This window comes from Erinaceus europaeus, chromosome 18 (genome assembly GCF_950295315.1).
Source record: "Erinaceus europaeus chromosome 18, mEriEur2.1, whole genome shotgun sequence".
In the NCBI taxonomy this organism is placed as follows: domain Eukaryota; kingdom Metazoa; phylum Chordata; class Mammalia; order Eulipotyphla; family Erinaceidae; genus Erinaceus; species Erinaceus europaeus.
The window spans coordinates 46,804,885-46,949,063 of record NC_080179.1 but is presented as its reverse complement, the minus strand read 5'-3'; the positions used below and the strand labels follow the sequence as shown (position 1 = coordinate 46,949,063).

Here is a 144,179-nt window from a genome sequence, read left to right as displayed (position 1 = left end):
TTGGGTGGAGGGTAGATAGCATAACGGTTATGCATAGAGACTCTCATGCCTGAGGCTCCAAAGTCCCAGGTTCAATTCCCGCAGCACCATAAGCCAGAACTGAGCAATGCTCTGGTTAAAAAAAAAAAAAGAAAGAAAAAAGTGTAAGTTGTCTTCCAAATAAAAAACAATGTCTCTAGTTGCTTCTGTTAGGATGTGAAATGTGTGTTTGACAAGCACATTTTCTACAGAAGGAAAGTAAGCCAGCTAAAGTGAGGCCTGGTGTTTAACACTGCCAGTGACTCCTACGGAGACTAGAGGGTGAGAATTCTGCTTCACCATCCCCACTGCCCGTGCTATCGTAACTGCACTGCTATCGTAACTGCACATGTTACTGTTGGGTCACATGTGAACAGAAAGCGGCTGCACATTGACCTGTGTGCCTGGCTCAGCTGAGGGCTTGTGGAGGGGCAAGAGTGAGTAGCACGGTTGTCATTGGAAGCCTGTTATAATTCAGTTCATTTTTTTGTGTTGCTTAATTTCCTTAAGAAATTTCCCCCTTTAGATGTGAACACCAATGAAGATAAGCAGAGAAAGAGAGGAGGAGGTGGTGGATTCGGATACCAGAAAACCAAGAAAGTTGAAAAGTCCAAGATCTTCAAACATATTAGCAAGAAGTCGTCCGACAGCAGGCAGTTCTCTCACTGACTCCTTTCCTCGTGGCTAGACATGGCCTCAAGTGAACTTTGTTCATTTTAAAAGGAATTTTGTAGCTTTGAGGTTTGTACTGACATAAAAGGAGTATAAATTGATTTTAGTCGCAAACCCTGAACATTTTTTTCATCTGGGGAATATAAAATAGTTTATCTGATTTTTATTGCCTAAGGACAAAGCAAGGGCTCTCTCTGGTCTTTAAGCTTAAACTTTCTTTTTTCTTGTCAAAAAAGCATTGTTTTAATGTAAAAAAGACAGATGACCTCATACACTGGACAAGTGGTAGTGTTAATGTGGAAAATCTTCTCTGTGTTCTTTTGGTTCGAGTTGTTTCTTGGATGTTACAGAATTGATTTAAAAAGACAGCCTTGGGAAGTGCCTGAGAGAAGCCCCTTGGAAACTGAAAGTAGCATTCATTGATTTTTTTTTTTTAAGCAGAAAATATGTGATATCTGTCCCTGTTTGAATAAAGTACCTCAACAGTTCTAATGTGGAGTGTGGATGATACAGCTGGAATTAACAGAACTTCAGTTATACTGAAGTATATCAGATGTACTCCGTTTGGTTACTCAACAAAGACTTAAAAATTTAGATGCAAAATGAGAGACACTCGTGCAAATTTGTCCATTTCTAGTGGTTTGGATTTTGGTAAGGCTTCTAACTCTGGAGAGTACTTAGAACATAAAGAAATCACAATAGATGAAAAACCAACCATTGGACAGTGTAAACTGCCTCTAGCAGATCCATGAAACAAAAATAGATTTGTGGTGATAATTAAAAATGAAGAGTAATAAAGACAAAACGTTAGCAAAAAGTGTTTTTTGTTTTTTTTTTTTGCCTCCAGGGTTATCGCTGGGGCTCAGTCTCTGCACTATGAATCCACTGCTCCTGGAGGCTATTTTTTTTTCCCTTGTGTTGAAATTACTGTTGTTGGATAGGACAGAGAAATCAAGAGAGATGGGGAATAGACACCTGCAGACCTGCTTCACTGCTTGTGAAGCGACCCCCCTACAGATGGGGAGCCGGGGGCTCGAACCAAGATCCTTGTGCTGGTCCTTGGCTCTTCATGCCATGTGCACTTAACCCTCTGCACTACCACCCGCCCCCTTCCCCCTTTTTTTTTTTAAACAAGATCAGTACTGGGGTGCTGGGGATTGAACCTGAGGCTTTGGAGCCTCAGCATGAGAGTGCAGAACCACTGTGCTATTTCTCACCCTGTTGTAGGAAGTCTTGATTCCTATTGTAAATGTTTTGTGTTTTAGAACTACAAGATGGTTATTGCATTTTGTGGTAGTTGAAAACCAAAGTTACTGGTGTTTTTATATTGTGAAAGTTAGGACATCAATGAGAGCATTCCAGTGTGAAAGGGAAAAACAGTATTCTGCACCCTACTTGACCACTGTCACCCTTGCTGGACTGACTGGCCAGGGTTGTAGACATTGATGGCTGAACTCCCCTGACGTTTAACCAGTAGCTGGTTGATCTGTGCTTCTTGAGAGACAATTATGTTTCAAAAACTGTACAAAAGCAAAGGGAAGAATAATCACTGAAATTCAGTATTTCTTTGTATTTTGGTATATAATCTTCCCGTGTTTTGTATGCATTTTAATTTTTTATCAAAAGTGATGGTACACTCTACACACTTTGTAATCAGCTGTATCTCGACATTATTTTCCCATGTCATTAAATATCTGCACTAATTTTGTGTTGCTTGTGCTGCTGTCCTTTCTCTCTGTGCCATGGTCTGCTGGCTCTAGGTTCTAGACCCCTGCTGTCACAGACACAGCCTGCTCTCGCTGTCTTGGTGTGGCCTATGCCATGGTCGCTGGGTCTAGATTCTAGGCCCCTCCTTTTCTCATTCTCCAGAGATTTTTCTGAGAAAAGGTCTGTGAACAAAAGATTGTTCTTGCTGTGCCAACAGTTTATCTCAGGTACTTGCTGTGAGTCCTGTGTGAGGTTCTGCCGTAGGATGATCCATACAACGAGACTTTGAAACTGGACAGAAGTCAGATGTGAAGTTAGTTACTAGAATCCACTAGGGGGTCTGGGCAGTGCCTTCTGCAAGGCTCACAAACAAGAGGGGTGAGAGCACAGGCCAGCAGCACGTGGGACCATTGATTGACTTAATAGCTGGGCTTGACTGGCTGGGTAAAGAAACGTGCGGGCAAATATACATGCAAACTGGGCTGTAAGGTGCAAGCAGCAAGTAGCTGCACATGGAGGGAGGGTATTTTAGTGGTAGCCAGGCCCCTCCCCTGCTGGTAGAAAGTGGGGCCTCAAACCTGGGTCTTTGAACCATCGCGAGTCTCCTAAGAAAAGATATCTTTCTACAACTCAAGTCCTTTTTCACATCTCTTCACCATCAGAGTGGTTTCAGGTGCTTTTAGAGAGTAGATGAAACCTATGACTGTCTGCGATTCCCAATCTCTCCAGCAGAGGGCACTCAGCTAGGGCCGGAGAGGACAGGTTGCTGATAAGGGAGGGCTGGCTCCAAATCACCTCCACAGAGCCAAGTGTGATGTGTCAGTTCTTTATGTTGCCAGAGGAGGAGTATAAGGCACGTCTCTCATCTACCTGGAGGGAAGAGAGCACAGAGTAGGGAAAGTAGAAATTTGTCGCATTCCATCATTGCCATCAGAGCATGGGCCAGAGAAATAAACAAATGTGGGCCCAGAGCATTGAGGTCCCTGCTGAGGGCTTTATATGCTTTCATTCCAGTAGGCCTGAGGACAAATCCTTACAAAGAGGAAAGGGACGCTCAGCAGACAGTGTACTGGGGGCAGAGAGGTAGCTCCCCCCGGCACGGTGTGTTTCTTGGCAGGTGCTTGACAGGTTTGAGCCCTGGCAGCACATGGGAGGGGCTGTAGCACTAGAAGAAGTTCTGGTGTTGTGGTCTCTGAATGGGAAAATGTCCCTGACTAGTGAAATCATGCCTCTGTAAGACCCCGACTTACGAGGGAGAGAGAGTAACAGCTGGTAAGTAAATGTTCCCAGGGCACATGTGTTCTATGCAGCCTAAAGCTGTCTGACCACGGTGAGCTGAGCTAGGCCTTCCTCCTCTGACCACAGAATTGATGCTGGAGTCTTCAACGACGCAGACAGCAGGAATCAGAAAGTGATGGTGCTGAGGGTTTGGCCTCATACACTACAACAGATGGAGCTACCAGGCAGGCAGCTCTGAGGAAAGTGAAAAAGGTATAAACTACGGTCAGTAACCCTGACGTTGCTGATAGCACATACAGACAATACTCGACTTAGCCAGTATCAACTTGAGATTTTTCAACTTGATGGTGCAAAAGTGATACGCAAATCAGTAAAATGTCCTTTAAGTTTCATCATGCCCCATGTAAATACCCCCAAGTACTTAAGAGCACTGCTCAGCGCTGGCTTATGGTGGTGTGGTGAGTTGAACCTGGGACATTGGAGCCTCAGGCATGATAGTCTCTTTGCATAACCATTATGCTATCTACCTCACCTGTAAGTACATTTAATATAGGCCAGGCTGTGTAATGTTTGGCTGTTTAGAGTATTCAGTGCACTACATACAGATCACCTGCAGGCTTGAAAAAATGCTCACCACTTAATATTAGGGAGACAAATTCACAACAAGGTACTTCCCCAGCAGTGAGAATAACCTTACATCAAGAAGACTGAAAACAACAGTGCTGAATAGAGAAAAACAACTCTGCACTGTTGGTGGGAAGGTAAACTGGTCCATCCTCTTGGAAAACTGTCAAGAAAATACCTTGGGGGGCAGGCAGTGGTGCTGCTGGTTGAGTGCACACATTACAGTCAGTGCACAAGGACCCAGGTTCAAGACCCACAAGCGGTGAAGCAGGTCTTCAGATATCTGTCTTTATCCTCCTTTATTCCTATCGAATAAAATAGGGCCACGATGAAGGGAATGTAATAATCTCTAGAACTGGAAGTAGTAAAGAAATAGATTCAGGAGCCAGGCAGCGCTGTACCCAGTTGAGCGCACATGTTAACAATGCACAGATTCAGGCTCCTGGTCACCGCCTGTGAGGGAAAAGCTTTGAGAGTGGAGAAGCGTGTTGCAGGTGCCTCTCACCCTTCCTTCTTTATTTCTCTGCCTTTATCCAGTAAATAAAAAGAAATAGAGTACCTTTAAAGATCTCAACTCATGGTCCAGGAGGTGGCGCAGTGGATAAAGCATTGGATTCTCAAGCATGTAAACAGTTTGATCCTGGCAGCACATGTACCAGAGTGATATTCTCTCTCTGTCTCTCTCTCTCTCTCTCCCTCTCTCTCTCTCCCTCTTCCTCTCCCTCTCTCTCTCTCCCTTTCCTTCTCATTAGCAAATATTTTTTTTTAATTTTACAAAAAAATGTCAACTCTGCTGTACCTTGACTTCACTAAGTTTGGGGCAGTTATAGAAGCAGTGGGGATCTCCTACAGCAGCATCTGCTTCCAGCCAAAGGACTTATTTGTACATGCACACATTTCTCAGGATTCTTTGCACTTAGAAACAAAAACATGCATTCAACTTTGGTACGGTTTTAATGGATTTTTAAAAAATGAAACTACAGGAATGGGATAAACTTTAAAACATGCTATATTTGATGCAAAATTAGACCTCTGCTGGGCTAGCGCTGACCAGACTTCCCTGGACAGACGACCCCACCTGGAGCTCTGCTTCCCCAGAGACCTACCCTACTAGGGAAAGAGAGAGGCAGACTGGGAGTATGGACCGACCAGTCAACGCCCATGTTCAGCAGGGAAGCAATTACAGAAGCCAGACCTTCTACCTTCTGCAACCTACAACGACCCTGGGTCCATGCTCCCAGAGGGAGAGAGAATGGGAAAGCTATCAGGGGAGGGGATGGAATATGGAGATATGGTGGTGGGAATTGTGTGGAGTTGTATCCCTCCTATCCTACGGCTTTGTTAATGTCTCCTTTTTTAAATAAATAAAATTTTTTAAAAAGATTCAGTTGTGGGGCCAGGTGGTGGCGCACCAGGTTTACCACACACTGCAGTGCACAAGGACCCAGGTTCAAGCCCCTGGTCTCCATCTGCAGGAGGAAGGCTTCATGAGTGGTGAAGCAGGGATGCAGATGTCTGTCTCTCTCCCTCTCTATATCCCCTTCCCCTCTCAATTTCTGTCTCTATCCAATAATAAATTAACAAAAAAGTATTTAAAAAAAAGATTCAGTTGCTACCTCATAGAAAACTACAGCAAACTGTGAAGCTAACAGATCAGCCCAACTCTATATCCCCCACCCCCATCTTCAAGTTCTCTACCCAAACAGTTCAGATGACAACGCCATATAACTGGGTGATCTGACCAAGACATCAAAGAGGAACATTTTACCAAACTCCTAAATGAAGAAGGACTAGAAAGATGGTGGGAACAGTGTCAGAACTATTCTGGACTTTTCTGAATCCTCACATAAAAACAGAACAACTAGAGAGCAAATTTAAAAAAAAAAAAAAAGTCTTTGGACAGTAATTACAAGAAAAATGGGTGAAAAGGTGTTCCTTTGAATCCCAAAATATAAGTGGGTGGCATAAAGCACCAGTATGCCCAAAAGAGCTTCTTGGCAAAGCAGTGAAAAATAAGGTAGCAGCTGGGCATTTGAATAAAAGAATCCCAAAATAACCAACAGGAGGCCAATGTGAGGACAGCCGCAGTGGAAACTGGGAAGTTTTCCCTTTCCATAGTGACTAAGAGCAAGGTGTCTTGCACGGGAGGCAAGAGAATTCACTCAAGAAGTCTCATCTCTTTGAAGGTGTGTGTGTGTGTGTGTGTGTGTGTGTGTGTGTGTGTGTGTGTATGTGTGTGTGTGTGTGTGTTTATTACCATATGACTCAAATACTGTACAGACACTCACCAAACTCAATACATGCGTTTTTTGCCTATTTGTGAGGTGGTACAACCGCAACTATAATCAGTTTTGACTGCCTCAAAAAGACATTCTCTGTCCAGGGAAGTCCAGTTGGCATCATGGTAGTATCTGGAACCTGGTGGCTGAAAAAAGCATTTAACATATAAAGCCATACATATTGTTGACTAATCATGAACCTCAAGGCTGGAGTTCTACAGATGACAATTTGGGGGTCTCAGTTTTGGAAATAGCTAGTAGGTCTATTTTAGGTATATTCCAAAAGGCCCATGACTTTATTAGTTTTTGCCTGAGCCTGACATCTGATATGCAAGTGGACCCAGATTATTGTCTGGGGGAGATGATGCCATGGCTGGAAAAAGGGCTAGAAAGCTGGATCAGGGAAGTGAGTAGCTCCCAAATATGGGAAAGTATATAAATATTGTTGACTATAAACCCCATCGACTTTATCTGGAGCCTACATTCAGCACAGGAGTCTATGTAACCTCTACATTCCTATAGATCCGAACTTGCATTCTGTGGTCATCAGTAGGAACATTCTTAGTTGCACCAACTTCAGGACCCATCTTCTTCAGGTAGTAGGTAGAGTATGTTATCCAACCCCACCAATGTGTCCGGGAGTTCCATTTCCTCAGAGCCCTACCCTACTAGGGAAAAAGAGAGACAGGCTGGGAGTATGAATTGACCTGTCAACACCCATGTTCAGTGGGGAAGCAATTACAGAAGCCAGACCTTTCACCTTCTGCATCCCACAATGACCCTGGGTCCATACTCCCAGAGGGTTAAAGAATATGAAAGCTATCAGGGGAGAGGATGGGATATGGAGCTCTGGTGGTGAGAATTGTACCCCTCTTATTCTATGGTCTTGTCAGTGTTTCCATTTCATAAATAAATTAAAAAAAAAAAAAAAGACATTCTCTTCTCAGTAGTTATTCCCCAAGTCCTCCTGCCCCAAGCTACTGACAACCAATAATCTACTCTCTGTCACCATAGGTGTGCCTATTCTGGCTCTGTCATGTAAATAGACTCTTAAAACATGAGATCTTGGGGCCAGGTGGTGGTGCACTTGGTTGAGTGCACCTGTTTTTTTCTCTCTCACAAGTGTCCTTTGATGAACAGAAGCTTTGCGTTGTCATCAAGTCTACTTTGTTCTTTTGTTGTTGACGATTGTATCTCTGGTGTCAGATATAAGAAAACATTGGGGGAGTCCGGCGGTAGTGCAGTGGGTTAAGCACACGTGGCACAAAGTGCAAGGATCAGCATGAGGATCCCAGTTCAAGCCCCCAGCTCCCCACCTGCAGGAGAGTTGCTTCACAAGCGGTGAAGCAGGTCTGCAGGTATCTATCTTGCTCTTCCCCTCTCTGTCTTCCCCTCCTCTCTGTCCTATTTCTCTGTCCTCTCCATTTCTCTCTGTCCTATCCAACAACGATGACATCAAGAACAACAATAATAACTACAACAATAAAACAAGGGCAACAAAATATTTTTTAAAAAATTAAAAAAAAAAAAAAAAAAGAAAACATTGCCAAAACCAAGGTCGTGAAGAGGTTCCCTTGTGCTGCACAAGAATCGTGTGGTTTTTGCTTTTAGATTTTATTGCTTGATCCATTTTGGTTATTATTGTATATGGCTTAAGGTAAGGGCCCAACTTCAGTCTTTCACATGTTGAAAGCCAGCTTTTCTAGCACCATTTGTTGGAGAGGATATTATTATTTTTTTCCTTCTTGAATGGGTTTGGCATCTTTGTCATGAATGAATCGCTCATATATATGTTTGCTTATTTCTGGACTCTATTCCAATGGTCTACTGTATCTGTATTTGTGCTAATGTCATACTGTTTGATTAATCTGACATCATACTAGTGTTTGAATTTGGGAAGTCTGAGTCATCCAACTCTGCTTTTCTTTTCCAAAATTGTTGTTTTTATTTTATTTTATTTTTGAGAGAGATTCAGACAGAGAGAGACACAGAGCGAAACCCCAGAGCACTGCTCAGCTCTGGCTTACGGTGGTATGGAGGATTGAACCTGGCACTTTGGAGCCTCAGGCATTAGTCTGTTGGCATAACCATTATACTATCTCCCCCACCCCCATAATTGTTTTTATACTTAGGGCTCCTGAGAAGCCACGTACATCTTAGGATCAGATTTTCCACTTCTTAAAAATGGAATTCTGATAAGAATAACACTGAATCTGTAAATCACACTGGTATTTCTTCCTATTTTAGCAATATGATCTTCCAATGCGTGGACATAGGGTATCTTTCCATTTATTTCACATAATTAGCGTTAGCTTTTTAAAAGATATTTCGTTTATTTATTTATTATTGGATAGAGATAGAAATTGAGAGGGGTGGGGTGATAGAGACAGAGAGACACCTGCAGCCTTGCTTCACCACTTCTGAAGCTTTCCCCTGCAGGTGGGACCAGGGGCTTGAACCCAGGGCCTTGCACACTGTAGTGTGTGTACTTAGCCAGGAACACCACCACCTGGCCCCAGCATAACTATTTTATTTTATTTTTTAATATAATCTTTTTAAAACTATATTTACTTATTAGGTAGAGACAGCCAGAAATTGAGAGGGAAGGGGGTTAGAGAGGAAGCGAGATAGAGACCTGCAGCCCTGCTTCACCACTCGCAAAGCTTTCCCCCTGCAGATGGGGACCAGAGGCTTGAGGTCTTTGCACATTGTAATGTGTGCTCAACCAGGTATGCTACCACCTTGCCACCAGCATAACTTTTTCTTTTTTAAAGATTCATAAATATGATATCTTTGCTTTATTCTATCTTCAAAATATGAAAACAAAAAGAAGTTTTATTTCCCATTGTGACTGACTGGCTGCCACTATTTCTTTCTAACATTAGCAGAGAGCTGGGACGATAGCAACATAGTTATGAAAAAGACTCAGTGCGGGGGTAGATAGCATAATGGTTATGTAAAGAGACTCTTATGTCTGAAGCTCCAAGGTCCCAGGTTCAATTCCCTGCACCACCGTAAACCAGAGCTGAACAGTTCTCTGGTAAAATAAATAAATAAGGTCCTAGGTTTAATCCTTAGCAACAGCATAAAACAGAGTTGAAAAGAGATTTGGTTAAAAAATTACTTAGACTAATAATAACAATCACGTTATTTGTTGAAATAACAGTTAGCTTTTTACTGGATGTTTTTTAAAAAAGGCCTTTTGGTGAAGCAGGTGGTGGCACACCTGGTTGGGAACACAGTTACCATTCAAAAGGACCCAGATTCAAGCCCCAGTTCCTCACTTTAAAGGGGGATGTTTCATCGGCAGTGAAAGAAGTCTACAGTTGTCTTTCTCCCTTTCTATCTCCCCCTACCCCTGCTCTAAATTTTTCTCTGTTTTAGCAAATAAAATAGAAAGAGAGAAAAAGGTAAAAAAAAAAAAAAAAAAAAAAAAAAAAGTCCTGGACAGACGACCCCCACCAATGTGTCCTGGAGCCCCACCTCCCCAGAGCCCCACTCCACTAGGGAAAGAGAGAGACAAGCTGCGAATATGGATTGACCTGCCAATACCCATGTTCAGTAGGGAAGCAATTCCAGAAGCCAGACCTTCCACCCTCTGTACCCCATAATGTCCCTGGGTCCATGCTCCCAAAGAAATAAATAATAGGAAAGCTATAAGGGAAAGGGATGGGAAACAACATCAGCAAAAACCTTTTGAGAATTTCTGAAAGTTGTCATGGAATCACTCCTAGCAGCAGAAGGCCAGATCTGCTTATGATGTCCACAGCCCTGTATCATTTGAACAACACTGTGATACTATAAGTTTTATATCCTGTCAACAGAATATAAATGTCACTCAAAAAAAAGACAGTAAGGACTACCAGCTCTTTTGACTAGAGGAGTTCAATTGTCAGATTGTTCAAGAAACAGAAAAATCTCCACTGGACCGTACAAACATAACACAAGAGACTTTGATGCTGAGGAATTATTCTGATGCAGTCTCTGCCCTCAGGTTTTACCACGCCCCGCGAAATCCTAGCAGTGCCCCCTTCAACCAATCCTGCCCCCACACGTCACCCCTGGTTGTTGCCCAATAAAAGCTCTCTCACCCCCACACCCCCACTCCCACCCCCTTGCACGCTCTCTCTCAGCTCTCTCTCTCAGCGCCCTCTCTCTCTTGCCCGGTGGTGAGGAAGTGGGGACGGCCATTGTCTGCTGACTCCACGTGGCCTGAGCCAACCCCCCCCCCATCCAATAATAAAGATTTGTGTACCCCACTTGCTCCGGACCTCCTCTCTCTCTCTCCACAGCGCAGCCTGACACCTGGCCCCAACCGACAGACTTGAAAAAGAGAAACAGTCCAGGCAGGTGATACGTGTCTCATTTTGTAAGTGAAGAAGCTGAATGAGACTCCGTGGCAGAACTATTTTTCTTTCTGTTTTCTTTTTTGAGACTGAAAGGTATAGAAGGAAAGAAACCACAGCACTTAATCCCCCTTCAGTACTGTGGGGGCCAGGCTTTAACTTGGATTGCACGCATGGCAAAGGCAAACGTTTATGTTCACAACTATAAGTACTACAGAAATTGGACAGGCCATACTCACTTCCATTTTCCAGAGATTGTTTGCTGCCATATTTCTCCTTATCTACCTTTCCTCTGCCTATACACAACCTCCATGGACACGTTTTGTTTCTACATGTGATCTAACTAAAGTCAAATGAGCCATTGCTCCTGCACAGGTTGCAAATTCACAAAGCTGGGTTTGTATAAAGTGTCTTTTTAATTCTGATGAAATGATGAAGTTTTAATAAGCATTTCACAGTTTTCAAACAAGCTCATGACTTTAGAACCTAAACAGCACAACAGTTAAGTTGCAGTGAGTTTAATCAAGCTTGTTGAGTATACATATTTCTATTAATAAAAAAAAAAGAAAAAGAAAAACAGAGGAAGCAAGAAAATCCCCCATGACAACATCATCTAGAAAGCAAAAAGCAAACTGAGTGGAGACCTTGAAAACACAAATGTGTGTTCATTTAAATCAGCCTGACTTCTAGTTGTCACTTTACTATTTTTTTAAATAATTTATTATTATTTATTTATTATTGGATAGAGACAGAGATTGGGGATGATAGAGTGGGAGAGAGGCAAAGAGACACCTGCAGACCTGCTTCACCGCTTGTGAAGCTTTCCCTCTGCAGGTGGGGGCCAAGGGCTTGAACCTGGGTCCTTGTGGACTGTAATGTGAGCGTTTAACCAGGTGTGCCATGTCCTGGCCCCCTTCTATTTGTTATTTTTTAATTGCCTCCAGGGTTATTGCTGGGGCTCGATGTCAGTACTACAAATCCACCACTTCCAGTGGCCATTTTTCCTTTTTTCTTTCTAAGTTTTATTCAATAGGACAGAGAGAAATTGAGAAGGTAAGGGGATAGAGAGAGAGAGTGAGAAATATAGACACCTACAGAACTGCTCCACTGCTCATGATAGGTCCCCCCTGCATGTGGAAAGCCAGGGCTTGAACCAACCGGGGTCCCTGGGCTTGGTATTGTGTGCGGTTAACTGAGTGTGCCACCTCCTGGGCCCCTCACTTTGCCTTTTTTTTTTTTACTTTGCTACTTTGTGTGTTGGTATGCATGAGACCCCTTCTGTTTCATTTGGTTTAAATCCCCCCTGCTTAACACTATTCTATTTACATAACCACTTCATTCTATTTATATAACCGCTGTTAACAAGCACCTCCCTCCAGGGCATTGGTTCAATCCCCACTGTTTCATGATATATTTTTGCTCCACCCCCCCCCTTGTCACACCCTGATCCTCTCCTTGTCACACTCTGATTGTCACCAGTCACTTTTCTCTCCACTCTCTCTATGTCACACCCTGTTTCCACCCTACTTGGCAAGTATATATAAAGACAGCATTGTGAGTTTTAGAGTACTGTACCTTTTAGTTTAGCTTAGCTCGGCTTAGATTGTGCTGCGTCCTGTATGAATAAAGAGATACATCGTACAACCCAGCCATGAGTCCCTGGTCGTCTGTTACCCGCCCGTGAAGCCAGCCCGGCAAAAACAACATAACCCGTCAAAAACAACATATGGCGCAACAACGTGGGACCAGACCTGCACAACTCCCAGATAAGTGAAGACTTTGCCTACCTATGCACTATGGTCTTCTCTTCTACTTATGAAGAGGTTTGCCAAAGCCTCTACTGTTTCATCATGAGACAGTTACTCTGTCTCTGGAACATTTTGCTCTGGGCCAAACTTTGTTTCCCTGACCGGGAACTTTGGTTTCTTATGACTGGGATCATAGAGCTTGGGAGATGCACTGAGATTTCTCCTTGGACTTTCTGGATCCCCTCTCCCATGTTTCCTGAGGAAAAGGACTACATTTTGCTCCGGGCCACAGTTTGGTTCTTTATGACCGTGATCGTAGACCTTGGGATATGCATGGGGATTTCCCCTGGAACTTTCTGGACTTCTTCTCGAATGTTCCCCATGGAGAAGGACTACTCTAATTTGAAGAGCATTCTCCAGTACCCTGGCAGTTCCCAAGTGTGGAGACACGTGGTTAGTTCTACTCTCCTGATTGGATTCTTTCTTCGATGGGAAGACACTTTGAAAAATGGGTGCCTGAAGCAATCCAGCAGGAACAGTCAGAAGCACCCTAAATGGAATTTCGAGGAGCTTTTTGAACTAGGTCGCCCTCCGGGGATTCTTATTCCTACATGGTGAGATCTTGATAATCTGGTTCAAGTTGCGTTTCATAAGAGAATGATTTGAATGACTGAATTTTTGTTTGACATTGACTTAAAAAAAAAATGCTGGACACAGCCATGATTTCTAGAGACATCCAGAAACAATCCAAAAAATTGATTTTTTTCCTCCTTTGATTTCTCTTTTACGTCTTGACATGAATCTGAAACGTTTAATCCTGGAAACCTTATGAGTTATGGGTGGGGCAGATAGTGCAATGATTATGTTAATAATTCTCATGCCTGAGGCTTTTAACTGTGGTTCTTCTGTTTACCTTTCCACATTTTATTGAGTTTAAACTGTTTAAACAACCTTAAAATCATACTAGAAAGGACTTCCAATTATAATGGAGTTATCAATTATAGTAAACTTCTAATCTGCTACAAGTTTTGTTTGACAAGTAAGTGAATTTCAGCTGTCAAAGTCTTCACATGAAAAAGCATCTACTCAAATGGAATTCCTTGAAATCTATTTGGATCCGGTCCTCTGACATCGCCCCCGGAAACCAATGATGAGACCTGGCACGACCTGAAGAAACAGATTCACAGACTCGAAAGCTCACTCTCTACAGAAAAGCAGAATTCTGGTGGCCAACATTCCCCATCGAGACAGACGTGCAGCGTTTCATCCTCCGGCATTTTCTTCTGTGGTCAGCTACTTTGGACTGACACCTCCATCGGACTTACTGGTACACACAGCTGTGTTTCTCAAAGACTAACTTCAGCCAATTGCCTTGAGACTTTATAGACCATGTCCCCTCACCTGCAGGCTCTGTCCCAGAGGCAGAAAACTCCCCCTCCTTATTAGGTTATGCCCACAGAGGCATGAAGCGCCCCAAGAGGCAAGAGATGCCCACAGAGGCAGAAATCGCCCTTTGAGGCAAGAGATGCCCCCAGAAGCATGAAGCACTCCCAGAGGCAAGAAATGCCCTTTCGCCTGCTAGGCCTTGCCCTTTGAGGCAAGAAAAGCTCCACTTGGCATCACACTGGTTATTGCTGCTCACCTATTTTGTTTTCCATGTCATATGCCAGTTCTTTTGAAAACGCCTGTACAATATACATTTCTGTTCACCCCGCAATGGCCATTAGTTAAAAAGAAAGGGGGAATTGTTGGTATGCATGAGACCCCTTCTGTTTCATTTGGTTTAAATCCCCCCTGCTTAACACTATTCTATTTACATAACCACTTCATTCTATTTATATAACCGCTGTTAACAAGCACCTCCCTCCAGGGCATTGGTTCAATCCCCACTGTTTCATGATATATTTTTGCTCCACCCCCCCCCCTTGTCACACCCTGATCCTCTCCTTGTCACACTCTGATTGTCACCAGTCACTTTTCTCTCTACCCTCTCTATGTCACACCCTGTTTCCACCCTACTTGGCAAGTATATATAAAGACAGCATTGTGAGTTTTAGAGTACTGTACCTTTTAGTTTAGCTTAGCTCGGCTTGGATTGTGCTGTGTCCTGTATGAATAAAGAGATACATCGTACAACCCAGCCATGAGTCCCTGGTCGTCTGTTACCCGCCCGTGAAGCCAGCCCGGCAAAAAACAACATAACCCATCGAAAACAACATTTGTGCACAATTTAAATTAAATTAATTTCTAAGAAGCAACAATTAAAAAAAATTAGACCATAAAGTAGAGATGGCTTATCAAAACTACTGCAAAGGACAAATCAATATGTAAAACAATTTCTGCAACTAATAATGAAATATGGGCTACAATAAGATACCATTCCACACCACCTGCAATGGCTATACTTTTTAAAATAAAAAATAATGAGTATTAGCGAGGATATGGAGAGACTATAACTCTCAGACATTGCTGGTGGGAGGCAAAATAGAGCAGTGGCTGTGGGAAATGATTAGATAATTTCTTTGTTCTTTTCTTCTTTTTTTTTTTTTCTCTAGAGTTATTGCTGGGGCTCAGTATCAGTACTATGAATCCACTGCTCCTGGTGGCCATTTTTTCCATTTTATTGGATAGGACAGAGAGAAACTGAGAGAGGAGGGAAAGATAGAGAAAGAGGGAGAAAGACACCTACAGGCCTGTTTCACCACTTGGGAAGCTTTCTTCCCTCCCTCTGCAGGTGAGGAGCCAGGCACTCGACCCTGGATCCTTGTGTGGGTCCTTGCACTTCGATTTATATTATATGTGCTTAGCCAGGTGCACCACCACCAGGCTCCTGTTAGGATATTTCTTTAGGGTTTTCTCTATTCATCTACATTCAGTTTACCAAATTTCCTGTCTTAGTTTTCTAACTTGTACATCTCCCGGTGAGGCATTTCCTAATTGACCTTTCTAAATTAAGTGCAGTAGACTTTGTTGACTCATTCAAAAGAAAGAAAGAAGACAAAGAAAGAAAAGGAAAAGGAAAAAGGAAGGAAGGAAGGAAGGAAGGAAGGAAGGAAGGAAGGAAGGAAGGAAGGAAGGAGAAGGAAAGGCAGAACATCACTGCTCCAAGTTAGAAACCTGTCATTCTGGGATTCATGTTTCAGGTACAGAATCTGGGGCTAGATCCCTGATCCTTACAGCTGGGGATTGAGACAGAATGTCAGTGAGCCTGCAGAGAAGCTAAGGGTGAGTACAGACCTCATTATAGCTCTCCCTATTTTTGCCTTCCAATGGACTATATAAGATGCATCAAAGGTAGGGGGCCAGGCAGTGGCGCACCTGGTTAAGTGTAGAAATTATAGTCAGCAAGGACCTAGGTTCAAGTCCCTGGTCCCCACCTGCAAGGGGGAAGCTTCATGAGTGGTGAAACAGGGCTGTAGGTCTTGGTCTCTCTCTCTGTCTCCCTCTCTCTCTCTTTCTCCCCCCCCCTCTTATAACCTCTCCTTTCTCAATTTCTATTTGTCTCGATCCAATAATAAATAAATTATTACTAAAAATATGAAATTTAAAAAACAAGGCTGGGTGGTGCCACACCTGGTTGAGCACACATATTACAAAGTGCAAGGACCCAGGTTGTCCCCCCCTGCAGTAGGAAAGCTTTGCGAGTGGTGAAGCAGGGCTGCAGGTGTCTCTCCCTCTTTTCCTATCACCCCCTCTGTCTGGAAATTGTGAGGATGTGATTGAGCTTGGCAGGGCTTGACTTGAGGGGATATCCATCCTGCCAGTCTCTCTCTCTCTCTCTCTCTCTACTGAGGGGTTGAGCAAGGAGGGACACGACTCCCCATGACTTGTCTTTCCCCTTTCTCTGACTGGAATATGACCTACTTGTACAGACCCTACAGCCATGGGGTGATCTGTGCCAGTACTACCAAATCTGGAGAATTTTCAGCTCTAGACTATGATTTTTGCTACAAGGCCTTGCTTTGGTGAAAACAGGGATTTAAAAAAATACTTATTTATTTATCTATTCCCTTTTGTTGCCCTTGTTGTTTTATTGTTGTAGTTATTATTGTTGTTATTATTGATGTTGTCATTGTTGGATAGGACAGAGAGAAATGGAGAGAGGAGGGGAAGACAAGGAGGAGGAGAGAAAGATAGACACCTGCAGACCTGCTTCACCTCTTGTGAAGTGACTCCCCTGCATGTGGGGAGGTGGGGGCTTGAACTGGGACCCTTACGCCAGTCTTTGTACTTTGTACCACCTGTGCTTCACCTGCTGTGCTTCATCCGCTGTGCTACCGCCCGACTTCCAGCAGGGATTTTTAAAGGCTGAGGTTTGAATGCATGGAATTTTTTTTTTTTTTTACTAACTTTGGTCATGTAAAAAAAAAAAAGCATCTGGGGGAGGGGAAGTGGCCACTTGCTAATAAAAACTTCACAGAATAGTAGGAGGAATAATTACTCTGAGGCACTATCTCTTCCATATCCCTGCAAACTAATTAGCCTCCACACCCAAACAATGGAAAAACAAACGCCAAGTAAGCCTAAATGTTTCCTTGAGCATGTTCTCTTCCCATCCTCATCTGATCATCACCAGTGCACTGGAGGTCAGCCCATTACTTACCTGGAGGAATTATTTCTGCCCACGTTCATTGTAAAGCAAAGCCACTGCAGTGGGAAGTCTGGATCAATACCAAGCATAGATCAGTGAGAACTTCATCTCCAGCCCCAGAGACACAAGTCTCTGGTGGCTGAAGACCAATAACAATATTTCTATTATCAGATAGAAATAAGCCTCTGATTGCTAAATTTCAGTGTTAACAGCATTGAAGAAAATGTGGTTGAAATGATTTATTTGGGGGCCAGGGTGTGGCACACCTGGCTAAGTGCACACATTACAGTGTGCAAGGACCCAGGTTCAAGCCTGCAGGGGGAAAACTTCACAAGCGGTGAAGCAGGGCTGCAAGTTATCTCTCTGTCTCTTTCCCTCTTTACCTTTCCCCACCCCTCTCAATTTCTCTCTATCTCTATCAATAATCAATCAATAAAAAGATAAAAAAAAAAAAAAGAAATGGCTTATTTATGAAGACAGGTGACACTGTGGCAAATGTTAATGTGGAAGACTATATATCCAGATTTATTTCCAGTTTCAGACAGGGATACCTGGCTGCTTTTTTAAAAACTTAACAACCAAGCAATGGGCCAGAGGAGGCAAGATGGCTACATCAGGGTTGGAGAACTAGCTGGTATGAAAAGTATTGCTGTTTTGTCATGCGTGCTGTTGTCTCTTTCACTTTCTTTGTCTTCTCTGTCAACATCTTTCTTTCTTCTTCTTTTTTCTCTTTAACAGCTATTTTAAAACTGCAGGCAGTTTTTTGTTTGTTTGTTTTTTCTGTAAGTAGAAGCCTGAATTCCATCTTTGTTCACCAGCAATTCCTTTGAACATTTTGGTTACACCAAAGCAAATCAGCTGCCCTTTCTGGAAGAGAGATTCAAGAACCACAAGAGGAAAACAGATTTGTAGGCTCCCTGAAAGCATTTTTGCTACATGTAGCAATTATTCTTTGATTCTTCTTCTTCTTTATTTATTTTTTTTAATTATCTAAACGTGGATTTAAACTACATTTTCCTTAACATTTTTTCTTTTGTTCTTGTGGTGTGTGTGTGTAAGCTTTCTTGTTAAAAATGTAAGCAGGGCCAGCCAGTGCCACACCTGATTAAGTACACACAGTCAGCAAGGACCTGGGTTCAAGCCCCTGGTCCTCACTTGCAGGGGGAAGCTTCATGAGTGGTGAAGCAGGGCTGCAAGTGTCATTTTATCTCTTTCCCTCTTTATCTCCCCCTCTCCTCTCAATTTTTCTCTGTCTCTATCCAATGATAAATAAGTATTTTTAAAAAATCTTTTAAAAAAGTGTAAGCATCGGGAGTCGGGCTGTAGCGCAGCGGGTTAAGCGCAGGTGGCGCAAAGCACAAGGACCGGCATAAGGACCCCGGTTCGAACCCCGGCTCCCCACCTGCAGGGGAGTCGCTTCACAGGCGGTGAAGCAGGTCTGCAGGTGTCTATCTTTCTCTCCCCTCTCTGTCTTCCCCTCCTCTCTCCATTTCTCTCTGTCCTATCCAACAACGACAACAACAATAATAACTACAGCAATAAAACAAGGGCAACAAAAGGGAATAAATAAATATAAAAAAAATTTTTTAAAAAAGTGTAAGCATCTGTGATTAGGAGCAAAGTGGACCTGGGACTGTAGCTGGAAGGAAGGATTCCCATTTTTCAGGAAGTGTTTCATCTTCATTTCACGTTTCTGTTGAAATCTGCACATCATGGTTTTATTCCAGGCTGCTTAACTCTGACTTCAGGAAATGTTTAGGGTTTTGGTATTTTCTTGGTGATGGGAGATGTGATCTTTTCAGATGTAGAGAGAAACTATATTTCTTCCTTTATCTTTTGCTGTTTGTTTACTTCCACTTGAGTTCATGTTTAACGGACACTTTATTCTTGTCTTCTATGATCAGATCTCTTCCATGATGGTCTTAAACACTTTGAACGTTCTCCATGGTTCATGAACTGGCTCTTGGTTTTCTTCATAACTTTCATTTTATTCCAAATGCAGGACGTGTGAGCCTCATCACAAAGATGTGTGGAGCTAGCAAAGCAGTCCTTCACACCATCTGGTGGAAAGGTTGAAAGAATCATTGTCATAGAACAGGATTCAGAGGCTAGCCAGAACTCTGGGCACAACTGAGGTAAAAATCAGGATCAGTTTTCTAAAGAAAGTAGCATTTGGTTTAAAGCTTGGTAAATCAATAGGAACAAGTATTGATGAAATTATATTTAAAATACCCTAAAAGATGGGTGGAGGAGAGATAGCATAATGGCTATGCAAAGAGACTCTGATGCCTGAGGCTCCAAAGCCCCAGGTTCAATTCCCTCACACTGCCTTAACCAGAGCTGAGCAGAGCTCTCATAGGAAATAAATAAAATAGGAGCTGGGTAGTGGCACACCTGGTTGACTGCATGTTACAATGTACAAGGACCCAGGTTCAGGCCCCCAGTCCCCACCTACACGGGGAAAGCTTCATGGGTGGTGAAGCAGTGTTTCTCTCTCTCCCTTTTTTTTTTTTTTTTTTTTAAACCAGAGCACTGCTCAGTTCTGGTATGTGGTGGTGCGGGGGATTGAACCTGGGACTTTGGAGCCTCAGGCATGAGAATCTCTTTGCATAACCATTATGCTATTTAGCCCTCTCTCCCTCTCTATCATTCCTTCCCTCTCAATTTCTGGCTATCTCTGTCCAATAAATAAGTAAATATAATTTTTAAGTAAACATAATTTAAAAGTTAAAAAGAAATAAAATAATCTGGAAGAATATGGGGCAACAATATTCAAAGGATGCTTTTTTAACAATAACAAAAATATTTGTAGAAGTACTAGAGGTAAATAGAAATAGTGCAGATGACAGAAATGTTCTACCTATGTTTTCTTTAGAACCAGAAGTGTGGGTGGGGTGAGATAGCATAATGGTTATGCAAACATGCCTGAGGCTCCCAGGTTCAATCCCCTGCACCACCATAAACCAGAGTTAAGCAATGTTCTGGTAAAATGAAATAAGTAAGTAAATATATAAAACCAGGGTCTGGTGGTGGCACAGCAGGTTAAGCTCACATAGCGCTGGACCCACATAAGAATCCCGGTTTGAGCCCCCAACTCCCCACCTGCGGGGGAGGGGGGTCGCTGCACAAGTCATGAAGCAGGTCTGCAGGTGTCTATCTTTCTCTCCCCCTCTGTCTTCCCCTCCTCTCTCCATTTCTCTCTGTCCTATCCAACAACAAAGACATCAATAACAACAATGATCAACAAGGGCAACAAAAAAGGAAAAAGGTGGCATCCAGGAGCAGTGGATTCATAGTGCAGGCAAGCAGTGCTGCAGGTGTCTCTGTCTTTCCCTCTCTATATCCCCCTTTCAATTTCTGCCTGTCTCTATCAAATAAATAAAAATAGTAAAAAAAAAAATTTTCTTTTTAAAGTGAGAGATGAGGGCTGGGTGGTGATGCACCTCATTGGGTGCACATGATGCAATACGCAAGGACCCAGGTTCAAGCCTGCAGGGAGAAAGCTTTACGAATGGTGAAGCAGTGTTGCAGGTGTCTCTGTTTCTCTCCCTTCCCCAGCAATAACCCTGGATGCAAAATAAATAAATAAATGAATAAATAAATAAATATTTTTAAACAAAACCCAATTGCAAGGAAGACTAAAGCAGAAACAAACCAATGGGACTACATCAAATTGAAAAGCTTCTGCACAGCCAAAGAAACTATCACACGAGACCCCTCACAGAATGAGAGAAGATCTTCACATGCCATACATCAGACAAGAGATTAATCACCAAAATATACAAAGAGCTCAGCAAACTTAGCACCAAAAAAGCAAGTGACCCCATCCAAAAATGGGCAAAGGATATGAACAAGACATTTACTTCAGAGGAGATCCAAAAGGGGTTATTGTTTAGTGCCTACACTAGGAATTGTTGTTAAAAATTCGGTGGCTCTAGCTGGCTGGGCTAGCTTCACGGGCAGGTAACAGAGACGACCAGAGACATACGGCTGGGCAGGGAAGCTGTATTTCTTTATTCAGGAGCAACGATTCATAAACTAAGGCAAACTAATCACCAAACAGAACTCTGCTGTCTCTTTGCTCTAACTCTGGAACTCTGGCCCTCTCTCGGGGTTCCTAGGGGCGGGGCCAAGCAGGGGGAAACTAACAGGACTGATCCAATTCTCTTGGCGGGGGAGAACTAGAACAATCCAATGTAAAGCATACAACAATGAATCATGATTCAACTATTCCTGGCAGGCATTTTTTTCCCCCTTTTTTATTAGATAGGACAGAGAGAAATTGAGAGAGGAGGGGGAGACAGAAAGGGGGAGAGAAAGACACCTGCAGACCTGCTTCACAGCTTGTGAAGCGACCCCCCTGTAGGTGGGGAGCTGGGGTCTCAAACCGGGATCCTTATGCCTGTTCTTGCACTTTGTACTATGCATTTAACCCGGTGGCCACCGCCAGGCCCCCGAATTTCACCTAATTGGTTTCTTTTTGCCTCCTGAGTTATAGCTGGGGCTTGGTGACTGCACTATGAATTCACTGCTCCTGCAGGCCATCCCCCGCCCCCATTTTTATTATATAGAATGGAGAGAAATTGAGAGAGGAGGGGAATATGGGGGGAAAGAGATAAAGATAGATACTTGTAGACCTGCTTCACCGCAGGTGGGGAGCCAGGGCTCGAACCCATATCCTTGCGTGGGACCTTGCACTTTGAATCATATTTGCTTAATCTGGTGCACTACGGCCTGAGCCCTTCTAATTGGTTTCTAACATTGTCCAAGAGTCAATAAAAAGTAAGTTCAGACTTGATAAGAACCTGAAGATTTAAAACAGTCAGGAAAGTTTGCACCTGAAAAGGGGAAGAAGTGGAAAGTGAGGAGAGGGTGGGGAAAGAAGTATGAAGGGATCCGGCTAGGCGAGGGAAGCTATTGCAAAGCCCACCTCTCACAAGCCTCTGCCTGACGGCTTAGCAGCCTCTTGGTGTGAAGACCCAGAGTGATGGGGGTGGGGGCGGGAGATGTCCCTCACTTGAGGTGGCAGGATGGGCGGGGTTTGGGATTTTCCAGTTCAGGATATCCCAATACTGGGGTCTCCCAATTTTACATGTATGCTAAAATTCCTGAACACTCTGCACTGCATTCCAGCACCACATAGTGCCACCAGGCCAGCGGGAGGGATGTGCAAAGTTGGCAGGCAGGAAATTCTTGCATAATTAGGAGCCTTCTGGGAGACTGCGGCAGTTACGGTTCTCTTTGAATTGCGCGGAAGAGGTGGGGGTGTTTGGGAAGACAATGTGAAGATTTGGCTTCTGCTGGCAGATCCCGATTCTCCCCTATTCCCCCACCCCCCAGCCTTACTCACAGCCCAGAACCTGGCTCTCTTTAGTCGCTGAAGGGGTGGCAGTTAGGGGTGGGGGGTGCGGGGTGGCGGCAGCTCTCCAAAGCCGCTGCTGCGCGCCCAGATACTGGGCTGCGCGCTCGGCTTCCCAGTCCTGTGGCACTTGGATGTGCCCTGGACCGTGAGGAACAGGTGCACCCAGCCGGGCCGGCCTCTTGCGGGCCCCAGTCTCTCCTGTTCCGCCAACAGGAGAGAGGCTCACGGAGACTCCAGGCAGAGAAGCCTGAGGAGAGTTCTCAATAGCGCGCAGGACAATGTGACCCGGACCCTTCTGCCGCTCGGTGCCGTTTCCAGTCCACATCTGCCGGGTCTGCACGGCTCCCCCCATCCAGCTCGCGGTGCCATGGAAGCAGCCAACCTCTCCGCGGCGACTGGTGTCGCCCTCACCCTGGGGCCACCGGCGAGTGGCGACGCCCCAATTCTGGGTGGGAGCCTCCCCGAGTCCACCCTGCCCAGCCCCCAGCCGGCACCCTGGTCTGTCTTCACCGTGCTGGTGGCAACCCTGCTGGTGCTGCTGATCGCGGCCACCTTGTCGTGGAACCTGCTGGTTCTGGTTACCATCGTCCGGGTCCGAGCCTTTCATCGGGTGCCGCATAACTTGGTGGCCTCGACGGCCGTGTCGGACGCACTAGTGGCCGCGCTGGTAATGCCGCTGAGCCTGGTGAGCGAGCTGTCTGCCGGGCGGCGCTGGCGGCTGGGCCGGGGGCTGTGCCAGCTGTGGGTGTCCCTCGACGTGCTGTGCTGCACTGCCAGCATCTGGAACGTGGCGGCCATCGCGCTGGACCGCTACTGGAGCATCACCCGTCACCTGCGCTCGCCGCCCCGCGCTCGCCGCCGCGCCTCGGCGCTGCTCCTGGCGCTCACCTGGGTGCTGGCCACGTTTATCGCCCTGGCACCGCTGCCCTTCGGCTGGGGCCAGGCGTACGACGCGCGGCGCCAAAGCTGCCAGGTGAGCCGCGACCCCGCCTACGCCGTCCTCTCCACCTGTGGGGCCTTCTACCTGCCGCTCGGCGTGCTGCTCTTTGTCTACTGGAAGATCTACAAGGCGGCCCGGCTCCGCTTCGGCCGCAGCCGCGGGGCTGTACTGCCCCTGCCCGCCGCCAAGCAGGTGAGGCCGGGGAGGGGGAGAATTGGGGCGGAAAGTTGTCCAGCAGCGCCCCAAGAGCAGGCTGCTCTCCTGGAGTGACACGGAGGGGCACCTGCAAAATGTGGACCACCTGCTCACGTGGAGCGCAGGGAAGGGATACACACACACACACACACACACACACACACACGGAGAGAAAGAGAGAAATTAAGAGGGAAGGGGGGGGGGGCGGTGGCACATTCAGATAAGTACACATATTACCATGCAAAGGACCCGGGTTTGAGCCCAGGCTTCACACCTGCAGTAGGGAACACTTCATGGGCTGGGAAGCAGGTCTCTCCCTGTCTCTATCTCCTAGTCCTCTCTCAATTTCTCTCTGTCTTATCTAATACAAATTAGGAGGGAGAGGGGGGATTGACCACCAGGGAACAGTAGATTGGTAGTGCCAGCACCAAGCCCTAGCAATCAACCCTAGTGACAATAAAAGGGTGGTGGTGGTGATGGAGAAGAGTAAACTAGACACCTGCAGCACTGTTTCAGTGCTCTTGAAACTTTTCCCCTGAGGCGGGCACTGGGGGCTTGAACACGGGTCCCTGGCCATGGTAATATGTACATTCAACTAGGCACGCCTGTGCCCCCACTTCTGTTAAAAGTCCTTTTCAAAAAGACTGAGTTATTTGTGAGAGAGAGATGAGGGAAGTGATCTGGGAGATGGTGCAGTGGATAAAGCACTGGACTCTCCAGCATGAGGTCCTGAGTTCAATCCCCAGCAGCACAAGTACCAGAGAGATGAGAAAAGAGCCTAGGATGCCATACCAAGGATCACACTCTGGACATAATATTTGAGAGTCCAACAGTCGATCCACTGAGGAAGTGCACCAGCACTGCACGAGGGTTGACAGGGTCTGGCACTTCTACACTGGAGGTGGGAAGTTGCTTGATCTTCGTGACCCTCTGTTTATCTTCAAACAGGTGAATTCCTACTCCCTAGGGCTCTTGGTGAGAATTATATGAGATAAAGGACATGGCTTACAGGGGTGGACAGTGGTGTGTAGTTGAGCACATGTTACCATGCACAAGGACCTGCTTTGAGTCCCTGCTTCCCACCTGCGGGGGGGGGGGGGGTCTTCATGAGGGGTGAAGCAAGTCTGCAGGTATTTCTCTTGCTGCCCCCTCCTTTCTCAGTTTCTATATTATTCAGTAAAATAGAGAGAAGAAGGAGGAGGAGGAGGAGAGAATAAAAAGAAATAGAAGCAGAAATGGCTACCGGGAGTGGTGAATTCATAGCGCAGGCACAGAGTCCCACCAATAATTTTGGTGACAATAAAATAAAAAACAAATAGAGTAAGACTATGACTTACCTAGTACAATGCCTGTCACAGAGTGGTCAGCAGAGCTGGGTGAGATGAGAGGGGGTTATCTGGCAATCTATAATGGGCAAAAATTATCCAGAGATATGATTAGTTGGAGGAATTTGCATTTGATATAACTTCTTTTTTAAGTTTTTATTTTATTATTTCATGAGACAGAGGTAGGAGAGAGGAAGGAGACAAAGGTCAGAGCAGCATCTGGCACATGTGTACAAGGGATAGAACCTGGGACCTTATACTTGGAAATCCAAAGCCCTACCACTGGGCCACCTCCGGGCCATGGGCATAACTTCTTTCAATTGAATTTATTCTTTTCTGCAGAACTTTCTTTTTGGACTCAGGCCCAAATAGATGTCAGTTCTTTCCTCACCACTAAAGTCCCTAAACTTTACCTTTTGGGGGCCCCAGCACCCCAGTAAACAAGCTCACAGTCCTAGTAATAATCATGCCTGAGTACTCTTTTCTATGCTCAGCAAATGACACAGAAAAAGAGAGTCATAGGAGGTCAAAGAGGGTAAGTTTTTTTTAAAAAATTTTTTATTGTTTATTTTCCCTTTTGTTGCCCTTATTCTTTTGTAGTTGTAGTTATTGTTGTTGTTCATGTCATTGTTATTGGATAGGACAGAGAGAAATGACGAGAGAAGGGAAGACAGAGAGGGGGAAAGAAAGACAGACACCTGCAGAATTGCTTCACCGCCTGTGAAGCGACTTCCCTTGCAGGTGGGGAGCCGGGGGCTTGAACCGGGATCCTTACATGGGTCCTTGCGCTTTGCGCCACGTAAGCTTAACCCGCTGCGATACCGTGCAACTCCCCTGAGGGTAAGTTTTTGCTGTTGTTAGTTTTGTTTTAATTTTGAAATTTTTACTCAGTACACTTAAGCTACTCAAATATATGTTCTTTTAAAAGTAGGAGTTGGTTTTTTTTTTTCTTTTTCTTCATTAAGTGGCAGAAGGATTTTGTAGCATAAAATAAGAATGTCGAGACTAATTGGAAGTGTTGGTGGGGGAGAGATTTATTCAGAATTAATGATGCTCTCTGAAAGTATCAGGTCCCTTAGAAATGCCTGGGGTGACAGTAGCTTTTCTGATTCTTTTTCCCCCAGAGCACTGCTCAGCTCTCGTTTATAGTGGTGCAGGGGACTGAACCTGGGACTTTGGAGCCTCAGGCATGAAAGTCTCTTTTCATAACCATTATGCTATTTTACCCCCCCCACACACACTTTTCTGTCTGATTACTGAGGTAGGACTGACTTTTTAGTAGCTATAACACTTCAATGTGCACCCAGAGAAATCATGGTAAAATGGATACCAGAAAGGCAAGCCAAGCCTGAGCTTCATGTTCATTTTGACGACAGCTCCAGATCAGGCAGGTATAAAGGCACCAGAGCTGGGCCAGTGCCTGGTCAGTCAGTGGTGGTCAGTGATGGGAAGAAAGAGCAGGGGTAGGTAACAAGGACCCAGGTTTGAGTCCCTGGCTCCCCACCTGCAGTGTGGATGCTTCAGAGTGGTGAAGCAGTGCTGCAGGTGTCTCTCTCTCTCCCTCTCCCCTTTCAATTTATCTCTGATCTATCAATTAAAAATAAAAAGACAAACAAGGGCAGAGCATAGATAGCATAATGGTTATGCAAACAGACTCTCATGCCTGAGGTTCTGAAGTCCCAGGTTCAAGCCCCCCACCCCCACCCCCGCACCACCATAAGCCAGAGCTGCTCTGGTTAAAAAAAAGGGGGGGGGGAAGGCTGCCAGCAGTGAGGAATTTGTAGTGCTGGCACTGAGCCCCAGAGATAACCCTAGTGGCAATAAAAAGAAAGAAGAGGAGGAGGAGGAAAGAAGGGGACGTTTGGGTCTAGTTCCAAGAGTCCTGAGTCATGGGAGTCGGGCAGTAGTACAGCGGGTTAAGTGCACGAGGCGCAAAGCGCAAGGACCAGAATAAGGATCCAAGAGTCCTAAATCACACACAGCGCTGAGATTGTAGATGACAGGGTGTTTGAGATCATCCTGCTTCCCTGGTCTCTAGTGAGCCCCATTCAAACTCCTGGAGAATGCTACTGAGACAGCCGAAGCAAGCTGTCTGACCAAAGGACTTGCAACTAGAAATTCTAAAACAATGTGTCAGAAAGTTTGTCCTCTACCTTCCCCATCTTTCTTTTTCTGTACTTTCTGGGTAATGAGTTGAGCTTTTGTCTTACAGCATGTCTCCACTGCTTTGTGTGTCTGATGGAAGGACTTCATGAAGTCTGGATACCTTTGGTGTCCAGGCTGTGTGTGTTCTTCTGCACCCTGCTCTGGCTATGTCCAGGACCAAAATAGTATCAGAAATGGGTTTGTCAGGGCCGGGTGGTGGCGCACCTAGTTGAGTGCCCATGCTACAGTGCACAAGGACCCGGGTTCGAGCCGCCAGTCCCCACCTGCAGGGGGAAAGCTTTGCCAGTGGTGAAGCAGGGCTGCAGGTGTCTCTCTGTCTCTCTCCCTCTATACCTTCCCTCCTCTCAATTTCTGGCTGTCTCTATACAATAAATAAATAAAGATAATAAAAAAATTAAAAAAAAAAAGAAATGGATTTGTCACAATTCCTGGGCACAGAATAATTCTTTTTGTTTTTAGATCGAGACAGGCAGAGAGACAAAGAAAGAATGAAGGAAACCACAGAATCAAACTTCTCAGACCTGGGTCATGTACATGGCAAAGCAACAAGGATTAATTCTTTTGTGCAAAATGCAATTTTTGAAAGTAGAGAAGGAAACAAATGTTTGCAATATGTGTTTCTTCTCCCAGGCTCTATTTTTAACATGCCTATTCATATTCATCTTACATATTCCTCAATCCCCCGCACCACCACCACAAACTAGAGCTGAGCAGGGCTCTGGTAAAAAAGAAACTGTTTCAGCCAGTTTGGCAATCCAGTCTCTTGTTATTCAGGATAAACTAATGTGTGTTCAGAAATGCAAAACCCCCTGCCCCCAGTTAATTGTCTATTTCAGTCTCACCCAAAGCTTAGCGTGGTCCTAGAGAGCCCCCAGCGTGGCTCCCCTCTTGTCATCTCTCATCTGTACAGTCTGGACCATGTGGCTTTAAGGATTTCTGTGGAAGGAGAAGAGACAGGTGGGGCTACAGCAGCTTTTCACAGCCAGAAGTTAGGGTGGACACAGGCCACTTGCATTCACAGCCCATTGCCCTGACATTGACTGTGAGATCTCAGGAAGCCCGGGAATATTTGCTAAGCACTAATTGTTTTTGCACACAGCTGTCATCTCCCGGTAACAAAACACAATTTGCTCCTTCAACATCAAACTGTTATTGGTTAGAGAAGCTGACACTCGAGCCAGACCAACAATGCCTGTTCTTTTGACTGCCTTTTGAGTCCACACTGTCTCCAGGAACTTGACTTCTGAGCTCTATCCAATACCCTTGTCATAGATACCTCACCTTCCTAGGCCTGAGGCCATCATATATACCAGTTAGGGTGGGTGATGGGTGCAAGGTCTCAAAAATAGCACAGGACAACTCTCTCTTCCAGGGCAGATGGACCAAGCAGAGCACAGTGGTATTGCTAGTCTCTCAGGAGACAGGGAATTTGTAATATCAAAAGCCCCTCCCCTTCTTAATTGCTTTATTTCCTTCCTTCCTCCCTTCTTTCCTCTCTTTTTACCAGAGCACTGCTCAACTCTAGTTTATGGTGGTGTGGGAGACTGAACTTGGGACTTTGAAGCCTCAGGCATGAAGGTCTCTTTGCATAACCATTATGCTATCTACCCCTGCCTTGATTTCTATGCAAATTGATACCAGGACCATCTTATTAATTTGAACAGGAAGCACACCACTGAGAGCTACCATACTTTTAGGGGCTCATGGAGATTTCTTTTAAAACAAAATTTTAAAGAGGAAAAATATACATATATATTCATTCAGTTTTGTTTAGAATGGTCTTTATGATAATATGATCATAAATATAATTAAAACATTTAATAGAGGAGCGATCCACAGAAGCAAATGTACCCAGGGATCTTGAGAGCCACAAGCAGCTTCACTTGTTCACTCAACCAATAAGCACGCACCAATGAGCTGGCAAAATAGTTCACTTGGATATTGCAATGCTTTGCCATGTATATCAGCCAGCTGTGAGCTTGGCCCTCACCTCATGGGTCTCTTTCACTTTTGTCGGTCTATTTCTCTGTCTGAAAAAGTCATCCTGTATCAGTAGAACCCTAGTGATGACAAAAACATACAGTCAAATAAAATATCAGAAACAAAGAGATCAGAGTTTTAGTGCTGTTAGTGCCACTTACAAGCACCTTAGTCAAGTGACTTAATCTCCTCTTCCTTTCCCTGTATGTAAAATGGAAATATTACCAACAGCCCCATGGTAGTCGTGTAATGAGTAAATGAGATAATAGTGTATGTATCTAAAATCATAAATCGGGGGCCCAGCAGTAGCACAGTGGGTTAAGCACACATGGCATGTAGCGCAAGGACAGGCCTAAGGATCCCGGTTCCAGTCCCCAGCTCCCCACCTGCAGAGGGTTCCTTCACAAGTGGTGAAGCAGGTCTGCAGGTGTCTTTCTCTCCCCCTCTCTGTCTCCCCCTCCTCTCTCCATTTCTCTCTGTCCTATCCAACAACGATGACAACAATAACAACAACATCGATAAACAACAAGGGCAACAAAATGGAAAAAAATAGCCTCCAGAAGCATTGGATTCATAGTGCAGGCACTGAGCCCAGCAATAACCCTGAAGGACAAAAAAAATCATAAATCATAAAGATAGCTGCTGTTTCATTTTTAATGTTTTATTGGGGAAACAACGTTTTATAAGCTAATTGTCACAGGGGTATAATTGCTGTATAGTTTTCATTACTTTAACTTTCCTTCCTCTAATAAGCTAACAGTCATAAATAATTCTTCTATTTCTCTAGTTACTATTACTCATCATCATTATAGTTGTCTTATTTATTGCTTGTATAACAAAATCACTTCCAAACTTAGTGGTTTAAAACAACAAACATATTAATATACAGTTTTATTTCTGTAATTGACTTAAGTGAGTGGTTCTGACTGGAGGTGACCCTGTGTACGAGCCATCAAGTTAGATGGCATATCAGGCATTCAGAAGTTTGACTGGGGCTGGAGACTGCTACAGAATGGCTGACAAAACATGGCTGTGGGCAAGAGATCTCAGTACGGTGCTAAGTGAACCTCTCCACAGGGGGTTACCTGAGCACAACATGACCGCCCACTTTCTATAATCCAGGAAAGTGAAGTAGGGAGGAAACTGCAGTGCTTTCTATGGCCTCGTTTCAAAAGTCATATATGACCACTCTCCTTATATTCTGCTAATCAGACGTGAGACACTAATTCCAGCTCAAGCTCTAGGGAAGGGGAATTAGAATCACCTCTGGGAGAAGAATCAATGAACTTGTGGATAGATCTTGAAGCCACCATAGTAATATGTACAGATGGTATTTAAAATGACTTGACTGACTTTGATTATCCTTTGATGTACCACTGTGGGTTTGATGAGCACGCAAGATCCCAAGGGCTTAATTTTAGCAGATCACAATTAAAAAATTGTAAACGCAATTAAATCGTACAGGTGTTCTGGTTGAAGTCTGTCTAGTGCACAATGGCCATACAAAGATGAAAAAGATGCACAACCAGAATATAAGTAGCTTAATATTTTGTCTTTGTAGAAGAGAAAAATCAAGTTTATTTTTTGTACCAATTGTTACTTACATTAGTCTCACAGTTTTTAAAATACATCAAAGCACCTCTACCATAAAGAATTCAAAGAAACAAGCAAAAAAAAAAAAAGATGAAAAAGCATATAGGAAAGCATTTATTTTATTTTTTTAATTTACATTTATATTTTTTAACCAGAGCACTACTCAGCTCTGGTTTATGGTGGTGCAGGGGATTGAACCTGGGACTTGACGGAGCCTCAGGTATGAGAGTATGTTTGCATAACCATTGTGCTATGTACCCCTGCCCAGCATTTTTTTTTTAACTGTAAAGGACAAAATTAAAATAAATATTAAGCTATGGGGCTCATGACAACTTGGAAGTGAATTTTAAAAGAGTTATATTACAAGACGGTAAGCCAGTCTTCTATATTAACAAGTCTGTATGAAGTAAACATAGAGTACAGGAGCCCCAAGCAGCTGGAAATCCATACAAAGTCACTTGCCTCTTGTTAAACAGCCACAAGGAGCAACCCCTGGCCCACCCCCATTCCCAAAGATGCTGCAGCTAGTGCCTGGGTAGAACTGCGTGCGGGACCTACCTCTGGCCTGAGATCAGATGTGGGAAGACAAGACGGGCTGGAAAACCACCCTTCACGTGGTACTTCTACGAAAAGAACCAGGGTTGGGGCCAAGCGGTAGCACCCACCAGTTAAGTGCACACAGTACTTGGTGCAAGGATCGGGGTGGAGCCCCTGGCTTTCCAGCTGCCGCAGGGACTTCACAAGTGGTGAAGCGCAGGTGACTTACCTTTCTCCCTCTCTATCTCTGTGTCTCCTCCCAACTTCTCTCTGTCCTATCGAATAAAAATATAAAATAAGGGAGCCGGGGTATCGCTGCGGGTTAGTGCATGTGGTGGAAAGCGCAAGGATCCCGGTTCAAGCCCCGGATCCCCACCTGCAGGGGAGTCGCTTCACAGGTGAAGCAGGTCTGCAGGTGTCTGTCTTTCTCTCCCCCTTTCTGTCTTCCCCTCCTCTCTCCATTTCTCTCTGTCCTATCCCACAACGATGACATCAATAACAACAAAATAACTACAACAACAATGAAAAACAGCAAGGGCAACAAAGGGGAAAATAAATAAATAAATATAAAAAAATTTAATAAAAAATATATGTAAAATAAAATAAAAGGGGGGAAATGACCACGGTAGGTATCTTCTCTTCCTCCCTCTCTTCTTGTGCTTGGTGCCATGTACACTTAACTCACTGCGCTACAGCCTGGCTGCTTAAAAAAAAAAAAAAATTAAAGGAAAGGGAAGTAGACAAGGATAGTGCATTTTTACTGCTGACTTTGCAGTAAACTTTTTTTTTTTAAAGATTTTATTTATTTATGAGAAAGACAGGAGGAGAGAGAGAAAGAACCAGACATCACTCTGGCACAAGTGCTGCCGGCGATTGAACTCGGGGCCTCATGCTTGAGAGTCCAAAGTTTTATCACCGTGCCACCTTCCAGACCACTGCAGTAAACTTCTTAAATTTGCATAGTCCTGGGAGAAAATTGAACTTCTCCATGCAAGAGTGTAAAATAGTTAGCTTTGTGGTAGTTCATAGGATTTCTTTTTTCTTTTAAATATTTTTTATTGGACAGAGACAGAAATTGAGAGGGGAGAGGGAGATAGAAATAGGGGGGGAGGTCAGGCGGTAGCACATATGGCCCAAAGCTCAAGGACCTGCATAAGGATCTGGGTTCGAGCCGCCGGCTCCCCACCTTGGGGGGGGGTCGCTTCAGGAGCAGTGAAGCAGGTCTGCGGGTGTCCATTTTTCTCTCCCCCACCATCTCCTCTCTTCTCTCCATTTCTCTCTGCCCTATCCAACAACAACAACAACAACAACAATAATAATCACAACAATGATAAAACAAGGAGGACAACAAAAGGGGAAAAATGGCTTCTAGGAGCATTGGATTTGTGGTGTAGGCACTGAGCCCCAGCAATAACCCTGGAGGCAAAAAAAAAAAAGAAAGAAAAGAAAAAGAAACGGAGAGATACCTGCAGCACTACTTTACCACTCATGAAGCTTCCTCCTGTAGGTGGGGACCAGGGCTTCAAACCCATGTCCTGGGACACTGTAATATGTGTGCTTAACTACCTGCCCCCCCCATCACAGAATTTCTGAAAGTAGAAAAAAGCTTTGGAGTTGCTGCTGAGAAAGGAATACAAGAAATTTGCTTGCAGGCCAACTTTATTTGCACAGGTCCCATCCCCAGCAAGTGATGCTCAGCCTTCCTTCCCTACTGGATCTTTTAGAATAAGGACTCCACAGGGTGGTATCTCCCAGCAGAAAAGACTGAGGATTTGCTTGCAACCTGTTATAATAAAATATCCAGGTTTCCTGATAGAAGAGGAGAGGCTGACAGATAGAGACTTGAGTTCCCTAACTGGGGGTTTTCCTACCTTGACACAAATCCATCTAGGCCTTCCTCTGTCACTCCTGTTTATCTTTGAGAGATGGGGCTGGTGCAGACATAAAGTTCCAGCTGCCTGTATAATAGAAGTAATAAAGGCCTTGACTCTGACCTAAGAATGCCAGACCTTCTGCCAGAATCCAGTAAACTGTGGCAAACTGAGTTAAAAAAATGACAAATGGGGTTAAAAAAAAATCTCAGATATTCATAGTTCTCTGTGTGGCTAGTACTTGACTAGGTAGTTTCACACTTTGTATTTTAGTTATAGTAGCAGTCACATGGGGAAAGAATGAAGAAACCAAGGCTCAGAGCAAGTTAGCGACAGACAGGGCTCCAACCTGAATCCCTGTTTCTTCATCTCTAACCATGAAGAGCTTTGTCTATACTGTAGACTTATTGTGAGGATTACACTAAGACCCATAAGATTCAGCTCTGTGTGCTCTATACCTTCTCTGTTTTTCTAAATCAATTTTTATTTATTTATTTGACAGAGACATAAATTGAGAAGGGAGAGGGAGATAGTGAGGGAAAAGAGGGAAAGAGACAGAGACACCTGTACTTCTGCTGCACCACTTGTGAAACTTCACCCCGCAGGTGAGGACCAGGCACTTGAACCTAAGTCTCTGCACTGTAACGTGTGTGCTCAACCAGGTGCACCATCGCCAGGCCTCTGGGAAAACTCCAGACAGTGCTGGTGATGGAGGTGACACTAATCCTAGTGGCTAATAAAACTCTACAATATCTGAAGGAGGGAAAAGGAGACAGAGGTTTCCAAGAGTGGTTCCAAGCAATCTGGATTATAAGTAGACCTCCTCACTTCCAGCCAGAGCTTGGTAGGTCAGAATTTAGGACGAGATAAACCCGGGGCTCTAGTCTCTGCTTAGGGTTCACTGAGATAACTAAGGTGCAAGGTATATTCCTTGGAGGCAGTTCATTATTTTGTTGTACTTCGTTTTATTTTGTCATTGTAGGCCTCTGCTGCTTATGGACAGCTTTTTTCAAATAGAAATAAAAAGAGATGGTGGGTTAGAGGATGATACACAGCACCAAACCTTCCTGGGGAGGGTGGAGTGGGGACCTGTAACAAAAATAAAAGGACTTTCTGCTGCTGTGTGGCGAGTAAGAAACTTGACTGTGGGGCACTGGGAACGGGTTTAAACAATTCAAGGCTTTATTAGGGTGATACAAGGGTAAAAGGCAAATATCTAGGCACTGCAAAATAAGTGGCTCCATTTAAGCTTAAGCAAAAGAGAGGTTTATTCATAAAATCACTGTGAATGTGAGAGGACAAGTCTAGCTGGCAAAATACGCAAAAGTCCAAAGTCCAAAACTAAGTTACTCAAGCCACCACACATCTGGCGCAACACCAGCAGGAGAGTGCCATGATGTAGGTGATCCAATCAAGAGTGAGCTGCTGCCAGTCCTTGCTTATACAGCCCCCCCCCCCGCACCCTGCCCCCCCCTGCCCCCCCATCCCTTCTGAGAGTGCTCCGCCTCAGGCTGACGTCATTAGTATGCTAATTGTCCCAAATTCCTGTTGGGGTCACAACAGGGACTGTGCTCCAACTTGGGCCACATGCACAACAAAGCAGGCCCAGGTGGACTATCTTGCCCGCCCTCTCCAACACACTTTAAAAAGACAACTAACCAAAATAGCTCTCAGAGTAAACAGAAATCTGTCGAGTTTACTTAACCAGAACAGGACAATTTCTCAGCTGCTGCTCTTGTGCAAAGTCTTCTTGTAAAGATAATAATAATAAAAGTAGAGCAGTGCTAGACTTGAAGAAAATGAACCTTCCCTTCAGTGTAATTACATGCACATCAGAGTGCTGTTTTGCTAAGTGCTTGGGTATGCTCATAATAGGAAGTACGATTGCTCTAGTTCGATTATTTGGAAAACTTGTATTATTGCTTGGGGTTTAGGGATGGCTAAGAACCCACAGGAATTAATACTGAGAAGGGGAAAACTTTAATCTTGTATATTACAGTTAGTCAAAGCTGGTACTTTATGCTCTAACATCATCTGATTGGAAGTCATTTCCCTTTATGAAGGGGTACTCATAAAAATGTCCTCTGTTGAAACACAAGTTCTGACTCCTAGGCCCCTGGACTGCCAGACCACAGTCTTGGTGCAGGAGGTGGGCTCACAGGGTTTTTCCTAGTGCGTGTGCACTGTCCAGCCATGGTTCTGTGATATGCCCACTGTGAGGCTCTTGGTCTCTGCTGACACTGCTTCACCTCAGAGTGGCCCAGCACTGTGGGGTCTTTTCCTTAAGAGAGCCTGTGAGGAAGGAAAACTGAGCATCACACCCCCCTGACAAGTACAACAAAGGCAGTCAGTGTCTTTGCTAGGAAAAGAAATGCAGAGGGACTGTCTCCCTCAAACACTTACTTGATAAATATTTTTTAAAATTTATTTTTATTATTGTTATTTTTTTATTAGTGATTTAATGACTGACAAGATTGTGGGATAAGATATCACCACACCAAAGCTTCCTCCAATGTGGTGGGGACTTGGTTCAAACCTGGACTGCATACAGAGCAAAAGTAATGCACTATTGGATTGTGGACACAGCATAGTGGTTCTACAAAAGACTGTCATGCCTGAGGCTCTGAGGTCACAGGTTCAGTCTCCTGCACCACCCTAAGCTGGAATTTGGGACAATTAGCATACTAAAGGCGTCAGCCCGAGGCGGAGCACACTCACAAGGGATGTCCTGCGGGGACTGTATAAGCAAGGACTGGTAGCAGCTTGCTCTCTCCATTGGATCACCTTCATCATGGCACTCTCCTGCCAGTGTTGCTCTGGTCTCTGTCTCTCATTCAAACAAAATACATAAAGTATTTTAAAAAAGAAATGCAGTATCCAGGTGAGCTAGTTTCCTGACCACTGTCATATTTTATTTCAAGCTGCAGTTTCAGGAAATTTCCCAGCTAGTATTTTGTAATCCAAATGTGTCCAACTGAAACAGAAGGGAGATGGTGACCCAGACTGGAGTGTTCCATGTCATTCTATCACCCAGAAATATGCTTTACTTTTTTTACAAATTGATTTTTATTGGGGGTTGGGCAGTAGTGCAGCAGGTTAAGTGCACATGATAAAAAGCGCAAGGACCAGCCTCTAGCTACCCACCTGCAGGAGGGTCACTTCACAAGTGGTGAAGCAGGTCTGCAGGTGTCTATCTTTGGCTCCCTGTCTTCCCCTCTTCTCTCGATTTCTCTCTGTCCTATCCAACAACAACAACAGCAATGACAACAATAATTAACAATGACAACAATAAGGGCAACAAAGTGGAAAAAATGGCCTCCAGGAGCAGTGGATTCATAGTGCAGGCACCAAACCCCAGCAATAATCCTGGAGGTATATATATGCCTATGTATATAATTATTAATATATATTAATATGTAATTAAAATATATAATTGGATACCGCTAGAGTGAAACTGATAGGGGTGAAGAGAGAGACAGACACAGACAGACCTGCAGCCCTACTTCACCACTTGTGAAGCTTTCCCCGTGCAGGTGGGGTTCAAGGGCTTGATCCTGGGTCCTTGTGCACTGTAATGTGTGCACTCAACCAGGTGTGCCATTGCCTGACACGCTAAGTTTTATATATTTTTTTAACTCCACAGTTCTGTTGTTCCAAGGTGAAGGTGACACCTCACACACCTGAAATGGTGTTCATGACCCGTCTCTCCACTGTGGCCTTTCGGGCGAGTGAAGAGTCATGGCGGGAGCAGAAGGAGAAGCGAGCAGCTGTGATGGTGGGCGTCCTCATTGGCGTGTTTGCGCTGTGTTGGATCCCCTTCTTCCTGACGGAGCTCATCAGCCCCCTCTGTGCCTGCAGCCTGCCCCCTATCTGGAAGAGCGTCTTCCTGTGGCTTGGATACTCCAACTCTTTCTTCAACCCCTTGATTTACACAGCGTTTAACAAGAACTACAACAATGCTTTCAAGAGCCTCTTTACCAAACAGAGATAATCACCATGGGTTGTGGAGACACGTGGGGAGAAAATAGCGCTGCCTGTCATTCATAGTCTGGGAGGTTCTTCCCCATAGCGGAGGGCTGGTGACATTGAAGAGCCTTGTTGATGAGACCACAATGTAGAAGTGGCAATCCACTCCCCCACCACCAAAAAAAAGGGAGGCAGATGTGCACGTGTGCACTACACTTTCTTTCTACTATTTTTTTCTTATTTTATTTATCTCCAAGGTTATTGCTGGGACTCGGTGTCTGCACCACAAATCCACTGCTCCTAGAAGCTATTTTTCCCCCTTTGTTGCCCTTGTTATTATTGTTGTTGTTGCTATTGTCATTGTTGGATAGGACAAAGAGAAATGGAGAGAGGAGGGGAAGACAGAGGGGGAAATGAAAGATACCTGCAGACCTGCTTCACTGCTCCTGAAGTGGCCCCCCTGCAGGTGGTGAGCCGGGGGCTTGAACCGGGATCCTTATGGCAGTCCGTGTGCTTCACGTCACATGTGCTTAACCCGCTGCGCTAGCGCCCGGCTCCCACAGATATATCAGCTCAGCTCTGGTTTATGGTGGTGCCAGGGATTGAATGTGGAACCTCAGGCCTGAAGTCTTTTGCAGAACGTCCCATTATGTTCTATCTCATGTTCCCCCTATACCATCCTCCAGGCAGTTACCACTGACTGGTTAGAGTTAACACAGGAATTCTTCATTCTTTTGTTGAAAGCCATTCTCCTTAAAGAGGGCCTTTCCACACAGAAGCCCAGCGACCTGTTTGTAGCCTATTCAGCAAACCATCTCTGTTGCAAACTGGCCCTCTTCTCTACGCTTAATTGAGCTAATTTAACTTCTGCTCCCTAGCCTCTAAGGCAGTTGCTAAAATAAGGACCAGTTGAAGTTTCTTCCTTTTTAAAAGTATTTTGTGTAACCCATATTCACTGCATCAGACTTTCAAAGAAAAGACCAAGTAATTTATATATTATTATGTTTTCTAAATGATTTTTTTTTTTTCCAGTGAGAAACACTGCTGGATGTTTATTTTTGCAACTAAGGTTACTGCAGGGGCTTGAGTAGGCACTCTGAATCCACTGCTCCCAGCAGCCATTTTTTTTCTTTATTATTTTATTGGATAGGACAGAGAAATTGAAAGGAGAATGGGAGATTAAAAAGGGAAAGAGAGAGACACACTGGTAGGCCTGCTTCACCATTTGTGAAACTTCTTCGCCCCTGCAGGAGGGGACCGAGGGCTTGAACCTGGGTCCTTGTGCTTTGTAACATGTGCACCACTACCTGACCCCTGTTGGATAGACTGCCTTTTTTTTCTTAATATTTTTATTTAGTTTATTTTAATGAGAAAGAGTAGATACAGAGGGAAAGATACCAGGGGGGAGAGAGAGAGAGAGAGAGAGAGAGGGAGACCGACCCCAGAACACTGCTCAGTTCTGGTTTATGATGGTGCTGGGGATTGAATCTGGGACCTTAGAGCCTCAGGCATAAAGATCATTTGCATAACCATTATGCTATCTCCCCAGCCCTAGACTGCTCTTTACACCACACAATGGGCATTGGGGTGGGGGGGGGGTGAGGCCTGGGCAGTCAGGCTTGTTAAAACTTTAACCCAGGTGATTCTAACATATACCCTACAAGAGACAACACCTGTAAGAGATGTTTCCATTACTTCACCACAATGACTTCTATGTGTAATAAAAAAAGGTTTTTTCTTTGCCTCCAGGGTTATTGCTGGGCTTGGAGTCTGCACTATAAATCCACTGCTTTTGGCAGTCTTTTCCCCCTCCCCTTTGTTGTTGTTGCTGCTGTTGGATAGGACAGAGATAAATTGTGAGAGGAGAAGACAAAGAGGGGGAGATAAAGATAGACACATGCAGACCTGCTTCACTGCTTATGAAACGACCCCCACCCCTGGAGATGGGGAGCCAGGGGCTTGAACCAGGATCCTTGCGCTTCACACTATGTGAGCAAAACATGGTGCGCTATACTGCCTGCCCCCCAGTAAAAATATTTCACACATTCATTTCGAGGCTCAGAATCATTCACATACACATACCCTCAAGAAAGGTGCAATTCCTGTTGTAAAGTTCAAACCAAACAGCATCAGCAAACCTCCCACACCCTGCCACCCCGCTTACTGTTCCACCATGAATCCTGGTCTCCCTCAAAATATGAAAGAGCCCAGCTATGTACACGTCTGAGAGACTGGATGAGAGCCTTAGTCTACCTGGCTCTGGAGGTGGGCTGGTTATCAATGAACTTTGTAAAATACACAAAAAGTTCACTTTATCACTGAAGTATACAGACACCCTTTAATGTCTTGACTGACAGGTGATGTTGATCTCCTGTTTCTCCTTCATAAAGGACAATCTGTAATAAAATGTTTAAAAATATTTGCTCATAAGCATCAGTTATCACCTTGGTTTATGTGGAGCCTGGGATTGAACTCATGCCTGTAAGTGCTCTACCACCACACCACTTTCTGGATTAATTTTATCCTGTCTTATCTGTGATTAATAGCTTGTTACAAGATTATAGGATTAGTGTATAGCTCCTCACCAACCACCAAAGTTCTGTTTCCACCCTCCCACCTTCCAAAGCTAAGCACCATAGTTCTCACCAAGTCTTAGAAGTTTACTTTTTGTTCCCCCAAAAGGTCATGTGTATCAGTTCTCTAGACTCCATGAGTGAAACCATCCAGTAGTTGTGTTTTATCTTTACTTGTTTCGCTAAGCATAATCACCTCCAGTTCTATCCATTTTGTCTGAAAGGACACAACAACAGCTTTATGACTGCAGAGTAGTTAGTATTCTATGTAGTATATATATCCTATAACTTCTTTAGCCAATCATCTGCAGATGGGCATTTTGGCTGTTTCTAGTCTTTGGCTATTGTGAGTACTACAGCTATGAACATAAAGGTTCCTTCAAATTAATGTTCGCATGTCCTTTGGATAAATGTCTTAAGAGTGGTATTGCTATACCATAAGGTAATTCTATTTTTATTTAAGGACTCTCCATACAGTCTTCTGGACTAACTTTTGAGAGTAATGTGTATTTTATTTTACCAGTGTACTGCTCAGCTCTCACTTATGGTGGTACGAGGGATTGAACATAGGACCCTGGAGTCTCAGGCATGACAGTCCGTTTGCATAGCCATTATGCTATCTACCTCTGCCCAAGAATACTATTTACTGAATACCTATCAAGTTCAGCTGTGGTACTAGGTTATGTTGACAAACACTTATTACACAGTGGAGTTCCTGCATTGGGGGGCTTCGATGAAATTATAGTTCCATGGTATCTTTTCCAAATTTTTGATACCACAAGTGTTTTAGGATTTAATTAAAAAAATATCTTATTTTATTATTTACTATGAAAGAAATACTGCAAAAAAGGCAGACAGGCAGATACCAGAGCACTGTTTAGCCTGGTTTATGGTGATGCTGGGGATTGAACCTGGGATCTTAGGTGCCTCAGGCATGGGATTTTCTTTGTACGTCTTAGAAAGGCAAAATGATGTAGAGAATAAATTAGGGAAAGCAAATAAATTAGGGAAAGCCACCAGGTGGGCTTCTAAGCAAACACATAAGAAGTATAATGTATGTCATGCAAGCCCTTTGCTCTGCCAGCTGAACTACTTCCACGGCTGCTCCTCTTGAGCCTTGGCTTAAGGGTATCATCTCCATGTTTGGCACTTCAGAAGCTGAGGAAATGGCTTGTGCTGTGACTCATGAGGTGGAGACAATCTAGCAAACAGCCTTTGTTCCTGAGGCTTCACCATTTCCTGGTCCATCTACCCATCGCTGTCCCCCATACATGCTTCATGTCTCCTTACATGCTTCAAAATCATTTTTTCCAGCTACAAGTGACTCCAATTTTGGATTAAAATGAAGCAGTCCCATGGATTCCATCGAGAAGCAGGGAGGAAGGAGGGCAGCCCCTCACTTAGAAGATGGTGAAGCCCACAGTGGCCCACAGGAAGTCTGCCCTATTGACAAGCTCAGGGTTGACCAAGCAGGGACACTGCTCACTTCCTGTGGAAATCTTGTTCCTTCTGAAGAACATATTTCAAGACATTTAAGACTCTTTCTCCCCTTCCTTTTTAGCTCAAGAAAAAGCAGTGGGCTTAGCAGAACACACAGCCATACACTGGGCACACAAAAGGATGTGTGTAAGGATTAAACCAACAACGCTGAGCTCTCATGCTCACTGCTATAACACTAAGCCTGCTGTCAGGCACCTTGAGGAGCCAGGAAAGAAAGGCACCACGGACAAGAGAAGGGCCCATGTGATGGACTGATCACACGGGCTGGTCATTCAGCTAAAAAGACAAGAAAATTCCAGGTAACTGAGTCCTGGGGTCAAGCAGGGCTACATATGCTCCCTGGGCCACTCGCTGTGACAGCTGAGTTTTATCCCCCCATCTCACTCTTAGTGTTCACTTCTTAGGAGGTGCTCAATCAATATGTGCTAAAAAATGAATTTCTCTTTATTCAGAGTCTGTTACAAATACAGGTTCCTTCCTATGTGCAATGTTAATGGAGGAATAAAAGTTGAATCAACACAGAGAACAAATGCAGAACCCATATTCCTCCTTAGGGTGAAGGGTAATATCCAAGCCAGATGCTTACACTGATTCCATCAACAACAACTGGCATAGAGACGAGATGGAAGAAGGAAAACATCCAGGGCAATGCCACCCGTAGCTTTCAACTGCAGTCTTCAGAACCATTTCATGTCTTGTAGTTGACATATGGCATTAAAAAAAAATCAGTGACGTACATACATTGAAGGCTAGGAGCATTCAGGAGGCCCTGGCTTTCAGCTTGGACAGCAGCACCTCATTCTTTCGGCCCTCCTGGAGAGGAAGCAGAGAGTACAGAGCATCGAAGATGTCAGTATCCATGTGAAGCCCAGGTATCCTTTCCCCTAACCTTCCCTCAGTCCCATGGGAGACACCTTGACACCTTTTGGCTGACAAATCCACCTGCTAGCACACTGTCAGCACACAGTCCAACTTCCTTGTTCCACCCTGACTTGCACTGCCAAAATAGCTTTCTTTCTTCCCCCACCAGTGTTATTCCTGGGGCTTGGTGCTAGTGTACAAATCCACTGCTTTCAGTGGTCATTTTTCTCCCCTATTTTTTATTTGATAGGACAGAGAAAAATTGAGAGGGGAGGGGGAGGACAAAGATAAGACACCTGCACACCTGCTTTATTGGTTATGAAAACCCCCTTGCAGGTGGGGAGTGGGGGCTCTAACATGGTAGCACATATGCTTAACTGGGTGTGCCATTGCCCAGCCCTGAAGCCCCTAAAATCTTCATGTAGACAGATACAAAGAAAACACCAATATGACAATTTTGAATCCATATGGTAATGAATGAGGAAAGTACAGAGACCAAATACAAGAAGGAGAAGAGGAGGAGGGGGAGAGGGAGGGGGAGAAGGAGAGGGAGAGGGAGAAGGAGGAGAAGGAGAGGTAGGGGGAGGAGGAAGAGGAAGAAAAAATAAAGCAGCCCCGGCTAACTCAATGTTGAGATAGAACACAGAAAAGCTCTTAATTAATTTTTTAAAAAAATTTTTATTTATTCTTTTTGCTGTCCCTGTTGTTTTATTGTTGTAATAGCTCTTAATTTATACAAACACAAAGATGAACACAAATCCTTAGCTTTAAAAAAGAAACAGAAGGGGAATTGGGCGGTAGCGCAGCGGGTTAAGCACAGGTGGTGCGAATCACAAGGACCGGTGTAAGGATGCCTGTTCGAGCCCCCAGCTCCCCACCTGCAGGGGAGTCGCTTCACAGGTGGCGAAATAGGTCTGCAGATGTCTCTTTCTCTCCCCGTCTTCCTGTCCTCTCTCCATTTCTTTCTGTCCTATCTGACAACGACGACATCAATAACAACAACAACACAAAATAACAAGGGCAACAAAAGGGAATAAATAAATAAATATAAAAAACTTAAAAAAAAAGAGAAAGAAATGGAAGATAAGGACGTTTCTCAAGGGTCACACACTCTCTTATGAGTGGAATGAAATTGATCAATATTTTGGTAAGGGCTGAGGGCTGGTTCTGAGAGAAGACACAGGCCCTGTCCCCTGCCTATGAAATCTGATGCCCAGTGGGGTAGCATTTCATCTTCCCCCCATTTTTTTAATTTTTAAAATATTTATTCCCTTTTGTTGCCCTTGTTTTTTTTATTGTTGTTGATGTCATCGTTGTTGGATAGCACAGAGAGAAATGGAGAGAGGATGGGAAGACAGAGGGGGGAGAGAAAAATAAGACACCTGCAGACCTGCTTCACCACTTGTGAAGCGACTCCCTTGCAGGTGGGGAGCTGGGGGCTCGAACCGGGATCCTTAGGCTGGTCCTTGCATTTTGCACCACCTGCGCTTAACTCGCTGCGCCACTGCTCAACACCCCCCCTTTTTTAAAAAAAGATTTTATTTATTTATTCATGAAGATAGAAGGAGAGAAAGAACCAGACATCACTCTGGCACATGTGCTGCTGGGGATTGAACTGTGGACCTCATGCTTGAGAATCTAATGCTTTATCTATTGTGCCACCTCCCGGACCACTCGTCTTCCCTCTTAAGACATCTTCAAACGTTTCTCACTGTGTCTCCTCCAGCCTCTGGTCTTTGGTTTTTTAAATGATCTTTACTCTGGATAGAGACAGCCAGAAATTGAGAAGGTAGGGGGTTAGGAGAGATAGAGAGGGAGAGAGAAAGAGAGACACCTGCAGCACTGCTTCACCACTTGCAAAGCTTTCCCCCTGCAGGTGGGAACCAGGGCCTTGAACCCAGTTCTTGAACACTGTAACATGTGCATTCAACCAGGTGTGTGTGTCACCAACCGGCCCCAGCCGCTGGTCTTGATACTCAGGAGACCATTACCAGCCAGTATAATTCTCTACCCCTGCACTGGGCCATACCAGATGGAGCCCTGCTTTCACCTGGGAGGTGAATCTGTGCTGAGAGCCTGGAGGACTGGGGAGACAGCATACTAAATTATGCAAATGATTTTTATGCCTGAGGCTCTGAGGTCCAATCCCCAGCACCATCATAAGCCAGAGCTGAGCAGTAGCAGTACTCTGGTAAGAAACAAACAAACAAACAAACTGGAGAGGCCAAGCTGAAGATCCAGGCCTGCAAAGTGGTCAGATGTGCAGCAGCCAAGCTTCCCTAGAAATCCACCCAATGTTGCAGATAAACTCTTTTCCACCCATGCATTAAAGACCTCCAAAGCCAATGTTTCAGTCTCCCTTGGTCCAGCAACCTGTTTCCAGCTCTCTGGAGGACCTCTGTTTTTTTTTTTTTTTCCTGGCACAGTTAGAATTACCTTAATTTTACTAAGGCAGCTGAGTACTTGTGTGGTTTACATTTACTCTCTGAGTGGGACAGGAGCCAGGATTGTGGGTCAGAGCAAGGCTGCATTCTGCTGCAGACGGTGTACCAATATTTATTTATTTATTTATTTATTTATTTATTTATTTATTTATTTATTTATTTTATCAGTCTCCGTAGAGACTGTCAAAAATTGCCAATGCCGACTATATTTCAAGTCATCATGGCGGGGTATTGGGAAAAGTTTTCAATTAGCAATAATCGCGCCTCGGATAAACCTCATTGGCTACGATACTGCCACTGCGGAAAGCTTATTTTATTTATTTTTAAAATATATTTATTTATTTTCCCTTTTGTTGCCCTTGTTGTTTTTCTCTGTTATTGTAGTTATTGATGTCATCGTTGTTGGATAGGACAGAGAGAAATGGAAAGAGGAGGGGGAAGACAGAGAGGGGGAGAGAAAGACACCTTCAGACCTGCTTCATCGCCTGGCCTGTGAAGCGACTCCCCCAGTAGGTAGGGAGCCGGGGGCTCGAACCCAGATCCTTATGCCGGTCCTTGCGCTTTGCGCCACATGTGCTTAACCCGCTGTGCTACCACCTGACTCCCTATTTATTTTTTAAAAAATATTTTTTTATTTATTGTTGGATAGAGACAGAGAGAAATTGAGAGGAAGAGATAGACAGACACCTGCAACCCTGCTTCACCACTTGTGAAGCTTTGCCCCTGTGGGCGGGGACCAGGGGCTTGAACCTGTGTCCTTGTGCACTGTAATGTGTGCGCTTAACTAGGTACACCACCAGCTTGCCCCTACCAATATTTTTTTGAACTGTAAAGAAGGGTAGAGATGTGATGAGAATAGGCAGATAGTCATGCTGTTAGACTGCCACACTATTCCTTCTACTGTGTATTTTGGAAAATTTCCACAAATAGATGAAACTATACAATATAAACAGTTCAACTTCACTTGTCATTCTCTCTTTTTTCAATGAGGTAAAAATCAATGGAAAGACATCAAAACACTTACATGGTAAAGAGTCCCCACCCAGGGAAGTTCTGCAGTCCACCTTCTACTGATGTAATACTTTTACTTTTTCAGTAAAGATATTCCAGGCTCTTACCTGGTATGTGTGAGCACTGACTAAATTTCATACTATTTACTGAAGTCTTTTGGGAGACTAAAGAATGACAGCGTCTGGGGAGCCGGGCGGTAGTGCAGCGGGTTAAGCGCAGGTGGCGCTAAGAGCAAGGACCGGCATGAGGATCCCGGTTTGAGCCCCTGGCTCCCCACCTGCAGGGGAGTCGCTTCACAGGTGGTGAAAGCACAGGCCGTAAAGCAGATCTGAGGTGTCTGTCTTTCTCTCCTCCTCTCTGTCTTCCCCTCCTCTCTCCATTTCTCTCTGTCCTTTCCAACAACAACGACATCAACTACAACAATAAAAAGACAACAAGGGCAACAAAAGGGAAGATAAATAAATTAAAAAAATTACAAAAAAAAAAAAAAGAATGACAGCATCTGTTCAAGCAAATACAAAAAAAAAAAAAAAAAAAAAAGGAGGGATTCTCTAGGTATTTCTTTCTAGAAGAAAAAGGAAAATGCCTCCACCTGTTTCTTTCTTGCTGTAGTCCCAACACAGTACTTCATTGAGTTCAAGATCACCAGAGATTAAGTACCCAAAACAAGCTTCATAAAAATGCATGGTTTCTATGTACCCATGTGGGACTAGAATTGAAATCTTGGTTTGGAGACCTTTCAGACAAATTAATGTAGTACTGCGAGTCTAGTGATTTCAGAGTATATGCTGTTTTTTGTTTTTTTTTCTTCACCAGAGCAGTGCTCAGCTCTGACTTATGGTGGTACTGGGGATTGAACCTGGGACCTCAGAGCCTCAGGCATTAAAGTCCTTTGTATAACGACTATGCTATTTCCTCAGCACTATGCTGTCTCTTGACAGAGTTGTTATAATCAAACTCTTGCAGAGCAAGAAAGCAATAGAACTTCAGAGATAACCTTATGTCTCGAGCCAAAAAAGGTTCTCATAAATTAATTATAAAAAGGGGAAGCAGAGAAGGAAAAGATGAAGAAAAATGTCTTGTAAAATGTACAAGCACAAAATTCTCATTTTTATTCTGTAGCCCAAGCACTAAGACACAACACATCTGTAGTTCTTCTAGCATTTTCAGCATATATATATATTTTACACTAGAGCACTGCTAAGCTCTGGCTTATGGTAGTGCGGGGGGATTGAATCTGAGACTATGGAGCCTCAGGCATGACAAGTCTGTTTGCATAACCATTATGCTATCTAGCCCCTTCTCAGTACTCTCTAAATTCACAAAGAACATTATGGATTTGTGGTAGAGAGGAAGAAATTCCTGAAAATAAAGGTGCTGAAGTGCTGGGAGGTGATAAAACCAAAATAAGGATTTCTGGAACGTTTATAAAGAGAAGGGACATCTTCTGGAAGAAAGAAGAGTAGTCCTGCCCAAAGGTAGGTGAGGAAGACCCTTTAGTTCAAACAAGCCAGTTGAGTACTGGCGTCACAGGTAGCAGATACAGTGTTGGGGGCCTTTGTCACCTGACCCAACAGAAGCCACAGAGGAAACTGAAGTGTGGCAGAACTAGGCTGTCACCCAAGTTGCACAGCTGGTGAGCGTTCAAAGCAGTGTTCAACCCAAGCCTGCCACACACAATAGTTCATCTTCCTCTCAGGCTTCTCAAAGTCTCTCCAGTTACTGAAACTGGGGCAGAACATTGCTGTTGGGTTCTTGGAAAAGTCATCACACATTAAAAAAAAAATTTTTTTTAAAATTATCTTTATTTATTGGGTAGAGACAGCCAGAAGTCAAGAGGGGAAGGGGTGATAGAAAGAAGAGAGACATCTTCAGCCCTGCTACACCACTTGCAAAGCTTTCCCCCTGCAGGTGGGGACAGAGGGCTTGAACCTGGGTCCTTGCACATTGTAACATGTGCGCTCAACCACCTGGCACCACATTTTTTTTTTTTTTGCATCGAAAACAAGTCAAGACTTTCCTGACAGCCTGATAGATCTGAATCTATAACAAATGCTATTTCCAGGAGGTTTTATTTATCTATTTATTTTTCGAGTTAGGAAAATGAAAACAAAGATGTGATGTCTCTTGAGACTATTTGATCAGAGCTTCAAAATGAGCCAGAGAACAAGATGACGTTAAACAACTTAGACGCCACACTGCTTTCCGACCACACTGCCAACTTGCTATTTCCGTTACACCCCATGGAAAAATCAAAGAACTGCTGTGGCTTCTAAAGCTTATCTTCAGGTGAACGTAAACCTTACCTTAGCCTTATGCCTGCCCCACCTTTCTCTATCTCTTTTTTATGATTTTTTTTTTTTGCCTCCAGGGTTATTGCTGGGGCTCAGTGCCTGCACTATGAATCCACTGCTCCTGGAGGCCATTTTTTCCCCATTTTGTTGCCCCTGTTGTTACTGTAGGATAGGACAGAGAGAAATGGAGAGAGGAGGGGAAGACAGAAATGGGGAGCTGGGGGCTGGAACTGGGATCCTTATTCCGGTCTTTGCACTTCATGCCATCTGCACTTAAGCCACTGCACTACTGCCCAGCCCCCTGATTTTTAATTTTATTTATTTATTATTGGATAGAGACAGAAAGAAACTGAAAGGGAAGAGTTGGTAGGGACAGAGACAGAGAGACACCTGCACCTGCTTCACCACTCATAAAGCACTGCCCCCTGCCTGTGGGGACCAGGGGCTTGAACCTGTGTCCTTGCGCACTGTAATGTGTGCACTTAGCCAAATGCGATGCCACCTGGCCCTTGTCCCACCTTTCTCTTACCTCCTTGAACTCTTTCACAGTCTTAAAGTATAGCCTCTGCTTTTCTAATAGTTCCAAGTACTGGTCATTCAACTGGTCTCTTCTCATTTTGTTCTCCTGCTTCTTCTTTTCCATCTGTTGAAACATTTAGAGAAGACACATTCTCACCAATATCTAAAAGGCAACCATCACTAAGTCGTCACTGTTTTCTTTCTACACAGTATTTATTCACATAGTACTGTACAGAGGTAATAAATTCATCCCACAATTCTATCATTCCTTTAACTGCAGTAACCGTCTGTTTTATTTGTTTTTGTAGAACCACAAACAAGACACAGATGATGGTTCTCAGCCCGAGCTACTTTGTCCCATAAAGGCCATTGGCAAAGTCTGGAGAGTTTGGATTGCCACACCTGTGAGGAGCAGTCACCACTGGCATCAAAAACAGAGACCAAAGCTGCTACAGCTCAGCAGCCTACAAAGTACGGAAAATCCTCACATGAACTTTTTGGGTCTAAAATGTTCATCAGGTTGAGGGAGAGAAATTCCCATTTCAAAAACTGCGATCAGTGAGTGGGTCAGGTGCAGTGACACCTCTTTTGGGGAGACGTGAATCCAGATCCCTATGATCCAAACAGTCTTGTAAATCAAGATTTTCTCAGTAAGGCAGCTGAAAAAATAAGAGTGGTCTGGGAGGTGCAGAAGGCCAAGCAGTGGGCTCACAGATATGAAGTCACAAACCCTGTCCCTAGCATCGCATGTACCAGAGTGATGTGTTGTTCCTCACTCTTTCATAAGTAAACGGCAAGTCCTGAAAATAAATGACTGACATAGCATTATGTAGCTTCTTCTCATTTAATGTGAAGAGTTTAATACAAGAGTTTCATGCTATCATAAACAGTCTATAATTAAAAAAAAAAACCTATAACATATTGCTGATCACTTCTTACATACCCATTTTTTTTTTTCCTAGTGAAAAATTTAGGTTGTTTCCTGGACTTTGATATCATAAATCAAGGCTAAATTTTCATTAAAGGAACTTTCCAAAGGTATCTAAAAACTCATTCATTTAACAATTTTTTTTATTCATTAACATTATCTTTATTTGTCTATTGGATAGAGACAGTCAGAAATCAAGAGGGAAGGGGGGGAACATCGAGAAAGAGAGACAAAGAGACACCTACATCACTGCTTCACCACTCACAGAGCTTTCCCCTAGCAGGAGGAGGACCGGGGGCTTGTACCAGGGTCCTTGTGCATTGTGATATTTGCGTCCAACCAGGTGCACCACCACTTGGCCCCCATTCAACAAATGTTAAGTGGACACCTTAAAACTAACGCAGTGATGGCAAGGCTACCTCGCTGCTTCCGTGGAGTCAACATTCTAGACACTAACCAAGCGACCTACATAGGAAGTTTCTAGCATTTTCCATTTTATTGGATAGGACTGAAATTGAGAGGGGAAGAGGAGGAGCTGGGGGGGAGGGGGCACCTGCAGACCTGCTTGGCCATGTGAAGCTCTCCCTAAGCAGGTGGGGAGCTGGGGGCTCGAACCCGGATCCTTGCGCGGGTCCTTGCTGTGATGGTGGTCAGGGACCTCTTACACACAGCTCTGGCTCAGTAGTTAGTCCTCCTCCTCCTGGCAGACTTCCCCTTCACCACAAGATTATAGCTTTAGCCAAAACTCTCACGGATGTTCTTTTTCAGGCCCTACTTTTCAAAACCATTACACACATTTTCCACTGGGTGGGGTGGGACATCACTGCTAGGTCCTTCTTATTTAGCACAGCAGGCAAACCCACCCCGGGCCTTGTCTATTTGCTCTGTGCTCTAGTTAGTTGGCTGGTTGTGCTTTAAACAACCAGAAACAATGCAACTTAATTAAAACATATTCATGTACTTGTAACACTGAAAGGGTAGGAGTTTGAGATCTGAGGTCAGAAAGGTCTGCATTCAAATTCATACTCAATAAAAATATTTTCTCATCTTACCCGGTAACATCCTAGAATACACGTGGTAAGAAGTGCTAAGAGTCCCCCTACAGACATAATCAGGAGCTAACTTAGCTGTGACTTTCATATCCACACTATTATCAGTGTCGCCTTAACCAGGCGCCCCCTTCCTACTTCTGACTTCTCACTCCAGGTCAGGAACTCCAGATTCTTTTGCTGAGATCTCTCTCTCAGCATTCCAGAGATACAGAGCTCTGCCCCTCACCTCTAGATGAGGTAAAAATGTTCACTGACTCCCTGGATAGCTAAGCTCCGGCAGGACAGACAGAAGAAACAAAAATGATAAACATACCCACCCCAACGTGCATGGCTCTGTAAAGCAGGCAGTTATTCCGAGTCGGGTGTCAATCAATATCTAAATCTCACCGCTGGGCCAGAGGAAAGATGTTTTCACCAAAAAGATGCCTTTGAGAACATAGTCCCAAGAACCTGCAAAAGGATCCTGGATCTGCAGGAGCCTTTTCTTTTTTTTTTTTTTTAGACTTTTAAAAAATTATTATCTTTATTTATTGGATAGACATAGCCAGAAATTGAGATGATAGGGGACAAAGAGAGAGGGAGAAAGACAGAGAGGGAGAAAGACAGAGAGACACCCGCAGTACTGCAAAAGGTTTCCCCCCACTTTTCGTACCACATGCAAAGCTTTCCCCCTGGAGGTGAGGACTGGGGGCTCGAACCTGGGTCTTTGAGCACTGTAACATATGTGCTCAACCAGGTGTGCCACCACCCGGTCCCTCCCGGAGCCTTTTCTAACACCATTATGAAATCTGGCCACAATCCAGAAAAGAAGCCATCTGACCTTCATTCTGCTTTGCTTAATGCCTTCTACGATCTGTTCCATCTGCCGTAAGAACTGGTCCCGGGCAGCAGGGGAGGCCATGGCTCTGGAAGAAAAATCAGCAGAGTTAAGACTAGCACACAAGACTCAGGAATGGAGCAGGGACAAGCCGTCAGCCCTCTACCCTGACAATGTACTATGTGGCAAGTAGGTCTTTGCACAGCACAGTAAACCCAGAAGGTATCCTGGGGTTCTGGAGAGTTAAGGCTTTTCTATCCTGACAGCTCTCACCTAGAAGGGTGCCTGCTTGGCCATGTGTGTGACTTACGTGCAAGTCCTGCTTAATGCCCAGGGGAATATTACAATGCTGTGGTGTCTTTCCCTTTCTGTCTCTATCTGAAAAAGTCAACCCAGAGTGGTCAGGCCTGTCAAGGAAAAAGGAGAAGAGGAGAAATAATGGATTTTATATTCCAACGAAGGCATGTGAAACAGCCTGGTCTTTTAACTGAAAGCTAATCTTTTTTTTTTTCTTTTTTTTTTTTTACCATTTCCCTATAATTTTAGATCATGCATATTTTCTGAAGGCAGAATAAAATGGGACCGTTGACAATATATTTTTAATTTTTAAAAATTATCTTTACTTACTGGACAGAGACAGCCAGAAATTAAGAGGGAAGGGAGAGACAGAGGAGAGAGACAGAGAGACACTTGCAGCCCTGCTTCACCACTTGTGAAGTTTCTCCTGTAGGTGGGGATTGAAGACTTGAACCACTATGCTTAAGGGTTGGCATGCGTGTGGGAGAGATGGACCTTGCCACCCAATTTTGGGGGGTGGGGGTCTTCTATCCGAATGAAGCAATTTGGAATGCCAAATGTTAACTTAGAAACAAAATTTACCACAAGACTAAAAATCTTGAGAGCTATAGCTTATTGTACTGTGATAATTTTAAAGCATTTCTATGTTCTCAAAAATAAAGGGTATGATTCTAAACTTAGCAAGACAAAAGTAATATGCAAAGATTATGGTAATTAAGCATAATCTAACCATCTGAAATCTTATCCTTTCCCCTCAAACATTCCTTGGTGTTTTAGAAATTCACTCGATAGGACTGTGTTTCTGTAAGGAAACAAAGACTGTTAAACCCAAACATATTTCTACTTAGCAATTTAGGTAAAAGGGTTAAGAATCACACACCCGGGGCCAGGTGGTGGCACACCTGGTAAAGAGCTCACACTAAAGAATCAGCACCAAGAAGTACACTGTGCTCAGTCACAGTGCTGCAGTGCTAGGATGGGCCAAACACAAGGTACAGGGTGTTCGAGGTACTGACAGCAGGACTGACAGTACTTACTGTGAGAAGTTCTCATGAATTGAGTTCAGCAGGCTAATCTGGGGGAGAAAGAAGGAAATTAACAAAAATAAAATAGGATAAAAGATTATGTTTCTTCAACAACTGAAAACATGTCTTGCCTTTGCTTATTATGAGAAAGACAATGAGGTGTGTGTTATGAGAGAAAGAGAGGGAGAGGAAGGGCCAGGGCACTGCTCAGCTCTGGCATAAGGTGGTGCTGGGATAGAACCTACGGTCTCCGGTGTCTTGGGCTTGCAAGGTGGTACTCTAACAGGTTGAGCTATCTCCCAGATCTTTTTTTCTTGGTATTTTGAAAGAAGATACCTTTATCTATGTGGATAAAGGTATAAAAGTAACGTTAAAAGAAGGACCAACATTTTCTTAGTCCCACATTTTTTTTTCTTCACACCATAACTCTATAAAGCTCTGGCTTATGGGTGTGCCAGGGATTGAACCTGGGACCTTGGAGGCTTAGGCATCAAAATTATTATTATTATTATTTTTTAGATATCCATCATGCTCTTATCTCAGTCTATAATTTCACCTTTCTGTACAGAACTACCATGTGACAACCCATGGCCCCAAGCATGTAAGAAGAAGGTTCTTTGAAGGGAATGGACCCCAGCTGAGAAGACACTAAGCTAACATTGGGACTCTGCCCTGATAGTCCTTCCCCTTGGGTTGAATACAACACTTCACTGTCATGGCTATCAGTGGAGCAAAGGCCACTCAGGGTAGAGAGCAAGAACACTCTTCCCATCCTACCCCTTCCCACAGACTCTTCTTGTCAAAATGGCCAACTGCTTGGTGGCTCTAAAAGTCTCAAGGTAGTGTATCATAATGATCCTAATTAGATGGAAACTGCCTTAGCCTACAGTCTAGAAAACTAAGGTTCTCTTTCTGACTATGCCATTAACTCAACTAGTGAGCTCTGGGCTAAGCAGATCCTATATGTGGCTTTCAGGTTCACAGTCCATAACATGAAAATGGTATTCTTGTTCTTAGGATTCCACAGATACATGAAAACCGAAGTATTACAGGTATAAATGAATCTGGAATAAAATGTAGTTTATTCAGATAAAATTCCTGTGTCAACACGACTTAGAATTAAAAGCCCTAGTTTATTAAAAGCTGCAGTGACTTTTAAACACTGATGAAGGATATTTAGTGGGGGTTCAGGCCTTCTCAGGAGGGGCGCGCAATAAATGTCTGTCTGTAAATGAGGGCTGACAAGTGTTCCCTTTGGCAGGAAGGAAGAATTCAAGGTCAGTGTGTATAGCAGTTACCCACCCCCCCCCCAAGTCTGACATAAATCCCCTGAACTTCATTTCTTTAAACATTTATCAAACTCCTGTTACATGATCCTCACTGCCGCAGGCAGGCACGCACGCATGCATGCACACACACACACACTCACTCCCTCCCTTTCAAGAGGAAAGAGATTCATTCAGTTGGACTGACAATGGGGGAAGAAAAAGTGACAACAATTATAGATGTCACCACTTAGGTTTAGGTAGAAGATTTATAATATTATCCTTGTTAAAGTGGCAACTGGTGTAGGTCAAAAGGCTATCAAATGAAAATAAATTCTGCCAATCTCAAGGGAAAGGAAGCAGGAAATAACTAATATGTATTGAGAAATACCACATGATTCAGTCTTTTTTTCCCCCCCCACAAAAGAAGCAGGAACCAAACCTATTTTATAGGTGAAGAAAATAAGGTCAGGGCTGGGTGGTGGCGCACCTGGTTGAGCACACATGTTATAATGTGCAAAGACCCAGGTTCGAGAGTTCCCCCTCTGCCCCCCCATCCCCACCTGCACGGAGAAAAGCTTTGCAAGTGGTGAGGCAGGGCTACAGGTGTCTCTGTCTCTCTCTCTCCCTCCACCTCCTTCCCTCTTGATTTCTGACTGTCTCTATCCAACAAATAAAGATAATAATAAAAAAAATTAAGAAAAAAAAAGGTTTAAAAACCAAGTCTGTCTGATTCCAGAGTGTGTGCTTTGCCCACTATACTGTTACATGGAGGCAAGTACTGTTTTTTTGTTTTTGTAAAGCCTTGCATATGTATAATTTTTATTGTTCCTGGTAGATTCCCCCCCCCCCCCCCTTGATTGCAGATATGAAGAGAGATGGACAGGAAGAGAGGAAGAAGTAGACGGCTTAGCACCTCGCTAAGCTTAGCACTCATGGAGTTTCCACTGGTGCCACACATGGGTGGGGTAGGGGGGCTTGAACCCAGGTCCTTGCACATGAAGTGTGCATTGTAGTGTGTAAGCTATCTCCAGGCCTGTTTTTCCCCTAGTGCACTGCTGGGGTCTCCTGCATGTGCAGTACTGCTAAACTGTCTCCCCACCTCCCTGGCCCAATTTTTAGTCTCTCTCTCTGCCTGTCACTGACAATTAAACACTTCCTTTGTTCATCTAAGCCAACAGCCAATCATCCCTATGTTAACTGGCTGGTTATTTCTTCCTTGAAAATCTCAAAGTGTCACCAACTACAACTTTCCCTTCATAGGCACTTCTCTCAAGCTTTATTATTATTATTATTTAAAAGCCTTTTTAAATATTTTATTTATTTATTATTTTACTAAACAGAGGCAGGAAGAAACTGAGAAAGAAAAGGAAGACAGAGAGGAAGAAGCAAGAAAGACACATACAGTGCACATGGTGACCAGGGGTGCCACTGGCTGACCCCTTTTTGTAAAGATTCTTTTTTGGGGGCCAGGCAGTGGGTTAAGCGCACATAGTGTGAAGCACAAGGCCCGGCGCAAGGATCCCAGTATGGGTCCCAGGCTCCCCACCTGCAGGGGCATCGCTTCACAAGTGTTGAAGCAGGTCTGTAGGTGTCAACCAAAATAAAGATTCTTTTTTTCCTTTTCTCTTTTTACCAGAGTACTGCTCAGCTCTGGTTTATGGTGGTGTAGGGGGTTGAACCTGGGACCTTAGAGCCTCAGGCATGAGCATCTATTTGCAAAACCATTATGCTATCACCCCTACCCAAGAGATTCTTATGATGGTATTTCTCAAGTCATACCAGTCATATGTCACTCCAGAGAACATGAGCTCGCAAGGAATCTGGCATTTTCTGACTTGTATCCTGGCATTAGGAATACACTAGCATTCCTCTCACTGAAGATGCATACATTCCAGACATTCACTGGAACTTCCTAGGGGAGAGAGTGCTGGAAGCTGTTTATCTGGCTGTTAGTTTCTTCTGAAAAAGTTTCTTACCTCTTTCTCCAAATACACCTTTTTATCATCCAGTGTATTATATAAAGTGAAGAACTGCTTGGTTTCTTTGTGCACTGCTGAAACTGTAAATGCAATGACATAAGTACACAAGTAAGACACTGTCCCACAATGCCCCCATTCACCCTTTCCCACATGAAGCACAAGACCTGGGTTGGTCTGGCTGGCACACACTTGCTGTCTATACGGAAGCTCCACAGTGCACAGAGCAGACACAATGTGATGGACAGGCTGATAGCAGGTGGTCGGTCAGGCAGGGTAGCGCAGCACGTTAAGTGCATATGGCGTAAAGCACAAGGACTGGTGTAAGGATCCCAGTTTGACCCCCCACCCCCACAGGGGGGGTTGCTTCACAAACAGTGAGGCAGGTCTGCAGGTGTCTGCCTTTTTCTACCTGTCTTCCCCTCCTCTCTCAATTTCTCTCTGTCCTATCCAACAACAATAACAACTGCAACAAAATAGAAAAAATGCTTCATCACTCGGGTGAAACCTTTCCTTTCATAGTATTCCCTAATTCCATTCCAGGTGGTCCACTTACTAATAAAGTCCCCAAACCTAGATATAGACCAGGTCCCATGAGATAGAGCATATGTTCACATATGTCCATAAACCAGGGCAAATATATATACCTGAAAGCAGAAGTACAAAAGAATCTGCAGTGAGTACTCCCTAATACTTCATCTGCACTATTCCAGCCTTTAGGTCCATGACTGCTCAACAACTTGTTTGGCTTTGTATGTTAACTCTCTTTTCAGCCACCAGGTTCCGGATGCCAGCATGATGCTGACCAGACTTCCCTGGACTCATGACCCCATCAATGTGTCCTGGAGCCCCACTTCCCCAGAGCCCCACTCTATAGGGAAAGAGAGAGGCAGGCTGGGAGTATGGATCGACCTGTCAACGCCCATGTTCAGCGGGGAAGCAATTACAGAAGCCAGACCTTCCACCTTCTGCAACCCTCAATGACCTTGGGTCCGGGGAAGCAATTACAGAAGCCAGACCTTCCATCTTCTGCAACCCTCAATGACCTTGGGTCCATACTCCCAGAGGGATAGAGAATGGGAAAGCTATCAGGGGAGGGAATGGGATATGGAGATCTGGTGGTGGGAATTATGTGGAGTTGTACCCCTCCTATCCTACGGTTTTGTTAATGTCTCCTTTCTTAAATAAATAAATAAAAAAAAAAAGGCCTCCAGGAGCAGTGGATTCATAGTGTAGGCACTGAGCCCCAGTGATAATCCTGGAGGCAAACAGACAGAATTTAAAGGAGCTAAATGGCTGACTGAGATGAAGACTGGTTCTAAACATTACTCCAAGAGCTCAAGTAGTTTAAATAATCTGTCCATGGAGAAGGCAGGAAGAGTACCACAGTGCTGCTCCTGGGTGTGTGGGGAATCCCCTGCCCTCCAGCTACATGAGTACCAAGGAGGTGTGATGATGAAGTGGAAACCTCCCGAGAAGTGCCTTTCATTGCCTGTGCAATGAGGTACACCCCGCCATGTTAACATGGGCCGAAGCCTCTCATCTCCTGTCCCACTCTGGACCATCTTTTCAGAGTCTGCTTGTGGGTGATGCACCTACTCTGGTGGTAGAGTTCAAGAAATCTCTTCTGGTACTGTATCAGCTCAGCGCGGCTGGGCACTTCATCAATCTTGCGATGCAAAATAGCGATTTCTCGATTTCTTCGAGCCTAAATGCAAAAGGGGGGGGGGAGGAGATGATACTTCTCCGGTCAAGAGTCTTCTTATTTGTCCTCCAGGGAATCAAAATATTGTGCCCCACCCTCACCTGAGTATAGATAGCAATCTGAAAATATCCTTCATTCTTGGTTTCTTTCTTTTTTTTTTTTTTTCTCCCCACCAGGTTTATTGGTGCTGGCACTTCAAATCCATCACTTCTAGCAGCCAGTTTTTCTTTTGTTTAATTAGACAGGACAGAGAGAAATTGAGAAGAAGGGGAGACAGAGCAAGGGAGAGAAAGACAGATGCCTGCAGACAAGTCTCACTAACACCCCTTCTCATTACTGCACCTTTGGCCCACACTGTCTTCCTTATGCTTTTCTGGGTAGTTATCTAAGTGTCTGCCCTACTGCCCAGGTCAGAAATCTAAGCCTCGCTTGGAGGAAATTTTTCAGTTGTGCACAACTAGGCACATCTTAGCTATGCCCCCCCCCCACAATTAGTGATTAAACACTGTTTAACAAAATTATTAGATTTCAAATCTGTTTTTATACCCACCCATGTTGCTTCTAAGTAACGTTATCAGTTTTTTTTTAATTTAATTTTATTTATTTATTCCCTTTTGTTGCCCTTGTTGTTTTATTGTTGTAGTTATTATTGATGTTGTTGTTGTTGGATAGGACAGAGAGAAATGGAGAGAGGAGGGGAAGACAGTGAGGGGGAGAGAAAGACAGACACCTGCAGACCTGCTTCACCGCCTGGGAAGCGACTCCCCTGCAGGTGGGGAGCCGGGGGCTTGAACCAGGATCCTGACGCCGGTCCTTGCGCTTAGCGCCACCTGCGCCTAACCCGCTGCGCTACAGCCCGACTCCCACGTTATCAGTTTTTTATGAGTGTTTTTGTCGGATTGAGAGGGATTTTCATTATTATAAGTGTGACTGATTTAAATATAGAAATAATATTGTCAATTTTATTTTCATCTATTGAGATGGTGGTGTGTTTTTATTGTTTCTTGAATATCTGTAGTCTAACAACTTCTCAGAAACTCTACAATTACCAGCTATATCTAACTACTGTCATCTCTCCATGAGCTATATAACCATTCAAGTGGAAACTACAAAGATATAGATATATAGTGGGGGTAGATAGCAAGATAGCATAATGGTTATGCAAAGAGACTCTCATGCCTGAGGTTCCAGAGGCCCAGGTTCAATCCCCTACAGCACCATAAGCTGCTGAGCAGTGCTCTGGTTAAAAAAAAAAAAAGAAAAAAAAAAAATCTTTTGTTCCAAACCGAGAATGGGTTCCCATCTCCCAAAGATATAATCAAAATATGTCATCATAATGAGAAGTAGCATATGTGTGTGTGGTTTCTTTACGACTTAAGTCATATTCTACAACTCATTGCTTCTTAAGTGCTAGATCATGCTAAATTAAAAATGTAAAAAATAAAATGTTTTCTCTATAAAAAGAGAAAGAAATGAGAGCATCATCTTAGCCTCCTCTTTTTGTCCTACCTAGTTAATGCTAGGTTCTTTGAGCCACAGCTCTTCAGTCTCTTCCTTGCCACCTCATTCTGTCCACATCCATTGCTCCTGCCCTGGCCCAGGCAGCTCTAGCAGGCTTATGGTTTTACCGCCACCTCCCTCTTGCCTGTCAGAGGCCTCTCTCCTGTGTACTCTGATGTTCTTGGGAGATGGAGCATCTCATTTCCTATTCCTGTGGCCTCACACTAATGCTGAATATAGAGTAAGCACAGAGTCAAACCACTTCCAAGACTGCAGGTCTATTATCTTGATTTTTGTGAATTCTATGCTTCTTTAGAGATGGGGAGAATACTCTTGTATCCAAGACAAATGTAACTTAGCAGAACCTAGGCAAAATCAGATTAAGAAAAAACTGGGAATAAACAGGAACTTACTGGCTCCTGTATCCCTCTGGCTCTTCCCACCACACACTGGCTTTTCACTCCCAGAGGTCAGAGGCCAAGTGCAACACCACTGGCTCATGACTTCTGAGCTTCCATGAGCCAGAGCCTGGCAATGGAAGTCATTTTACTATGAAGTTTATTTTATTTTATTTTTTTCACCTGCAAACTTGCTTCACCGCTTGTGAAACGACCCCCTATTATAGGTGGGGAACTGGGGGCTTGAACTGGGATTCTTACGTCATCCTTAACCCACTGTGCTATCGCCCGGCCCCCATTATGAAGTTTTTACTCTGTGAATTTAGCTCCAAAATGAATTTAAAAAAATCAAAAAGGCAGCAACAAACAAACAAAAAACCTCCCCCCCTCAGCCTTCCTCAAATTTGATGGGCTCTTTACAAAATACCAAGGTTAAAAATAAAACAGCAAAAATGGGCACTTAGTTTTAGTGGAAAACTCTGGGCAAATACTTAACCAAGATGAGTCCATTTCTTCCTAACAAAAGTGAGGCAGGGGCTGAAAGGTAAGGACTTGGGTTTAAACCCCTGGGCCCCCCCTGCAGCAGGGAAGCTTCACAAATGGTGAAGCAGCAGTGCAGAACTCTCTCTCTCCCTCCCTTTCATCCCTTTGGAATTTCTCCCTATCTATATCCAAATAAATAAATTTTAAAAAGAAAGAAAATGAGGCTAGTATCTCCTGTTCACCTGGATAAGGATCAAATCAAACATGATGATCTTGAAAGTAGCATATTGATATGGGACATTGTTGTCAACCTCTTGAACCATTGAGTTACATACTTAAAATAGAAGACTGTTGTCTTCTATTTTAAGTATTTAGCATTGTCCTTTAGCTCCCAGGACTGTGGCTTTCTGTTCTGTTCTAGGACACTCACACCTAGTGAGATGTATTCATGTACTATTTTCTTATTAATTTTACTCACCTGTAATAAACGAATCTTGTAAAGTTTCTCTTTCTCCGTATTATACCGCCTGTCTAGGTCTTCCTAAAATTGAAGAAGAACACAATTATCTGGAAGCAGGAAATTTTCATTCTATTATGAAGTCTTTTAAGATTGAATATTTTTATATTCCCCTACCCTTAGGCCAAGACTCTTTTGCTTGTTTGTTTTAACAAATGGCCAAGTTTATGGCACAGGTCTTCTCTGAAATCCTTGGTCCCTTTTCACGTCACCCCCAGGGGATAGTCACAGTCCTGAGAATGGAATGTACTTACATTATGAGTCATAACAGAAGTTACGGCATCATGGGGCTCTCCACTGGAGGGGACCTGAAACAATAAAAAGTAATCAACACTTATACTGAGTTTCTCTTGAAATGAGATAGAAGCTGACAGATGGAGAATTGGGGGTGGGGAGGAGATAGCATAATGGTCATGCAAAGAGATTCTCATGCCTGAGGCATGAAATCCCAGGTTCAATCACCTGCACCACCATAAGCCAGAGCTGAGCAGGGCTCTGGTTAAAAAAAAAATTGGGGTGAGGATGCCTGACAGTTTGTTACCTATACCGTGTCTGAATAGAAAAAAAAAAAAAAAAGGGACTAAGTCACAGTATTTTAAAGCCACATAATAAAAAACCCAGATTTTAAGTTCTTATATTGAGCCATTTGTTCACTAGCAAGCTAAAATAGTGACTGTACTTGACTGAGTGACGATCCCTCTATCAAGATGTCTTTCTTTAAAAAGAGTTTCTTTTACCTAGTGAGAACTATGGTGGCTATAGGGGGGCACAGAGGGGGTATAGAACTTGGGTGGAGAAGCAACTACAGAAGCCAGACCCTCTACCTTCTGCAACCCACAACGACCCTGGGTCCATGCTCCCAGAGGGATAGAGAATGGGAAAGCTACCATGGGAGGGAGTGGGTTATGGGGATCGGGTGGTGGGAATTGTGTGGAGTTGTACCCCTCTTACCTTATGCTTTTGTTCACTAATCCTTTCTTAAATAAAAAATTAAAAAAAAAAAAAAAAGAACTTGGGTGGAGGGTGCAGCGACTTAACACTTTATGTGGGTCTGAAAATATATTCTTGAAATCTCATCATTTTGTAAAATACTCAAATCACTAATAAAGGGGGGAAGGGAAAGTATGATTACTAAAAAAAGAATTATGCTCTTGACATGTACAATTTGTGCAAACTTAGATCTGCCCAGGTTCAACATTATAGAATTTTTTTTTAAGGCAGGCTCTGTGGTACCAGCTTAGAACACTGCATAGGCAGACTCTGATACACTTTCCTGCCAGTCACACAAGTATGAGAGTCTCCAGGTCTGGTTGAAATAACACAACCCTATCAAGTCGCCTCCAGAGCCTGTGCACAGCATTCAGCTCAGTGAGAGTGCAGTCCCTGGTGGAGGGGACAGGGGCACATGGCTGGCTGGCTGGTTCTCAGAGTCTCTCTCACAAAGCCTCACACATCCCATCTCCTTAGAGGGGGAATATGCAAATAAGTTGTGAGTCATATCCTGCACCATTTCCCAAGCAGAGGGCATCTCTCAGGAAACAAGCTTTGAATAATGCCTGAGAAGGGAAAACAAAAACACAGTGGTACTTACAAACTTATTTAGTAAAAGATCAAAAGACATTTTTTTTCTATCCTTATTTATTTATTTTGCAACCAGGGTTATCACTAGAGGTCAGTGGCACAGAGGAAGGGAGAGGGAGACAGATATAAATATAGAGGAGAGATGGCTTGAGAAATTTCTTCCTTGTGGGTGCTCCTATGTGGTGGCCCGGGGTTCAAATCCAGGTCTTTGTACTTGCTAACACGTGTATTCTAGGTGAGCCAGCTGCCGGTTCATATCCCTACGCTTTCATTTCACGCTTCAAGAAAACCCACATTTGGTTGTATTGTTAAATGGGAATCTGGGGAATGTTATGCATGTACAAACTATTGTATTTACTGTTGAATGTAAAACATTAATTCCCCAATAAAGAAATAAATTATTAAAAAAAAAAAAGAAAACCCACATTCGTTCATTGGGTGACGATGCCCTTTGTCCAGAGCCAGCTGGTCAGGTGTCCCCTGTTTTAAACGACTGAACTGGCTGGAGTGCAAACGACTGAACTGGACTGCAAATCTGAGTCCAAAATCGAGCTCCTGTTGCTGCCTGTGGCACGTGTCCAGGCAGGAGTAAGAGGTGAAATGAGTAAAGAGTGCAGTGTATGGGGGGTTGGGCGGTGGCGCAGTGGGTTAAGCGCACGTGGCGCAAAGCACAGGGACCGGCATAAGGATCCCGGTTCGAGCCCCCGGCTCCCCACCTGCAGGGGAGTCGCTTCACAGGCGGTGAGGCAGGTCTGCAGGTGTCTATCTTTCTCTCCCCCTCTCTCTCTGTCTTCCCCTCCTCTCTCCATTTCTCTCTGTCCTATCCAATAACAAAGCAACGTCAACAATGGCAATAATAACCACAACGAGGCTGCAACAACTAGGGCAACAAAAAGGGGGAAAAATGGCCTCCAGGAGCGGTGGATTCATGGTGCAGGCAACGAGCCCAGCAATAACCCTGGAGGAACAAAAAAAAAAAAAAAAGAGTGCAGTGTATGGTACAACGGAGCGCAGGGGGAGAGGGTATAAAATACGTACCAGAATAGACTGACGTGCCACCAGCTTAAACAGCCCCCAGAGACACTTCCCATAAATGAGGGGGAGGCTGGAGTTGAAATCGGGGTGCTGCTGCTTACACGCATTATGATTTTTATTTCTTTTATATTTATTTCTTTTCCCTTTTGTTGTTCTTGTTGTTGTTTAATATTTATTTTATTTATTTATTCCCTTTTGTTGTCATTGTTGTTTTATTGTTGTAGTTTTTATTGTTGTTGTTGTTGTTGGATAGGACAGAGAGAAATGGAGAGAGGAGGAGAAGACAGAGAGGGGGAGAGAAAGATAGACACCTGCAGACCTGCTTCACTGCCTGTGAAGCGACTCCCCTGCAGGTGGGGAGCCGGGGTTCGAACTGGGATCCTTATGCCGGTCCTTGTGCTTTGCGCCACCTGCGCTTAACCCGCTGCGCTACAGCCCGACTCCCCTTCTTGTTGTTTTTTATTGTTGTTGTAGTTATTATTGTTGCTGTTGATGTTGTCATTGTTAGACAGGACAGAGAGAAATGGAGAGAGGAGGGGAAGACAGAGAGGGGAAGAGAAAGACAGACACCTGCTCCAATGCCTGTGAAGCGACTCCCTAGCAGGTGGGGAGCTGGGGGCTCGAACCGGGATCATATTCCGGTCCTTGCACATGGAGCCACGTGCTCTTAACCCACTGAGCTACTGCCCGACTCCCTTCCATTATAGTTTTTTATCTACCAGAAAAGAAAGAACGGGACAAGAACATTTAAGAATGCCGCATGGCGAAGCATTTAAAACTGTGTGCGGTAAAGCAAGGGGCCAGTCCTGTTTAGCATCAGTGTCTTTGCTGGCTAGTCCTTTAGAAATCTTCTTCTGGTGTAAGTTCTAACAATTCTTAGTGGTTTTAAGGGCTCCCCCCCACCCCCCAGGGCCTTTACCTTTTCATCTCTGCCAGATTCTTGCTCAGCTCTCAGGTTTTCAATTTCCTGCTGCAGTCGTGCCATCTCCTCCTTTAAAAGTGACAGGGACATTAAAAAAACTTGGACAAGCTAGTCATGATATCCAGTTACTTATCTTGATCCATAATCTAGATTTCATATTTTGAAGACTTATGCTAGGATAAAAATCCAATAGGGACTAGCTCCCCTGACCCTTAATTCATGAGCTGGAAGTTTTTTTGTTTTTTTTTTTAACCAGGCCATAGGCAGCTGTCCCTCAGTCAGAAACACTTTCCATTCTGAAGGGCAGGTCAGACATGCAAGAATAACTAGGCCTGTGCTATGACAGCTCCTTAAAGCCCACCCACAGCTGGTGTTCTCTCTTTCATCTCTTGACAGGTTTTCCCACCCTTCCTGGGACTCTCCAGTCTGGGCCCACCAAGTTCTTCCTCATCTGTCTTGGAAAGGGCCAGCTTCCAAATGGCCCTGCTGCCAGAGTGGGTTCTCTTCCACGGGGTTCACATACTGCACTCATCATGCCACCATTAAACCACACATCCCCAGATGGCAGGGTCTAGGGTCTTTCTTTCTTCCTTGCCTACAGGGTTATTGCTTGGGCTAGGGTTTTTTTTTTTTTTTTTTTTTTGATAGCCCTAGTTTACATGATGCTATTCTTTTCTAATTCTCTAAGAATTTAAAATAATTTATAAATTAGAGACACTTTGCTAGAATGTGCTCTCAGTTTGGAAGTCTGGCACACACAGCTACGAATCTCATTACTTCTGGTATCTGAGCAGAGACCAGGCCCAGTGCTCTTTCCACTTTATACAACTGACACATAACTGCTTGATGAGCCTACTTTTTCGACTGCATCTAGACATGCTGCCAGCATAGAAGAATGGGAGGTAAAGCAAGAGCTCTCACAAAAGGCCTGCTTTAACCTCTGCAGACACAAAGCAACACTCACCCGGCAATGTGCTTTAAACTCCTGTTCCTGACTTTTCAGATTTTCATTCATGGCCACAAGTGCTCTCAAGTTTTGTAGGATACTAAAGAGAAAAGACCAGACACAACATAAGGCAAGTCACTGTGATTCTGTGAATCACAAAAATGGTTAATGATATTGTCTATGCTCCAAGTGAGTGACTGGTATGTCCAGCGTTCTTGGAGTTCATTCAAGTTCCTGCATTTGACATTTTAATTCTAGCTTTTGTAATGTTTACTGTGACCTGACAGACTTGGATCAATGAGCAGTAGTGCTAGTTAAAAGGTAGAGATTACCATTTGTGGAGAAAGCAATGGGCATTACTCCTCAGAGACAAAGAACATTAAGAGCGTTCCATATCACCCTTTTACTTTCCTTTGTTTTTCCAAGAATCCTTAATAGATTTTTTTTTAATTTAATTTAATTTTTTTTATTTTTATTTATTTATTTATTTATTATTTATTTCCTTTGTTGCCCTTGTTTTATTGTTGTAGTTATTATTGTTGTTGTCATTGTTGCATAGGACAGAGAGAAATGGAGAGAGGAGGGGAAGACAGAGAGTAGGAGAGAAAGATAGACACCTGCAGACCTGCTTCACCGCCTGTGAAGCGACTCCCCTGCAGGTGGGGAGCCAGGGCTCGAACCGGGATCCTTAATGCCGGTCCTTGTGCTTTGCGCCACCTGCGCTTAACCCGCTGCGCTACAGCCCGACTCCCCCTTAATAGATTTTTAACCATTTTCATTTCCATTCCGAAAGGAAAAGAAGCTGTTCAGGGTCACTGGAAGCACTAGTTTGTCAAGTAGTTTGTTGGTACAGTATGCCAAAAATGTCTATCCAGTCCAGAAGTGCTCAGTGTCTGAAACATGTTATGATTCACAATCTCATTCACATGAGTAACACTTAGGAGATTTTCCTACCTAAATAGTTAGTTGATTATAAAAAACAAAACAAAACAAAACCTACCTCCCCAGAGCCCTAGCCCACTAGGGAAAGATAGTATGGAGCCACCCACCAATGCCCATGTCCAGTGGAGAAGCAATTACAGAAGCCAGAACTCCCACCTTCTTCACCCCATAAAGAATTTTGGTTCATACTCCCAGAGGGATAAAGAAGAGAGAAGCTTGGGGGCCGGGCAGTAATGGCGTCAAACAGAAGAACTGGCACACGGATCTGGGTTCAAGCCCCGGCTCCCCGCCTGCAGGGGTGTTGCTTCACAAGTGGTGAAGCAGGTCTGCAGGTGTCTATCTTTCTCTCCCCTTCCTCTCTCAAATTTTCTCTGTCCTATCCAACAACAACAGCAATAATAACAAGGTCAACAACAACAACAAAAAGGGAAATATGGCCTCTAAGAGCAGTGGATTCATAGTATAGGAACTGAGCACCAGTGATAACCCTGGAAGAGAAAAAAAAAATAGGGAAGCTTCCAATGGAGGGAATGGGAACAGAGCTCTGGTGGTAGGAACTATATGGAATTATACCCCTGTTATCTGACAGTCTTGTTAAACCATTACTAAGTCACTAATAAATTTAAAAAAAAGGTCAAATATGAATGCCTGAAAAATAATGTATATAATTTGAGCCCCCAGCTCCCCACCTGTGGGGGGGGTTGCTTCACAGGCAGTGAAACAGGTCTGCAGGTGTCTTTCTCTTCCCCTCTGTCTTCCCCTCCTCTCTCCATTTCTCTCTGTCCTGCCCAACAACGACGACATCAATAACAATGATAATTACAACAATAAAAAACAACAAGAACAACAAAAGGGAGATCGCTTTCTCTCCTCTCCTCTCCTCTCCTCTCCCGGATCAACTAGGAATACTAGAGGAGACCACCCGGACCAAAACAGGACAGGACTAGAATGACCACAGGAACCCAGTAAATCACCCGTGAGTACAAACACGGGTGGCTGGTGACAGAGAGGAGAGAGGGGCCTAAGGAGAGATTAAGTGGCTGCTTAGTTCGACAGTTTGTCAGTGGAGACACCACCTCCAGTCTGCTCCACAACAAGGGGACAGCTGAAGGGAGGAGGAGGCTCCCCAGAGACTCACCAAGTACAACTCTGAGTCTCCATTGCTACTGCCCTCAGAGTCTGGAGCAGCAACAGGGAGGGACACCAGGGTACAGAGATCTGACCGGGAAACTCAGGAGAAGACCTATGCCTCTCGGTGGCATAGCTGAGGGGCTGTGAAAGTCTCTTTGCATAACCACTGGAGTATCTCTGCCACACCCTGCTTTATCTCTTGGTCAGGAGTCAGTGATTAAGCCAAGAAGCCTATTGATAGTTTAAAAGCCCTCAGGCTCCCATAGCCTACAGGGGAAAAAAAAAAGGCTTTTACACCACTGAACTCCAACTCAGGGATTGAAAAAACTGTTAACTTATATAAAATGGTTAAAACAACAAGAAAAAATATTGGAGACTCGAACCAGGACAAGAGTCCAGCTAAAAGTCCTCCAGAGGGTGAAGCACAAAACAACGAGTTCAACATCCAAACATTAGCTAAGGAAATAATAACAGGAGTGAGTAAAGAATTTGAAAAAATTGTAATCAGAAATGCAGGAACAACAAATGAGAATATGGAAGAAAATTCTAATTATCTCATGGTTATTAGAGAGCTGAAAGCTGAAATCGCTGAGCTAAGAAGGCAACTAACTGAACAAGCTAAAACAGTATCAGAGCAGGGCAACAAAATAGATGAACTCCAGAAAGCAGTAGAGGGCAGAGAGAATAGAATCAATGAGGCTGAAGACAGAATTAGCAAGATTGAGGATGAATTAGAGACAACTAAAAAAGAAGTAAGAGATCTCAAAAAGAGATTAAGAGATGCTGAAAACAACAACAGAGTCCTATGGGATGACTTCAAAAGAAACAATATACACATTATTGGCTTACCAGAGGAAGAAAGAGAAGGGGAGGAAGAAAGCGTTCTCCAGGCCATAATAGCTGAAAATTTCTCTAGTCTAGACAACACCAAAGACATAAAGATTCAAGAAGCCCAGAGGGTCCCAAACAGAATTAACCCAGACCTAAAGACACCAAGACATGTCATACTTAGATTGGAAAGGAATAAGGATAAAGAAAGGATCCTCAAGGCTGCAAGAGAAAAACAAAGAGTCACCTACAAAGGAAAACCCATAAGATTAGCAGCAGACTTCTCCATACAAACACTACAGGCCAGAAGAGAATGGCAAGATATCTATCGAGTGCTCAATGAGAAAGACTTTCAGCCAAGAATACTATATCCTGCTAGATTGTCATTCAGACTAGATGGAAGCATCAAAACCTTCTCAGACAAGCAACAGTTGAAGGAAGCAACCATCACCAAGCGTGCCTTGAAAGAATTTCTGAAAGGTCTCCTATAAACAACCAGACCACCACAAATAGAACATATATCAAAACACTCTAAAACTCTACAAGAATGGCGTTAAAATATCTTCAATCTTTGATATCAATAAATGTCAATGGCCTGAATTCACCTATTAAAAGACACAGAGTAGGAAGATGGATTAGAAAACACAACCCAACAATATGTTGTCTACAGGAAACTCACCTAACGCAACAAGACAAACACAGACTTAAAGTGAAAGGATGGAAAACTATCATTCAAGCCAATGGCCCACAAAAAAGGGCAGGAACAGCTATTCTCATATCTGACATGATAGACTTTAAAATAGATAAGATTAAAAAAGATAGGAATGGACACTACTTACTGCTCAGAGGATCAGTCAATCAAGAGGACTTAACAATTATTAATATCTATGCACCCAATGAGAAGCCATCTAAATACATCAAACTTCTACTGAAAGAGCTACAGCAATATATTAACAGTAACACAATCATAGTAGGGGACTTCAACACCCCACTATCTCAACTTGACAGATCATCCAGGCAGAAAATCAATAAAGACATAAGGGAGCTAAATGAAGAGATAGATAAACTAGAACTATTGGACATTTTCAGAGTCATTCATCCCAAGAAACTGGAATACACATTTTACTCAAATCCACATGGATCATTCTCAAGGATAGACCATATGTTAGGCCACAAAGACAGCATCAGCCTATTCAAGAGCACTGAAATCATCCCAAGCATCTTCTCAGACCATAGTGGAATTAAACTAACACTTAACAATCAACAAAAGATTAGAAACAGTGCCAAAATGTGGAAGCTCAACAGTACACTTCTTAACAACTTCTGGGTCAAAGAGGAAATCAAGGAAGAAATCAAAATGTTTCGAGAGTTCAATGAAAATGAAGACACAAGCTATCAAAATATTTGGGACACAGCTAAAGCAGTCCTAAGAGGGAAGTTCATAGCTATACAAGCACACATTAGGAAACAAGAAAAGGCACAAATAAACAGCCTGATTGCACATCTTAAAGACCTAGAAGAAGAACAACAAAGGAATCCTAAAGCAACCAGAAGGACAGAAATTACTAAAGTTAAGGCAGAAATAAATAACATTGAGAATAGGAAAACCATACAAAAGATCAATGAAAGTAAATGTTGGTTCTTCGAAAGAGTAAACAAAATCGACAAACCTTTAGCCAGACTCACAAAACAAAGGAGAAGACCCAAATAAATTGGATAGTAAATGAAAGAGGAGAAATCACAACAGACACTGCAGAAATTCAACATATCATGCGAGGCTTCTATGAACAACTATATGCCACCAAGCTAGAGAACCTGCAAGAAATGAATGATTTCCTAGATACCTACCAACTTCCAAAACTAAGTAAAGAGGAAGTGGATAACATGAACAGGCCCATCACAGCTAATGAAATTGAAACAGTTATCAAAAATCTTCCCAAAAATAAAAGTCCTGGACCAGATGGTTTTACAAATGAATTCTACAAAACTTTCAAAGAAGAACTAATACCTCTACTTTTAAAAGTCTTCCAGAAGATTGAAGACACTGGAATACTCCCTGCCAGCTTCTATGAAGCCAACATCACCCTGATACCAAAAGCAGACAGGGACACAACCAAAAAAGAAAACTACAGACCAATATCTCTAATGAACATAGATGCGAAAATATTGAACAAAATTCTAGCCAACCGGATACAGCAGTATATCAAAAAAATTGTTAATCATGACCAAGTGGGGTTTATCCCAGGCATGCAAGGTTGGTTTAATATACGTAAATCAATCAATGTGATCCACCACATCAACAAAAGCAAGACCAAAAACCACATGGTCATATCAATAGATGCAGAGAAAGCCTTTGACAAAATACAACATCCCTTTATGATCAAAACACTACAAAAAATAGGAATAGATGGAAAATTCCTGAAGATAGTGGAGTCTATATATAGCAAACCTACAGCCAACATCATACTCAATGGTGAAAAACTGGAAGCATTTCCACTCAGATCAGGTACTAGACAGGGCTGCCCACTATCACCATTACTATTCAACATAGTGTTGGAAGTTCTTGCCATAGCAATCAGGCAGGAGCAAGGAATTAAAGGAATACAGATTGGAAGAGAAGAAGTCAAACTCTCCTTATTTGCAGATGACATGATAGTATACATGGAAAAACCTAAGGAATCTAGCAAGAAGCTTTTGGAAATCATCAGGCAATACAGTAATGTGTCAGGCTATAAAATTAACATTCAAAAGTCAGTGGCATTCCTCTATGCAAACACTAAGTTAGAAGAAATTGAAATCCAGAAATCAGTTCCTTTTTCTATAGCAACAAAAACAATAAAATATCTAGGAATAAACCTAACCAAAGAAGTGAAAGACTTGTATACTGAAAATTATGAGTCACTACTCAAAGAAATTGAAAAAGACACAAAGAAGTAGAAAGATATTCCATGCTCATGGGTTGGAAGAATTAACATCATCAAAATGAATATATTACCCAGAGCCATCTACAAATTTAATGCTATCCCCTGTTGTTAAAATTTCCGGAGGCTCTTGCCGGGCGGGTTAGCTTCACGGGCAGGTAACAGAGACGTGGAGACAACGGCTGGGCAGGGAAGCTGTATTTCTTTATTCAAGAACAACGATTCATAAACTAAGACAAACTAATAACCAAACAGAACTCTGCTGTCTCTTTGCGGCGGCACAAGCACTCTCTCTTACTCTGGAACTCTGCCACTCTCCAACTCTGGCACTCTGGAACTCTCGTACTTGAGAGCCCTCTGAAACTCTGGCACACTGGAACTCTCTCTTACTCTGTAACCCTGAAACTCTCGAACTCGAACTCTCGTACTCAGGAACTCTGGCACTCTCCAACTCAGGAACCCTCTCCTGGGGTTCCTTGGGGCGGGGCCAAGCAGGCCCACGAAATTAACAGGACTGATCCAATTCTCTTGGGGGGGGGGGGGCTAGAACAAACCAATGTAAAGCATAAGACAATCCCCATCAAGATCCCAAGCACATTTTTTAGGAGAATAGAACAAATGCTACAAATGTTTATCTGGAACCAGAAAAGACCTAGAATTGCCAAAACAATCTTGAGAAAAAAGAACAGAACCGGAGGCATCACACTGCCAGATCTCAAACTATATTATAGGGCCACTGTCATCAAAACTGCTTGGTACTGGAACATGAACAGACACACTGACCAGTGGAATAGAATTGAGAGCCCAGAAATGAGGCCCCACACCTATGGACATCTAATCTTTGACAAAGGGGCCCAGACTATTACACGGGGAAAGCAGACTCTCTTCAACAAATGGTGTTGGAAACAATGGGTTGAAACATGCAGAAGAATGAAGCTGAATCACTGTATTTCACCAAATACAAAAGTAAATTCCAAGTGGATCAAGGACTTGGATGTTAGACCACAAACTATCAGATACTTAGAGGAAAATATTGGAAGAACTTTTTTCCGCATAAATTTTAAAGACATTTTCAATGAAACGAATCCAATTACAAGGAAGACTAAGGCAAGTATAAACCTATGGGACTACATCAAATTAAAAAGCTTCTTCACAGCAAAAGAAACCACTACCCAAATCAAGAGACCCCTCACAGAATGGGAGAAGATCTTTACATGCCATACATCAGATAAGAGTTTAATAACCAACATATATAAAGAGCTTACCAGACTCAACAACAAGACAACAAATAACCCCATCCAAAAATGGGGGGAGGAATTGGACAGAATATTCACCACAGAAGAGATCCAAAAGGCCAAGAAACACATGAAAAAATGCTCCAAGTCTCTGATTGTCAGAGAAATGCAAATCAAGACAACAATGAGATATCACTTCACTCCTGTGAGAATGTCACACATCAGAAAAGGCAACAGCAGCAAATGCTGGAGAGGATGTGGGGTCAAAGGAACCCTCCTGCACTGCTGGTGGGAATGTCAATTGGTCCAACCTCTGTGGAGAACAGTCTGGAGAACTCTCAGAAGGCTAGAAATGGACCTACCCTATGACCCTGCAATTCCCCTCCGGGGGATATATCCTAAGGAACCCAACACATCCTTCCAAAAAGATCTGTGTACACATATGTTCTTGGCAGCACAATTTGTAATAGCCAAAACCTGGAAGCAACCCAGGTGTCCAACAACAGATGAGTGGCTGAGCAAGTTGTGGTATATATACACAATGGAATACTACTCAGCTGTAAAAAATGGTGACTTCACCGTTTTCAGCCGATCTTGGATGGACCTTGAAAAAATCATGTTGAGTGAAATAAGTCAGAAACAGAAGGATGAATATGGGATGATCTCACTCTCAGGCCGAAGTTGAAAAACAAGATTAGAAAAGAAAACACAAGTCGAACCTAAAATGGAATTTGAGTATTACACCAAAGTAAAAGACTCTGGGGTGAGAATACAGGTCCATGAAAAATGATGAATGAAATAGTGGGGGTTGTATTGCTAAATGGGAATCTGGGGAATGTTATGCATGTAAAAAAAAAAAAAAAAAGGAAGAAGAAGTAGAAACGCAAAGCAGAAATTGACTGAGTTTGGAGTATGGCACCAAAGTAAGAAAGCAGAAGTATACTAGAGTTTGCAGTGAGTACCTCCCTAATACTTCCTCTCCACTTTTCCAAGCTTTGGGTCCATGATTGCTCAACAATTTGTTTGGCTTTGTATGTTAACTCTCTTTTCAGTCACCAGGTTCCAGGTGTCATCAGGATGCCAGCCAGACTTCCCTGGATTGAAGACACCACCAATGTGTCCTGGAGCTCAGCTTCCCCAGAGACCCATCCTACTAGGGAAAGAGAGAGGCAGACTGGTAGTGTGGACCGACCAGTCAACGCCCATGTTCAGCGAGGAAGCAATTACAGAAGCCAGACCTTCTACCTTCTGCAACCCTCAATGACCCTGGGTCCATGCTCCCAGAGGGATAGAGAATGGGAAAGCTATCGGGGGAGGGGGTGGGATATGGAGATTGGGCGGTGGGAATTGTGTGGAGTTGTACCCCTCCTACCCTATGGTTTTGTTAATTAATCCTTTCTTAAATAAATAAAAATAATAAAAAAAAAGAACAACAAAAGGGAATAAATATTAAAAAAAAGAAAAATAATGTATATTTAAACTGACACATTTCTGGAAAGAGATCAGTAAATGGAGACATCTTACTTTGGATCGGCTTTGGATTCTATCTTCTCCAGAGCTTCTTGTTCTTTGTCCAGTTTCTCACTGTGACTCTTCAACTGAGAGAGGAAATGGAGAGATCATTGCTGGGGGCTGTGTAGTAAAGGGCGCGTCTATGTCCTTTGCTTTGGGCTCACATGTGCACCTCATGTCTGACAATATGGTGTGCAAACTGGCTTTGACTGCACAGTGAGGAAAGAGTCAAGAAAACAGATGGAGGGACAACACAGAAAGATCAAAACCTTTTTGGCATTCTGTTGGTTAAAGAAACCTTGGTGATGGCTTTACTTATTTAAAAAAGATTATTAGTGGCTTCATAGTGGTTTAAAGATTCACAGAACTCAGTATGAGCACAGTACTCAGTATGAGCAAACATTTGAAGAAAATAAATATAAAAAAAAATTAGGTTATCCAGGGGTCGGGCGGTGGCGCAGTGGGTTAAGCGCATGTGGAGCAAAGCACAGGGACCGGCGTAAGGATCCCGGTTCGAGCCCCCGGGTCCCCACCTGCAGGGGAGTCGCTTCCCAGGCGGTGAAGCAGGTCTGCAGGTGTCTATCTTTCTCTCCCCTTCTCTGTCTTCCCCTCCTATCTCCATTTCTCTCTGTCCTATCCAACAACGAATTGCGTCAACAAGGGCAATAATAATAACCACAACGAAGCTACAACAAGGGCAACAAAAGGGGGAAAAAAAATGGCCTCCAGGAGCGGTGGATTCATGGTGCAGGCACCGAGCCCAGCAATAACCCTGGAGGAGGGAAAAAAAAAAATTAGGTTATCCTTGAAGGGCAAGTTTCGTTGAAGAGGTAAAATCTAGGAACATGGTGTACTGCACCAAAGTAAAGGACGCTGGGGCCAGGTGGGGGTGGGGGAAGAGTGTCTAGGACCTGGAACATAATGGCAGAGGAGGACCTAGGTGAGGGGCTAGAGTGTTATGTGGAAAACAGAAATGTTACACATGTACCAACTATTGTGTTATACTGTCCACTGTAAACCATTAATCCGCTCCCCAATAAAGAAAAACCAGCAGGGGGCTGGGGCTGTGGCACACCTGGTTAGGTGCAAGGACTTGTGCAAGAATCCAAGTCTGAGCCCCTGCTCACCACCTACAGGGAGGACACTTCACAAGTGGCAAAGCAGGTCTGCAGGTGTATGTCTTTCTCTCTCCCCTTTTATCTCCTCCTCCTCTGTCAATTTCTCTCTGACCTATCCAACCAACCAACATAGGAACGCTTGTGTAAAAGGGTTCAGACTGCTCATTTTGTCCAGTCCTTGCCTTGAATAAACCATGAGACTGAGGTCCAGAGATAGTCCTTTACTTACTCAGGAACCTGGGCTTCAGGGTCGTGAGCAAACCAAGCTTCTTCATAAGTTGTTCAATACAAAGTTTTTCAAAGTTTCCCATTTGTCTAGATGAGAATTAAGTCTGACTGTCCTACCAGATAGTAACTGTAAGGTCTGAGAGGTCTTTGATGCCAGGTTGCCAACGCTAGACTCCCGGCACACCTCTGTGTGTCTTCTCTGCACAGCAGGGGTGATGACGATTGCTTCCTGTTGTTATGGAGATTAAGAACTAACATCAGTGGTCTCTAAGAGCACGCTGCTGAGCACAGAGCAGAGCTGGCTTCCATTACTACATGAAGACAGGAAGACAATTATATCACCGATTTAAATCACAACCTTGATTTTTCTAGCACATGAAAGGGGCCTCAACGAATATCTGATTTAGTGTTTGGCACAAAAACAGACTTTATAGTCATTTTGGATTTATAGCCTCAGGCATGTAAGTTTTTTAGGAAATTGAGATCAAGATGCTTTGCCTTTAATCTCTTCCAGACCAAGACTGTTCCATGACTTGGCGAAGTCATGTCAGGGACTCTGCAGCATTAAAATGAGATAGCAGTAGGGGTCCCTCCCCAGGAGATTGCCATTTAATCCATATGGGATATGGTCAGATAGCAATGGGAAGAAAGCTGACTTGTCCAAATGCAATGGAGGTATTTATATAAAGAAAAAAAAAAAAAACTTTTGTCATTCTTCTCTTTGCTCTTTTAAAACATGCTAACAACTGATGAGACCAGCCCAGGTCAGAATTTTAGAGGGTTGCCAGGTTTACGGCAAGGAAGTAATTTAAATGACTGCTATAGAATTTTTTTTTTTTTTTTTTTGCCACCAAGGTTATCACCGGGCTTCAGGTACCTGTACAACTGCTTCACCACTCACAGTGGCCATTTTTCTTCTATTCTTTCTTCTCCTTCCCCTTTCATTCCTTTATTATTTTTTTAAATAGAGAATGAGAGATAGAGAGAAGGGAGACCGTGCAGTACTGCTCATGACACTACCCAGCTACAGGTGGGGGCTGGAAGCTTGAACCCAGGTCCTAGCACATGGTAACATGTGCATGATACCAGGTACACCACCAACCAGACTCTTAGAAATAAAAATTTGAATTGGGCAAATTTCTGGTAATTTTTTTTTAAAGATAAAATGGAAATTTGGTGTGGTTTCAGAGATGTCTGTGAAGTATTGCTTCCACGTCTTCCAGAAGTTCTAGGTGGGGGTAGTTGGAGGGAAGCTTTGTAAAGAATAACTACAGCCTTAGCATAAAAATCACAGCAAGGAGAGCTTTCTAGATCCAGGTAAAGAGAGTTTTTTTGTGGGAAAACAAGGGGCAGAAACATCTTGACTCCCCTCATCAAAGGCATTTTCTTTCCTTCCCTGGTTTCTGATGCAGTGAGAAGCAAGCAGCACTGTATTGGTGTGAGGAGGTTCCCTTAAACTCTAGGTTAGAAAATGTCTTCACTGGGGTGGAACCAAGATGGCGACTTGGAGAACACAGCTGGTGTGGGCTCTGCAAGGAAGCTGCTTTCAACCTGGGAATCTCTAGTGAGGCCACTAGGTTCCAGATGATCACATGATGCCAACCCAACTTTCTTGGGCAGAGGACTCCACCACGTGTCCTAGAGCCCTGCCTCCCCAAATCCCTGCCCCACCAGGGAAAGAGAGAGACAGGCTGGGGGTATGGATTGACCTGCCAATGTCCATATTCAGCAGAGAAGCAATTACAGAAGCCAGACCTTCCACCTTCTGCACCCCATAATGACCCTGGGTCAGTACTCCCAGAAGGATAAAGAATAGGGAAGCTATCAAGGGAGAGGATTGGATATGAAACTCTGGGGGTGGGCACTGTGTGGAAATGTACCCCTCTTATCCTGTAGTCTTGTCAATATTTCCATTTTATAAATAAATAAATAAATAAATAAATAAATGTATGAGAGAGAGAGAGAGAGAAAGAAAATATCTTTACTGGGGCCAGTGGTGGTTCACCCAAGTGAGTGTAGGTGTTACAATACAGAAGGACCTAGGTTTAAGCCCTCAGTCCCCACCTGTGAGTGGGGCCGCAGGTGTCTGTCTCCTTCTCTAGCACCCCTTCCCTCTTGATTTCTGGCAGTCTCTCTCCAGTAAAGATAATTAAAGAAAAAATGTCTTCATGGTTGCACCCCCCGCTCCCCCCCACACCCATTCCTTAATTCTACCTAGAAGGTAGCTAGCAGTGTTGACCAACAGACTCCAATTAGCCCGCCTTATTTGTGTGAGTTCTCCACCTGCAGATTCAACCAACCAGGATGGAATACACACTAAGTTGCAAGTCCCGTGAAGACTTTCCACATAGAACATGAGAAGTATTTTTCTTGTCACTACTCACCAAAAATACAGTACACAACTTCTTATATCATATTTACACTGCATTAGGCATCAAAAATAATTTAAATGCATAATAAGAATTTAAAACAGGAAAGAAGTTGAGAATTTTAATCACTCTGGTATCCTGAGGGGTGTGCGGATACCCATGGACACTGAATGACAACTGTTCATTTTACTGTAGTCCTCTCGTCTTATAAGAAAGAAATCTTCCATGGTCTGGGAGGTGGCATAGTGGATAAAACAATGTATTCTCAAGCATGAGATCCTGAGTTCAAACCCTGGTAGCACATGTACCAGAGTGACTGATGTCTGGTTCTCTCTCTCCATCTTTCTCATTAATAAACAAATAAAATGAAAAAGAACAACAACAACTTTGCTCTCAAAGAATTCAGTATCTTGAACAACTCACAGTGACCATCTCTGTAAGGTAACCTTCATGCTCTGCTTCACTTCTGTAAGTCAGGCCCACTGTCCTGAGGAAGCCTGATCTGGGCTTGCAGCTCATAGTATTCTCTCCACAGGATCGCTGAGGGCTTAGAAGGTGTTACCATGGAGACAATGATGGCATGGATCACACACTACTGTGTGGCCCTCCTATGCCCCCAAATGAACTTAAGCCTTGAGAAAGGCGTATCATAAGTCCTCCACATGGACCAACAGTGGCATTCTACTGTAGTGCAGGCTGAAATGATTCTGAAGGCCTGTGAAGGAAGGAAAATTTGCTCACCTCTGCCAACGTGTTCTTTGTTTCATTGTATTTGGCTTGTAGGTTGGTGTGACTTGCCTGTAGCTGTAAATGAAAGATAAAAAACATCAGCTGCATCGGATACTTACCACAACGGGTAAGTATAGGTGGGATCTCCATTGGACAGATGAGAAAAAGCAAGCTCAGAAAGACTGAAGCTAAATAAACAAGGTGAATTTAAAAGGTTAATAAAAGTAAATAAAGGGGGAAAACTCACAAATAGTCAGCACCAAACATGTCAGGGGAGGCAAGAGGCATTTTGCAGAAATTCTTTCATTAAAGCCTCACAGTTATTAGAAGCCATTATCCTTACTTTGTAGATGAGGAGGTAAAAACTCAGAGGTGTTAACTGACGAAAGTTTCATAGCTAATAACTGATAAGGTCAATATTCAGATTAAGGTTTGACTTTTCTGTATGGCTATATTTAATTCTGTCAAGCAACTTCTGCTGGTTCACAGAATGTAAACTGCATTTTAGTCTCAAGATTCTAGCATAGACCATAACTAGCTGGAAAAACAATGCCAGATAACGAATTCCTGATTTCAGCACTAACAGAAAGAAAATGAATTCACTTTACCATTCAATGTAAGGAGGTAAAAGCAGATTCTTTTTCCTTCCTCTCCTCCTCCTCCCTTTTCTTTTAGACAGGATAAATAGAAATTGAGAGGGGAGAGGAAACAGAGACGGAGAGAGAGAGAGAGACACCTGCAAACCTGCTTCATGGTTTGTGAAGTCCCCCCTCCCCCCCAGCTAAGGATTGGGAGTTCAAACCCAGGTCCTTGCACATGGTAATGTGTGTGCTCAACCAGATACACCACCACGAAGCCCCGTGACTAATTCTTAAAAGCTTTTGGGAGGCTCTAGTAAAGGGTCTTGGCATTTTTATTACCTGCTTCAGCCCCTCCTCCTGCCAGTGCACCATCTCATCCATTTAACATTTAACTAACGCTCTGTTTAAATGACGTGTGGAGATGAGGAGGATGGCGTGCTTTAACCCTCTAGGTGTTGGACCAGTATACAGGGGACATAAGTATGAGAAGAACTGGGGCAGGGACAGGCATGGGGAGACCGACGGGGAGAGTCCAATTGCTTAGCAGGGAGTTCAAAGAGGTTTCGCTAACAAAGATTCGCATGAACTAGTGGCAAGCAGGAGCTTTCTAAAAATGAAGGCTCACTCTTCATCTTTTTTTAATGCTTTTTTTTCTTTCTACATTTTATTGGAAAGGACAGAGAGAAATTGAGAGGGGAGAAGGTAGACAGGAAGAGAGAAAGACAGACACCTGCAGCCCTGCTTCACTGCTTGTGAAGCGGAGCCCCCTGCCCCTGCAGGTGGGGAGTGGGGACCTGAACCTTGAGCCTGGTAACCTGTGAGCTACTGGCCAGCTCCTCCTTCATCTTTAATTAATTTATCTATCTTTTCTTAAATGGGGAATTTCCTACCTAGAAATATCTGGGAGTCTGCCATGATTCTCCTACCTTCATTTTTGTCTTCACCACTGACTTCTCTAGAGGTGGCCATAATAATTTTCGTACTCTGTTGCTGTTACTGTTATTGTTGCTGCTGCTGCTGCTGTTGGATAGGACAGAGAGAAACTGAGAGAGATGGGGAGATAGAGAGGGAGGGAGAAGGACACCTGCAGACCTGCTTCACCGCTTGAGAATCGACCCCCCTGCAGGTGGGGAGCCCGGGGGGGGGGGGGAAGTCCTTGTATTTCACACTATGTGCGCTTAACTCAGTGCACTATCACTCAGCCCCCAGCTTTCATCTTCTTAACATGACCGGGAGGTACTGTCTGATTATATCCTCCCAACCAACAATCTCAGGCACGACTCTTAGGAAAAAACTGGAAATTAGATAAGACTGCCTCCTTTAAAAAATATATTTTTATTATTATTATTCTCTTTAAAAGTTTTTTTTAGGGAGTCAGGTGGTGGAGCAGAGGGTACAAAGCGTGGTACAAAGCGTGCACGTGGTACAAAGCGTGCATGTGGTACAAAGCGCAAAGACCGGTGTAAGGATCCCGGTTCGAGCCCCCGGCTCTCCACCTGCAGGGGAGTCACTTCACAGGCGGTGAAGCAGGTCTGCAGGTATCTTTCTCTCCCCCCGTTTTCCCCTCCTCTCTCCATTTCTCTCTGTCCTATCTAACAACAATGACATCAATAACCATAACAGTGTTAACCAAGGGAAACAAAAGGGAAAAAAAAAAGCTTAAAAATTGTTTTTTAAAAATTTTTTTATCTTTATTTATTTTTAATATTTATTTATTCCCTTTGTTTCCCTTGTTGTTTTATTGTTGTTGTTATTGATGTCATTGTTGTTGGATAGGACAGAGAGAAATGGAGAGAGGAGGGGAAAACAGAGAGGAGAGAAAGATAGACACCTACCGACCAGCCTCACCACCTATGAAGCAACCCCCCTGCAGGTGGGGAGCTGGGGGCTCAAACTGGGATCCTTATGCTGGTCCTTGCACTTTGTGCCACCTGCACTTAACCCACTGTGCTACTGCCCGACTTCCTATCTTTATTTATTTATTGGACAGAGACAGCCAGAAATCAAGAGGAAAGGGGAAGACAGAGAAAAAGAGAGAAACCTGTAGCACTGCTTTATGACTTGCAAAGCTTTCTCCCTGCAGGTGGGGGCCGTGGGCATAAATCCAGGTTCTTGAGCACTGTAACATGTGCGCTCAACCAGGTATGCCATCACCCGGTCCCCTAAAAATTGTTTATTATTGGATAGTGACAGACAAATTGAGAGGAGAGGGGGAAAGAGAGAGGGAAAGAAAGAGCGAGATTCCTACAGCTCTGCTTCACCATACATTGTTGGTATGCTTCTAGTTCTGCTTCTGTTACATTGCTTGACATTGCGGTCTATTTACATGGTCTTTTCTGTTACATTGGTTTGGTCTCACTCTCCCCCACCGGGAGATTTGGTTTAGCCCTTGCTAGTTTTCCGCACTTCTCCCTTCTCCCCGCCCCCTACCCTACGTACTTCCTGAGTTCCTGCGCTTGCAGCCGGAGGAGAAAGATGGAGGACAACATGGTGTGGTGATGGTGTGGTGATTAGATTAGACTAGTTTTTGAATCGTTGTTCCTGAATAAAGAAATACAGCCGTGTGTCCGCGAGTCTCTGTCTACCGCCACGAAGCTAGCCCGGCCTACTGGTGCCCCGAACTCTGACAACAATACATGAAGATTTCCCCCTGCAGGTAGGGACCAGGGGCTTGAACTCAGGTCCTTGCACACTATAATGTGTGCACTTGACTAGGCGTGTCATTGCCTGGCCCTGAAAGACCATTCCCTGTGCAGGTCTGTGTTCATTTTGTTCTCTATATTCTCAACTACATCGAGATCTTGCAGTCAATCTTCCTGACCAGTCAAGGGCTGCTCATCCTTCTAGTCACTGTACTCTATAAACTGAAGGTAGCTCTCCTAGAAGTCATTTTCTCAGTTCTCCAAATATCACTAAATTATGATGTACGTGAAACATCTCTTTAGTCATGTCTCCCTATTACAATCACAAAGATCTTTGTGAGCAGGGATTATAACTTATTCTTCATCCATCCCCCTAGACTAGTTCAGTGTTTAGCACATTCTCAGGAAATATCATGATCTGGGCCAGGCAATGGCACACCTGCTTGAGTGCACGTGGTACAATGTGGAAGGACCCAGGTCACAAGCCTCAGGTGCCCTCACCTGGAGGGAAAAAAGTTTTACGAGTGGTGAAACAGTGTTGCAGGTCTCCTCTCTCTGTCTCTCCCTATCTCTTTCTTACCCTTCCCTCTCAACTTTTCTGGCTTTATCAAATATCAAATAAAATTAAAAAATGAGAAAATAAGACTTAAATGCCATTTTTATCCTTTGACTTTATAGAACAGAGGCTGACAAATCTTTTCCATAATGGACCACATTGCTCCCATCCAAATAGATCTGTGTAGACATGATGGGCCTAGACCTTGAATACATCCCTCTCTCCATTGTTACTGGTCATTCCTACCAGGAACAACACAATAGTCCCTTTTGTGGGTGCCCTTAGGACCTTGCCCTCAACTTGGATCAATAGTGGTAGAGAATGTTCCATCCTCTGAAGGGAGGATGGACAACATATTCTATGCTCCACCTGAAGAAGACGGGTCGATACTGGGGCAGCTTGGAATGTTTCTACTCATGACCACAGAATGTGAGCTCACATCTATAGAGACGGAGAGGTCACATAGCCTCCTAAGCTGAATATGGGCCTCAGATCAGATCAAATTGATGGGGTTTACAGTCAACAATATTTACACACCTTTCCCATATTAGGGAGCTACTCTCTTCCCTGACGTAACTTTCTGGTCCTTTTTCTAGCCATGACATCATCTCCCCCAGACAATAACTTGGATCCACCTGCATATCAGATTTCAGGCTCAGGGGAAAAAAGAAAACAACAACAAAAAAACTAGTATAGCCACAGGCCCTTTGGAATTTAACTAAAATATGCCTACTAGCTATCTACAAAATGGAGGACCCCCCACCCCCACCCCCAACTCTTCATCTGCACTATTCCAGCCTTTAGGTCTATGACTGGTCAACAATTTGTTTGGCTTTGTATGTTAACCCTCTTGTCAACCACCAGGTTCCAGATGCTAGCACGATGCTGACCAGCCTTCCCTGGATAGACAGCCCCACCAATGTGCCCTGGAGCTCTGCTTCCCCAAAGCCATTCCCCACTAGGGAAAGAGAGAGGCAGGCTGGGAGTATGGACTGATCTGTCAACGCCCATGTTCAGCGGAGAAGCAATTACAGAAGCCAGACCTTCCACCTTCTGCATCCCACAATGACCCTGGGTCCATACTCCCAGAGGGTTAAAGAATAGGAAAGCTATCAGGGGAGGGGATGGGATACAGAGTTCTGGTGGTGGGAACTGTGTGGGGTTGTACCCCTCTTATCCTATGATTTAGTCAATGTTTTCTTTTTATAAATACAAAATTAAAAAAAAAAGATCTTTGTAGAACTATGTTCATGAAAGTACAATTTGTAATAACCAAAACCTGGAAGCAACCCGTGTCCAACAACAGATGAGTGGCTGAGTAAGTTATGGTATATATACAATGGACTACTCAGCTATTAAAAGCAGTGAATTCACATTTTTCACCACTTTCACCTCATCTTGGATGGAGCTTAAAGGAATCATGTGAATTGTGATAAGCCAGAAAGAGAAAGATAAATATGGGTTGATTTCACTCATAGGTAGAAGCTGAAAAACAAGATCAGAAGGGAAAACACAAAGCAGAACTTGGACTGGAGTTGGTGTATTGCACCAAAGTAAAGGGCTCTGGGGTGAGTGGGGGGAGGGTTCAGGTTCTGGAACATGATGGTGGAGGACCTAGTCAGGGTTGTGTTGTTTATGTGGAACTCTGGGAAATGTTATGCACGAACAAACTATTGTGTTTTTACTGTCAACGGTAAACTATTAACTCCCCAATAGAGAAATTAAAAAACAAACAACAAACAAACAAAACCCCCAAAACAAAACAAAACAAAACAAAATGGGTGGTAGCTGGATTGGCACAAAGGTGACAGCACAATGAACCCTATTCTGGACCCTATTCTGCCATGAAGATCCTAACTCCTCCCCTTATTATTATTATTTTTTTTGTCCTTTGTGGAGAATGGTTTCATTTTACTTGAATGATAGCATAAAGAAGAAAATACCAACCTCTTCCAGATGTTTGGTTTTTTGAAGAATTTGCTTGTTCAAGGAAATGATCTTCCGACGATGTAGTTGGGACGTTCCTAATTTTTCAGGGCTGTCTTCAGCTGACAGTTCAGACTGCTGCGGGAAGCAGGGAGGGCAAAGCCCCCAGATTAATTAGTCTACCTCAGTTCATGCAAGACAGATACACTGTGTTTAATCTGGGCAGAGTGTTGCTGGGTAGCCAGTTCTAACCTAGTACAGCCCTGAGAACTCACCTGGAGGCCAGGCCTGGAGAAGGAGATTCTGACCCTATTATTAAAATTCCCATCAACAGAAGCTGTGCTCCTGGCACATGAAGAGGGACACATTCCTGTATCTGTGCTGACATCAGACAGACAACAAAGCACCATCAGAGTGTCTTAAAGAGAAGAATATGGTCATATCAATACCTTTATCAGCCTACTGTGGAATTATCAAGAATGAGCTTGAGGGGCCAGGGTGGTGGCACACTTGGTCGAGCACACATATTGCTGTGGCACAAGGACCCAGGTTTGAGCTCCCTGCTCCCCACCTGCAGGGGGAAAAAGCTTCACAAGTAGTGGAACAGATCTGCAGGTGTCTCTCCCTCTCTACCGTCCCGCCCTATGTGATTTCTCTGTCCTATATAATTAAAAAAAAAAAAAAGAAAGATAGAAAAATGGTCATCTGGAGCTGTTGATTTGTATTGCTGAGTACTGGCACTGAGCCCCAGTGACAACCCTGGTGGTAATAAATAAATTTAAAAAAAATGATGAACTGATTCATTATTGTAAGTTTATAGTTACTTTTTTTTTTTAAAGTACTTAGAGATACAATGAAAAGTAAAAGCCTCCCAATTTATTTCTCCCTATCTGTGGGCCCACTTTCTTTCAACCATTTCTTATTTCAATTCTAGTATTTGTAGAGGGTAAATTTGAGAGGGATGAATGCTGTTGACAGAAGCCAGTAGGAAATTCCCACAGTTGTTTAAGAGAAGATGGGGGTGGAGAAACCTTCAACAGGACACAGATATTGTCAGAGCTGGAAGGAAGGGGGGATTTCCAGTGGCGAGTGATAAAGTGAATGCGGCAACGTTACTAGGAAACCACAGAAAGGAGGAAGCAGCTTTATACTTTTCAGATTCTGAATATAAACACTTGTCTCAAGTTCCCAGTCAGAGCCCTCAGGTAATCTTAAAAAGACAAAAGTGTGGTCCAGGAGGTACCATAGTGGATAAAGCATTAGATCTTTAAGCCTGAGGTCTTGAGTTCGATCCCTGGCAGCACACATACCAGGGTGATGTCTAGTTCTTTCTCTCTCTCCTCCTACATTTCTAATAAATAAATAAATAATCTTTAAAAAAAAGATAAAAAGTAAAGAATACTGACTCTGTTGCAATAGGTGTATGAACTTATTTTTACTTAAGTGATCATAGCTACACTTACGACTGCAGTTAAATACTCATTATAACCTCATCTGCTTTTAACTGGGTTATTCCGATCCCAAATTAATCACTGATTTTAAGCACAAGAGCAATCCCTTTTTTTGGGGTAGGTGGGTGCGTAGGGGGAGTTGATTTTTATAAGTTGGGAAGACTTTACCCAGGAGGAAAAGAGATAGGAAAGTAAGGAGGAGGAAAAACTGGGTGATATAGTAATTATTTATTTTGGTTAAGGATTTCCCTGAATAATTCAGTAGCACTGCCAACAGAGGATGAGTCTTTTGCTGCTCATGACTCCAATGGTGATAAACAATCTGTAGGATATAGCTGCATAAGACAGGAAGGGAGGGAATTTTCCTTCTATGGACTGGTAGATCATAAAGGATACAGGAAAATTAAGGACTTGGCATTGGCATAGAGCTAGTCTTGGAACTTGGGATTTTGGAAAATGTCAACCAATACTCTTTAGCTTATCTGTGCAGGTCCTAGTGCATAGTACTATCTGTGTTTAACTGGGTGTACCACAGCCCTGGCCCCTGAACTTTTTTTAAAAAATATTTTATTAGTGATTTAATAATGCCAACCTGGGTCCTTATGCACAGTACTGTGTGTACTCAACTTGCTGCGCCAGCCACCACCTGGCCCCAGTTATCTGCTTCTATGGCCAAGGTTCTCAGAGACCGAAGACTGTATATCCCACTTAGCTTTCACAGGCCCTTATCATTGCACCTAGCACACAACATCTCTGTTTTAGATTATGACCTTCAACTTCACTTTCAAGAGCCCTTCTTGCAAGAAAACAAACAGTGATCCTGTCTGGAAGGAGAATTTTCTATTTTTCTCTTCTTCTCTCCCTCATCTAGCTTCTCTACCTCAATTAACAATTTAAGTCATGAGTGCCCCTAAAGTCTTTTCAGGGTGCCCATGAGATAAAAAATCTTTACGTAACTCCTAAGTTGAGACTTGGGTTGGTGGTGGGATTGGTGTGCAGACTTTTATTATGGGGAGATGTGAAATTCTACTCATGGGTCAACAACTGTCCAACCATCATTTCTCCAGTAAAATGACCTGAAAAATAACAGCAAGATGTCATTTACCCCCACTCCCACACTCTCATGACTATACAGTGTGAAATTCCAGATGCAAAATATAAAACAGCTTCATAGCTCTGATGTTAGTATGTAATGAATGCATCTACAATTAATTTTTAAATGGATGAATATATACACTATTGGGACCACAGTGATTTCTCAAAAAAAAAAAAAAAAAGATTCTGAAGCTATAATTTTTGACAACCGCTACTTTAAGGAGTCTTGCTTGTTTGGCAATCTACTCACTGAGGGGACTACTTCATAAGCACCGAGCTCCAACTCCATGGAACCACTCAGCATTTCTGAAGCATGGAGAGGGAAAGACCTTTCTGATTCCTCTATTTGACAAGGAAGCTGATTCACAGAACCATGCAGAGAAAATGCTTGCACTGTACAGGCAGTCTGGAAGACCCTAGACAAACTTACTATTATATCTGGTTATGATGTCCCAAATACAGCCTTTCAAAATCTTTTTTTCTTACTGTAAATCCTTATTGCTCTAGGGAGCCCACTGAACTCACAGCTGCAAAGTATTAATATACACTAATGTCAGCACAGTAACATTTTCATTATCTGACATTTCTCCTAAAACAAATAATATGCACATGAACAGACTCACAGTACATATACACTTGTGAGTTCATCTACGTGTTTCGGTCTAGATATGGTGACATACAAACTTTTTTGTTTGTTGCCGGAAGTGGAAAATTATCTTAGTGCAGCTTAAACTGTTTACTTCAGAGACTGAGTTCTAAACTTCATTAATAATAAGCTGAACACTTTGTTATTCAAATGCACTTTGTAAAAATCAAGCAATCTAGATTTTCCATTTCTTTCAAATACCCTCTTCAGAGTCAAAAGACACAGACACCAGATAAAGGCAGAAATGTGTCTTTGAAGCAGCGTGGCTCATCTGCCAGTCTATTCACTGATGGCCACAGTGGGGAGAAAACTGAAGATGACCAAGTTGGGTCTTAGAAGAAATGACAAAAGTTGGACAGATGAAAGGTAGGAAAGGTGATTTTATATTAGACTGTTGACAGAGGAGGGGAAAAAAACAAACAAACCCAAATCCTTGGGGCATTTTAACCAATTTCTACTTTAAAATGTGCACCTCTCAAAGAATGGCAAACGGCTAAAATATTTCATTTTTGTTTACACTGGAGTGAGGGCTAAAGTGCCCATCTAATTTTGTTCAACACTTTCAGATTAAGAACGTGCTTTCAAAACCACAGCACAGATTAAGATGACTTCTAGCACAGGTTCAGTGCCTTCTAATAATTGACAGATATTCATAACTTCCATTCTTAGGGGAACCAGATTTAAATGTCACTCAGTAACATTAGTCTGGTTTAAACAGCAAATCCCCAAGAGGAACAAAAAAAATGATTACACTTTAGCTAAAACTATATACTTTCATAATGAAAGAGACCCAGAGGTTATCTACATAGGAATTTTCTTAAATAGTGGAATTTATCCTGTTATCCTTTTTCTTTACCAAAAAATGCTCAAAGCTGTCAAAAAATAAAAATAAAAAAGATTCCCATCTTAGAAGTTCTCTATATTTAACAGATGGGCTTTTACTTCAGACTCCTTGATGAACCCTCCCATTGACAAGAAATAAACCAACTATATAAAACATCTACTTTTTAAATCTTTAGAAAAACTGAGCTAGCAAAAAATGTAAGAAATTCCAGACAGCTAAAATGTCACTGACAGTGGGAATCCAGGAAGTTGGCCTTCCCTCCCCCCCTTTCTTGACTATGTGCCAAAACCACAAGATGTCAAGCCTCAAATTTTAAAAATTCAACAACTGCTTTCCAGAAGCTTTAACACAGGTATGAGTGAGAAAACAAACAAAAAACACTATACTAATATTTTGTAGGAACAGTTTGGCCCTCATGCACTTCTGCCATTTAAAGTGACATACTACCTAGACGGTCCAGAAAACTCACAAGTCAAGACAGTGACCAGGGGCCAATGGTGAGGTGAGTTCCCAGGTCTTTGGTAGAAGGAGAAGCAAATCGTCTCTGGAAGAAGAGAATTTCAACTCTAGGCTTCAACTAATTTGTAGGAATACATTTCCAAGGGGTAAGTGCTAAGAGTCAAGACGACAACAACAACAACAACAACACACACACACACACACACACACACACACACACACACACACACACACACACACACACACACACACACACACTATCATGAGCAAAACCTAGCAGAAATAAACAGCAGAATTAGACCTGTAACCACTCAAATGCATACATGCCCATTCTTATCTGAAGTAGAGACCAACTGCTATCATTCTTTCGTTCAATTAATCTTATCTAGAAGCATCCACAGTTCTTTCCTATCTCCTTTCTATAGTAAGATGTCAGTACCTTTCCCCATCTTGGCTGCTGTTCCTAGGACACAGTCTGGCTTGGAAGTGATTTTTCTCAAGTACTCCCAATAGAGTGTGACACTGCAGATAGGATGGGGTCACTTTCCCAGTTTTACACTCTGCTGCCACTGATGAAACTAGATACATCACTTTTTAAAAAACACTCTTGACTTCATAAATTTCAAAGCTCTACAGTCATACAACCTTACTAAGACACAGTTCTAGGTTTCAAGGTATTTATTTATTTAAAATCTCTGCAGTTAGTTCCAAGCACGTTCTGGTCTCTTCTCTCCACTTAGTACAAGGTAGCAGTGGGATGAGAACCTAACAGTGCAAAGCTCTGAAGACAGACGCTAAGGATGACAAAGGAGGCTGTCCTTCTTCCCCCAACTAAGGATGCTCCACCTTGCCAAGGAGACTGGTTTCAAGATCAGACAGTCCTGGGGTGGTGGTGGTGGTGGTGGTGGTGGACCTAGGAGAGTGCACATGTTTAGTGTGCAAGGGTCTGGGTTCAAGTCCCTGGTCCCCACATGCAGGGGACAGCTTCATGAGCAGTGAGGCAGTGTTGTAGGCCATTGTCTCGCCCTTCCTCCATCTCAATTTCTGTCTCTATCCAAAATAAAATAATCAGTCCTGAGATACAAGACTCTCAAGTGTAACCCCTCTGAACTTTTGGCATATTCATCTCCAGAATGGATACAGCAACACAAATGTACTTACTGAGTACTAATATTGCCAAGTATTCAGTGAGGATCTGAGGTCATAGAGAAGAGTAAATGGTCTACAACCAACAGAGGGAGAGTCAGTTGCATGCAAGTACATACACTGGTGGAGGAAGGCAGAGGATTATAAGCAAGGAAGCATCATACAATTTTTAGAATCAAGTGAAATAATGGTATAAAAATACCAGTGACAGGGAAGGCGCTCAGGGGAGACTCTTCTGATTCCCCAAGACAGATTTGTGCCCCTAAATCTGACATGTTCAAAGACCCTGCCTCTCAGGGACATGTTGACCAAGGAATCATTTAGTCGGCTTACGAGGTTAAGATAGTGATTGCTAAGCGGTGTTAGGGAGAACTTCTAACTTCTGAACCATATTCACTACCTCTGCTTCCTTCCCTTTCTTCTAGGCAGACTCTAGGTAGTAGAGAGTTATTAGAATAGGTTTTGTTTTGTTTTCTGAAGATCACCATAACACACTCTCATTTGTAAAAATGATGCTGAAGGGCCAGGCGGTAGCGCGCTAGGTTAAGTGCACATAGTATGAAGCTCAAGGACCCGCACAGGGATTCCGGTGTGAGCCCCCAGCTCCCCATGTGCGGGGGGAGGGGGACGCTCCACTTCATAAGCAGTGAAGCAGGTCTGCAGGTGTCTATCTTTCTCTCCCCCCCTCTATCCTCCCCATTTTTTTCTGTCCTATCCAAAAAAAAAAAAAAAGGGAAAAAATGGCTGCCAGTAGCAGTGGATTCATAGTGCCGGTACTGGGCCCCAGCAATAACCCTGGAGGCAAAATAAATAAATAAATGAATAAATATGAATGCTGAGACGTTCTACGCATTATTAGAGATCACCACCAAGAAGCAAAGCTGACCTATCACAGGAGGGGAAGAGTGCTTCTCTTTGGAAACAAAAGATGAGGGTCCTTGGCCTAGAGCCTACAACCACTCATAAAGTACATCTGTGGAAGCTTTTCACATTCCTCTTCCCTGCTGTTTTACAGGAACCATATTAAATTGAGTTACATATCTTAGAGACTTGCTTTGAGACACATGGATTATTTATCATGTTCTACTGCTATAAGAACTTGTGAAGTTTACAAATCAAAGAGAAGCCTGCACATGCTTTTCACTTCATTTTTATATGCCAATATCTGAATTTTCTAAACACTTGCACCAGGCAGGCTTTTCAATTCACTCCTTGGTCACAAAATTGATTGCAGATTTTCATCCTCTAAAATTTTTCTTGTTCTTTTCTTTGCTAAGCAAAAATCTAGTCTCGATGTTAGCCCAATTTGGGTCTCATTCAAGTATCATCAATGGTTCCCCTCCTGGAAAGTCCTTGTCAAGCCCATCTGCGTCTTTAAGGGCTTCACTCAAAATGCCCTGGAAACAGGAACATGGATTTTTAGATACCCAGTTTCAGTGTGGTGGACAATTCTAAGATGCCCCATGAACTCTCCATTTCTTTGTATAGTCCTTCCCCTTGAATGTGGACACAGTGAAGGGCAGGAGATGTAACTGGGACCTAAGCCAGTACTAATCTATTTTTTTTTTTTTTTTGTCTCCAGAGTTATTGCTTGGGTTCAGTGCCTGCACCATGAATCCACTGCTCCTAGAGGCTATTTTTCTCATTTTGTTGACCTTGTTGTTGTTATTATTATTGTTGTCATTGCTATTGTTGTTGGAGAGGACAGAAAGGAATCGAGAGAGGAGGGGAGACAGAGGGAAAGACAAGACTTCCGCAGACCTGCTTCACCACTTGTGAAGCGACCCCCCTGCAGGTGGGGAGCTGGGGGCCTGAACCGGGATCCTTGTGCTTTGCGCCAGGTGAGCTTAACCCGTGGCTCTACCACCCGACCCCGCTAATCTAATATTCTCAGTAAGGCTTTGACGTTTCTGGGAGCCAATTAGCCCCCATTCTAGACCTCGATGTTAAATAAGTCATTTCAAAGAACATTAACATCAGACAAAGTCATAAGACAGAAGCAGAACCATGATCACTCTAACCATGTCTAAACAAGGCACAAACAAACAAACAACAAAACAAACCACAAACACCGCTCAGATCCCACAAATGGCTAGGCACTTCTCTACACTATTAATACGAATACACAGCTTTACCCCTGATCCAATTCCTTGTGTCTTATATATTGAGTTGCTGGAAAAGTCATGACATACTTTTCTATGCATTTCTGTGCAAAACTACATCATGATCAACCCAGCCCAAGATTTATTTGGGTAACTCTTCACTCAGCAGCTTCTCTGTGAAGCATTTCACACAGCAAATTCCACTTTCTTGAACCATGTCAAAAAATCACCTAAATCCAATCAAAACCTTTGGGGAGTTTTTTCTAACACCTTTCTGAGAGGCCCTCTGGCTTCCCTTTTGTGTGCAATCTCTCTGCTATGAGCAGTGATATGCCCAACGTGTTCAGCTTTAGGTGTATTCTTTGTGGTCTTTTGTGCAGGGCACTGACAAAACAAATCAAACAAACAGAGGGAATAACAGCAAGATCAAACATAACCTTTAACACTGAACTTGAAATGGCTGACTCACTTAGGTATAGATTCCTTGGTATAGTGAAAAGGAACAGAAAAACAAAAGCAGAGTCTGAGACATGCTTGAATCACAGTGATCAAACTTTTAAATCGAATGAGCCAATGCTGTAAGAGAGATGAGTTTCATAGCAGAAATTGGAAAGAGCAAATGAAAACATGAAATCATAGTTTCAAATCTCCATGGTCCAAAGAGGTGCAACTTCACAGTCAGCGATTAAAGTACCGGTTAGAGGAAGATCAATCACAGCTGCAAATGGAGGAGGAGCGAGGCTGAGAACCCTTTCATCATTGACTCTCTCCTCAGATTTCACAACAGAAAGTGGAAGAGAGGAGAAGGAGCAGAAGAGAGGCATAGGGGAGACATGACACTGGAGGGAGGGAAACAGACAGATCACAGCACTGTTTCATGTTCACATAGCTTCTTCCCCTGGGTGCAAGGCTCTCGTGTGGGGCTGGGGCTTAAACTCAGGTCCTTGCACATGGTGAAGTGTACGCTCTGCTGGACAAGCTATTTCCCAGTCTTAAAGATAATTAAATTAAAAATAAAACCACTGGGGGCCAGGTGGTGGTGCACATGTTAACCACACACAGTGCAAAGTGCAAGAGCCGGTGGAAGGATCCCAGTTCGAGTGCCCGGCTCCCCACCTGCAGGAGGGGTCGCTTCACAAGTAGTGAATCGGTTCTGCAGGTGTCTATCTTTCTCTCTGTCTCTATCTCCACCTCCTCTCTCAATTTCTTTCTGTCCTATCCAACAACAACAATGGAAAAACAAAACAAAAAAGGTGGCAGCCAGGAGCAATGGACTCGTGGTGCAGGCACTGAGCCCCAGTGCTATCTTCAATGTTCTATGATCTACTCAATGCAAACAACAAGCATCAAACAACAAGCTTTTGGCTTCCAATTCTCCTTTTATATATATTTGTTCTGAACTATTTCTGAGTAGAAATGGAATATAAGGAAAGACTAGCTCAAGATAGTATTAGAGTGCAGTCACTGGAGTGGGTGCAGAACAGTATGAAAGAATGAAGAAAAGAAGGCTCAGGGATTAAGAGATTCAGAAAGAGAGCCAGAAACGCAAGGGCAGCTGGGGGTGGGGAGGTAAGTTCAGGAATTCTGGCAAACAGAGGGTGAGGAAGAAGCGTCCTGCCAACCAAAAGCGGCTAGCTGCCAGCTTTTCCTATTACAGTCATTCGAGCTCCTACGTGCTTAAAGCGGGGAATATGAAACCAAACAGTCAGAATCCTTAGAAAAACAGCAGGAGTGCACTTCTGAAAAAGGCTCAGCAATGCTGTGTGGCAATTTGGGCAGGTAGAGTCACATCTCTGCCATTTCGGTGCATGTACCGGCAGCAAAGCAGGACACGAGCTTATTTGTATTTTTGGATTAAGCCCTTTTTTGGTCACCCCTCAGATGCTACTTGGACCACTGTCCCCTTTCCCAGCTGACAAAATATTCTTTGGATTTCATGAAAATTGAATTAGAAAAATCTGTTTGTGTGTGTGTTGGTGGTGGGCGGGACTAAGGAATGCCACCCCTCAGAACTTCACTGTCATGCTCAGAAGGCCCCTCATTTGGTGAGAGACTGTGTTCAGAGCAGGTCATACATAATCTCCCAGGTTAGAGGGTAGTAACCCTTTTTCAAGTCCTTCCCATGTGCCATTCCTTGAGAGGCACACTGCATAGATGCCGGAACAAAACTAATGTGTCTTAGGGGTTCCGGGACAAAGGAAGCAAAGCAGGGTACTTTAACCGATGTTGATATTTTAAGAGAGGCAGACTAAGAATGTTCAGGGAAGGAAGAATATGAAACAGTGCCCTGTAAATCTGATTTTAGCAATACTATATCTCAGCCAGACCAGAATCAGTTATGTGCAAAGTGATTAATCACTGTCTCCCTGAGATATTCAAGGTCCTGCTGCCTATTCTTGGGATGGAAAAAAATACCCAATACTGAAATATGACTTTCACACTTTTCCTCACTCTATGCCCTTTTAATAAAGTAGTACAGAAAAAAAATATTTTTGCCTTGGGCTTGGCTGAGTTATGGGGTTTATCTCCTAAGTGGCAAAGCTTCATGCCTTAGCCCAATCTTTACACTGAGTCCGAGTTCTAAAAAGCCCCTGCTGGACTTTAAGCACTGATTTATCAGATGCAATAACTGCTCTGAGAGACAAGTTTTCTCTTTATATTTTGAGAAGAACAGATACCATGGAACAAGATGAATTTAGTTAATTCAGGCTGAGGACCGTGTGTGGCTAAGCCTGCTATACGTTTTTGACCAACGTGGTTCAACTGTAATTGGTAATTCCACTGGCGCTGGTGTAGGAAAAAAAAAAAAGAAAGAAAACAAATGCTTGGGGAACTACCCGAGGAAAAGGTTGGCTGCTGCCCCCCTACCCCCCACATACCTTCTCTGCATACTCAGACACGATCTGCCTGATCTCAGCAGAGCAGAGTCCCACGATCTGGCCCACAGAGCTGGCGGTGAGACGGCTCTGCAATGAGAGACAGGGTGTCTGCTCAAACTTCAACACAAAATGTCACAGAGGCATCGACAGTATAACCCAGGGAAGAGGAACATGGCTGCTGTTCACGTATTCACTGACAGGATAGGATGAAAACAAGCCTCAAGGGGTGGGGGAGGAGTTAAGCTACCCTTCTATGTTCTGAATCTCAGCTGACTGTATTAAGACTCTCTTCAGAGGGTAGGGACCTAGAGAAAATCCCTTTCCATTTTTATACCTATCCCAAGGTTTCTCTCCTAAGGGTCACTAGACAGAGCCTGTTAGGAACCTGGTGGGCCTAACACACAGGGGGGAAAAGGACAAATGAGAGAAAGGGGTCTCAGAACCACTAAGATAGCTCTTCAGGGCCACTGGCCTTTTCAGCTCTTAAAAAAAGAATGACTCTTTCAAAAGTAGGTGTTAGACCTTTTGGACAAACCTTGAGCTCTGGGCAGGAGCAACTAAAAATCTGGTATTCTAGTTTTTACCTAGGCAGTGTGGCTAGGAAATGAGAGAAGACAAGGGCTCCTGGGATCTAGTGTGTAAGTTTTGATTATGAAGAGGCAGGGCTCAATCAGGTTCCTCCACAGAAGCCTGGGACACTGTCATGGCAGGGCCCGTCTTGTCCCCACAGATTCTTTCAAGTCTCCCTCCTGGAGGTCCCCATGGGTGACGCTTCTATGTGTGTATAACAAGTTGACTGCAAGATCTGGAGAACATAGAAAGCACCACAGGCTTCTTCTTCTTCTTCTTCTTCTTCTAGTGTTTGCCCTTCTTCCGTAGCCAGTTAATGGCTTTGAAAGTGACTGGGATCCATGTGGATTCAGTCAGCTAGGAAGGATCGTCACTTTCCCCAATGAATGGGTACTCACGGGGTGCACCACGCTGAAGAGACAGGACTCTGAGGAAGATGGCTTGTCTGGGAGGACACCCCCACAAACCAGAGCAGGAGGGTCCCAGGTCCCTGTACAATTTTCCCCAACTCACCTCCTCACCTGCCATGGCAGTCATCTTGGTCATCAGTGACTGAATACGCTGCTGAAAGAGGAACAGGCAGAGGAGCAGTGAGTGGATCTGTCCAGACAGTATGTTTACAGAGGTTTTTTGAAGTAGAATTTGACAGGTGCTTTGTGGGGAGCCTCACAAGATGAAACAAGGAAACTGGAAGGAGTGTGACAGGCCTGCTGACAGTACAGCTGACAGTAGGTGGTAGCTGGAGGCAGGTGGCCATTCTGGAAAGTTGGAGATGAGACTGAAACGTCTCTCAGAGACTTAAACCAAAATCTCAGCGCCTACAAGGACCACACACCTCTTCTGCAGCTCGGAGCTCATCTTCCTCGTGGGCATCAGCTTTTTCTGTAGGCAAGAGGCCTGTGGGCAGTGCTGCTTTCTTGTCCTCAGTCTGCAAGGGAAGATGCAAAGACAGCTGAGTACAGGTGCTGGAGACTCACTACATAGACAACACTGCAAATGCATAAGTATAGAAGCAAATACACATACCGGGAGAGCTGAGCCAGTCCCTCCCTGGAAAAGAAAGCGGAATCCAAAGGCCATCACTTCCAACTACGGATTAAGTGGCCTAAGCCTAGCATGATCACTGCCTCCTGTTTTTTTTTTTTTTAAATAAAGTACATATTTAATTTATTTTTTAAAATTATTTTTACTTATTTATTTGATAGAGACAGAGAAATTGAAAGGGGAGGGAGAGATAGAAAGGGAGACACCTGCAGCTCTGCTTCATCACTTGTGAAGCTTTCCCCCTGCAGGTGGGGACCAGGGGCTTAAACCCAGGACCTTACACACTGTATTGTGAGTGCTTAAACAGGTGCATCACTGCTTAGCCCCCACTGCCTCCTGTTTTAAAGATGCTGAGAACAGAACCACATCAATTATATAGTCCAAAGTCACACAGTGAAGGGGAGGAGTTAGGATATGAAACCAAGAGTCTGGCTTTATTTTAGCACATCGTCCCAGTCACAGTGGATGCTCTCTGAGGAGAATCACCACCTCAGGGATTAAGAGGGAGGTTGGGAGTCAGGGAAGACTTCTTGGGAAGCTGAAGGATAGAGGATCCGCACAGCAGTAGTTATGCCAGAAGAATCTGCAAAGGTGTGTTATCCCTTTCAAGAAAATCTCAGGGGTGGGGTGGGTGGGGAATGAGAAAAAAAAAAAGATGATTAAGGGGCTCGGTGGTGGTGCACCTGGTTAAATGCATGGACTACCATGCACAAGGACCCAGGTTCAAGCCCCCGACTGCCATCTGCAGTGCAAAAAGCTTCACAAGTGGTGAAGCAGTGCTGCAGGTCTCTCTCTCCCCGCTCTGTACCTGCCCCTCAATTCCTCTCTGTTCTATCAAATAAAATCAAGTTTAACAAAGAGATGATTAGATATCAATATGTAGGGCTCCACTTTCTTTTGCCTCATTTTGGAGGAGTGATTTAACACGTACATAATAGTAAGATCTCAGGGGTACGACTTCAATCCCACACCCTCCACCAAAGTTCTGTGATACTCCTCCCACCCCCCAACCAACAAAGGACAAGTGGGGTTACCATTTTTTTTACAATTTCATTTTTTTTCTTTTTAATTTTTTAAAAATCTTTATTTATTAGATAAGGACAGCCAGAAATCAAGAGGGTAGGGGTGATAGAGAGGGAGAGAGACAGATACACCTGCAGCACTGCTTCACCACTCGCAAAGCTTTCCTCCTGCAGGTGGGGACCAGGGGCTAGAACCCACGTCCTTGTGCACTGTAATACACGTGCTCAACCAGGTGCGCCACCACCTGGCCTACATATTGATATGCTTGCTCTCCTGTCACACTAGCAGACACAAATGCAGAGAATCTTTGGGACTCCTTTGTGAAGTTGTCCTATCTGTGACTTAGCTGACTTTCCCACAATAGGCTGTCTTGGCCTACAGCAGGTCTGTCACTCAGGACTGTGCTTCATCTCACTACCAGTATCCTGTTCACACCTCGCTAGGGTCTCTCTCATCAAATGAGGATGCTCAGGAACCTAGAAGGACTTTATCCTCAAGTCTCCAGGGCTTTTCGAGTTTACTCAGTAGACCCTGGTAGACCCTTTCAGTCACCCTTGACTTTCAGGCCTGTGGGTTCAGTTCCTTGGCTTGTTGCGACAGCAGTCGGGAGATGCCAGGAAGTAGTGCAGTGGCCAAAGCAGAGGCCTGTTCTTGCTGTCAGAGTTGGCCCTGGACCAGAGTCTGCCTGACAGTCACTCCACCACCCCAGACCTGCAGGGCAGTCCATCAGACAGAGGCAAAGGAGAGGGACATCTTTGCCTCTCAAATATTCTCCACCATGATGCAGTGCTTTTCTTACCTTCTCTGTTTTGCTCTGGTGGCTAAATCCGTATCTCCTGTAAGCCAGAACAAAGGGAGGAGTTCAATTACTATTTGAAAAATCACATGAATTTGGCAAAATGCACCTCAGATAGCTTTTCCTTATGAAAAGCACCAAACAGGATTTAGGCTATGTGGCAATGGAAGAAAATGTTCTACTTTTCTTGACTAAAAAGACCACTGTTCTGTTTGTTATATAAATATTACAATTGGAAGCTCTTGGATTGTGCAGAGTACAGCATTCTGTGTATGTGCAATCATTACTTTTTTTAAAACTTTTTTTATATTTATTTTTTTCCTTTGTTGCCCTTGTTTTATTGTTGTAATTATTACTATTGTTGTTACTGATGTTGTCGTTGTTGGATAGGACAGAGAGAAATGAAGAGAGGAGGGGAAGACAGAAAGGGGGAGAGAAATATAGACACCTGCAAGACCTGCTTCACTGCCTGTGAATCAACTCCCCTGCAGGTGTGGAGTCTGGGGCTCGAACTGGGATCCTTATGCCAGTCCTTGTGCCACCTGTGCTTAACCCGCTGCGCTACTGCCTGGCTCCTAATCACTGCTTTATTTATTTATTTATTTATTTATTTTGCCTCCAGGGTTATTGCTGGGGCTCGGTGCCTACACTCCAAATCCACTGCTCCTGGAGGCCATTTTTTCCCTTTTGTTGCCCTTGTTGTTTTTATTGTTGCTGTTGTTACTGATGTGTTGGTATGCATGAGACCCCTTCTGTTTCATTTGGTTTAAATCCCCCCTGCTTAACACTATTCTATTTACATAACCACTTCATTCTATTTACATAACCACTGTTAACAAGTTCCACCCTCCCTCCAGGGCATTTGTGGTTCAGTGATAGGATTCTCGCCTAATCTGCCCCCTCTTTGTCACACTGATTTTCACCAGTCACTTTTCTCTCCACCCTCTCTATGTCACACCCTGTTTCCACCTTACTTGGCAAGTATATATAAAGACAGCATTGTGAGTTTTACAGTACTGTACCTTTAGTTTAGCTTAGCTCGGCTTAGATTGTGCTGCGTCCTGCATGAATAAAGAGATACTGCCTACAGCTCAACCATGAATCCCTGGTCGTCTGTTACCCGCCTGTGAAGATAGCCCGGCAAAAACAACATAACCCGTCGAAAACAACACTGATGTTGTCATTGTTGGATAGGACAGAAAGAAATGGAGAGAGGAGGGGAAGACAGAAAGGGGGAGAGAAAGACAGACACCTGCAGACCTGCTTCACCACTGGTGAAGTGACCACCCTACAGGTGAGGAGCTGGGGGCTTGAACTGGGATCCTTACGCTGGTCCGTGTGTTTTGCACCATGTACACTTAACCCACTGTGCTACTACCCAGCCCCCTTATTCTTTTTTTTAAAATAATTTATTTCTTTATTGGGGAATTAATGTTTTAATCACTGCTTTTTGAATCACACACTGAATCTTTAGATCCACAGTTTAAACTAAAATCCTTAAGAAATGACTATGTAAACAAAAGCGAATGTGTTTACTCAAGATGGACATGCCTCTCAGGGTGACTTTCAGAATCTCCAATCCAGCTCACTTTCCATTCTCAAACACAAGCCCAAGCTTGATGTCAAAAGTGTATGGTGTGTGCTCACCTCAAGCAATCCTGAACTCAAACAAATCCACAAATGCGCTTTAGGTCAAGTCCTTTATTTTGAAGCTCTACATGATATTCCTGCATGTTTAGCAATGCAAAAGCCATTCGACACTAAGCAAACACCCAACCTCACTTACTTTTAAGGTAAGGAGATAAAGTTACAAGCAATCAAGTCAGGAAGACCAACAACTAACTCTCTGCTCTGCCCTCACTGCCACCCCATGGTGCTTCACTTGCCAGGCCAGTGTGTTGGTTTCTTAATGGAGACTCAGGTCTGCAGTCACACTCTGCTCTGCCCTCACTGTCACCCCCTGGTGCTTCACTTGCCAGGCCAGTGTGTCGGTTTCTTAATGGAAACTCAGGTCTGCAGTCACACTCTACTCTGCTCTGCCCTCACTGCCACCCCCTGGTGCTTCACTTGCCAGGCCAGTGTGTTGGTTTCTTAATGGAGACTCAGGTCTGCAGTCACACTCTACTCTGCTCTCCCTCCCTCCCCACTGCTTATCTAACTTCCCACTGGCTTGTCAAGCATTTGCAAAGAGCAGGTCTCTTGCCTCAAGAAAAAACAGGATGGGGGGTTGGGTGGTGACACCCCTGGTTAAGCTCACACAGTACTAAGTGCAATGACCAACCCAACGAGGAGGATCCGGGTTTGAGGCCCAGCTCCCCACCTGCGGGGGGGGGGGAGGGAGTCAGGGAGGGGGATACTTCATAGGCAGTGAAGCAGATCTGTAGGTGTGTCTATCTTTCTCTCTCTCTCTCTTTTTACCCATCCTCTCTCAATTTCTCTTTGACCCATCCAATAAAACGAGGGAAAAAATGGCTGTCTGGAGCAGTGGATTTGCCTTGCCAGCACTGAGCCCCAGATATAACCCTGGAGGCAAAAGTAAATAAATAAATAAAAAATAAAAAGGGAAGTCAGGTGGTGGCACACTGGGTTAAGGCACATAATATGAAGCACAAGGGTCCAGGTTCAAATCCCCAGTTCCCCACCTGCAGGGGGGGGGGGTCACTTCTCAACTGGTGAAGCCGGTCTACAGGTGTCTTTCTCCCTCTGTTTTTCCCTCCTCCTTCAATTTCTTTCTATCCTATTAAAAAAATGGCTGCCAGAAGTAGTGGATTTGAAGTGTCAGCACTGAGCCCCAGAAATAACCCTGGAGGAAATACAATAAAATAACGTAAAAGGGGAGAGAGAGAGAAAAAGAGAGAAGGAGAAGAAGAAGAAAGAGGAGGAGGAGGGGGGGAAGAGGAGGAATGGGGAGAGAGAGAGAGAGAGAGAGAGAATAGGACCTCTTGGACACTCAACCCTAGAAGTTCACCTCACCTGTTCCTTTCACCAGTGGCTGGAGAAAGAACTTTTCCTACACTGGACATTCTCTTCTCTCCTCCTTTCCTATCCACTCCTTACACCTCAGCACTAAAGCCACCTCCTCTCCAAACACCTCCCCAGCTAACCCATCTCTGTATCTGCTCATATTCTCTCCACTTCCCAGGTGGCGATCATGCCCAAGGGCATGTGGACATGTACCCTCCTCCTGATGTTACTTTCACATCTTGCATGTCTATGGACGTTAAGCATTGAATAACGATAGGGAAAGGATATGCAGAAATCAAGAAGCCAATGGCCATACATTATCATGCAACTCTGGAGAGAACAAAAAAACAAACAATAACAACAACAACAACAACAACAAGTCACTGCTGGGCAATGGTGCCCTTCCACCAGGCACCTAAGTACAAAATCAAATATAATAGGCCAAGGCTGAATTTGGAGTATCCTAAAAAGTTCTGCAAAGAACCTTATAGCAGACTCTGTAAATTGAAGTTAGCTAGTATCTGTTATGTTTTCCTAGAGTGGAGTGATTAGAAAACAGTAATACTCAGGGGCCAGGCAGTGGCACACCTGGTTAAGTGCACACATTATACAGTGCACAAGGACCCAAGTTCAAGCCTCTGGTCCCCGCTTGCAGGGGGAAAGCTTCATGAGTGGTGAACCAGGGATGCAGGTGTCTCTCTGAATCTCTCCCTTTCTATCTTCTCCTCCCCTCTTAATTTCTCTGTCTCTATCCAATATTAAAAACAAACGTTAAAACGGTAAAACTCTTTTCTATCTCCCTTGCATCTAGGCTTCTAAATGCAATTTAGGTTTCAGCTATCTGATACATTTGCTGGAATTTCAAATGTGTGGTGGTTAAGATGAGAACAGAGGGAAGGCATACAGGGTTCGTTATGTGGAGGAGGGTCACTGTCATAGTGACCTGGTTCTGGGGCCAGCAGCTATCACTGTGGCTCTCTGACTTGGGCAGGAGTGCTGTGGTTTCTGTATCAGCAGCTGGAACCCCAGTTTCCCAATTCCACAGGCCACAAGTTGGTTTCCTGATCACTGAGGCAGAAGTGGCACTGTTGATGTTATGCTTGGGAAGTGACTCTGCCTAGATCCCTCACTCGAGGAAGGGTGTGTGTCCTTAACCAGGGAACCTTGTCCTATGTCCTATCTAAGCTTCCTGCTCTGATAAGTGTTTATGAACCTTGGACTTCCCTGATCTTTCATCTGTGCAGACACACACGGGTAGAAGACACACTCTTGAGAGCCTGTATCTGAGGCCAAAGAAGTTGATGAACTTCCCAAGGAGAAGAGTAGAAATAAATAAACTTGGGGGGTAATTCCCAGGTCCTATCTTCTCTCTAAAGACAGGCTCTGGGGAGATCTTTCTAACAATCTAAAATTAGGTTAAGCCTATATGTTCTGATGTTTATACTGTCAGTATACTCATTCTACAATGCTCAGTTAATTGTGTTAAGTGTAATCTGTCTGTGGAGCTCTTGGAAGGGAAAGAATGTACTTCAGTCATTTTTTAAAAATTAAAAAAAAAATTATTCCCTTTTGTTGCTCTTGTTGTTTTATTGTTGTTGTTACTGATGTCGTTGTTGGGTAGGACTGAGAGAAATGGAGAGAGGAGGGGATAACAGAGATGGGGAGAGAAAGATAGACACCTGCAGACTCGCTTCACCGCCCATGAAGCAACTCCCCTGCAGGTGGGGAGCCGGTGGCTTGAATTGGGATCCTTATGCCAGTCCTTGCACTTAGCACCACCTGCACTTAACCCGCTGTGCTAACGCCCGATTCCCAGCCACTTTTTTTAATTTAAATATTTGGGTATAATTCAGGCAAAATAAAATTTTTCATCTTAGTTTATACATTTTAGTACCTTTTTTTTTTTCTTTTTTGCACATTCACTATTTTGTGCAAACATTCCCACTACTTAATTTGAGGTAAGTTTCATGGAGGCTAAGAGATTCTTCCCCATCTCAGCAACCACTAATGAGCTTTCTATATGGACTTGCCTATTCTAGACATTTCATAAACATGGAATCATTCCTGATGTGGCCTTTTTGAGCTGGACTCCTTTCACTTGACATGCTTGGTTGCATCGATACTGCACCACAAATCAGTGCTTAATTCCTTCACATGACTACACACATCCTGCTGTACCTCATAATAACTAAATCAAACAGGAGTTTTAAAATTTAAATGAATTGAAATGAAAATTCTATTCCTGAGGCATGCTAGGCAACATTATTATTACCTCCTTGATTATCTTTAGAAAAAATACTGTATACAATTGGCCAAAAGATATATACTGGAGATATATATATCAACTAAAAGACAATTATTTTCCCTATGACAACCTCTATGAGAATCATCAAATAAGTAAATGCAGTGAAACTTAAGGTTAATTTAGATTCCACTTAAACCCTCTCTAACTTGAGGCCAGACCCCATAAACCTAGTACCAGTTTGAATACAACAAATGACACTCAAGAATTTAACAACTGGGAGAAAGTATAAGCTTGTTAGATAAAGAAAGGACTTCAAAAGCTGGTTAATGGCAGGAGACTTGCTCACTTTAATGATGGCCTTTTTGGTCAATCCCAGGCCACTCCATTATCTGCGGCTCCAGTCAGGGAATCCTTGGATTCCCACATAGATATGGTGGGCCTACACATCCTATAGGTCCCTCTCTCCAGCATCGTTGGTCAGTTCCAACAGGAATGATATCATAAGTCCTCTCTGGGCCTATCCAGGATCTTGTGCTCACTATAAAGTAGCATTGGTGGGGACTGCCCCATTCTCTGAAGGGAGGCTGGGTCAGCCTACTCTGCCACTCCAGGAAGACTGGTCCTGAAATGAGTGCAGCCTAGAATGTTCTCAGCTGTGACCATGGACTGTGAGCTCAGACTGACAGGGACTCAGAAGTTACACAGGCTCCTGTGCTAAATATGAATAGACATGGGCCATAGGTCAAATTGATGGTGTAGACAGTTAACTGTACTTATATGCTTACTTCAAGTCTGGTAGTTACTCTCCATCCTAATCCATCTTTCTAGCCCTATTCTCAACTCTGACACCATCTCCGCAGACATTTTTAGGTCACCTGCATGTTAGTAATCAAGCTCAGGCCAAAATTACTAAAGCCACAGGTCCTTAGAAACATACCTAAAATAAACATCTTAGCTCCTTCCCACCTGAAGACCCTTTATATCATCTACTCTATTTCTGCCATTTGGTTCCTATTTATTAAGTAATTTATCCTGCCTTATATCTTACAGCCCTTTAGCCACCAAGTCGCAGATATTGCTATAATTCCACCCGGAACTCCCTGGGCAGACGACCTCCCCAGTATGTCCTAGACCCTCATCTCTCTAGAGCCCTACTACACTAGGTCAAGATAGAAACAGGTTGGGGGAATGGAATGACCTGCCAATGCCCATGTCTAGTGGAGAATCAATTACAACAGAAGTCAGACCTCCTACCTTCCGCACCCCCAAAAGAATTTTTGTCCATATTGCCAGAAGGATAAATAATAGAAAATTTTCCAATGGAGGAGATGAGACACAGAACTCTGGTGGTGGGAACTGTGTGGAATTTCATACCGATTACTTTACAATCTTGTAAATCATTATCAAAGCACTAATAAAAAATTTAAAAGAAGATCAAGATAATGATAATGGCATGCTTTTGCAATCTAGAAACCTGAATTCAAGTTGCAGTGGGAGATTCCCAGTAGTGCTCAGCAGATAACTTGGGCAAACTGCTTCTCAACCTTGCTGAATGCTGACTCAATCATTCTCAAAGAGTCAAATGTGCTAAATAAAGTATCAGAGTATCTTATGCATTCACTTCCCTAGCTCTCACAAATTCACTTCCTCCTTACCAGAAAACCTAAAAAGACATCACTTCTCCTAAAAACAAAGAATTTTTTTTCATCAAACATCTCCCTTAGACATAGCAGAAATCAGCACACCTCCAGTAGGAACTACAATGGAAACTGAGACGCACTGCTCTTCCCAAAACACAACAAAACATGTGCCTTCTCTCTTAAACAAAGTCAAGTCAGATTGTCTCAAAAACAGTAGCATTCTGAAGAAGCCCCAAATTTACCCAGCCACCAACATGTGACAATAACTATCATCTATGCCACAGGCAAAAGATCCAATTTGAAACAGAATTTTGAAACAAAATGCTGAAACAGTGTTAGTACTTGGGGAGGTGAACAATCTTCCAGTTCTCCCCCCGCCATTACTGTTGTTGCTGCTGCTGTTGTTGGATAGAACAGAGAGAAATTGAGAGAGGAGGGAAAGAAAAAGTGGGGGAAGAGAAAGATAGACACACCTGCAGATCTGCTTCACTGCTTGTGAAGCGACCTCTGCAGGTGGGGAGCCGGGGGCTTGAACTGGAATCCTTGCACTTTGCACTGTGTGCGCTTAACCCGGTGCTTAACCCGGTGCACCACTGCCCAGTCCTTTCTTGATTCTTTAACTCCATTTTTACCCCCAGCAATAGCAAAACCACAACACTTCCCTACATAGTCTTTGGACTGCAAAAAAAATGTGACAGTCAGAGACTGTCTCTCCAGCAATGGTCTCTGTAGAGCAGGGCAACCTTCCTGCTTGTTCGCTGCAGGGACTTAGCTGAAAAGATCTGCACCACCAGAGTGAGTAACCAATCCAGAGCTGTCCAGGGGCCCACACCCAGAAGGATTCCACATTTGGTTGTGGATACTGTCTTGAAATAATCACTTATTAACAATTAATCACTTCATAATTCTTCACAAGGGGGCCTGTATTTTCATTTTATACGGAGCTCTGCTGGTTAATGTAGCTGGTTTGCTAAAGTCTGACGCAGAGGACGAGTTCAATTCACAGCAGCGGCTGGGGTTGGCCATCGATCACACCCAGATCAGGGCCAGAACTAACAACTTCCTTTCAGTGAGTCAGGCTAGTTTTCATTCTCAGAAATAGCCCGACTCCACATTAGGCCCTCAGGGAAAAAACAAACAAACAGTGATCGCAAATTCCATCTAAAAGATGGAAATAATTAAGCAAATTAAGCCTAATTTCTTTTTGGTTTTCTCTAGTGGGGAAAGCCATAGAATGCTCACTCAGGGAGAGGCTACTGGAAGTGCTGTTAGTTCTTGCTGCTCAAGGAGGGTGGGTTAGGAGATAGAGCAAAACACAGCAAACACTCCCAGGAAGCACCAGGACACATACTCACATTAAGGAATCAGTTACCCTATGTAAAAAACGCAGGAGACAAACAAAGGTTAATAACCACGGTCAACAAGAAGTATGTATGTCCTTGTGTGTATTTAAGTAAAAACTAAAGATATAAGGAATTAAAAAAGATATACACAGATAACTTGGAAATTTTTAACTTTCCTAGTCTGGATAATTCTACATGGGAAACCCAAACTATTGTTTTACTAGTAAAATAAAGTAGCGATGGCAACTTTCATATCTGTAATTTATCTGAAAGTTTAAGAAATGGCATAGAGGTTGGGAGACAGGTAGTGGTGCACCAGGTTAAGTGTATGCATTACCATGTGCAAGGATCTGAGGTCAAATCCCTGCTCCCCACCTCCAGGGTGGAAGCTTCACTAGTGGTGAGGCAAGTACAGTAGGTATCTTTCTGTCTCCCTACCTCTTTATCCTGCCTCCTCTCTCAAGTTCTCTCTGTCCTATCAAATAAAAAGGCTGTGTGGGGGGCAGACAGAGGGGGAGTTGGCAGAGGGGGAGCAGTGGATTCCCTGGGCAGGCACCAAGCCTCAGTGATAAGCCTGGTGGCAATAAATAAATAAGGCAAAAGCACAAAGTTCTCCACCCTCGCAGCCTCTGCAAATGCTCTAAACATCACAAATCCCTAAGAAGGGGAGAGCCAATATCAGTTACACACATTATTTCCACAGAGGAATTTCAAAGACCGGGCTTCGACCACCACTAAAGTAACCTTGGGTGACTCAAAATCAGAGAGAAGAGTCCCCGCTTCTGGAAATCTCAGGCCACGAACATAAACGCAAACATGAGAAAAAAAGTCAACTAGCTTAATTCCAGTGAAGAAATTCCAGTAGGGTTTTCTTTTTTCATATATCCAGTAAATCAAGACAATTTAGATTGCGTTCCATTTATTACCTTCCATATTCCAAAAGGGTAGAATGGATTCGAGATTCTTCATCAGGCAGGTCCTCGGCTCCCTGTTGGCGTTTATATTTCCGACGGGGCTTATAAACATCCTGTAAGAATAAGGCAGTTACAGAGGATGAGAAGGCTCTTCTCACCAGTCCGTGAAGGAAGCCTTCCCCACCTTTCCTGCAGGAGAGCAGCAGGCACTCAGAGTGGCTGCCTTCAGGAGTCTATACTTTTGACTGTTATGTAGGTAGTAAGTATTTCTACCCAATCTATTGTCTTTTTTTTTTTTTTAAGTGGGGGGAGATGACTATTATTTGGAATTTAATAGTGGTTTACAAGATAACATTTTAGGAATACAGTTTTGCATCCACACAGCATGTGTGAACCATAGCACCTTCCGTCCAAAGCCCTGTGTTCCCTCCCACCCCTACTCCATAGCCCCCGTACCATAATAGTCCCCACAGTCTAAGAAACAGCTTAGCCACCACTTTTTTTTTTTGCAAGTTCATTTGCTTTACTTATTTATATTTCATGTACTACCCTGTAATTGTCGTTCACTTCTTTCTTCACTTAGCATCACCTCCATTTCCATCTCTTTAGGCTCAGATGATACAATCATCATCATCATCTTACTATTATTATTTTGCCTCCAGGATTATTGCTGGGGGCTTGGTGCCAGCACTATGAATCCACTACTCCTGGAGGCCATTTTGCGTTTTTATTGGAAAGGACATACCTAATATACATCTCAACATTTCTACCACCCAGAGCCAAAAACCAGGCCTATGCTAATTCAGAACTCTTTTCTTTTTTAAAAAGTTGGTTTTATTTTTTTATATATCTTATTTATTATTGGATAGACAGAGGGAAATTGAGAGGAGAGAGATAGAGAGGGAGAGAAACAGAGATACCTGCAGACCTGTTTCACCACTTGTGAAGCTTTCCGCCTGCAGGTGGGAACCAGGGGCTTGAACATGGATCCCTGTGCATTGTAATGTAAGTGCTTAACCAGGTGCACCACTTCCTGGCCCCTTGTTTATTTATGAGAGAGGAGGAGGAGGAAAGAACCAGAGCATTACTGTGACATATAAGATGCTGGGAAGTTGTGACCAGGTCTCAACTCTATAATACCAGAAATGGAAAGGGGATATAAACCCATCAAAGAGATGCATTATCTTTTTTTTTTTTTTTTTTTTGCCACCAGGGTTATTGCTGGGCTCAGTCCTGGCACTACGAATCCACCACTCCTGGCAACCATTTTTTCCCTTTCTGTTTTATTTGACAGAACAGAGAGAATGTGAGTGGGAGTGCTGAGTGGTGGCACACCTGGTTGAGTGCACATGTTACAAGGTGCAGGGACCCAGGTTGAAGCCCTGTTCCCATCTGCGATGGGAAAGTTTTCCAAGTGGTGAAGCGGGGCTGCAGGTGTCTCTCTTCCTCTCTATTTCCCCCTTCCCTCTTGCATCCTGGTTGTCTCTATCCAATAAATAAATAAAGGTAATTTTAAAAAAATTTTAAAAAGTCTTAAAAAAAGGAACTGAGTGGGGAGGGGAGATAGAGGCAAAGAAAGAGACACTTGTAGATCTGCTTCACTGCTTATGAAGCGACCCCCCCCCCCCCCGCAAGAGGGTCCTTGGGCACGGTAGTTAGTATGTGTGTCACTGCCCAGTCCCCCCATTATTATTTTTTTATCAGCAGCCTGAAATTTATCTTCAGACAAGTTTATGGAAAACATAAAATTCAGAACAGACTTTCAGTGGCTTTAAATTACCATAATGTAATTTAATTATAAATGTAATAGTAAATATGTCTTATGTCCTGCATGACACACACAAGGACACACATCACCTAAACAAAGTCTACAGTTCTATGGCATGTAGTAGATGCTCAAGTAGTGCAGGTCTTCATAGCCAGATAACTTAAATGGCAGTCTACTCTGAACGTTTTTCTTGACTGCCAACTTGGCAGTTAAATAGTGTATTGACATTCCCTCAAAACTTTAAAAAAAATTTTTTTATCTTTGTTTATTTATTGGATAAGAGACAGCCTGAAATTGAGAGGACGGGAGAGACAGGGAGAGAGACAGAAAGACACCTGCAGCCCTGCTTCACCACTTGTGAAGCTTTCCCCTAGCAGGTGGGGACCAGGGGCTTGAACCCAGGTCCTTGCGCACTGTCACATGTGCACTCAACCAGGGGTGTCACCACCTGGTCCCTCCTCAAAAGTCTTGTTGCAAGCAGACAACTATCAATGTATACATGGCATTCTAGCCGTTTGTCTTTAGATCTCTTCTCTGCTATCAAGAGTTTGCTGCACCTAATCTCTTACCTGAAAACAACCAGCAGCCACTGCTACCAGGTTTCTGCACAAAGTGTTTTTATTAAATCTGACATGTTCCCCTCCTTAAAATTCTGGTTAATTTTATGGCTTGCTTTGGACTATGAAACATTTCAAACACATAAAATATTCATTCTGTACAACGGGATACACACACACACATACATACACATATACACATATATACATAGACATATATAAAGTCTCAACAACTTTGTGAAAAAGAAATGGAATATGGCCTGGAAGGATGCTGAAGGGCTCTTAAAACTTTACTGCCACAAATATTCTCTAGATTGCTGTTGGAGCCTACATGAATAGAAGTTATAAATAACAGTTTTATGGGGAAATGAAAAATACAATAAACCCGTATGACGTCAGTTACTGAGTATGATTTAATCTCCAAAAGCCTGACTATTATTGCAGCACTGTGTAATTAAGGCTAACTGCTATCTTCCTTAGTCACCACTGATAAAGTCAACGACCCATGAAAGGAAATTAGATTCTTCTAAAAAGGAACTGACTCCAAAAACAATAGCATTTTGAATCCAACAGCTACAAGGACCTTTCATTCTGCCAAACAATGACAGTGCTGGCCTTTGTGTAATTATTCTTTATACTTGAGAGAGTCTCATATACAACTCGACATTTGCATTTTATAACTATACTATGAGTGGAGCGCAGCAAATGCTATGACCACCAGCTCATTACTGGAGAAGCATAAGACTAAATCATCTGTTCAGGATATTTAGAATGGTGTCAGGTTTAGTCCCAAGTATACTGGATGCTAATCACAACGCCTCCCTACTACACTAAGTTGCCTTTGGTTATACTTTGGTTACACTCTGGTTATAATTTTAAGAGGAATCACCCTGGGAAAACCACATTTATACTTAAATAATAAAAAAAAAAACACCAAAAAGTAAAATAATTCTCTATATATATTTGAAAGAAAGAGAATATATACCCAGGCATTGATGATTCATTTCCATTAGCTCGGTCAGGCAGGAAGCCTAGGGGTGTGGTGGGTTGACATGGTTCTGCTAAATTCTGGCTCAGTGTTTTGTAAAGGCCCAAAGTTCTCTGTTCCATATCTGCTGAGCTTTCTCACAAGACTCATGACATAACTTCAGCCTGCCAAGTGGATCATTACAATGGTTTGCTTTTGTAATCAGGAGCTAAATGTCAACTATAAAGAACTACTGCTGAAGTCTCAGAGGTTTCACAGCAAGGTAGAGTGTCAGACTTGAATGCATCAAATTCCAGGTTCTATCCATGGTACTGTCCCTGCACTAGCTTTCTTTCTTTCCTTTTTTTTATAATTAAAAAATATTTATTTATATATTTATTTCCTTTCAATGCCCTTGCTGTTTTATTGCTGTAGTTATTATTGATGTCGTTGTTGCTGGATAGGACAGAGAGAAATCGAGAGAGGAGGGGCGATAGGGGGTGGGGGGAGATAGACACGTGGCAGACCTGCTTTATTGCTTGTGAAGTAACTCCCCTTGCAGGTGGGGAGCCGGGGACTCGAACTGGGATCCTTGAGCCAGTCCTTGCACTTTGCCTGAGAAAGACAATTTATACCCAGGATTGATGCTTCAGTCCCACTAACTCAGGCAGGAAGCCCAGGGGTGTGATGGGGGCAGGCTGACATGGTTCTGCTGAGCTCTGGCCCAGAGTTTTGCAAAGACTAAAAGCTCTTCTCTGCCTCTGATGAAGCAGTCAAGCGTACGCAGATTCCCAGTGGTTAAGTGGTTAACAGTCTCCCCACACAAAGGTCTGAAGTTATACTGCCACCCCAAAGCTATCATGGAGGTGGTCACCTTAACTTACCACCAGCATTTCATCAGCTGTTTCCTGTAGGTATTCAAGGCTTATAATTCCCACTGCCACAAAGCCCAGGGCTTTGGGTCTGGAATATTTCTGCCTTAAAACTGAAGCTAAGAAAAATACAGTGGGGCAACCTGACAAGGACGTGGGAGGTTACAAGGACTGGAGGTACAGGCTCCAGTGCTAAATATGAACAAATATGGGCTATGGGTTAGATCGATATGGTAAACAGTTAATTTCATTTATATATTTTCTTCAAGTTTGTGAGCCCTAATCCTGCTTCCTAGTTCTTTTTTTTTTTTTAATTTCTTTATTGGGGAATTAATGATTTACATTCGACAGTACCTGCTTCCTAGTTCTATTCTCAATTCTGACTACATCTTCCCAGACAATATTTCTAATTCACCCCCATGTAGCTATCAAGCTGACATAAAGTACTAAGACATAAGCTCCTAGGAACATACCTAAAACAGACTTCCTTCTTCCCTAAGGTTCCTACTTTCATCTGCTCTATTGCCACTTTATGATCCCTGTTTATTAAACATTTTGTTGGGTGGGAGTAGATAGTATAATGCTTGAAGCCCCAAAGTCCCAAGTTCAATCCCCTGCTCCACCATAAGCCAGAGTTGAGCAGTACTCTGGTTAAAACAAAAACAAAATACATTTTGTCCTGCCTTCCATCTTACTGCCTTCTGGCACCAAATTCCAGATGCTACTCTGGTTCTACCCTGAATTCCCTGGGCAGATGACCTCACCAGTGCTTCCTAACTCCACCTTTCCAGAGCCCTAGACCACAGAAATAAGCTGGGGGTGTGGCACCATGTGCCAACACCCATGTCCAGCAGGAAAGCAATTATAGAAGCTGGAATTCCCATTTTCTGCACCCCAAAAAGAATTCTGGTCCATATTCCTGGAGGGGTAAGTGATAGGGAAAGTAAACCAGAAGGCTCTGTGCTCCAATTTTGAAGCATTTGCCACCAGGAATCTTGTTCTTTTTTTTTGCCTCCAGGATTATTGCTGGGGTTCGGTGCCTGCACCAAGAATCCTCTGCTCCTGGAGGCTATTTTTCTCCCCCTTTTTTGTTGCCCTTCTTGTTTTATTGTCGTGGTTATTATTATTGTTGTCATTGTTGGATAGGACAGAGAAATCGAGGAGGGGAGACAGAGAGGGGGAGAGAAAGATCGACACCTGCAGACCTGCTTCACTGCCTGTGAAGCAACCCCCCTGCAGGTGGGGAGCCAGGGGCTCAAACTGGGATCCTTGAGCCAGTCCTTGCACTTTGCGCCACCTGTGCTTAACCCACTGCGCTACCGCCTGACCCCCAGAAATCTTGTTTTTATACCAGCAATGAAAGAGAAACAAATCTGGAAAACACTAGAAGAGGCCAGGCACCTTTTCTCTTATCTGAGAGAGAAAAGGAAAAAGGAAAAAAGGAAAGACACCCAGCATTGGTAATAGGTATAGGGGTGATTTAGAAAGGAAGTGAAGGCAGGACCTCTGAGAAAAAAAAGTGTATATGTATATATTTATTTATACCTATGTATGTATCCTCTCTCTCTCTCTCATACACACACACACACATACACACACACACACACACACAGAGAATCAGCCCATATGGGTGATTTACTAGACCCATACGGGTAGTTGTCCCATAGTTGGGAGAACTACAACTTCCAATGGAGGGTGTGGAGACACAGAACTCTGGTGGTGGCAACTGTACGGAACTACACTCCTATTATCTTACCATTTTGTAAACTAATATTAAATCACTAATTAAACACACACACAGAGAGAGAGAGAGAGAGAGAAGAAGTTGTGCTAAGTTCTACCTATTTTTGTATCCTGGCACTGAGCATGTGAGGCTGACAAGGTTGTTCCTCACACACACCTGAGGTCAGCTCCTGGCAACCCTGGCAGATGAATCCTCAGGGAACAGGTGTTAGGATTAAATCAAAGGGCTATTTGGAGGCTGTGAATTTAGGTTCTTCTTTGACAGAGGTATGCAAGCAGGAGAACTTACCATGAGGTCAACAACTGTTCTGATGGCCTTCTCCTTCCTCTTTAGGAAGTCATCATCCTGCAAGACAATATAAATCCTATGTGGAGAGTAAACTACACATATATATAATGATACAGTTATTAAATTAACTATTTAATCCATATCTATGACCTTGGGAGAACTATGGTAGTTACCGCTGGAGGGTTATGGGGGCACAGAACACCGATGGCAGGAGTGGTATGGGATTATATCTCTATTAATAATCTTATAAATCACTATATATATATATATATATATATATATATATATATATGCCTCTAAGGTTGTCACTGTGGCTTGGTTCTGGCACTATAAATTCACTGCTCCTGGCAGCCATTTTTTTCTTTCCATTTTATTCGACAGGACAGAGAGAAATTGAGAGGAGGGCAAGATAGAGAGGAAGAGAGAAAGACAAACACCTGTAGACCTGCTTTGCTACTCATAAAGCTGACCCCCTGCAGATAGGGAGCAGGGTAGAACCTGGTTCTTTGTGCATGGTATGTGTGCTTAATGAGGTGTGCAACTACCCAACCACCTTTTATCAATCATTATTTAAAAAAAAAAAAAAAGGAAGGAACAAAGAAAGAAACGGTCTTAAAGTATGTACTCATGTTTTCAGTAGGGAAGAAGAGAAAAATAGAACATACTGACCTCGGGGAGACTACAGGTTTTCTGAAACTGTGAGATGGAGTAGGAGCGGCTGTAGTCCCCCATCTCTTCCTTCGTTTCTATAGCTCGCTTCACCAGCCACTGGGGGAAAAATAAGTTAGAATATAAGAGCTGACAGAGATGAAGATATCACTGTGACAAAGGCCAACTTAGGAACCCCAAGTCATACTGTACTTGTGACCATGTGATGAGAAATTACTGACAGAAACTGTCCTACGGGCAAAGCAACTTGGGTAGGCCTTGAAACACTAAGCTGCAGCAGGACCTGCAGCAGCTATGCTGGAGCTTCATGTCCCCGGGCCTCAGTTTCCTCTTTACATAAAGTGAAGGTGAAAACCTTTGCTCTGTTGACCTAGCAGGCATAGGGGATGCTACTGGTCAGGGTCACTGTTCTCTCTTCAGAGAGTACCACCAGAACTCAGAAGGAGTTTTGAGGTAGCAGTCTGGCTTGCCGGAAAGTACAGCCACAGCTGTAGGAAGGTTTAGCTACCTAGAAAAGTAGACACATAGCACATACCTGTGGCAGGGAGAAATCACACGTTAACTAATGAAGTGCAGTGAGCTCAAGGAAAAGACGTTTGGGAAGTAGTTACCCCAGGAGTGGCTGCAGAAGATATCTGTGGCATTTTTTGTTTTGTTTTGTTTTGCTTTTTTGTTATTATTCTCTGCCACTTCTTTCCATCATTTTAACTCACCCCACATCCAAACAATGACCTTAGGCACTGACTAAAATCCAGAAGCAGAGCAGATCAGATGGCGATCACTACTCTGTCCTCACATACCTGCCGCAGCACCCTGGTCCCAGGTGATTAAGGAGGGTGAGTCTTCACTCAGTTTGACTTAATTCTGCTTTCCTTTGGATTAGGAATGCAGTTTCTGGCCATCACACTGGTTACTTTTTCAATATCTACATACAGTAGTCAGATGTATACCAAGTCATTACTTGGCTAGATCTTGATAAAGGGTGGAATCACAGGGCTCCATTGGTGCCAATCAATCACTCTGTTTTTCAGAAGTTATCAGCATCAAGGAAAATAGAGGAGTAACAGTGCTATGGTATCATTCCCTGTCTGTCTCTATAAAATAAAAAAATAAATAAATAATTAAAAAAGTCACTTTATCAAGAGAGCTTTGGGCAAAGCCAGGGTGGACACAAATCTCTCATTATATATTTAGCCTTCAAATAAGAGCTGAATGCTAAACGTACTGGGACGTTCTGGAAACACAACAGTTAGCAAGGTAGCTATTAGGCTTGCCTTAGGAAACTTACAGTCTGACAAGACTGAAAAGTAACTACATACCTGAAAATGCAAGGTTACAGCTGCAAGCAAGAATACTCCTACGGGATAGGGCATGTGGAAATAAGAGCAGCTAAAGCTCGGAATCTGATCTATTCTGGATACTGGGGGTGGGGGTGGGGGAATGTTTGGGTTTGGCAGAACTGTGAAGCAAGCAAGAAAGGAGAGAAGGAAAGAGTTCCTGCCTGAAGACAAGGACTTAAGAAAAGAAGTGGCCTAAGTAGGAAGGAATCTGGAAGAAGAATCAGAGGGGCTAGAACACAAAGAACAAAGAGAAGCAGGGGATAAAATAAGGCCACATCGCTAGCGAGGAGTTAGAGCATGGGTGAAGGGAGGGTAGGTAGCTATGTAGTTCTCTCTTTACCAAAAAGGCAGTGGCAAGTACCCAACAGAAACATTTAAAGTTTCTCACAGGTGGCAGTAGGAGACAGGAGCAATCACGTACCGCTAGCCTTTGGAGGCCGCCATCAGGAATTGCCATTATGGTTTCTCACCACCAAATCATACCACAGCCTTTACATCCAGGACTTAGGCCAGGAAGCCCAAGAGAGAGACCTATTACAAGAATCCTGATGTTCACAGGATGAGAAAACATACACACAGAAGCTCTCACCTGAACAACGGGAAATATGTGAATAAAATCCATCCCCTGGATCTGGTGGGGCTCCAGCTGGTGTGGACATTTCATCCTTGGGAGGACTGAAACAATTTTTTCTGATAGAGCTCTGTTTGGAAAAAGTGAGAAGCAAGGAATGAGATTACACTAAGTGATGCTTAAGATCTCTCTTACAGGGGCCAGGTGGTGGCGCACATGGTTAAGTTACTCCCTCTCTATCTCCCCCTCCTCTCTCAATTTCTCTCAATCTCTATCCAATAATCAATCAATAAATAAAAATTAAAAATAAAAATTAAAAAATAAATATCTCTTTTACATCTGGACAACAGTCTACAAAAAAACATCTGGGACTACTCTATCAGAACATAACCGCATTTTATTTTTCTGGCTGGCTACAGAAAAGGGGAAATAACAGGCTCGAGGTGTATGTGCACATGGCTGTGAAACTGCCCCCGACCTTTCTTCTAGGCTCTGTTCTCCCTACTTCATTTTGTTTATGAGATTCTGGTGATGTCAGACACAGTATTTCTTTTTTAACATATTCATAAGACATAACAAAATCTTGTCAGTGCCCCACATTCTTCTATGCTTTATTTTATGATGGACTTTCCCTAAACACCTGGAGGCATCAGGAGACAGCTCACCTGGTGGAGTGTACACTCCATCACGCTTGAGGACCAGGCTTTGGACGCCTGAGCGTCACATAGAAACACCATGCAAAGTGGAAGTTTCATAAGCAGTAGAGCGATACTGTGGTATCTCTCCTTTTCTTTCTCTCGTACCCTCTTATCAAGAAAAAAAAAAAAGGGAAAAAAGAAAAAAAAGAGAAAAAGTCCACCAAGAGAGTAGGGTCACACAGTGTGAAGCTCCAACAGTAAAGAAAAAAAGATCCCAAAAGTCATAGAGCCACTAGGTTACACATTAATTTTTCTGCCTGAATATTTAGGTAAATAAGTGACTACCAGCCCCTGTGCCAAGTGCCTTGGCTACTGAAACAAAACCTGAAATCTTGTTCTCAATTATCTAGCGTCTTCTCTTCTGGTACAAAAGTATTTATATTATTATTATTATATTATATTTTTATTTATTTATTTATTTTCCCTTTTGTTGCCCTTGTTTTTTTATTGTTGTTGTTACTGATGTCGTTGTTGTTGGATAGGGCAGAGAAATGTAGAGAGGAGGGGAAGACAGAGAGGGGGAAAGAAAGATAGACACCTGCAGACCTGTTTCACTGCCTATGAAGCGACTCCCCTGCAGGTGGGGAGCTGGGGCTCAAACCGGGATTCTTAACCAGTCCTTGCGCTTTGCTGTGCTACTGCCCGACTCCCCAAAAGTATTTTTAAAATGAAAGTAGGCCTTAATTACTTTGATACTCTAAAATTAATTCTACAATGGGGGAACTCTCTCTCTTTTCCAGAAAGGAGAGATTTTCTGCTTTCCTAATGAATACTGACATCACTGTACAACCACGCCTCACTCCCCCTCCTATGGAGACTGGGAGCAAAAGGGTTGTGCTGAGGCTCCAGGCTGCTGAGGGTCCATGGCTTTCTTCAGTCTTGGTCAGGAAGAAAGACCCCCCTGCCCCCTGCAGGGTGGTCTCTCGGCTCAGCTGGGACAAGACTGTTTCATGAGAGTAATCTAGGGACTGAAGGGTGAGTTCATTTCATCACAGCTTTAAGCCTGCTCTTCTAATAAGCTGACATGTGATCTCTTAACTGAGTCATATATGAACTGAATCAGATTCGAGAATTAAGAAAAGATGATACAAGGGGGCTGGGCGGTAGCGTGGTGGGTTAAGCACACATGGTGTGAAGCACAAGGACCTGCTTAAGGATCCCAGTTTGAGCCCCTGGCTCGCCACCTGCAGGGGGGTCACTTCATAAGCAGTGAAGCAGGTCTGCAGCTGTCTTATCTTTTTCTCCCAACTCTCTGTCTTCCCCATCTCTCTTGATTTCTCTCTGTCCTATCTAACAACTATAACAACGATAAACAAGGTCAACAAAAGTGGGGGGGGAGAAAAAAAGAAAAAGATGATATTTAATAGGCATGCTGTCCTCTCCCATTATACATAGATCAGAAAACTGAGAAGCAACGACAAGGGGCAGCTCTGGGCCATGTGCAGAGATACAGACTGTCAGCTTAGCCCACAAGAACAATTTAGATTACACTCTCATTTAGGGCCCTTAAATTTTTTTTTTTTTTTTTGTCAAAAAAGTTTTCTTTACAAACACAGGGTGATTTTTCTTTTTCTTTCTTTTTTGAAAAATGATTTTTATTTATTATTGGATAAAGACAGAGAAAAATTGAGAGGGGGAGACAGAGAGGAAAGGATACAAGAGAGAGACACATGCAGACCTGTTTCATCACTTGTGAAGTTTTCCCCCTGCAGGAGGGGGGGGACGAGGAGCTTGAACCTTCATCCTTGTGCACTGTAATATGTGTGCTTAACCAGGTGTACCACTGCCTGGCCCCACAGGGTGATTTTCTGATAAGTGAAGGTCCTGGGAAAAGACCACCAGATCATACTATTGATAGTAACTTCAAATCCAGTAAGTTCTGGGTCTACCAAAAGTGCTTCTCATTCAGAAAAATCTTGTCCATCTCTCTCTACCTTTCTCAACTTCAGTAACTTCCCCCAGGAGATAGACAGATTGCCTGTAAGACAACATCTAACACATGTCTAGCTGAGAGTTACTATTGTTTTACCTATGATTCCCTTAGTAGCCTTCATGCCTTGAGTCTTAATAAGAGTTAAATGACCAAGAGGTATACATTAAGCAGCTCTCCCAAAAGTAGTTTCTGGAAAATGTGCTACAATCCATGTTTACGCCTGCGAAGTGGCCTTATAAGGTGTGACTAAGATTCTAACGGCTGAGGGAAACAAGTTATATTGCTACTATTTGATCAGAACATCAAATGCCAGGTGCAGTATGTTAAGAAAACAATGTGGAAGGGGAAAACATGATACCCACTGTCCACATTCAGAGAAGGAAGGAGGGCTAGAGCTCAGAGCATGTGACCGCAGAGTACTGAAGGAGGGCTAGAGCTCAGAGCATGTGACTGCAGAGCACTGAAGGAGGGCTAGAGCTCAGAGCATGTGACCGCAGAGCACTGAAGGAGGGCTAGAGCTCAGAGCATGTGACCGCAGAGCACTGAAGGAGGGCTAGAGCTCAGAGGATGTGACCGCAGAGTACTGAAGGAGGGCTAGAGCTCAGAGCATGTGACCGCAGAGTACTGAAGGAGGGATAGAGCTCAGAGCATGTGACCGCAGAGCACTGAAGGAGGGATAGAGCTCAGAGCATGTGACCGCAGAGCACTGAAGGAGGGATAGAGCTCAGAGCATGTGACCGCAGAGCACTGAAGGAGGGATAGAGCTCAGAGCATGTGACCGCAGAGCACTGAAGGAGGGCTAGAGCTCAGAGCATGTGACCGCAGAGCACTGAAGGAGGGATAGAGCTCAGAGCATGTGACCGCAGAGCACTGAAGGAGGGATAGAGCTCAGAGGATGTGACCGCAGAGTACTGAAGGAGGGATAGAGCTCAGAGCATGTGACCGCAGAGTACTGAAGGAGGGCTAGAGCTCAGAGCATGTGACCGCAGAGCACTGAAGGAGGGCTAGAGCTCAGGGCATGTGACCGCAGAGCACTGAAGGAGGGATAGAGCTCAGAGCATGTGACCGCAGAGCACTGAAGGAGGGATAGAGCTCAGAGGATGTGACCGCAGAGTACTGAAGGAGGGATAGAGCTCAGAGCATGTGACCGCAGAGTACTGAAGGAGGGCTAGAGCTCAGAGCATGTGACCGCAGAGCACTGAAGGAGGGCTAGAGCTCACAGCATGTGACCGCAGAGCACTGAAGGAGGGCTAGAGCTCAGAGCATGTGACTGCAGAGATAAACTATGAGGTTTATTAGGAGCATCTGCCTCTCCAAACAGCAGAGGGAGTAAGTGACTTATCCAAGAGTTTGAGGCAGAGGGGAATTACCACGCGGCTTTCAGCTCTTCCTGCTGTCCCTTTGTGCCTTTCTGAGCGGCCTGTTTTTGAGACGCATGTCTTTCCTACCATGGGATGCTAGGCTTGGCCCAGTGGCTAAGTCAGTGGTTGTGTGGCTCTTCCAAGGGTTCAGTGAATACAGAAGGTTAGGAAAGGATTAGCACATGGATCTTGCAACATATCTATGACACTCTCGCTGACAAGTGTTATTACTATTATTTTTACTAAGACCATCAGAATTTCACTCCTTATTTCTTTGAAACTTAGGAGGGGAAGGACTGAGTGCTTAAGGGGCTTTGATCCCCACACTCCAAGTTTAGCAAGTGAAGGCGATCATCAACTCAGGTCAGCAAAGTTTTACATCTCTGCTCAGTACAGTCCTAACTATACGTGGAGGGCCATCTTTACTTACACACGCATTCTGGTTGGGCAGGAAGAAAGCTCCCTCTAGTGGCTACAGATCTCTAGATTTGAGTAGACTGACTGTCTAAAAACCATTTCGCAGTTTAAAAAGGAAAGAAAGGCTTTCTGTTTCTAACTGGGGCTCCTCCACATTTTAAAAAGTATTTATTTATTTAATTTATTTATGTTAGATACAAAGAGAAATTGAGAGGGAAGGAAAGATAAAAAGGGGAAAGAGACAAGAGACACCTGCAGGCCTGCTTCATCACTCACAAAGCCTTCCCCCTGCAGGTGGGGACCAAAGGCTTGAAACTGGGACCTCGCACAGTGTAATGTATGCACTAATGCCTGCTCCCCCCTTTTCTTTTTTTCTATTTTTATTTGACAAGACAGAGAAAAACTGAGAGGGGAGGCAGACAAAAAGGGGGAGAGAAAGACAGACACCTGCAGACCTGCTTCACCACCTATGAAGTGACCCCCTGCTGGTGTTGAGCTGTGGGCTCGAACCGGATCCTTATGCCGGTCCTTGTGCTTAACCTGCTGTGCCACTGCCCAGCCCCCAACTATTTTTATTTTTATTTTAATTTCGTGAAGGTAACATCTACACAACAACAAAAACATTAAGGACAAATGAACCCCAAAAAGACAAGAATAAAAACCAAACTCTGGATTTAGCCTGACCAGGAGAACATAGATCCTCCCACCTGGACCCCAACCAACTGTTTCCCAATGAAGAACTACTCACAGTAGCTTGTGTGTTGCAACACCCCAAGACCACAAATGTTAGGAATGTAGAGCCCTGCAATTCCAGGCCGGATACTAATGAGTGCTGTCTGACCGCAGTATGGCATGCTCTCTTTTTAAGGAGCCCAGAGATATCTTTTAGTCTTGGTAATAATATCAGCAATTCAGAGGAACCAACTTTTCTGCTAGTGTGTGGATACCAAGAATTGGGACATTTGCCAATATGTTTCTCTTCTTGCTGGCTGTTAGCTTAGAAATAGCTATGGCCCACTCTAACAATAACAAGGCCTTTGTGGCCTGTCAGGAATGTGGAAGCACTATCCCCAGCTTTGCCTTGTTGCCATTTTCCCCCCTCTTTTGCTTTGCTTACCCTTTTTTCTATTATTGATTCATATGTGCATCATTAATCTTCTAGGAAGCGTTTTTTTGTTGGGGAAAGATGAGGATTGAGAAAAAAAGTGATTCAGTCAGTCACAGAAGCATACACAGCTGACATCACAAACACCTCTTCTAACAGGTAAGAAAATGGATCCTTGCCCAAGGTCACACAGCTGTCCTCTGGCAGGGCAGAGCAGAACTGGGGTCCCAACTGATCTAATCAAGTCACCAAGTACCTCAAGAATCTCTGGCAGAGTGGGCAGCATGCCCTCAGGGAAAACCTCTAGGAAGGAGTCCATTTCTGCCTTCTCTTGGTGGCTTACACAATGAGACTCTGCCTTACAGAAAAACACCCTATAATCTACTTCCCTCCAAATCCGAAGCTTCTGGGGGGAGAGAGAGAGAGAGGGATAGGGAGAGAGAGAATGGAGTGTGTGTGTGTGTGTGTGTGTGTGTGTGTGTTTGAGAAAAAAAAACCCTAAGAAGTAGCCTGATGATTAAATAATTCTTTTTTTTAATATTTATTTTATTTATTTATTCCCTTTTGTTGCCCTTGTTGTTTTACTGTTGTAGTTATTATTGTTGCTGTCGTTGTTGGATAGGACAGAGAGAAATGGAGAGAGGAGGGGAAGACAGAGAGGAGGAGAGAAAGATAGACACCTGCAGACCTGCTTCACCACCTGTGAAGCGACTCCCCTGCAGGTGGGGAGCCGGAGTTCGAACCGGGATCCTTATGCCAGTCCTTTTGCTTTGCGCCACCTGCACTTAACCCGCTGCGCTACAGCCCGACTCCCTGCTTAAATAATTCTTAATACACCAGCTGTATGACCTCGGTTTCTTTTAGTCTCAGATTCATAACCAGAAAAACTGTGGAAACATGGTGCAGTGAATGCTAAAATATGCAAAGCTAAGAGAACTTCTGGCACATAATAGGTATCTTTCTTTGACAGAATGTGTAACTTACATTTTTTGACCTATTGTAGAGTTTTCCTGAAAGAGTAAATCAACATCCACATCAAAGTTGCAGGTGGTAATACACCAAGTCATTCCACCAACTACCTGCAAGACATAAAGTATTTATTCTCTTTTTCATTTGGTGAGAGAGGGAGACCATAAACTATAAATATTCCTTATAGAGTCACTTTTTTTTTTTTTTGGTGGCATGTCTGCTTTGGTTATCAATGGGCTTGGCTGACTCCAGGTTGACTTTTTCAGAAACAGAGAGATAGAGAAAGCCTCCTTCAGTGTTATGAGGAGGGAGGGCTGGGCTGGAACCTGGGTTGTGCCCATGACATGTAAGTGTACCAGCCAAGTGAGCCTAAGAACCATTAAGTATATCAGACTATATATCTACACAGAGAGTGAGAGTGTGTGTGCATTGACTCCACTGACTACAATCCATCTAGAATGAGGAGAATTTTTTGCAATGACAGAAATAGATGCTATGCCCCACTCAGTAGCTACGAGTCACAGGTAGATACCAAGCACCTGAAATGTGGCCCATATGACTGAGAAACTAACTGTCATTATCAAAAGGATGTGTCAAGCACAAGTCCTCTTACAGTGACAGGAACACATATAAATAAATTCTCAACCAAGAGAAGTTTTAACCCAGTTTCAGTCAAGTGGCAGATTCCAGAAGGATTGCATACTTTACAGATCAGAAGTGTGAGTAGCAAGATTTTATGACATCTTATGGCTCATTATTTTATCTCCATATATTCTAAAATTTTCATCTACCTAAAGGAGATGTGAATCTCTGCCCTCTTTTCTAACAGGACTTCTCTGACATGCAAAAGAAACCAGGGCTAAAAATTCATTTTAAAAACAAAATCTCTCCACACACAAGTTGATATTAGAAGAAGAGGAAGAGAAATAGGAGGACGAGGAGTGAACCTCGTCTGAACGACGTCTGAACCTCCAGATCAGACGGAAAGAAAGGAAATGTCCCTGGTGGTGAGTGCACAGTGGATCAGAGTCCTGATTGTGCATCACAAATCACTGTGGCTTGTTTCAGAAAACTGATAGCTGGACATCATCCATTGATTCCCTATGTGGCTGAATGTGGACCAAGTCCTGGAATCTATTCAGTTAGGCATTTCCTTTGAGTATCAACATGAGTAGGGATAAGATTCACTGATCCAGGAGTCAGGCGGTAGCACAGCGGGTTAAGCACACATGGCGCAACGTGCAAGGACCAGCCTAAGGATCCTGGTTCGAGCCCCTGGCTCCCCACCTGCAGGGGAGTCAATTCATAGGCAGTGAAGCAGGTCTGCAGGTGTCTATCATTCTCTCCCCTTCTCTGTCTTCCCCTCCTCTCTCTATTTCTCTCTGTCCTATCCAACAACATCAATGGCAACAATAATAATAATGATAACAAGGGCAACAAAATGGGAAAGAAAAAAAAAGGCCTTTAGAAGCAGTGGACTCATAGTGCAGGCACCAAGCCACAGCAATAACCCTGGAGGCCAAAAAAAAAAAAAGATTAAAAATTAAAAAAAAAAAAAAAGAAACAGGCTGGAAGTATGGATCAACCTGTCAATGCCCATGTCCATTGGAGAAGCAATTACAGAAGCCAGACCTTCCACCTTCTACACCCCATAGTGATCTTGGGTCCATACTCCCTGGGGGATAAAGAATAGGGAAGCTTCCAGTGGAGGGGATGGGATACAGAACTCTTGTGGTGGGAAACATGAGGAATTTTACCCCTCTTATCCTCTGGTTTTGTTGATATTTTCTACTTTTTGTTTTATAAATAAATTAAATTAAAAAAAAAAAAGAAGAAGCTGAGTCCTTTGAGTACAAAGTCCTCAACACCTGCCAGCATAATTATCTAAGGTTCTGCTGAATTAAAAGACTTCACCCTGGGGTGGGGGTAGGTAGCATAATGGTTATGCAAACAGACTCTCATGCCTGATGTCCCAGGTTTAATCCCCCCACACCACCATAAGCCAGAGCTGAGCAGTGTTCTGGTTAAAAAAAAAAAAAGTATCAAGCCAAGTCTCCACCTTGTACTGATTTCTCCCTTTTCCAAACTCAGTATTTGCCATCCACAGAATATCTGGCACAGTTTTCTGTTATTTTGCCTTACATATATACCCAAACCACATGCTCCTTGAAAGACGGAACTATTGCTTTCGCCTCTCTGCATTTTCTAAAGCTCCATGTACAGAAAAGGGATTCCAAGGTGTAGCTAGTGACACATCTGTTTTTCTTTCATAGGAAATATGAACGCTTCTAAAATGGCATCTTTGGAAGAAACTGAAATATGAAGGAAATAAAAACACAATTTCCTTTTTCTTTTCATGGAGAGCCATGAGTAGCCTCGGCGTTAGAGAGATTTCCTCTTACCTTGTCAAAAGGGGATAAGCCTTTAATTCTTGCTCTGAAATACCCAGCTGCAACCAGAAGCTCCAAAATTTCAGTTAATTTGACATTTTGTTCCTCATCCTCTCTGGTTTCTACCTAAAACAAAAAGTAAAAACAAACAAATAAGAGTTAGGCTAATAGAAGCTGCCTGGAATAAAATATGGCATACTCTCTGAAAGCACAGTCTCACAGCCAAGGAAGAAGAGACAATGGCTTTATCACTAAACTTGCACAGGAGTTTGGAGAGACACTGTGCTGCCAGTGTCCAAAAGAACGGGTTGTAATCTTCAGCGGGCTGTTAATCCTAACACTTGGGAGGAAAAGACTCACACACAGGGAGTGAAGATTATTCATCGCGTGCTGAAGGAAAGCAGAGACGATACAGTACACCGTCTCCCCGTTCACTAACATATGACAGACAGGCGCCTGTCTCCACTGTATTAGCCTCTCCATAGAGACAGGAACAGGTTCTTTCCTTCTTCTTTCTCTTGTTTTTTTGTCTTCAATTTTTTTTTTCTTCACATGTATTTTTATTTTAACTGAACGGGTTAATGTTTTACAGTGCAATCACTGAAATATACATACAATCTCATTATGTAACAGGGCCCCAGAGTTTTCTTCCCATTCTCCCTCCCCTTCCCTTCCCTCTCCAGGGTCCTCTGCTTTGGTGCAGGACACCATGTCCAGTTCACGTTTCAGTTTGTGTTCTCCCTTCCCCAGAGTCCTTTGCTTTGGTGCGCTGCCCTGTTTTCACTTTTATATGCATCATGGCTCCAGAAGTTATTGATAAGAGGGACAAGAAAAAAGAATGTAATACAAACATACTGCATCTCTCTCTGCATTTTTAAAAAAATAAGTAAATCTTCACTTTTAAATGTTCTTTTAACTTGTATTTATTATTTTGATAGGACAGAGAGAAATTGGGAGGGTAGGGGGAGAGAGAGGGAGGGAGGGAGGGGGAGAAAGAGAGAGAGAAGGAACACCACCTGCAGTACTTTTTCACCACTCATGAAGCTTCTTCTCCTCTGCAGATGGAGAGTGGGGGCTTGAACCCAGATCCTTGAAGATGGGAACATGCACACCCAACCAGTGCACCACCACCCAGCCTCTGCATTTTAATCTTTTTAAACTCTAAAGTGGATACAAAGGATAGTAAATTCAATCTTGTTTAAAAATTTTATATACAGGGGCTCGGTCATGGCGCACTTAGTAGCATACACGTTGCAATGGTTATGGGCCCGGGTTCAAGCCCCCCAGTTCCCATCTAGGGGTGGGTGGGTGAGGTGGGGTGGGGGAAGCTTCTTGAGCACTGAACCACTGGTACAAGTGTCTCTTGTTCTCTCTCTCATTCTGCATCTTCTCTCTCAACTTCTCTGTCTTTATCAGAGATAGAGAAAAGAAATAAACAAAAGAAAAAAAAAAGAAAGTTAAAAACTAAAAAAGAAATTTATATCCTACCTTCACTCTCAAGGGTTTACCTACAACTGAAGTCTGTTTAGATATTCTAGTATTTCTGCCTCCAGTTACTTTCACAAACTGCGCTTCTCTTCCATTAATGAACAAAATTGAAAAACAAAACCAACAAATAGAAACACCTTTCTCTATGAAACACCATCCCAAGTATCCTGGTTCAAAGTCACGTACCTCCCTTGACTACTCCTTCACTCAGCGGTGGCTAGTAAATCTTCCTTGGTTACGCATGTCACATTTATTCTCTCTTCCCTTCTATTTACACTTCATGCCAAGACTACTGCACATGCCCCTGAATCTTCCTTCCCCGTTAATTCACTGTGCTCATTATTTCCTAAATCACAGCTTTCACAGCATCCCTCGTCAGCACTTACCACTAATGTATCACACCTTGTCTATGAGATAAACTTCTGGTGTGGGACTCAGGTCACTGGCCAGAAACGATTTTTTTCCAGCTTTATCTTTCATCTCCCTGCAAAAAACTCCAGCCATGGCTATAGGCAACCTAGATGGCCAGTGGGAATTTCTTTACGGTTGCTCCTGATACTCTCTAACCACCCAGAAATCATCTCCACTCTCTAACTCCTCTTCCACGTCAATGATCACACTTCTCTATTTCTATTTTACTTAGATTCCATGCCATTCACAAGATTATGATTCGACCTTTTCTGAGTGATGTGTCTGGTGTTAGTTAGCATACAAGTCTGCCTTTCCAACTTGACTACTAGTTAAGTCAGGAGAGGATTTAATTATTTACCTGCCTTAACTGTTGTGTTCTGAAACAGCATGAGGCTCAAAGGACACACTAAATATGCAATGATGTGTATAATCATTATATAAAGTGTATGACCCAAGATCAGTCATGGATTAAGAAGATATTTGTGCAGATATTAGAAATTCAACTTTATTTAAATGTGCCAACTGCCAGGAGAGGAAGTATAGACACTAACAGATAGTAGAACCTGAAATTACAGGGGCCAGGCAGTAGCACACCTGGTTGAGCGCACATGCTACAATGTGCAAGGACCCAGGTTCAAATCCCCAGCCCCCATCTATAGGGAGGAAGCTTCTGGAGTAGTAAAGCAGTGTTGCAGGTGACTCTCTGTCTTTAGCCCTCTCAATCCCCCCCATCCCCTCACAATTTCTTTGTCTCTATCAGGTAAATAAAAAATAAATGATTACAAAAAGGGGCAGAAGGTAGATAGCATAATGGTTATGCAAAGAAACTCTCATGCTTGAGGCTCGAAAGTCCCAAGTTCAATCCCCTGCACCACCATAAACCAGAGCTGAGTAGTGCTCTGGTTAAAAAAATAAATAAATAAAAATACAAAAAGAAAGTTTAAAATAAAAAATAAATTATTTTTTGTTTGTTTTCTTTTTCTTACCAGAGCACTACTCAGCTCTGGCTTATGGTGGTGCTGGGGATTGAACCTGGGAGCTCTGGTGCCTCAGGCATGAATGTCTCTTTGCATAACCATTATGCTGTCTCCCTAGCCCCCAGAAATAAATTATAAAGGTGACTGATAATTTTTTTGCAATGGAGGTGGGGCTAGGGTAGTGGAGTCATGCACCACTGTTCATTTTTTTCTTTTAAACTCTCAAATGACACCTGCCCAGTCTACCAAAGATTGTAAAGGATTCAGCTATCTCTAGTGGACATGCAAAAATAAAGTGCTATTAATTATTCATAATTTCTCTTCCTTTGCAAAAGACCTGGGATGGTTGGGATATATCTACCAGTGGAAAAGTTCCAAAAAGTAAAATAAAATAAAATAAATAGAAGGTTAAGAACTAGATGATACACAAAAACAGTGAAAAGGGGAGATGGGGTGAAGCGAACATTTTCGTCAAGTCCCCACCCCCACCCCTGGAGTGTAAACTAGGAGTCCTTCACTTGCTCATCGTGTATCATGAAAACACCTCCGAGACAAGTGCAGCACCTCACAGCAGTGGCATCCCTACTTCAACTTGTATTTAATGGGCACCCACTGGTCGTACCACATCAGATGAATGGCCTAAGCTTCTTCTCCACTCAGCCTCAGAAATGGAGAAGTAATCTTTTGTGAAATAACTTCTGGCAAAATATGCTGCATGAAGAAGAATGCTAGCAAAATTCCAAACCCATTTCCTGGATTAACAGTGAAACCAAGTTGTAAAGGATCACTGGTTAATACAACACAGGGAACGAGAGCAAGTCCTCTCCAGAAGCCACAGAAAGCCACCAGGCTGGCTATTATATCAAACTGCTTTAAAGACATCTTATTTATTTACTAGATAAAGACAGAAACTGAGAGGGACAGGGGTGGTGGAGAGAGAGAGAGAGAGACAGACAGACAGACAGACACAGAGGCAGATAGACAAAGAGAGAAACCTGCAGCACTGCTTCCCTGTCCATGAAGCTTTTCCTCTGGAGGTGGGGAGTGGGGGCCTGAACTTCAGTCCTTGCGTATTACAGTGTGTGAGCTCACCCAGATGCACCACTACTTGGCCCCTACATAAAATTATTAAAACGAAAATTCTGGTACAGGTGAGTGTCTCTGGGTTTTTAAACAAGGCCCACTATTTTTTCGTGTAAACTGGACGGTAAACAGTCCAGTTAATCTATCTTTCTCTTCTTTATATATAGTAAAGGGTTTTAAAAACCAAATTTAATGAATCAACAGGACTAGTAACAGTTAGTGACAGAATCATGCATAATCATACATACTGGTCCATACAACAAGTTACTGAATAACAATCTGATTGCATTCACCCTGTTTGCTTCCTAATGGCCAGGAATTAGGCTCATAGAAAAGTATATCTTATGGGAGTTGGGGTGAAGCAGGTCTGCAGGTATCTATCTTTCTCTCCCTCTATCTGTCTTCCCCTCCTCTCTCCATTTCTCTCTGTCCTATCCAACAACGATGACATTAATAACAACAATAGTAACTACAACAATAAAAAAGAGAAAAGTTTATCTTATTAATCAGAGGAAATAAAGGACACACCAGGAGCTAGTTGCCTTCTAATATCTACAAAGACTCCAGTGGTAGCACTGCGGGACATCGAGCTGGAGGGATGAAAGGTTGAATTTGGGAGATCAGACTGGAGTCTGCAGCAAAAGGCCAAGCAAAAAAAATCTGATGACAATCTAGAGTAAAGAAGTGCAACAACAACAACAACAACAACAACAACTAAAATCATCGTATTCGAGATCTTAGCTAGTACAAAGTTCTGACACTACACTTGTTTTTTCTTAAGATAAGATGAGCCTTCTTCATTTGGAAGAACATACTGACAGATGTCTGCTCTCCCATCACTGTAGCTCCAGCTTTTTACAGGCTGACTGGTCATCCATCATTTAGCAAATGCTTGTGGGATGAAAGAACTAAAGCCTTGGAACAGAGGAGAGGAAAGAAGATTGGATACAGGCAGCTAAGTGTGAAGGTCCTGCTCACCACCACAAGGCATCACGCCCCCCACCCCCATGTCTGCTACAGAACTTCAGTTGGAACGTGGAGTTGCAGTGTGGATTCCACTGCTTTCAATAATCCAATAAACTAAACTCACTTTTGAGTAAACCAACAGAAGAAGCTAGATGAAAACCACTTAGTTAAAATGCTTACTTGCACCCAAAGAAATGCATGTTCCTTTTATACCCAAAGTGGAAATGCGGAAACCATGGGGTGATCAGGCCCCTTGGGACCCAGGAATCATTTACTAACAAACCCTCCCTTCTAGAAAAAAAGGGACCCCGAAGTCTGCCCTCCCCAGATCCCTATCTAACTAGAGAAAGACAGAAACAGACTGGGAGTATGGATCCACCTGCCAACGTCCATGGCCAGAAGCAATTAAGCATAAAGAATTTTGGTCCACACTCCCAGATGGATGAAGAATAGGGAAGCTTCCAATGGAGGAGATGGGATACAGAACTCTGGGGGTAGGAATTGCAGGGAATTACTCCCCTTACTTTGCAATCTTGTTAATCATTATTAAGTCGCTAATAAAAGAGGGGAAGAAGAAAAGGCAAGGAAAACAAAAGAATGTAAGGGCAAAGGAGAGGAAAGGAGAAAGGAAAGGAAAGGAAAGGAAAGGAAAGGAAAGGAAAGGAAAGGAGGAAGGAAAGAAACGGACCCACTGTGTTCCGGAGTCCCCGGGAGCTGGGCACTCAGCCACCCAAACCTGCAGGCGAACAGAGTCCTCGCGGCGCGCAGACCCACACAGACAGACAGACCGACAGACCGACCGACAGACAGACCGACCCGATCTGGGGCGCGCATGCCCCCGCCCCCTAACTTCCTCCCAGCGCCCGGGCCAGTTGTGCAGGACTGAAGCACCACTGCATTTCCCTCGAGCCCCGAGGGGGGAGTGTGGGACAGACGCTGGAGCCCCGCGCCCCTCCGAGTCCCGTGACCGCGGACAGCCCTGCAGCGCGGGGGCGCGGAGCCGGGGCCCGGGAGTCACTGCAACCCGCCCCGTTCCCGCGCACACACGGGGGCCGCTGCACAACCCCCCAGGGGACCCGCGGGAACTCCCCGCCGCCATGCACCTGGGAGCGGGGGGCAGCGACACCCCAGGCCCCCCTCCCCTTAAAAAAAAAAACCGACGTGTCAGGGGAGGGGAGATGTAGGTCCTTACCTCCGGGAGATCCTGGCCCTCCGGACCCTTGGGGAACCCCATGGTCTGGCCAGGCTGAGCCGCAGCGGCAGCGGAGCCCACCAAGCACGGGAGGAAGCTGCCCGCGGCTGCCCAGCAGCTACCGGGGCGGAGGACAACACCCGCACTTCCTCCGCCGACCCGAGCGGCTGCCGCCGGCCGAGCATGCGCGCTGAGGGGGGCGTGCGGGGCGGCGGCTTCTGCGCCTGCGCGAGGGCCGACCCGGAGAAGGCGGGGCCCGGGACTGGGCTGCGGGGTTTGACTCCTGCAGCGACTCTGCTGAACTCTGATTTTTTTTTTTTTCCCCTCCAGGGTTATCGCTGGGGTTCAGTGTTTGCGCTAGGATTTCACTGCTCCTGGCAGCCTTTTTTTTTTCTTTCCCCTATTTGACAGGACAGAGAGAGATTGAATAAGGAGGGAGAGAGACCAAGACCCACTTGACACTTATGAAACGGAGCCCCCCTGCAGGTGGGGAGCCGGGACTCGAACCTGGGTTCTTGCAAGTAGTGATAGTTGCGCTTAACCGGGTGTAACACCGCCTGCCGCGTCTGAATTCCTCCCCTCCACCCCACACCCCCGCAATGCTTTAAAAAAGACACTATGTGGGGGTTGGGCGGTGGCGCAGTGGGTTAAGCGCACGTGGCGCAATGCGCAGGGACGGCGTAAGGATCCCGGTTCGAGCCCCCGGCTCCCCACCTGCAGGGGAGTCGCTTCACAGGCGGTGAAGCAGGTCTGCAGGTGTCTATCTTTCTCTCCCCCTCTCTCTCTGTCTTCCCCTCCTCTCTCCATTTCTCTCTGTCCTATCCAACAACAAAGCAACGTCAACAATGGCAATAATAACCGCAAAGAGGCTGCAACAACTAGGGCAACAAAAAGGGGAAAAAATGGCCTCCAGGAGCGGTGGATTCATGGTGCAGGCACCAAGCCCAGCAATAACCCTGGAGGAAAAAAAAAAAAAAGACACTATGCCTGTATGTTGGGGAGTTTTCATTCTGGGTCAATGGAGGCTCAGTCTTCTCTTCACTCCAGGGTTCAGAGTCTAAGAGCCAGGAGTTCACTCCCAGAATTGGGGTGTTCCCTGACTTACTCTCAGACAACTTCTCTATTTCCTTTCTCCCTTTTATTTATTTTTACTTTTGTGTTATCTTTATTTATTGCATAGAGACAGCCAGAAATTGAGAGGGGATGGGGGAGACAGAGAGGGAGAGACAGAGAGACACCTGCAGCCCTGCTTCACCACTCACAAAGCTTTCCCTCTGCAGGTGGGGACTGGGGGTTAGACCCTGTGTCCTTACTCAGTGTAACATGTGCCCTCAATCAGTTGCATCACCATCTGGCCCCAAACTCCGCAATATATTGACCAGGCACTGAAACCCAGAGAATGGATATTTCACAGCTGCCACCATCCAGGTGCATCTTATCCCCCAGAATACTTCTATTGGGAACACTATGACTCTCTCACCCTGCTCCCATAACCCATTTTGGGTCTTCCTTGGGGGAAGATCATTTCTGAGAATGAGCACTTCTGCGTTGCTATTTTAACTGCCCCATTACTTGGCCAGTCACCTAACTCAAGTTGGACGTGCTAAGATTGACCCAGTCTGGAAAAGAGAAATTTCCCACGAGTGGTCATCCCACTTCCGGTTATCTTGTCCATCTCCAAAACTCTCTCCCTTTACACTGTCTGAACTGGAAGACGCTTTGAAGAGGGTTAAACTGGGAACAGCTGCTGGCTATGATAACATCACCCCAGAACTCATTCTTAACCTGGGTCCCGCGGCAAAGAAGTGGCTCGCTTCATTCCTGTCCCACATCTTGGAATCTGAGTCTATGCCCAAAGTTTGGCGTCGTGCGAAGATTATAGTGGTTTTGAAACCAAAGAAAGACCCAACACTGGAATTCGACTTCCGGAGGCGGAGCTATGAGCAGCAGATCGCTTTCTCTCCTCTCCTCTCCTCTCCTCTCCTCTCCTGGATCAACTAGGAATACCAAACTAGGAGACCACCCGGACCGAAACAAGACAGGACTAGAATGACCACAGAAACCCAGTAAATCACCCGTGAGTACAAACACGCGTGGCTGGTGACAGAGAGGAGAGAGGGGCCTAAGGAGAGATTAAGTGACTGCTAACAGTTCGACAGTTTGTCAGTGGAGACACCACTTCCAGTCTGCTCCACCAACAAGGGGACAGCTGAAGGGAGGAAAGGACTCCCCAGTGACTCACCAAGTACAACTCTGAGTCTCCATTGCTACTACCCTCAGAATCTGGAGCAGCAACAGGGAGGGACACCAGGGCACAGAGATCTAACTGGGAAACTCAGGAGAAGACCTATACCTCGGTGGCATAGCTGAAGGGCTGTGAAAGTCTCTTTGCATAACCACTGGATTATCTCTGCCACACCCTGCTTTATCTCTTGGTCAGGAGTCATTGATTAAGCCAAGAAGCCTATTGATAGTTTAAAAGCCCTCAGGCTACCATAGCCTACAGGGGAAAAAAAAAAGGCTTTTACACCACTGAACTCCAACTCAGGGATTGAAAAAACTGTTAACTTATATAAAATGGTTAAAACAACAAGAAAAAATATTGGAGACTCGAACCAGGACAAGAGTCCAGCTAAAAGTCCTCCAGAGGGCGAAGCACAAAACAACGAGTTCAACATCCAAACATTAGCTAAGGAAATAATAACAGGAGTGAGTAAAGAATTTGAAAAAATTGTAATCAGAAATGCAGGAACAACAAATGAGAATATGGAAGAAAATTCTAATAATCTCATGGTTATTAGAGAGCTGAAAGCTGAAATTGCTGAGCTAAGAAGGCAACTAGCTGAACAAGCTAAAACAGTATCAGAGCAGGGCAACAAAATAGATGAACTCCAGAAAGCAGTAGAGGGCAGAGAGAATAGAATCAATGAGGCTGAAGACAGAATTAGCAAGATTGAGGATGAATTAGAGACAACTAAAAAAGAAGTAAGAGATCTCAAAAAGAGATTAAGAGATGCTGAAGACCCAACACTGGCCGCCAGCTATAGACCAATTTCTCTCCTCTCCGTGTGTTACAAACTCCTTGAGAGGCTGCTTCTGTCACATATTTCTCATCTTACAGAGAAATTCCTATCACCCTCCCAAGCTGGTTTCCGCCCAGGAAGATCTACCTGTGAACAAGCCCTGGCCCTCTCAACTTACATTGAAAATGGATTCCAGAAGAATTTAAAGACGGGTGCTGTCTTTGTTGATCTCACAGCAGCCTATGACACGGTCTGGCACCGTGGTCTCCTAATCAAGATCTCAAGATGCCTGCCTCCATGGGTGGCCAACACTATATCGTTTCTTCTCCAAAACAGAAGATGCTGGGTGCATCTGGGTGACAAGTCTAGCAGATGGAGACTTGTCTCAAGTGGCCTCCCCCAGGGCTCTGTTCTGGCTCCTACGCTATTTAATATTTACATCAATGACCTCCCAGAAACTTCTTCAAGGAAGTTCATCTATGCCGATGACATCTGCTGTGCAACTCAGGCATCCAAGTGTGACATCCTCGAGGAAACACTCACGAAAGATATGTCTCTGATATCTGATTACTGTAAAAAATGGCAACTAATTCCTAGCACTGCAAAAACGGTATCATCTGTTTTCCATCTACACCATGCCTCGGCCTCGCGTGAGCTTAATGTGCAGCTTGGCGATATGAGAATCCGGCATGAAGCCCAGCCAGTCTATCTTGGCGTTACTCTCGAACATCATTTCACGAACATCTCATAAAAACTGCAGCAAAGGTGGGCGCGAGGAATAACATCATTGCAAGACTGGCCAGCTCCTCTTGGGGCGTGAGCGCTTCCACACTACGATCATCATATCTGGCATTATGCTATTCCACTGCAGAATACTGTGCCCCAGGATGGTTCCGTAGCCCCCATGTCCACTTGGTCGATTCCAAATTATATTCCTCCATGAGGATCATTTCTGGAACCATCCGTTCCACCCCGGTTCCATGGCTGCCAGTTCTTAGCAACATCACCCCGCCAGATATTCGTCGGGATGCGGCATCATCTAAGTTCATTTCCCACGTCTACGCTCGACCAGACCTGCCAATATACTCGGATATCTTCGCCCACCCTATCCAACGCTTGACGTCTCGTCACCCAATCTGGTCCCCTACGCCTACACTGAACTTCTCTGTTCCAGACTCGTGAAAACAGAGCTGGCAGTCAGCTGAGGTAAAGAACAAACACCTCATCACAGACCCCTGCAAGCGTCAACCGGGCTTTGACCTAGCACATTATGATTGGGCCCTCCTCAATCGCTATCGAACAGGCCATGGCTGGTGCGCCGCTATGTTCCATCGCTGGGGAGCCAGAGATGACCCAATCTGCCCCTGCAGCTACAGACAGACTATGACCCACATAGTCAACGACTGCCACCTCTCCAGATTCAAAGGAGGTCTCGAAACTTTACATCAGGCTCAACCTGACGCTGTTGACTGGCTACGGAAGAAGGGCAAACGCTAGAAGAAGAACTTGGCAAGGTGCACCCCTTGTCTGTCCCAGTGGATGGCAGCTCTGTATGAGTTGTCTTCCTAATCATAAGTCCTTTCCCTTTTCTCTCATATCCTGGCCACACTCCCTCCATAGTAGCTTTTCCAGCTTCTTCTTTTCTTTTTCTTCGTTCTCTTACTGCCATGAAGGAAGAGGTGACATAAAAAAACTTTTTTTAATTAAAAAAAAACTCCCCTTTTGTTGCCCTTGTTTATTGTCGTCGTTGTTGTTATTGCTGTCTTTGTTGTTGGATAGGACAGAGAGAAATCAAAAGAGAAAGAAAAGACGGAGGGGGAAGAGAAAGACACCTGTAGACCTGCTTCACCGCCTGTGAAACTACCCCCTGCAGACGGGGAGCCAGGGGCTTGAACCGGAATCCTTATGCTGGTACTTGCGTTTTGCGCCATGTGCGCTTAACCCACTGTGCCAACGCCCTGCTCCCATAAGAAAACTTTTGCTGTGACAGAGATCTTGCCTTCCCTGTGTGTAGGTGGGGGTGGGGTGGGGTGGAGAAGCAGTGCTTTTGTTCTGGAAGAAACTCTTTGCACTATTCGTGTGGCTTTTGGAGCTGATGCTGATAGAACAGGGAACCACAGTTAGAAGTTAGAAGATGCTGAAGAATTGTCCCTAAAATATAACTAGTAAGTATCCACAGTTATGTGTCATTCTCTACCTTCTTGTCTCCTAGTCATTTGAGAAAGTTGAGTGTGGTCTACGGCTATACCACCCTGAACAGGCCGGATCATGCCTGAGAAAGTTGAGTGTGGAAATTAAGGAGTTGAGAAGAGAACGCTCTTGCTGTATTTGTTTGTCATCTTGTTTTCACCCACTGTGGAGACTCCATTGCTAAGGTGGCCTCTCTCATGACTTTTCTAATGTTCTGTGTGTAGTCTTAAAAATGACCATTCTGGGGAATGGGGTGGTAGCAGTGGGTTAAGCGCATGTGGTTCAAAGCGCAAGGACCAGCATAAGGATCCTGGTTGGAGACCCCAGCTTCCCACCTGCAGGGGAGTCACTTCACAGGCTGTGAAGCAGGTCTGCAGGTGTCTATCTTTCTCTCCCCCTCTGTCTTCCCCTCCTCTCTCCATTTCTGTCTGTCCTATCAAACAACGACGGCATCAATTACTACAACAAGAGCAACAAAAGGGAATAAATAAATTTAAAAAAATAAATAGAATCGTGGGCTGGGTGGTGGCACACCTGATTGAGCGCACATGTTACAGTGTGCAAGGACCCAGGTTCGAGCCCCCGGTCCCCACCTGCAGGGGGAAAGCTTCACAAGTGGTGAAGCAGTGGTGCAGGTGTCTCTCTGTCTCTCACACTCTCTATCCCTCTTTTCCCTCTCGATTTCTGACTGTCTATATCCAATAAATAAATAAAGATAATAAAAAAATAAGGTTTAAAAAGAAAATAAAGTCGTAGGTGGTACAAGCAAACTCCATACTTCCGGGTATATTGTTAATAGGCACATATGTGCCTGTGACACCACAGTGAGTTCTACTAATGCATTATTTTCAAAATAAATGATAGTTTTAGTAAAGAATTCCAACAATCTGCATAATTTTCACAATACATTCTATTAGCTCTACTAGAATTTAACAAGATTCAGCAGTGCAGCAGGGCCAGGCAGTGACGCACCGGGTTAAACGCACATAGTACTATGAGCAAAGACAAGCGCAAGGAGCCAGGTTTGAGCCTCTCTCTCTCTCTCTCTTTCCCTCCCCTCTCAATGTCTCTCTGTTCAGCTGAATAAAAATGAAGGGGAAAAAAGAAAAGGAGAGAAAATGGCCACCAGGAGTGGTGGATTTGTAGTGCTGGCACCAAGCCCCAGAGTCCCAGAGCCCCAGCCACTGGAGGAAAAACAAACAACAACAAAAACAGTGCAGCAAAATAAATCAACATGCTAGAGAATATATGCTACAGCTTACACCTCCTGAAGAAAATAATATTTATGGATTTGAGATAAAGTGTTAAGTAACTAGACTTTTTTTTTTTTTTTTTTTTTTGGTCATTACCAGGACATCATTCAGCCAGACAGACCTTTTCAGCTAGGGATACATTGGATCGACCTTCTCGTGGTGCATCCCATGAGTGCCCATTTATTGGGGAAACTGATGATCCTTCCTAGCCGACTGAATCCACATGGATCCCAGTCACTTTCAAAGCCAGCAACAAGCAGACATCAGGCTCAACCTGACACTGTTGACTGGCTACGGAAGAAGGGCAAATGCTAGAAGAAGAAGCTAGGGAGACAGAGACAGAGGGAAAGACTGTAACACCAACACTCTTCACACTGCCTTGAAGGCCTGTCTCCAGTCTGGGTTATGTGCACAGCAAATCAGTCACTCTTTCAGGTGAGCTAAACATTTATTTGTGAAGGCACAAAGTTTAAAATTTTGCTTTAATGTTGGCTTACAGTACTCTCATACTGAGAGGAGTGGTAGGCTTTAAGCTCTATGAGTGTATTACTTAAAAACTATGTTTGGATATGATCCAAAGTTTTTAGGGTTTATATATGGAAGTCTTCATCACAGAGCTATTTGTGAGACATAAATCTAGACACCATGTGCATAGTCCAAACAGGAACTGGATAAATATATTATAGTTCATTCATTTGCTGCAAGATCACGCTGCCAGTAAAAAAAAATGTTCATTGCAGTTAACCATGAGAGAAAAAAGGGCAACAGATGAGACTATATAAATGTTAGCAAGGATTGCCTATTAAAAATCATTAAAACATTTAAAAAGCCAACTGGAAGAATATTACCCACGACAAGAGTGCTTAAAAATGAAGAAAAACTTTTTAGTAGAAACTTGAGTCAAGAGACTTGAATAGAGCATGCTAAAAGAAGCTGTTTATTAGATGAGAAAAAGTGTTCTCAGACCCACATTAAAAAGTTAAAATGAGATGGGGGTTGGGCAGTAACACACTGCTTCAGCACATCTTACAATGTGAAAGGACCCAGGTTCAAGCCCCCCCATCCCCACCTACAGAGGGAAGCTTCATGAGCAGTAAAGCTGCAAGTCTCTCTCTCCCCCCTCCCTCCCTCCCTCTCCTTTTATTTCTCATTTTCCCCCTCCCCTCCCTCTCCCTCTCATTTCCCCTCTCCCTCTCCACCTCTGCCTTTATTTTGATTTCTTTTTCTCTATCCAATAAATAAGTAAAACAAAATAAAAACCCAACATTAAAAAACAGTTAAAATGAGGTACCATTGCATCAAAGAAATAATGAGTTCCCCCCATCCCCCACCAGGGATGTCACTGGGGCTTGGTGCTGGCACTATGAATCCTGGCAGGCACTTTTTCTATTTTTTTCCCTTTCTATTTGTATTTGACAGGAGAGAGAGACATTGAGGGGGGGGGTAGAGAGAGAGAGGGTTATCTAGAAGTAGACACCTGCTCATGGAGTACTCTCAGTGGAAGGTGGGGGAGTGATTCAGGGCCCAGGGGACATTCAGAGTTTTCATAGAGTGGGTGATAACAGTATTTAGCTTCCATGTCTTGGTAGCAGAGGTCCTGCATCAACTTTGTCATAAGAATTGCTTTAACCAGAGAAATATGGGTAGATATAAAATTATGTCAACTCTGAGGTGAGATGGGGTGAGGGTGTTAAGAATCGCTCTATGCAGCTAGAGAAATAACGTAGTGTCTATTCAAAAGATTTTCATGCCTGAGGCACCAGAGGTCCCAAGTTCAATCTCTGGTACTACCATCAGACAGAGCTTATGTCCTGGTAAAAAGAAAAAAGAAATTCTGTATTTCCTTCAGTCCTTTTTGTTTTTTGAATTCAAAGTTAATTTAAAAAATATTTATAAAATGGAAATATTTACAAGACCATAGGATAAGAGGGATAAAATTCCCATCACCAGAACTCCGTATCCCATCCCCTCTCTTGAAAGCTTCCTTATTCTTTATCCCTCTGGGAGTATGGACCCAGGATTATTATGGGGTGCAGAACGTAGAAGGTCTGACTTCTGTAATTGCTTCCCTGCTGAACATGGGCTTTGGAAGGTTGATCTATACTTCCAGCCTGTCTCTGTCTTTTTATACTTCTTCTATTCATCATAAGACTATCCCTAGTCAGGTGCCAGGCAATGCAAGGACCCAGGTCTCCGCCTGAAGGGGAAAGCTTCACAAATGGTAAAGCAGGGCTGCAGGTGTCTATCTGTCTCTTTCCCTCTCTATCTTCCCCTACCCTCTCAAATTCTCTCTGTCTCTGTCCAATAATAAGTATATAAAATAAAAAAGAGAAGGACTTTGATTCTCAAATGTTTTCAGTGGCAAGATAGCTCAGAAAAAATTCCTTTTATCATTCATTTTGATGAGGCTGTGATAAACAGCAGTAGCCATAACATAACTGTGTGGAGAGTGAAGGGAAGGAAACAACTGACTCAGAAAATTCCCTTTAGATGCACATTTATATAATATAATCCTTTAAAACCTCCATGTAAATCTAAATGAGAGAAAACCCAAAATTACTGTTGTATTGTACCAAAGCAAAGGACTCTGGGGGAGGGAAGTTGGGGGGAGGAGGGAGGAAAGGGAGAAAACTTTGGGGGCCTGGTATATAATGAAACTGTATGCAAATGTCAGTGACTGCACTGTAAGGCATTAACCCTCTCAATTTAAAAAAAATACCGAGATGACAAAAGGAAAAAAATCCAAAATTACTTTGAAGACAAACTGAAAAATGCTGTTTTCCTGGATCAATCAGAGAGACTTTTTAAAAATTTTTATTTATAAAAAGGAAACACTTTGGTTTCTGGAGGCAGAGCTATGGAGCAGTGGCAGCTGTGTTTCTCTCCTCTCCTCTCCCGGGTCAACTAGGAATACCAAAGGAGACCACCTGGGACAGCAACAAGATAGGACTAGCAGTACTTCAGGAACTCACCAAATCACCGGTGAGTGCAAACACATGTGGCTCCTGGACAGAGAGCCTAGGGAGACATTAAGTGGCTGGTAACAGTCCGGCAGTTTATCAGTTGAGACACCACCTCCAGTCTATTCCACCACCAAGGGGACGGCTGAAGGGAGGAGAGGACTCCCCTGAGACTCAACAAATGCAACTGTGAGTCTCCATGGCTACTGCCCTCAAAATCTGGAGTAGCAGAGGGGAGGCTCTGTGCTGACACCAGGGGAAGAGAATTAATGAGGAAACTCAGGAGACGATCTATACCTAGGTGGCCTAGCAGTGGGGCCGTGAGACTCTCTTTGCATAACCACTGGATTATCTCTGCCCCAACCCGCTTTATCTCTTGGTCAGGAGTCAGTGATTAAGCTAAGAAGCCAATTTATAGTTTAAATGCCCTCAGGCTCCCATAGCATACAGGAAAGAAAAAGAACAAAAGAGGCTTTTAAGCCACTGTGCTCCAACTCAGGGATTAAAATAATGTTGAAACAACTGTCAATTTCCACAACTGTGAACCTTTTAATTACCTTAGACAAAAGTCAATCCAGGCAAGAGTGATCAGTAATTTGAAAAGTACTGAGAGAGGGAACTCATAACATACTATATAAAATGGTTAAACCAACAAGATGAAATATTGGCGAAATGAACCAGGACAAGAGTCCTGCTAAAAGCCCCCCAAAGGTTGAAGCAAAAAATAATGAGGTCAACATCCAAACACTATCTAAGAAAATAATCACAGGAGTGAGTAAAGAGTTTGAAAGAATTGTCATCAGAAATGCAGAAACACGGGGCTGGGTGGTGGTGCACCTGGTTGAGCTCACATGTTACAGAAATGCAGAAACAACAAATAAGACTCTGGAAGAAAACACTAATTATCTCAAGGTTGTTAGATACTGAAAACAACAACAGAGACCTATGGGATGACTTCAAAAGAAATAATATATGCATTATTAGCTTACCAGAGGAAGAAAGAGAGGGAGAGGAAGAAGGCATTCTTCAGGACATAATAGTTGAGGACTTCTCTAGTCTAGACAACATCAAAGACATAAAGGTTCAAGAAGCCCAGAGGGTCCCAAACAGAAGTAACCCAGACTTAAAGACACCAAGACACATCATATTTAGAATGGAAAGGAATAAGGATAAAGAAAGGATCCTGAAGGCTGCAAGAGAAAAACAGAGTCACCTACAGAGGAAAACCCATAAGATGAGCAGCAGACTTAGACAAAAGTCAAAGTGACACAAACACTACAGGCCAGAAGAGAATGGCAAGATATTTATTGAGTGCTCAATGAGAAAGGCTTTCAACCAAAACTAATGCATCCTGCTAGACTATTTTTCAGACTAGATGGAGGCATCAAAACCTTCTCAGATAAGCAACAGTTGAAAGAATCAACTATCACCAAGCCTGTCCTGAAAGAAGTTCTGAAAGGTCTCCTATAAACAGTCAGACCACCATAAATATGCCATATATCAGAACACTCTAAAAATCTACAAGAATGGCCTTAAAATATCTTCAATCTATGATATCAGTAAATGTCAATGGCCTGAATTCACCTGTTAAAAGTTATAGAGTACAACGATGGATCAGAAAAAAACCCCCAACAATATGCTGTCTACAGGAAACCCACCTAACTGAACAAGAAACACAGACTCAAAGTGAAAGGATGGAAAACTATCATACAAGCCAATGACCCACAAAATAGGGCCAGGAACAGCTATTCTCATATCTGATACAACAGACCTTAAAATTTAAAAAGGTAGGGATGGACACTACTTAATGCTCAGAGGAACAGTCCATCAAGAGGACTTAACAATTATTAACATCTATGCTCCCATCTAAATACATCAAACATCTACTGAAAGAGCTACAGCAATATATTAACAGCAACACAGTATTAGTAGATGACTTCAACACCCCACTCTCTCAACTTGACAGATCATCTAGGCAGAAAATCAATAAAAACATAAGGGAGCTAAATGAGGAGATAGATAAACTAGAACTACTGGACATTTTCAGAGTCATTCATCCCAAGAAACTGGAATACACATTTTGCATAAAAAATGGGGAGATGATATGGACCTAATATTCACCACAGAAGAGATATAGAAGACTGAGAAACACATGAAAAAATGCTCCAAGTCTTTGATTGTCAGAGAAATGCAAATAAAGACAATAATGATCTACCACTTCACTCCTGTGAGAATGTCATACATCAGAAAAGGTAACAGCATCAAATGCTGGAGAGGTTGTGGGGTCATAGGAACCCTTCTGCACTGCTGGTGGGAATGTCAATTGGTCCAGCCTCTGTGGAGAACAGTCTGGAGAAATCTCAGAAGGCTAGAAAAGGACCTACCCTATGATCCTGGAATTCCTCTCCTGGGGATATATCCTAAGGAACCAAACACACCCATCCAAAAAGATCTGTATACACATATGTTCTTAGCAGCACACTTTATAATAGCCAAAACCTGGAAGCAACCCTGGTGTCCAACAACAGATGAGTGGCTGAGCAAGTTGTAGATACACACAGTGGAATAGTACTCAGCTATTAAAAATGGTGACTTCACCTATGTTGGATGGACCTTGAAAAATTTATGTTAAGTGAAATAAGTCAGAAACAGAAGGATGAATATGGTATGATCTCACTTTCAGTCAGAAGTTGAGAAAGAAGATCAGAAGAGAAAACACAAGTAGAACCTGAACTGGAATTGGCATATTGCACTAAAGTAAAAGACTCTGGGGTGGGTGGGTGGGGGGAGAATACAGGTCCAAAAATGATGACACAGGACCCAGTGGGGGTTGTGTTGTTATTTGGAAAACTGAGAAATGTTATGCATATACAAACTATTGTATTTACTGTCAAATGTAAAACATTAATTCCCCAATAAAGAAATTAAAAAAAAAAAGATAACACTAACAAAAATCATAGGATAAGAGGGGTACAACTGCACACAATTCCTACCACCAGAACTCCGTATCCCATCTCCTATCCTGATAGCTTTCCTATTCTTTGTCCCTCTGGGAGTATGGACCCAGGGTCATTGTGGGGTACAAAAGGTGGGAGGTCTGGCTTCTGTAATTGCTTCCCCACTGAATATGGGTGTTGGCAGGTCGATCCATACTCCCAGTCTGTCTCTTTCTTTCCCTAGTGGGGCGGGGCTCTGGGGAAGTGGGGCTCCAGGACACATTAGTGGGGTTGTCTGCCCAGGGAAGTCCGGTTGGCATCACGGTAGCTCTGGAACCTGGAGATTTCTTAAAAGGCAACAAAGACATTCTGCTGTCATTATCTTACTATCAAGATAAACACATCAGCTGTAGATGGATAGAGTGTTATCCTAAGACCTTTAACATTTCTTGGCAAAGGAAAACAGTAACATTACTCGATTATTATATTGAATTTACAAACAACAAAAGCACTCCAATTCTTATGAATTCCTCTACTTATACACAGACTAATGGAAATCACTAAGTTAAAACAATGGCAATTAAGTAAAATCTAAACTCATAGACCAGAGAGATAGCTCAGTTGTAGGACACAGAACATGTAGGTAAGCTCCAGTCTCCATCCCTGGCGTTATGAATACCAGAGGTGATACGCATTCTGGTTTCTCTATTTTATACTTCTCTCTCAAAAAAAAAGTAATAGTGAAAAAAGAAACTAATCTTTATGGCTGGAGAGAGGTCACCAGGAGGACAAGATTTTTGACTGTTTGCAGCCTTGGTTCAAGCCCTGGTCTCACATGAGAGATACTACAGTGATATCTTTCCCTCTTTCCGTTTCTCTCTCCACATGTCTATAAGAGCTGAATGAGAAAACAACCAGATGGGTGAACTTGTGCATGTGTGAGGTCCTGTCTCCTCCGAAATAAAGATAATAGTTTAACTGTATCATCACTGAAATAGCAATACAAGAGAAAAGAAAGTTGGAACTATACTAGTAGAAAGAAAAAAAATCATCTTGTTGCTGTCCTAGATCTGAAGAAGTGGACTCGTTAGAGGATAGAATCAGCTTATAAGGAGATACACTTCTTTTCTCAGGTTGTACTGGCTAAGGACTACAATTCAGTGCTCAGGGGAGGATAATTTCGTGTGACTGAGGAGGTGATGGAATGAATGTTTTCAGTGAAGAGAACTCCTGGGAAGAGTCTCACTCTCTTTCTAGAACTTCACATGTAGACAAGGAGATGTGGATGATTGTTCATGACAAGCATTGTTCAAGGCCAAACATAGCACCGATAGAATAAATGCAGGAACAGTGGCTATATG

At 43.7% G+C, this 144,179-nt stretch overlaps 3 protein-coding genes, 1 long non-coding RNA gene and 1 other non-coding gene across 6 annotated transcripts in view; 2 read left to right on the top strand and 3 right to left on the bottom strand.

Moving 5' to 3' along the window:
• DDX18 (DEAD-box helicase 18) overlaps positions 1–1,815 on the top strand; it is a 13,907-nt gene extending 12,092 nt beyond the window's left edge. The window contains exon 14 of the mRNA XM_016190627.2: positions 545–1,815. Coding sequence (XP_016046113.2) covers positions 545–687 — 143 coding nt within the window. The 3' untranslated portion in view covers positions 688–1,815. The remainder of the gene's footprint in view (positions 1–544) is intronic.
• Positions 1,816–22,953: 21,138 nt separating this feature from the next.
• HTR5A (5-hydroxytryptamine receptor 5A) lies at positions 22,954–37,560 on the top strand. The gene is made up of 2 exons (XM_007528660.2): positions 22,954–23,718; positions 36,852–37,560. The coding sequence occupies exons 1-2, from the start codon at positions 22,954–22,956 to the stop codon at positions 37,182–37,184; spliced, it is 1,098 nt and encodes a 365-aa protein (XP_007528722.1). The 3' UTR covers positions 37,185–37,560.
• LOC132534272 (uncharacterized) lies at positions 25,069–29,515 on the bottom strand. Its single transcript, XR_009545984.1, has 3 exons — positions 29,203–29,515; positions 28,055–28,148; positions 25,069–25,125 (listed from the first exon to the last, which is right to left on the bottom strand). It is a non-coding gene; the product is annotated as an uncharacterized LOC132534272 (long non-coding RNA).
• Positions 37,561–41,653: 4,093 nt separating the features above from the next.
• On the bottom strand, positions 41,654–130,657 carry CCDC93 (coiled-coil domain containing 93). 2 transcript variants are annotated; one of them, XM_060178013.1, is made up of 25 exons: positions 130,457–130,657; positions 124,352–124,465; positions 121,965–122,059; positions 115,485–115,596; positions 113,556–113,654; positions 112,887–112,943; positions 106,703–106,803; positions 105,789–105,806; positions 97,588–97,624; positions 95,557–95,649; positions 95,235–95,285; positions 94,152–94,238; positions 83,551–83,667; positions 77,837–77,899; positions 73,393–73,466; positions 64,830–64,911; positions 63,863–63,934; positions 60,582–60,635; positions 60,289–60,351; positions 57,324–57,432; positions 55,725–55,807; positions 52,493–52,530; positions 51,162–51,246; positions 48,372–48,485; positions 41,654–42,045 (listed from the first exon to the last, which is right to left on the bottom strand). In XM_060178013.1, exons 1-25 carry the CDS (start codon positions 130,496–130,498, stop codon positions 41,992–41,994), a joined length of 1,914 nt encoding a protein of 637 aa, XP_060033996.1. In that variant the 5' UTR covers positions 130,499–130,657; the 3' UTR covers positions 41,654–41,991. The 2 variants fall into 2 exon arrangements, with proteins under 2 accessions (XP_060033996.1, XP_060033997.1); XM_060178014.1 differs by lacking the exon at positions 105,789–105,806 and having other exon boundaries at positions 130,457–130,656.
• LOC132534477 (U4 spliceosomal RNA) lies at positions 44,706–44,846 on the bottom strand. The gene has a single exon (XR_009546191.1). It is a non-coding gene; the product is annotated as a U4 spliceosomal RNA (small nuclear RNA).
• Positions 130,658–144,179: the final 13,522 nt, after the last annotated feature.

Bases quoted from the DNA above. Each gene is read 5' to 3' on its own strand.
- HTR5A (XM_007528660.2), top strand. From the start codon at position 22,954: ATGGAAGCAGCCAACCTCTCCGCGGCGACTGGTGTCGCCCTCACCCTG. The intron at 23,719-36,851 runs GTGAGGCCGGGG...TGTTGTTCCAAG, and splicing joins CCCTGCCCGCCGCCAAGCAG to GTGAAGGTGACACCTCACAC.
- CCDC93 (XM_060178013.1), bottom strand. From the start codon at position 130,498: ATGGGGTTCCCCAAGGGTCCGGAGGGCCAGGATCTCCCGGAG. The intron at 60,352-60,581 runs GTAAGTACATTC...CTTCAATTTTAG, and splicing joins CTTCTGTTATGACTCATAAT to GAAGACCTAGACAGGCGGTA. The intron at 52,531-55,724 runs GTAAGAAACTTT...TTTCTCCCCCAG, and splicing joins AGGTGTATTTGGAGAAAGAG to ATTAGCCTGCTGAACTCAAT.